Genomic DNA, 144,179 nt, shown 5'->3' on the forward strand with positions numbered 1-144,179 from the left:
ATCAATTTACCCACTGACAAACAGTTTTGGTACAATAATATTAAGTTCACTGCACTGCCAGAGTCCTGCAAGATGACCTCCAGCAGGCCACCAATGTGCATGTGTCTGTCCACAGGTGGGGGTCGTGCTTACAGCCCAACACTGTGCAAGACGTTTGGCGTTTGCCAGAGAATACCAAGATTGGCTAATTCGCGCCTGGCGTCCTGTGCTCTTGACAGATGAAAGCAGGTTCACGCTGAGCACATGTGATAGACGTGACAGAGTGTGGAGACGCTGTGGAGAATGATTTGCTGCCTGCAACATCCTCCAAAATGACCGGTTTGGTGGTGGGTCAGTAATGGTGTGGAGTGACTTTTCTTTGGGGGGCCGCACAGCCCTCCATGAGCTCGCTAGAGGTAGCCTGACTGCCATTAGGTAGGTAGGTGGATGGATGGATGGATGGATGGATGGATGGATGGATGGATGGATGGATGGATGGATGGATGGATGGATGGATGGATGGATGGATGGATAGATAGATAGATAGATAGATAGATAGATAGATAGATAGATAGATAGATAGATAGATAGATAGATAGATAGATAGATAGATAGATAGATGTGCCTGTGTTTTGTTCTGTGTGCCTACAGTGTCCCATGCTTTACTTTGTAGTTCTCAGTGTTGTCTTTATATTCCTGTCTGTGTGTCCTTCAGCGTTGATTGCTCTCATTGTGTTTACCTGTGTGATCAGTCTCACCTGTGTTAATTATTTCTGTGTGTATTTAGTCTCTATGTCAGTTCATCGTCTTGTGTCGTTTGTGGTGTTGGATATCCGTTCATGTTTCCTGTTCCTCCTGGCTCCCTGTGTTTTCTTTATGGACTTTGGATTTATTATTTAAGTAAGTTTTTTTTTGCCTTTTTGTTTTGTTGAAATGCATCATTTTTACTTTTTTCTGTACCTGGGTCCTCGTCCCTGTTTTTCAACAGCTCATGACAGTTGTTCTTGTTTTCCACTGCAGCACTGCAAGCTACTTACCGTCTGTGCGGTTCTGATCCATGTCAGACATCAGCAACAATCCCCAGGGAGATGTCCCTCGTTGATGACATCATCTCTCAGCATGGGAAGTTGATGGATCCCTCGCCATCTTGGTTCCCGTGGTTTTGATGAAGTGGTGAGCAGGTACCTGAGGGGGGAGGTGAGGGGAGGATGACTGCCAAAAACATTCAGAGCGCTTTGTCAACGTCAGGGAGGAGCACTCAGGGTCCCCATGCAGCCCAGACAGAGATTAAGAGCAAGAGAATAGTGGAAGTGGAGTGTGTGTGTTTGTGTGTGTGGGGGTGTGTGCGCCTGCACCTTCATCAGATATTTCAGCTTATCTCACTACAACACAATCTATTATATAGTGAAATATCTCCTCATGACTCACTTCTTCAGCCCCCCTCTTTCCTCTCCCGTCCTGTGATTCTATCCAGCCCTTATTGAACCTTTAGCCTGTAAACCAGCCCAAGATAAAGAGTCATGCAGGGAAGTCAAGTGAAGGGAGAAAAGGAGGGCGGATAGACAAAGTGTGTTGCACTTTGTGTGAGTGTGTGAACCCTCTGTTCTTCAAACGGCTTCGTTTCACTTTAGTCTCAAGCTGTAGCGAACCAGCAGGGGGGCCTCCCAACCAGGCGGACTGCCACGAGCTCATACAGTTAAAATGTAATTTAACATGTGTGTGGGCATATGGATATGTGCGAGTGTGTGAATGTACGACAATGTATGTCTGCTGTATATGAGACAAGGACGAGGGAAGAAGCGAGGCCTGCAGCCGCATTTCTGTCAAGGGCGAATCAGACTTGTCAGAAAGCATCAAGCCGTGCTGCCATGGCAACGACGTTAGCACCCGCGAAGGTCACAAGATGGAGTGTGTTCCCCTCCTGCTGGGAGGCTGTCATGAATGACACACAACTTAAGCCACACACACACACAAATTCAATCTGTGTTAACAATAAACTGCCGCACAGAAAGTGTTTATCACCAACTGCTTCTTTTTTCTTTCTTTTTTTCACGGACTGGCGGGAAGCAGACAGGATTTTGTGTTACCATGGGAGACAGCCGCTGTTGTGTTTCAGACAAAGTTGATTATATTTTGTGTTTATATTTAGGGAATGAGAAGAGCCGCCATTCTAAAAGTGTTCTGTTTTTATTGAGTCTTGGGATTACAATTTCAGATTTCACAACACAATTCTGTGATACACACACACATCCTTTCTCATCCAGACACTCACACACTTCTCTCCTGGTTCACAGGCTCATTAGAGTTTTCCCAGCTGTCTGGAGAGGATCTGTGGGATGTCGCCATCACTTACCTCAACTACATATAGGGATCTAACAACGTCAGCTACCCATAAAGACACACATACTAAAGCACACACACACACATCTGCAGAAGCACGGGCAAATGTGAACTCAGAGCAATGTGTATTGTTCTTTCCACAGGGCCGGCTGCTGGCGAGATGATGAATGTGCAGCTCGCCTGTTTGTCCTCCCTTTGTTAATAGAGTGATAGAGCCTCTGTGGCACCCTGCGTTCGCCACCCCTCCTCCCAGCTGCACCCAGGAAGTGGTCATAAATAGGCACATGAAGACGTGAAGCCCTTGGCTTCTAAAAAGGGTCAAGTATGTATTTTTTTTTCATTTTTACCTCACTAAATTGCTGTGTTTGGATTAACTCTCCAGCTCATTGTGAACAATGACCTCTACATCATGACTTAAAGTGCTTTATCCAACTAAGCAAGTATCATGATATCATAACTGGTTAATACCACCTCTAATAGCAACTGTGAGGAGTTATAGATGGTTATGAAACACAATGAAATTAATACAGATGATTCCATATGAGCTACTAAAGCAAACAAGACCCTCAGCTACGGATTTATAATTTCTATATATGTTGTTTAAAAAAAAGTGGGATACTGAAATCCCACATCAGATCTTTGTGAACACATTTTTCAAGTTAACCCTTTATAGGGCACTCATTGAAATACTTTAAATCAACCTCAGGGTGTTATTGGGGGACATAGCAGAACTTTATTTCTGTTTAAAGTTTTAGAAAAATAAACATTGACAAAGTTACCATATAGGGCGGCAGGTACTGCCTCATACTAGCAGTAGTGACAAAGACACTAGCAGAAATCAAAAGTAATCAGTCAGTCAAAGGACAAGGAGAGAGTAATTATCATCACATGTAAAATCGTTTTAAAACCCTTTTTGGTGGTTGTGTTGCTTTTGCTGCTTCATATCACCTCTCGTCAGTTTCATTTGCACCAAGCAGGTGAAATTGATTCCCAATCACTCATGCTTCCTAAATGGACAGATTCAAATCCCTGAAGTTAAACTGGTGTTATAGTGTGACTGTGACATTTAATCTTTTGGAGCGGTGTAGTTATTTATATGGCGTGAAACCTCTGATGGATAGTAGGTGTCACACAATAACAACAAGGTGCAGAATTAAACCAAAACCATTTTCCATGTAAGGTGATTCTCAGTAGGTGATACATTTGAATGTCAAAAAACAGCAGGGGATGTTTGTTGTTATAAAAACCTCTCCTGACACAAAACAAAAGTTTCTCACAGGAGCTTTAAGAATATCTTGATTACATTTATTTTAGTAACTTCTTACTTTGGGGCAAGAAGTATGTCATCATATCTGCCCCTCTCCTCCCTCTCACTCGGTCAAGTTTACACCCCAGCGCATGTCACTCATCTGGAGGAGCTGTTATCTTTGAAGCAGTGTCTCGCCTCAGGCTCCGAGATCCAGCATCAGTAAAACATCCGACAGATGCTGAAGAAATAGACAGAGTGGTTTTAGAAGGAAAAAACATGTTCCTGTTAAGTCAGTTGTGTGATTTTATTCTCTGTGATACAATTCAAAAACACACACACGTAACTGTATGTGTAATAATGGCATATTTAATGATGTCTTGAGCTCCCCCATGGGGTTACGGTTCAAAGTAAAATGTTATAAAAACATACCTGATGTGGGATGCAACTTTTCCAAAAGTGATTCAAAAAAAAAAAAAAATCCAAACCATTGGTGGATAAGGGGAAAATTAAATATTATACAAAGCAAGAGCGACTTTGAAGAATTTGGTCTTCTGCACTGAAGGTTGTTCTTTAATTAATCAGAAAATAAAGCTACTAAACACAACTCGAATACATTACTGCATTTAAGAAGCATGTGTGGAAGTAGTTTGGGTCCAAAGCAAGAAAAACAAGGCTGTATGTCATTATATAAAAAATAGCTAAATGAGAGCTCGCCATTTGGTTATATCACAACAAAGATTATATATCTATCCATCCATTTTCCACCGCTTATCCGGGGCCGGGTCGGGGGGGCAGCAGTCTAAGCAGAGACGCCCAGACTTCCCTCGCTCCAGACACCTCCTCCAGCTCTTCCGGTGGGACCCCGAGGCGTTCCCAAGCCAGCCGAGAAACATAGTCTCTTCAGCATGTCCTGGGTCGACCCCGAGGCATGCCCGGATCACCTCCCTCGGGAGGCGTCCAGGGGGCATCTGGAACACATTTCAGCCGTTTGTATCCAGGATCTTGTTCTTTCGATGATGACCCAAAGCTCATGACCATAGGTGAGGGTAGGAACGAAGATCGACGGGTAAATGGAGAACCTCGCCTTTCGGCTTAACTCCTTCTTCACCATGACGGACCGATACAGCGACCGCACGATTTTATAATTACATGTTAGTATGAACTTGTTAGGACTATACTTTTAGTCAATTTCATGCATATTTCCACTTTATTTTAGATGCTCAGGTAGCCAGATATGCAAGTATAATGAGAAGCAAAACAAAGTCTGTAAAAATGTTAATTTGTTTTGTTGTCTAAAATATCACTACTCACATGGGTGTAAAACACTTGTGATGACCCTGTGACATGGCCACTGGTACTCTTCGGCTTGCTGCTGTTTGTCTCTGTGTAATTTCTGCAGGAGGTGTGTCCTGGCTGTGGTCCTAGGCCTACAAAGACCCACTGCTTCCCTCATACGTTAAGATATGCTAAAAGCAATTTCTGTCCATATTGCACAAGTCAAAGCTTGGTCCCACAATTCATCTGTATGGTCTGAGTCCATGAGGCAATGCTGGGCTCAGATTGTTTCATAAAGCTAAAATTTAAATAATTTGTGTTGTTTTTTTTAAGCTGTTTTTTTAAAACCGTGCACTGAATGCGACTCTGGAGACTTGTACAGGATCTTTCTATTGCTTGTTCGCTTTCGAAGTAAGTAAAAAGTTATTAGACCAGAAAACAATTAGGGATGGCAATTTAGAGTAATCCCTGTACTTGATTATTTGAATTACCTAATGAATGAGTACTTGAGTACCTGCAGATTTTTTTTTTTATCATCAAAAAAAAAAAGATCTAAGTGATGTCACGGTATCAGTTTATATGGACTTTGTATTGTGTTGCTTAATGCTCTCAAATAACCTCAGCTGTTGTTTTCTGTCTCTGCTGTTTCTGAATTGTGTTTTAAGCATTGAACTAATATTTCTATAGTATGCGATTTTAACTCGCAGAACGTTTTTTATTTGTTGTGCTTTTGGTTTTGGCGTAATAATATGTTCTTAGAAAATATCCAAAATTTTCCATGAAATCTGGCTCAGTGAGTATTCACGCTGAAGCCGTAGCCGGAGAAGTCGTATGTTTGAATCCCGTTAATTATTTCCCTACCTGGTATATTCAGTGAGGCAAAAACAAAAAGCTGGGTCACACATAACCAAAAGCAGCACTTGCACAGGCGTGTGAGTAATATGAGTGAGTAAAATGTTACTTGAATAATGGGGTCAACGGCAAGCACTCGTACCCATCCCTAAAACAACAACAAGGACAAGCAACAAGGGTTACCTTATGAAATGTCTTCTTTTTTCAAGATTTATTTTTGGCTTTTTTGCCTTTATTAGAGAGGGATAGTGGACAGAGTTGGAAGTGAGGGAGAGAGAGAGAGGGGGGATCGATGTGCAGGAGGGAGGCCACAGGCTGGGGTCGAGCCCAGGCCGCCCACGTTGAGGACTGTATGGGGACACGAGTGCTGACCACTGCGCCACCTGCGCCCCCATGAAATGTTTCCTAACACCTGTTCCTATAGACCACTGTGGTATTTGTCTTGTAGGCGGAGTTAAATTGCTGGCAGAAAGTTAGCTCACATTAACTTGCATGAAATTCACATCAGAAAGTTATGGACCCCATGGACACCTACCAATTACTAACCCTTCACAGTAAGCTGAGGTTTCCCGAAGTTACTGTCTAATCGGGGGCCAAGGATACAAGTAAATGGCTAAAGTCACAGTAGCTGATGTAGAACATTAGACATCTTCATGCACCTTGTGCAGAAACTCAGCATTTATATTGAAGGAAAACTCAAGTATTTATTTATTTTCACAGTGAGTGGTAGTTACAGACAAAACAACCCTGTAAACAACATTGACATAGAACACAAAAACATAATTTGTAAAATTACTACTTTTCCAAAATGAATAATGTTTTTCTTTCTTTCTTTCTTTTTTTTTAGAACTGTCCACAACCACAAGATTGTTTTTCTCTGGAGCATTTCTATCACAACTAACGTTACTGTGGTTGCACAGGAATGAACTTGTGGAGATCAAAGAACTTGCTGGCTGTTGCATTATAGTTGTAACATACTGCCTGGCAACGGCATTCAAAGGAAATGTCAACCTTCATATTTTGTATGTTTTGCTAATAGTATTAAAACGCCAATGTTGTCAACATGCTGCTTTTCTTCAGAAGCTGAACCGTCAGTTATGATCTTTAATCACAGCGGGTGACACACTGTGTGTGTGACACACTTTCATCTGGCTGAAGTTTAACTGTATTCCCTGTTGAACAAAACAAACCTGCTAGCCTCGGGGGTTTCTCATGTCTAAACATAGACCTCAGATAATCATACTGATCAACTGCAGAGTTTCCAAGGTAGCATTTTCGTAACAGTTTAAAATGTTCTACTCTATCTGTTTCCCAGGTAGGCGTTATAACCTAAATTTAAAACAACAATGATATATTTATTTACATATACAAAGGTTTTTTTCTGTTTTATTTGCTGATCTTAACATATGGGTCGCTGTTTCCAAGGAAATGCCCCTGGGTGCACAGGTAATGATGAATTTAATAGTTCTCTGAAAGCAGCCAGAGGATATTTGGAACTAATAGCTAAACTGGGAACATATCTTCAAAACATTAACCTGGCAAAACTCACAAAGTCACAGTACTTGCACAAGTAAAAGAACCGCAATAGATGTGTGTGTTTACAGGAGAGTTACCCCGGTGCCAAACACTGTGTGAAAATCTAAGCTGCTTTTGAGGATGAAAAAGAGTTCAAAGGTGAACTGAGGAATAAATACTAAAGGCTTTATATTAAAAAAAGTTTCCAACTTTCCTTATGATAATTGCATTAATATTCAATGTGTTTTTTGTGTTTGAAGTCATTTGAGACTCATTTACGGAAAAGTTGGGGAAGAAAAATAAAGAGGTTTGTTGTGTTGGGATTTATAAGTTTGTTATTATGTGCTGCATTTCTAACCTGTATTTCTGAGAATCATCCTCATAGCACATTATTTCTTTAAGTGGTGAGTCAGTCTGTGACAGATGATGAAGTTTGCCTGACTTCATGCAGGAGCTAGTGTCCCAATAGATAATCATGTATGTTTGAAATAAAGAAAAAGACATTCAAATATTTCAAAAAGCCAAACAAAGTGTTGACCTCTGCAACTTTTCCCATATCTGCTAGCTCTCCCTTGTTTTAACTCTGTACCACCACTACGTTACAATATTTTAGCAAGTGGAAATAACATTATTTCATTGTTCATCAGTTTTCTTAGCTCAGCCAGTTTCCCACCATTCAAATCAGGTTATCTCATACAGTAAGCGGTTTGTCAAATCTTGGACCAGTTCTGTCCGTTTCTGTAACTGTTTCAGAGCAACGTAACATTCGCTGATCCACATTCTCATTTGAGTGTTATCCCATTGTTAAAATATTTGTCTTCTGTAATTTTAATCATTTATTCTATAATAGGACCATCATTTTTCTCACTCATGGAGTCTTCATTAATGTGAGTTTATAACGTTATTACTATAAAGCCAGTAAAATATTTAATCCAATAACAATATGTCCATAAATATCTAAGGTCTGCTGAGTTTTTGACAACACTTCAACAGACAGCCTTTGTTGAAAGTAGGCGTCTCCCTCTATTCTGATTGCCAATTGCATACTATTGTGCCAACCACTGACTTCTCCTGTAACCACTTAAATGATCTGAACATGGATATGCTGCTTCTATCAATACCTGTGTAGTTATTGTTGTTTGTGTTTCTTTATGCACACTCTAAGGATACTGATTTCAAGTATGAGTGGTGGAACTGCATTGCAAGTATTTATGCGGTGCTATTAAGTCCAAGATAGTTTATGAGTCATTAATTCATCGGAGAAAACAGACACATGTAAAAAATAGACATTAAACTCCCTCATATAGCTGTAATGGAATTATCCTAACTGTAGGAATGACAGTTGACTGAGGCTCTCAAATACCAATTGTCAATGATTTGAGTATATGGGGTCAACCTCTACTTACAGTAGTTACTGATCCTCAGCCTTCACATTTATGGGGGCAATAATAATAATGTCTTCCTCTGGCAGTAATTGCACTAAATGGTCATACAAGTTATTTGAAAATTTAATTTAGGAACAATCTTGCGCTTCCTGTTTTACTTTGTTTTATTGTATGATATTTTGTATCTTGTGTCTTTTATTGTTGTACTTGTTTGGTTCTGTTATTTGTGTATCTACGTGTTGAGTTTGGTGTATTTAAAAGGCCCATCTGGGGACGGGCTTTGCATATTAGCTTAGGCTATAGTGTGGCATCAGTTCACTTCCTGCATACTTGTCCCTATACAATTAACATGTAACTAATAAACTGTCTCTGATCCAATGAGGTAACTTCTGGTTAAGGAATACCAACATAGCAGCCACTAAATGTACAGATTTGTGGCCTAATATCCACACTGTTGGAAGCATTTATGAGATCATGGTGGCTACATCCCTGATTTGTATACAGTCCTTGATAAGGTATACATTCTGGGTTTCATAACATGATTAAACTGAGAGCCTAAAGATGATTCAGCGTACTGACACTGGTGGCAGAACACACAACCCCCCCTCCCCCCTCAAGTAATCAGAAAAGTATAGCCATGCAGAACCTTAAGAATTTCACAGGGATAAAGCAGTCCCACTTGTGCTCTTTTTTCATCATATCGTCAACTTCATTTAGTAATGTTTAAAGCTTGGCTTCCTGCTCTTGTCTTACTGCTGTCATTCACAACACAAAGTGCTATTTAGTAAAGACAAAATGCCAGAAACAAACTACAGCAAAGGAAGTAGGAGGTGGAGAAAAAAGGCTTTTGAAAGTTGTGATGTCTGACCTAGAAAAAATGCCTACGATATCTCTTTGAATTTAGCGTTTGAAATTAGAAGATACAGCAGCAGCAGCACAGGCTCCCACTTCAAAAACAAACGGATAACAGTCAGGTTTCCGATTTTCAGGGTCAGACTTGCAGCTTTATTTGTTCGAGCTGCTACACTGTCCTCTTTGGTATTTGGTGCGATCTAATTAATGGTGGTGGAAGATGTTTGAAGAGCTCATTGATGTTTATCGGCTTTGATGAGAGAAAAGTGCCACCATTGTCGGCACGGAGCATTGAGTGTGTACATTCACACGCTGATTACGGCTTTATTCCTCTAGTGCTGAACCTATGCTCGAAATGATCCCAGTATATAAATACACATTTATAAGTTCAACTGTACAAAAAACAAGTAGGATCCTTCTATATTGGGATGTGCTCAAAAAGTCCTACATACAACACTTACTCTCCCAGGCACCAATGTTTTGACAGATAAAATGATCAAATGGCAGCAGAGTGCTGATTACAAGAAGTGATTCACTGTCAACAGATGTTGTGTGATCATAAACAAGAGGATTTTTGTCAGAGCCATGAATCAAACTGCCTGCCCTAATGCTGCGGTGTGCGGCACAGAGACTCATCAAGGTGCTTTTATTATTCCAGGCAAACTGCAGTTCCAACCCAGAGAAGAGAAGTGGCTGAACCAAAGCTCAGGTCGAGTCACTGTGCAGCTTTGATCATAAGAAAAAGGATTCAAAGTTTGTTCAAGATCTAAAAACTTCAAGTCTTTCTTCATTGTGCCTAATCTTCATACTCACTTCTAAATCATGAGTTACAATGATTACAGTGCTATCGCTTATGCTATGTCCTTGAATAAAAACCAATAATAAAAGCACTCTGTATTTACTTATGTGATTGCATCAGGGGCTCAGTACAAAATCAATTAAAATACAAATTGAATTAAGGCTTCATGCAGTGTTTGTGCCTTTGCTGAAAATTGCTTGACTTAATCTTTGCTTGATATTTGAGGAAATTCTCAGAGCACATCACAGCTCACTCCATTACACACTTCTGTGGTTTGCCATGCTCTTGAGAATTCTTCCTGTACTTCAGAGTGATGTTTGTCCACAGCTGTGTCATATGCAAACTTGTGCGTAATTCAACACTTCTCACATGCTATGAATGGAGAGTACTCTTTCATTTTAAGGAGGTAATTCAGGTGAAGGGTTGGGTTCCTCTCTTTGTATAAAATGTAATTTAACTCCATCAGATATCAAATCAGTAATGCTCTATTTATTTACTATACTTACAATATCAGTAGTGCAGATTTCTAATGGGCTTCACTGACATCTATGTTAAGTGTTTGGTTTTCGGAAACTGTGCCCAAGCATGGCTTTATACGCGCTTATGTGAACAAACTATCCCAATTTTAGCCCTGCCAAATATGCACAACTTAAAGCCCATGATTTCAAAGGTCATGTAGGGATCCTACATAATGGCACATTATTAAAAGTACAATATTTTCTTCTGTAACTTAAGGATGCAGTGATTTGACCAGAAAGTAGCACCAGGTGAGGGCATGGGCTTCAATAGGTGTGAATCACACTCTGTAGACAAGATAGAGAACATTATGTTTTCACATTTTGTTGTTAATTCTATTAAAACTAAGCGCTGCATTCTTTCTTCTATATCTGAAGCTTCAATGATTATTTTGCAAAGATTAAGGGTTCTGCTTTTGGCTCTCACAAAACGCCCAATATAAGCCCTTAATTTAGAGATAACAGTGTGTTTCCTTGCTTCCACATTACACATTTTAACTAATGGCTTTCTTTTGTTTACATAACCAAGTGAAGTTCTCTTAATTGTTCTTTCAACCACATACAAAGTACTCTTGGACCGTGATGCTACATCCACAGCTGTTTTCACACATGCACATGCCTCCTGAACATTTTAGGCGGGGAGGTATACTTTAATAACGCAAACGGATGTGATTTTCACCTGTGTGCTTGTGCTTGTGCTCGTGCTTGTGCATAAAGTGTACCGTGACCAAGCACCGCTCTGCCAAAGCCAAGGAAGTGTATCGTGCCTGATTACAAAACAGAGCGGCCACACTGGCCAAATAAACTGGACTTTATTTATTTATTTATATGGCTAGTGGAACCACACCCTTAAGTCTTTAATTATTTTTACTCATCTGTTGAAACTTTGAATTTGTCTTATTACATGTAGAGTTTATTTAAATGTATTTAAAGGACCATCATATTTCCACCTGGGCAATATGACATGTATAGATATAAATGTGTCTTATTTACATCATGTTTTGCCACCTATAGATCCACCTCCTAGCTTTTATCTGAAAGGTCACACTGTTAGGGACTATAATGTCCTGAGTTAAGGATGGCACAACTTCCAGTAAAAAGCCCAGCCCATATAAATGAAGTATTTATATTTGTTACATGAAATGAACAGAATGAAGTTCAATCATTTTTGTTCTTTTCAGAAAACATCAACATGACATTAATTACGTTTTATTTTTAAACTTTCATTTTTGTATATAATCTTTTGCATGATACCACTGTAAAGAGATCAAGATGATTTGTACTGTACATACAATTCTAAGTTGTTAATTTAGAATATAAAAATATAAAACCCTCCCTGCCGAGCTAAAATCATTGTGTTCACCTGAGCTGGCTTTTCTTTAAGACAATCTAACCTTTAAGAAGATCTGACCTACAGAAACCAGCTGCATCAGCTGATCCATGAAATGCTCTGCCTGCTCTCTGTATCCAGGAAGATGAGAGCCGAGCGCTCTGCTGTGCATGTAGATGAATTCAGACTGTGACTGGGGACCTCCTCATTAAGGTGTTAATTGGATTGGTTACCTGCACTGTCCCTCTTTGCCCTGGGCAGTGTGTACTTCTGTGGGTGAAGATGTGTGTGAGTGTATGCATTAGTGAGTGTTTGAAAAAAAAAATCAAAAGATATATGCAGAGGCCAGAAGAAATGTGGGGTGATGGGATCTGGGGGATAACCATAGTCCTCTTCAGGGAGAGGGGGGAATCAAAAACACACGTGCAGTTTGATGAAATGTTATTTGATTTCTGATTGATACAAGACCCCCTCTAATTGGTCTGCGATGTGAGAGCGATGGCTCCCAGGCACAGCTGTCACTGCATTACATTTATGCTGATGTGTCCCTGCATCATCAATGACCTTTTTGAAAATGAAGGCCGCTCCAACAGAAAGCTGTCATGTTGAACAGAACAGGAGATGACGGGTGGATTACAGAAATCAAGTTACTAACCTGATTCCAGCTATCGCACTTTATTTTCATGGACAAATCAGTTCTTTATTAACAGAGGCCGCAAAGGACTACAACTATTCTATCCAGGCGTAATAAATCATAACATTGATTTTAAAATAGATTAAATGGTCTCTTCAGACTCATACACATCATTTAAATGCACTGAAAGGATTGTCTTTGTTCATTGTTGGAATGAGGCTTTGCCTAAAAATGTTCTGTGATTTGTAGTTGACAAAGAAGCTTTGGGTTTTGGTTCTTAGGTTTATCATTATAATCAAAATTTTCCTGCTGAAAAAACCCCCAAAACAAACAAACGGTAATCCGTTATCCTTCCTTAAGCCATGGAAAATAGTGAAGAAAATCCTGCGGTGCAATGAGGGTGCCTATCTGTTTGGTTTGAGTTGAAATACCATGTCTGTCTTCTAGGGCAGCCTTGAGCCCTACATGGATCTGTCCTACTTCTGAGATCATCTTTAAATCTCTTCATCTGATGACATAAAATACAAACAAATACAATTTAATAATGTAAATAATGTTTGAAATATTAAAAAATATATAAACCTTTAGAAATATGGATGAACAATGTAATCTGTAGTGTCAAATAACAGATTTAATTAACTTAAAGCGACACTGAGGTTTTAGCTGGTTATAAAACAGTTTAAACTTAATTGCTTCTATATGAGCAACAAAAGCAAAGCAAATCCTCAGCAGCACGATTGATTCTTTTTACGTATATAGCTGTTTTTCATGCTTGTAAACCCTGCAGCCGGGTGTCAAACAGGCAGTCATAGGCTTTGTTTACATTTTCCACATCAAATTTTACAGTGAGTGGTGTTGTGACTATTGGGTACTAAGCAACGCATTACTGTAACGGCACAACTATTTGCAGTAGCTAGTATAATGTCAAGTTACTTTCCAGATTCAATAATGGCGCTACTATTACTGGAAATTGAAAGCCTGTGTTATTTGTTACTTTCTGAGAAACAGCCAATAAAAACGAGCCAGATTACAGTTATGTCAGCACATTAGCATCATGGGAGAAACAATGTTACACGCTGTAAACCAACACAGACAGGTGATCGTTCAGCCAGAAGTATTCTGTCTTGGGAATACCAACATTATTTTCACCTGCTCGAGTTGAACAACAAGAATATAATAGTCAGAATAATGAACAATTAGGTATAAATCAATATGATCAGAACCAACAACAATGACAGAAACCATGTTGAAGAAACATTTATTTTATTGAACGAGTATATTTTTCTATAAATATATTTCCTGTAAAATAACAGTAAAGAGTTTGCTTTAAACTATGTTAACAATGCAATAAATGTAAATTCTTAAATTGCTTTTGAGTAGCTGCCCCTTACCCATACCAAACATGAAAACATCTGAGACTGTAGAGATGGATGGATTTTGTTTTTGGGTCGATGTCAATATCGGACCATATGGGCAAATATAAACTTTTTTTCCTTCTCAATAATACTGCAAGTTTAGTTATTAGAAACACAGATGAAATAAAGTTAGACATTTTACATTCTAACATTAAACTTTATGTCCTTTAAGTACACTGAGGGACAGCTGTGGGGAAGAAACTGTTCTTGTTGCGAGAGGTTAGGTTTTGATCCTGATGGACCACATCCTCTTACCAGAGGGGAGAGTCTCAAACAGTCCATGTGCAGGGTGAGAGGGGGCTTGGAAAACTGTGTTGAAAGTGGAGCTGAAACTACAAACAGGATCCTGGTGTAGGTTCCTGCTTAGCCCAGATGCTTGAGGATGGAGTGGAAGTGGAGTCGTTGGTTTCTGGGCTGTCCCATTATTTTTCAAAGCGACAGTAGGACTTGTTTAGGTTGTTGGCCAGATGCAGGTCACTTACAGAGACCCCTGCAGACTGAACCAGCGTCTCTGTCTGAGAACTGTTGTCAGAGTTCTCAGAGTAAAGACGCTTGACTTCTTTCACGGCCGTGCTGAAAGTGTATTTAGCCTTTGTAAAACTCTCCCTGTCCTCACTCCTAAAAGCCACCACCTTTTACTGTCTTAACCGTCGGAGTTTAGCAGTGAACCAGGCCTTGTTGCCGTTGTAACCAAGTGCGTGATTTTACACATAACTCCTGGCAGAAGCCAATGTATGACGTCACAGCCCCCGTGTACTCATCCAGACTGTTTGTGGCAGACCTGAAAGCATCCCAGACCAGCCACTATTGACAAAAACATACATTCCTCCAGCCTCCAAAGTTGTGCATCTCGATCCTCTATGAGGAGTTGGAATCCCGCCAGCTGCTGCGCAGAGTCCGGTATCAGTCTACACAACCACGACTTCGTGAAAACAGAGATCTTGATCTCAATGAGTTAATTACCTGGTTAAATAAAGGTTAAATAAAAAAAAAAACACAGAACACAGGATGTATGAAAGTCTCTGTTTCTCCCCACTGGTAGCTGACGTTTGCCCAGTTTGTTGTACAGTGACTTGACGTTGGAGAGAAAGATGGCTGGTAGAGTGGCCTTAACCACACTGGTTAAGGCGCACAAGCACTCCGGCCCTCCGTCCTCTTCTATGTTGTTGTCTCACAGTGCTGACAAAGGTGAGGGCACCTTTGACCAGAATATCCGATTACTCCACGGATTCCGCCACCTCCATCACAGTGGGTCTACCTGCTGAAGGTGTGCAGATGTCTGATTGTTCTTAAGTCCAGATAGCATTAGCATTAGCAACACCAAAGCATTCGATGTCATTTTGCAGTACATCAGCATTCATCATTTGGTTAATCATTAGCATTTCTTTATAAAGATCCTTCAACAATTCAGAAATAATGCTGATATCACAACTTTTTTGGAGATAGTTATGTTTTTTTTTTTTTTTATTATTAAAATGTGGGTCAAACCCACTCAGACACAATGTGAACATGTAGAGTCCTGACAGACAGAAACCTGCCAGCTTCTGCCAGTCCAGACTTTATATGCTCCACTGTGACTGCCTTTGTGTTGGGGGAGGTCGGGGTGGGGAGGGGCTGGAGAGGCTGAGGTGGTCACATGTGGACCAGCACCTGCTTCTTCAGATGCTTGTATTGGCGACGACTGTCTGGAGTGAAGGCTTTCTTGATCTTTCTCCATGTGGAGATCTTCTTTTGCTCGCATAATACTTGAAACACCTCCGCTTTCTCCTGCATCGTCTGATTGGCCTCCTCCATTTCTTTCTGGAGGCCCTCAGCCCTTAAAAACTGGAACTCCTCTTGTCTTTGGAGGTCCTCCACAGTCTTTTTCAGTGTCTGATTGGTCTTCTCCTGCGCTTTGAGTTCATCAGACAGCACAAGGCAGCGGCTCTCCAAAATCTCCATCTGCTCTGCTTTTAAAAGTAGATCGCTGATGACCTCCTCCTTCATTGCCTTCCTCTCCTGCTCAAGGGACTCATTATCAGCAACCTGCTTCTCAGCTTCACCTGCCAGGTTTTCAAGAAGCACCTGGTTCTTGCTGACTGTCTCTGAATGCTGATGAGTGACTTCCTCCAGGTGTTTCTGGGATTGGTTGGCTCTCAACATTTGGAGATCCAGTTCCCTTTGGAGGTCCTCCACCTTCTTCTGCAGGTTGTGATTTGTTTCCTCTTGTGCTGTAAATTTGGAGGACAGCTCACAACATCTTTCAGTCTTTTCCTCCAGCTGGTTCATCAATGCCAGAGTTTGTTTGGCACTTTCTTGCTGCATGTCCTTAATTGTTTGCACAAGGGCATCATTTTCAGCTGTAAGTCCTTGGTCCAGCTGCGGGCCACTTGAGGCTGTCTCCTGGAGTTTTGTTGTCAGTGCTGCAATAACACCTACAAGCTCTTCCTTAGATTTAGTGGAGTAATCGATCATATCTGGTTGTGTTTCACAGGATGGATTCAGGTGCTTACTTTCTTCCTTCAGCTCCCTGATCTCCCTGATACCTTTCCTCCAACTCCTCAATGATGTTCTTGTAAAGCATATTTCTGTCTGACCCTGCTTTGTTCAGCTCCTTCTCATTTTTCAAAAGGATTTTCAGTCCCTGTATATCATTCTTCAGGTCTGCCACCACCTGCCAGTGGGGTGGGCGTCTCTGGTATGAAGGGCGATGAGGTCCAGATGGGTTGGGTTGGTAGTGCTGCCTTTGGTAGAACGTTTCAACGTATGGCTGAGCACCATGCTGGTTGTTGTTGCTCTGTTGGCAGCCCCTGCTGTCAGCTCCTTGTGTGGAGTGCCTGTAATAATCAGTCCCCATATCGACTGCCCTCCTCTGGGATCTGATGTGCTCCATGACTCTTCTTAACACAAATAGTGTCTTTAAAGAAGAACTCCGAGTGTCTGTCCGACAATGCTGTATCTCAATCTGTGAGCTGCTGAAGTCTCAGAAGGAATCTGTGAACTGATGAGTATCTGAGTCACTCTGGTACTTAAAGCTTGAAGACTGAGATTCTAAATGGCTTTGATAGTCGAGTTCTAGAATTACTTTGATATCTTTTTTTCCAAACATTCTTTAATATGAGATCATAGCATTCTTGAATTGACCCCAAATAAACAAATAAAGTTTTTTTAATTGAATTGAATCATTCAAATCATTGCTTTATTAATTAAACTTAAACAAAATGGCTGCCCCATGCGTCTCTATTTTGTATAACCCTACACACGTAAGGATTAGCCTGTGACGTATTTTTGTAAGCCAACCCAGGAGCATCGCGACAGGGTCTATTGAGAATTCAACAATGGGATTTTTTCATTGGATTTTGGATCATTTCAGAAAATAAGTTCAGAAACACGTTTCTGATGAATGAGTCTGATACGTCATCAGGAATTCTCGCCGGAGTTGAAATTCCAACTTGGAAACTCCGAGCAACTTTAGTAGCCTGTGTAACAATCCAACATGGCTGCTATGTGCATCAAGAGTAATGTTTCAACTGTAACTATTGTGATTATTAGTTTCTTAGCCTCTTTTAGTATAATTAAATCAACCGGTAGTATAGGCAAGTTCTATCTGTGGACATGTTGTTGTGTTATTTTCAAGTGCAAATCTCTCATTTCATAGGGTCTACGTCAGATTTTACATTTCACTGCACATCTGTTTGAGTATGAGACAAATGGTAACTGTTAATCATCCCATCTCACTTTTAAGTCTTTGGGTCTTTATGTTTATACTGTACTTATTGTGAAGCTTTGATATTGTTAAAGCCCAGAGCCATATGATCATTACATTATTATGATATGAAATAAAAAAATAAAACACGAGTTCAATAAGACTTACTGTCTAATTTGTAGTTTCAAAATCCGTTGATGAAGCATAAGCATGTAGCACATGTCCTTTATATTGTGTGTACTCCTCGGAGAACTGCTATTCAAATGATCCTATAATGATTCTCCATTAAGGAATTGATTGGCTTGGGATATTTATTGTTATTTTCAATAAAACTATACTATATTATACACACTAATTATAAAGAAACCTGAGAAAAATAAGCAGAAGCATATTTTGAGAAACAAAAGACAAACAGCCTAACGTGCTATACTGACCTGACTGCGCTCCAAGTTTCCAGGCAACACCCACTTTTTCAAAAATACTGTTGTGTCCTGTAATTTAAAAAAAATCATTACACTGTCTAGGACCTTTGTCCTGTTGCTTCAAGGTGAGCATCCCATAAATGCATTTCTAACCACAGTTCTTAACTGTTTAAGATCGAAACAGTGTTTTAGTGTTGAATATTGGCCATAAATTTACAGCAATAGCTTACAATTGTCTCATATGCCATTTGTTAACATGGAGGGGGCGGGCTTTATGACCTCTGCTACAGCTCGTCAATAGGAGGAGCTCCAAATGTTTCAGCGTCCCATTTAGGTAATTTAGCTGTAGAATATTTTATACAAAATTTAGCAGGAAAAAATTCAAGGTGTTACTACTTACATTAACGATGGCTCATCTCCATGTAGATGTCCCAATGAGCCAGTGTGCTTATATCAGGGCCCTGAAACTACTGCAGCTGTATGGAGTAATGCCATAATTAACGTTATTAATATCACCTGTGAATCTCCTGTTCTGTCATACAGACTCATTTCAACAGTGATGTATATCACTCTACCTCCAGACTGAATAAAAAGCTCATATAGGACAGCATTATTAGAGTAAATTACCATGCCTGCCACAGTCCACCTGTCCAACTGTTAATCAACCACCTGAGCTTCACCCCCTCACCTCATGTATGGTTTTACATTACAACTAATGCTGATGTGTTAGGACCAGACAATTCATTCACTCTCTCCTGACAGAAAAAAAAATGGCATCAGCATGTCACAAAATCAATGGCAGTTTCATGAGGAAATCATCTCTCTCTTCTGCCTAAGCCCCCTCTGGCTGTTTTTCCTCCTGTCATGAGGAGGGAGAGAGTCAGAGGGGCGGCTGGTGGATGGACACAGATAGCGATGGATGGCAATACAGGACCCTGCTAAAGCCAGTAGTAATCGATACAGAGTTGGCAAAGGGCTGTGGTGAGGGATAAACAGTGGAGATTGCCCTGAGGCACTAGCATTGATGTGTGATTAAAGTCAGAGGATCCCCCGCTGTACGGAACTTGTGAGTGAGATCTCTGACGGCGGGGTAATTGGTCTTGGGAAAATCAATGGTTGCCAGTTGTGTCTGTCGTGGGTTGTAGATGGTGCAGAGTAAACACTGGCATTTTCACCTGAGGCTGAACTTGACATTTATTTCTGAATTGACTTGAGGTCTGACTTGAACCAACCTGATGCAGGTGGCAAAAATATTGATGAAAAATGCAACACAAAATGTTACAATACTTCTCAATGAGGTCATGTCCTTAGCTGCAAGCCCACATTAACAACTTGTGCGAGTGGACATTTTTGATTCATTTATATATCATTCATATATATATTGTGTAATTTAAGGCCAATAGATATTTATTCATGGATGTAGGGGGAAGGGATTTACACAAAATAACTGTACAATTGGTTATTAAAATTTTCTTAATACATTTTTTTAGTTGGAAAATATCAAAACATTTTCAATGAAAGACAAAACTTTAATGAACATGCTTTTATTTTGGTGGGATTTAAACTCTGTATTTAATATTTTATTGATTTGCCCTCTGTATAAATACTGTCATGTTTTAGTCTTGTTTAGATTAATGTTTTAGAGTTTAAATTTCCTGTAATTGTTGATTCTTCCTCAGTGTACTTCATAGTTTTCTGTCTTATTTGGTATTGTCTATCCTATTGTTGCTTGTTTCCCTTGTGTGTTAATGTTTCCTAGTGTCGATGATTTACTTGTTTAGTCAGTAGTGTCTCCTGTTTTATTTTGTGATTGCTTCTCCTTGTGTCTCTCTGTGTTTCTTAGGTGTTTCATGATATAGATTCTCGTATTCCTCTGTGCTGTTTTAGTCCGTCCTCTGTGTTTCCCTCATGTTGATTGCCCTGATTGATCTCACCTGTGTCTTGTTAGTCTCACCGGCGTTTAATTACTCAGTGTTCCTTCCCTCGTGATGTCAGTTCATTTCCGTATGACGAATGTCGAGTGTAGCTCCTCTATGGTTTCCTCATGGCTTGATTTCTCACTTATGTTTTGTGATATATATATTTTTTTAAATAAATAGTTTTCTTTTCTGCAATTGGTTCCACTTCCTGATCTTTTCCTGAATCGGGACAAATACTTCTTCCATGTCTACTCACCTATCTTATTGACAACTTGGGAACAGCTGATGGAAGTTTGAAATATTAACATATCATCACTTTTAAGATGATAATGGTGACCTTGTTCTTCTCTCTTTGTTGTTTACACCTGTACAGTTTAACCCTTTGTTGAAAGTTTTTTTGTGTTTTTGTGTATTGAATTGTGAACTTTTTACAATAACCGACCCAAGAGAATCTGAAGAAATAAAAGATATAGTATATTCTTATCCTGTTCATGGTGCTCGTGGCTGCTGTTAAACAAAAGTATTGAGCCACAAATAACACTGACGTATATTAAGTTGAACTAAATGCTGACCCTGTCTTTGAACTTAGGTTTTTCATGCAGCTATCCATTAGAAAGGCCCTGATAACTTGGAGATGGATGTGAGCTAGTTCAGCACTAACTACAGTTTGATTACCTCATCATCATTTGGCTCGCAGATGTCACTCTGGAGTGTCAGGGAGCCAAAGTAATCGGTGTGTGTGTGTTTGCCTTTCAATTTATGGTTTTAAGCAGAAATGTGTATTTGACTGTTTGTGTGCATGAGTTTGGCCATTTATTTCTGGAATGTGCAGTTTCCAGCAGAGCTGTGTGTGTGTGTGTGTGTGTGTGTGTATGCGTGCATGTGTATATATGTGTGCACGTTTGTTTGTTTTGGCTGAGTCACGGTGGTTCTGGCAGGGTCGAGGCGGTCTGGGCTGTGAGGGGCTGAGTTTGGACGAGGTGGAGGAGCGGACGTGGGAACTCTCTCTCCTGTTCGCCCATCTGTTCTGCTTGGTGGAAGTGCAGGAGGTGATAAAGGTGCTGAGCGTGTGTGTGCGTGTGTGTGTAAAGTTGTACAGACACAAAATCACAGGTATGAAAAGTTTACAGGTCTGTAACAAACAGAGAAAAAACAAACATCTGTTAATACACTACACATTTACATGTAAGGGTGTATGCACAACTTTTGGCCCATGCCACCTTCAGTACTTATCAACTGATCATTTGTTAGACAAAACTCTCCTTTACTCCCAAACTACACTCACTTGCTACACACATACACATTTCTACACACACAGGCAAACACAATCACACACCTCCGAGCCACAGATGGCCGAGTGAAGGGGTTAGGGCTTCCTGAGGTCTGTGCCTGAGCATCCTGTGGGCAACATCTCTGGAGCCAAATTTCATCTTCCCCCCGCTCTTCACCTCATCCCCCCGCTCTCCTTCCCTCCTGACATGACGCTCATTCATCACCTGCAGGCAGGGATCCTACTTTACAGCCATTAGGATGCAGGTGGTTCATCACTCTAACCTTGGCCCAAGGTTCCACTGCATTGGTGGGTCATCTTTGCGGTTCTGATGTGACAACGGGTCCACCTTTTTTGGCGCTTATATGTAGACTTAGAATATTATTTAAGCTTTGAGTTCACATAAAGTGGAGGACAAAGCAACCCAGGACAAAGTTTGCACAAGTTACCACTGAGCCCATGTTTAGAAAAGGACAAAGATTTTAACACAAGTGGAAAATCATGTTGATGACATTCTACCTACTGCCAATTTCCACACGGTCTGTGTGCGTCCCAGTCCATCAGCGCCACGGTTTTGTTTTCATTGGCCAACGCACGCCTTTCCCCACTGGGTCTGTTTCTGGAGCCTGAGCACAGCTCTGAGAAGTTGTTCACACAACACAGGAGAACTACAAAATGATCCACTAATAACCATGTTTCTGTTTCTTTCTGAGGTTGCTTTGTTGATTATTTGGAGCCTGTTTTGAAGTAATATTGATAAAGTGATGGAAAATACAATTTTGAGTCTGAATATTGTGTTATATTTTGAAATTGACCTGAAACTCTGTATAGCCCCGTTTCCACAGTCCGGTACGGATCGGTACGGATCGGTACAGTTTGGTACGGTTTGGTTCGATTAAGCCCGATCCCGTTTGCGTTTCCACAGCCATCCGTGCCCTATTTGGTAGGCGGCGTGTAAGCCGGATGACGATAACTGCTATGTAAATATTAACAGCCGACTAATAAATTCAACAAAGGAGAAAAACACTACACAAACAAAACCATCCCTGGAAGACATCCAGCAGTTCATCCATTTCATTGGCATGTGAATCTTTATTACAAGAACTCAATCAAGCTTTGTTTCAGAGAAGGCTGTGTGCTGCGAGGAGGAATACAGATGTAAACTATCAGCCGTGTTACAGTCAATGGTTTAAACACGGTGGAGTTTTGCTTGCCGATGTAACACGGGAAGTGACGATCCTTTCAACCAATCAACGGACTGCAGTGTTTAGCTCCACCTTTTCGGGGCAGCTCGACATTCTTGGCACCCCAACGGAAGGGTCCAAAAAAGTGGGCGAGGCCCCGCTGTCTTCTCTTTAGCTAACACCAGCTAACACTCGTAGCTGCAAACCAAAAGTCACCAAACTCTTTAAAGATAAATTTTATAATTATTATGTTATGTTATAGAAACGGGCTTATGTCTCCTTGTCTACTTCTTCCAGGTTGTTTTTGTCTGTCCAGCTTGATACGTGCTTGCAGTGTGCATCGTCACAGTGTAGTGGTACTGCTGGCCAGCATTGGAGATGGCCATGGCACTGAACAGCGTAGTGCTCTGCGCTGACAGACCACGGTGCGCACAGAGTAGATGTTGGGAGTTAGAGTGGCTGCTTTTCATTCTCTGATCAAATCACATTAAAATTGCCTTCTCGTCTTGGAAACTCTTCACAAACATATCTAATACTTAAAAAGTCCTGGGTTGTGCTTTAGGTGTAAAAGGGCATCTGATCTGATTTATCAGAAATGATCCAGACTTCATATAGAAAAGTGTGAGATACATGCTGAGATCTTCAGTCTGACTCTGCAGGAAACACGAGAAGGCGAACGATTAGAAGATTTGTCAACAAGCCAACAGTTTAGCCAGATTATCTTAAGCCACAGATAGATTAAAGCACAGCTTGGCACAGGTTCAGAGCTACAGATGTGCAGGTGGCTCAAAACCAGAGCTTCTGTTTATCAGAGCTTTCAGCTGACTTAAATGTCTTAATACTCTTATTGGAAAGTCAAACAGCAATGCATTCCTATGGTCTACATGCTGATGAGAAATCTGAGAGGTGACGATGGAGTTGAAGTCAAGAAACTCAGTCTAAGATCAGTTTATTAGCTGCACTGGCATTCAGACTTGTTTAGAGCAGATACCTGTTGTTTAAAAACATGAAAACTTAGTTGCTGTTATGACTGCCCGGGATTCAAAAATAGGCTTTTACATACTTATGTTATACTTTATATAACTTTAAAAAGGATAAAGAAATAACAAATATAAACCGCAATCATTTGTCAAGATTTGTAAAACATTCTAAATATATCAGGCAGAATATCTACAGCATGTCATCCAATGAGAGTTCAGTTAAGTCTCAAAAAAATCTCTTTTTTTTAAATCTGTTCCAAGTAGGCAAACTTAGACGCCCTTTTTTCCCCCAGTTTAGCAGAAACTGAGTTTTGAAACAGAAAGCAAGAAAAGTGTGAACGACGACCATCCAAGATGTGCACGCAACATCCAGTGATGAGTGAGTGTTATAAAATCAGTGCTGACCCTCAGAGCTATGATACACAGTGACCAGAGTATGTAGAGAAGAAAAGAGGTGTGCATGTTTGAAACATCCCACTTCTTCTTTGCACACACATCAAAGCGGATTAGATAAGCTAAAACTTTAATCATCTTAAAATAGAGTTTCCATAAAATAGTGTTTTTGTGCGCTACGAGATTGAGTTGTGTAAAAATCAAGATCAAGATTAGAGAATACTTAAGTATACAGACAATGATTTGATTCCTCTAAAGAGGCTGTGTCTTCCCCTTAGAGAGTATCTTTGTGTTGATTTTATTGTTTGGCACATACGTACAATTGAATGTGCAGGATCACATTGAACACATACATGATGAGTAGGATGAGAGAACACATGCTGTCTTGATAATTTTTTCCCTCCATATCCTCTCCAGCACATTCATACAAATTATAATCCCACCTCCCCTGAGTCCCTTCGAACAGGTGACATCCTGTGCTGTCTCTGGTCTGAAATAATCTAATACAACAGATGGGTCCTTTTTCTCGAGCCTGCCAGCCAGCACCGCACTGCACCGCAGGCACTCATGGCAGCAAAAACATGAAATCTACCCACGCCAGGAGAGTGGTCCAATTCTCATCGCAGAGCCCACCAATCCCACCACCACCTCACACACTACTCCATCCGTATACTGGTTCATATCCGTGAACACCAGTGGGTGTTTTTGATTCACTTCCTGTGCTCTCTTAGGATGAGGTGGTGGTGGTGCGTTTGCTGTTTTTGAATGTGGAGCCATCATTGAGGCTGAGGCGACAGGTGGGCACAATTCTTTTCAGAGAACAGCAGATAAAAAGACAGACACTCTGTAATGTGTGTAATTAGGTGTGTGTCTTGAGTGCTGTTAACTTGATTTTTCCCCTTTTGGCTCGCCCAATTAGCTCAGCCCAAGTCTTCCTTCATTAAAAACAAGGAAAAAGATAATAAAAAGGAAACTAAGAGTATAACAAGAGACATATATCGATGTTTTATTTCAACTGTCTTTTATTGACTTTGTATAAAACACAGGACTTACACATTACACATCACACACGGTCATGTGGCCATATCATGACACAAGCATACAGCATAGGACGCAAAAGGGAATAGTGCAATGTGCAGGAAGGGGAACAATTCCATTGATGTTTTAATGGAGGCTTTTAATGTGTGATTTGAAGGATTTTTTTGGACAGTTACAAATGAAAAGTTTGATACTACTCTCATGTCTGGCTAATATATGGGCCAAGGGAAAGTTTGATCAGCATTAAGATTGAAAACAGGGGCAAAGGTACCACAACGTCAAAATCTCACCAATAAACTCATATTAGATACATTGAAAAACATGTGAAACACTAGGCTTGTCATATTAGGGCACATTTTGCAATCTCAGCAATGTTAAAGTTGTTTTTTTGTTTTTGGCTGTTTTTGTTTTCTTTTAAGAAGAGCCTGAGGAGACTATTATTATACAATCTCTGTTGGAGGGGAGGAGGACAGAACACGTATCTGGTGATATTTGGGCTTCTGTCTTCCAAACAAGGGCAGCTGCTTCTACAACTGATCTCCATTCAGATGTGCAGTCCATATACTGCTCTTGTTTTTTAGGCATTTGCTCATCTTCAGTTTAGAAAATCTGTTGGTTTTCCTCCTTGGTATGTCAAAACTCTGCCATTATGCTTCGACATGCAGTGTCCCTGAGTGGGCAGGGCCATCTCTCTTCCCCTACGTGGTGGCAGGGCTAATGTTTGGACAAGCAGGGGTTCATGTGAATTTTGAGCCTCTGAAGGGAATGTAAATGAGCTGAAGGAAGTGCAGAGCTTTGAACAACAAGCCCAGAGGGAGTTTGACTTCCCACTTTTAAAATAAGGTGTTACTCGCCTAGATATAGGATGTTTGATATAAAGTAATGTTTCAAATGGTGCATTTGATTGACCTTAAGGCTTCATCGGATTTCATACGGTAAAAACCTTCAATGGTGTCAAGCAATGTGTCTCCTTTACAGAAGTAATCTGAAACATGTTCTTACATACAACACAAGAGTCCAGTCCAGTGTAGGAATACAAATGAGACAGTCAAAACTCTGAGTCTGTTCATGAAAAAGTTTGACTGACCATTGTTGATGAATGTCCAATGCACACACTGCAAAGCACAGCTGTTCTTGGACAGAGTCCATATTGATCTATGTGAACAGGTGCAACCTCTCACTAAACTTCAACTGTTCACTCGACTGATTTTCCATAAATATACTTTCATGATGCTAAATGAGGAAAGAAGAAAACTAAATTTGGCTTTGAGGTCAGTGCAAGTAATAAAAACAGAAAGTGTAACTGACATGCATTACTTACCACACTTTCTTGATATAAGCACAAAGACTTCCTGGTGTTGCTGCTTGTTGCCTGGCAACCTCACAATGACAACAAGACTCCAGCACTGGCCACAGAGAAGACATCATCTGCAGCCTGTTAAACCACACGTAATCATTCTTACGTGTCTGTGTTTAAAGGTTTAAACAACCAAGCTATAATGTGCAGATTTTTAAGACTAGAGGTTCTGATTGAAAGGGTTTTTTGTAGTGTTAGCAGACACACATTCATTTTATGCTCCTTCTTTTATTTGGATGAAAACAGGATTGTGAGTTGCACAGCTGTGCCCTTTTGATAAGCCTGAACTGAAGTTTTTGTTGTATTATGTAACAGTGATACCCAGCTGTGAAGTCTGATGAATGCTGCATATAACTACAAACCAGGATGAAAAGCTAAATCTGTACAACTACAACTTCCATTCAGGTGCTTCTGTGTGTGTGTGTGTGTGTGTGTGTGTGTGTGTGTGTGTGTGTGTGTGTGTGTGTGTGTGTGCGCACACTGGCCAAAAGAGCTCACTGCATCCCAAATTAATCACGCCACTTTAACGTCTCTGTGCTCTCTGCTGAGCCAGCTCTAAAGTTGGAGTGTGTGTGTGTGTGTGTGTGTGTGTGTGTGTGTGTTTGTGTGAAAGAGAGAATGCTAAGCAGCTTCTTCTTAGCATCACGAGGTAAACTCACACACCTCCTTGTCCTTTTCTTCTTTTATGTCCCTCTTTATTTTTCTGCGAGCCAACCACCTTCCCCCTGCACCTGCCTCACCTCCTAATCTCAACAACTTTTACGATTCTCCATCAATCCTGTTTCGTCCTCCTCCTCCTCTTACCTCATTAATATCTCTTCACACCCCCCTCCTTCCCAACATTGTTTTCTCCACCTCCTCCCTTTTTTCTTTTTTTCTTTTTTTCTTTTACTCCACTGTCCTCCTCCTTCATACTCCCCTCCTCCTTGGCCTCTGAGCACTGTTCTGTTACAGCTCAGCTGGTGACGGCGTGCCAACAGACTGCTCCTTTTGTGCCCTGCTGAAGAGGACTCATTGCTTGTGAGGGTGTGTTAAGAGTGTGTGTATGTGTGTATGAACAGGGGGGTGGGGGGTTACAAAGATTGACATGGGCATCCATCAACAACATTGTGTGTGGCGTGCCGATTGCTGTCACAAAGATTTCAGTGGAGCTTGTCTGCATCAATTATCTGTTCTATATAACTGGGTTATAACTCCATACACATACGCACACACCTACTTCCCACTGCAGCTTCCCTAAAATGCTATTGATGCAAACCCCCCTTTCTCTCTCTCTCTCTCTCTCTCTCTCTCTCTGTCTCTCTCTCTCTCTCTCTCTCTCTCACACACACACACACACACACACACACACACACACACACACACACACACACACACACACACACTCACATACAAAAGCTCAACAACCTCAAACTCATCTCTTTCACCACCAGCTATAATAAAGACACAAAAGAGCGTTGCGTGTTTTGAAGCCCAGTAGAGCATGACACTGAAGAGAAGGAGTCGCCTTGTTAAAAGCTCGAGCAACTCTGTCTTCTTCTGTGTCTCCCGCTAATGGATGGGTAAATTTAGAAATATAGTGAAAAGAGAACAGAAGAGAGAGGAGAGACGAGGGGAGGAAGTAAATGTTTCAGCCTGAGGAATCTTCTCTTTCTCAGTTGAAGATTGTAAAGAGCTTTTCTTTAATACGCTGAAAAGCAGTTTAAAAAAGAACAACCTGCTCAAAGTGTTTTATTCTGGACCCAAAAAAAACCACACTTTTCCTCGAATCTGTCTTCCACTCTGTTGTCACATGAGACAACAGAGTGAAAGACCACATGGCACAATAAATGCACGATGGTTAGCGATAAAATATGATGAAAATGACAGGAGAAAGCCAGGACCTATGGGGGATGATATCATCATAATGATATTCATCCTAATGCACCATCTGGAGTAATGGCTTCTGGATGGTCCTTGGACCAAGCCCCCAGCTACAGTGATTTAATGATTTATTGACAGTGGCATGCCTTATGGCTAGACGACTAAATAAAAGCTCATAATCATGCCATTCTGATGATAATTTCATGCACATGAAATGTTGGTGGTTTAGATGGAATATATGGCAGGAAAACTCCCAATCCTACGACCGTTATACATGTCACGGTACTTGTGAGAACAGGAAGTTCTTTGCTGGGAGTAAAAAAGTTAGAGATTCAATTTAAGTCAATTCAAAAAACGTTATTTGTCCCTGGGGGGCAATTCAATCAAAAAAGGAAAAGTACTTGTATAAAGAATAAAAAACAAGATGTGCAAGTCAACTATACAAGTCAATAAAAGTCAAGTCAAATAGTAATTGGTAAATCGATTTGAGCTTGTATAGCACTTTTCTTGTCTTCTGACTACTCATAGGGTATTTACATCGCATGTCACACCCAGTCACCCACTGGTGGCAGAGGTTGTAAAGTAGATGTAAAGGGATGTAAAGTGACCACCAGAAGCAACTTATCCCATTCATACACGTGTAAAAGTCATGGACAAAGCAGCGGGAGCAATTTGGGGTCTTGTCCAGGACACAGCAGACGTGTTGCTTCAGGAGCCTGACCGAGTCTACTATCTGAGACACAGCCGTCCCATCAAACACGATACAGATTTCTTTGATAATCAGTTTGACAGTGTGACATTTGACAAATAGGATGAGGGCTAAAAAGTGATAGCATGGAAATCAATTTAAACTTCAAAAGTCAGAACACTTTTAAACACAAACTCTGCCTCAAAAGAATTGTTGACATTTCATTAAACTTTTTATTACTTTTTTGCTTATGTGAAGATAAATACTCTTGTAAGTTTATTTTATCCAGTTAGTTAACAAGCTATAGTTACAAAACATGAAGCCACAGAAATAAATCCAGTCTTGTCCACTTGGGTTTTGAAAATTATTTTAACGAACAAAATAAACTAGTTCAGTAATAGCATTGTTACCTTCTACCCCTATTTCCCTCTTTATTCTTTATTCTGTTTATTATGCTAAGCTGAGCTGGCTATTGATTGAAGTCCAATAGGATAACAGATACCGGGGTTTTGTTGATGTTCCATGGTAAAGAAACTAATACCAGTGAATTCTAAAACATTCTTTTTTCATCCCAATGATTGACTGAAATACTCAAGTGTCAAAGCAGAGCATCCGGAACAATCAAACGTGGCATTTGCATCTCGGATAACTACTGAAAAACTGCATCCCAACTTCTCTGTTGGACTTATTAAAGTCAAAGTAAAGGGTTTCACTGGTTGTAAAAAATCTCCAAACACATTTCCTGTCTCTGCAGATACCCTTGAACAAGGTATCTGGGCTAGGAATCGCTCCAGTGGAGGGGCTCACTGTCCCCGGGGGATGTATCAACTCTGAGGTTTGTTCAGTCCAGCTCCTGCATGAGGATCTGCAGGACTTTGCTGCAAAAGAGCAGGTGTGCTTTGTCAGCTCATTGCAGGTCAATACGCATTGAAATGAAGTGTTATTTACAGCATTTTCCACACCATTTAAAACCCTTAAAACAAGGCTCTCCTAAGTGTGTATGATCCAAAATGAAAATGTCACATCGCTGAAAAGGTGAAAGTGGTGTGTTTTAATTCATTCCCAATGAAACGTTCCAACATGATTGTAATGGTTTCAGCAACAGCCTGCACGCATGTCTCCTGCCTGCCATAAGATACTCGGGCACAAAGACACGCCACAGCCATGCAAAGAGGATTTTTACACTCCCAGACAAAATGAGATTATTTTTTGCCATTGAGATTATTCCAGGCAGGCGTTCATGTTGCGTCTCAGCGCTGCTCAAGAGCATATTGCACTTCTTTACACCCAAGAAAAAAATCCTGATATTATAAGAATGAGAGGCAATTGCCTGGTATCACCTACGGGGCTGAGCGGGTTCGGCCAGGACTTGCTCATTGTTCACATTATTCATCTCTCTCTGAACTTGTTTTCTGTGAGGAGAAATAAATTGTCTGCTGGGCTGTACTTTAAGATAAACAGGCCTTGCTTTCAATCCATTTTTAAGCCCTGGCAATAGCCACTTTAGCCTGTGGTTGATAAGTGGTTATTGTGGGCAAGGGATGATATAGTGATGGCGAATGAGTGGCTGCAGAAAACATCCAATCCTCTCAGACTAATCATGAATCAACCCCTCATTTCATTAACATCCTTCCTGGTGAATATGAACAAATTAAAAACCAGCAGTGGTTTGTTCTTATTGGATTAGTTTTTAAAACTGACATTAGATGCAATAACAATGTATATTGTACATGTTTTAATTTGAAAAACAAAAAGAAACAAACAAAAAAAAACCTAGCAGTTTCACTTCTCTGATGTGTTTTACTTTCAAGTGTTCCCTCAAGTATTGTTTTTCGCCCAATTTTAGCATCTTTGATCTAAAGTTTCCTTGGGCCTCACTAATTAAAAGATCAACATTTAACAGGTATGCCTGGTGGAGACAGCAGCGAAGACACTGTAGTAGTTAATTTCCCATAGTACTCCTGTGTGGCTTCAAATTGCAGCAATTGGATTTTAATCTGTGTACTACTGATTAGTCATTTGGCTCCCCTGCCGCTGTGTAATTTGTTCCACAACAGAGAGCTGAACAAGCACGTGCAAACACACATACAGTGCACACGCAGCTAACAGAGACACACATGAGTAGGCATGCAGACACACACACCCACACACACACACACACACACACACACACACACACACACACACACACACACAGAAAGCTGAGAAAGTTGGACACATGAGAGCAACTGAAAGGACAGAGAGAGAAAAAAAGAACAGAAGAAAATAAAAGGAGTCCCTCAGAGCAGGAAAAGTTTGTTCAGAGATTTAAGAGTATCTCAGCGCCCTCTCATGGTGGCATTGTGGACAGAAAAATGGGATTGATGGTCCTCACTGAGTGAGCGTGCAGAAGTCCAGAGGGGATGGACAAGGTCGTTGAGACGAGTCAATCCGTTTGGACTGTCACCGCAAAGTGGCCGGGACTCCTGCAGCCATAGGTCAGGAGCACAGCAGGGGTCCACAGCTGAAAAGAAGAGTCATTTCACCTGACAGGCAAGGGTACAAGGGTATGTGTGTGATTGTTGTGGAAGGCAGCTTATGAGCCTATCTGCTGTCTGTTATTCCTGCCAAACTATGAAGTTGACAGTTTCCGCATAAACTCCAAGAGCTAGTTTCAAAAGTGTCCCCCGCCATGGTTTCTGTATTTTTATCAGGCTTTCTCAAATATTTCCAAATTTCAAAGTTTCTCAGACTTATAGCATTCTTTTTACATCCAATATCTTTTTATATTTATTGAAAGTCTGAAATCAACATTTTCAATTTCATTAAAGTCAACTGTTTTTCACAAAGCAAAATGTGTCACAGAGGAACTAAGTTTCTGTAAGAGCACTTTTTAATCTATCATTGAGGTAACTTTGATTTTCCTTTTTTTTTTTTTTTTTTTACTTCTTAGTACTTACTATCCCATCAGCATCATGACATGTCACTTCTGGTTAGAAGTGAAATTGGAAAGAATGAAAAGTTGCCAAATAAGTTTTGCATGAAATAAAAACAAGTTCTCATTGTCTTCAAAAAGTAATTAGAAAAAGTTATGTAGCTGACAGAACAGAATAATTTTGTGAAGATTAGAAAATACAATTCAGAAATTTAAATTGTTAACATTGTTGTACTGCATGTATTTGGCCACAAGATGGCAACATTTTCCAATATAAAATGACACCACGCTCCCAAAGAAGCAGGTATTTAGCCCCAGTGTAAATGCAGCAACAGTTTTGAGGCATGGACTTTGAGTACTGTCAGTTATGATGATGAATACAACCATCAAACGGGTTACAAAGTTCGAATAATGATAAATAATATTGTATTTCGGTTTTTAAAAAAATAATAATAAATAGCAAATAAAAATAAGACCAAAAACATGTTTAAAAAAACTACTTCTTTTTTCAAAGGTACACGCTGAAAAGTTGACGGTTATAATAAAGTGTTGCACCTCAGGGTGCTATTCTGTAAAAAATGAATTTAAACCTGTATTAACTACTTTTTGGCCACTTCTGAATTAGAGAGACTTTAAAACTGCACACTGACATACTGTGCAGCCTATATGAAGAGCTAGTAATTTATTAGCAGCTGTTCATTTAAATTCTTTAGTTTTTGACTCTTATTTCATGGTTAACCTTCACAACAGGGTCCTTAGACGCTGACTCTTCTTCTCTGTGTGGTGAAACAAACTTCTAATCTCTTTTCAATCTGCAGAGTCCCTTTGCACCTTTAGAAAAAGCTGAAGACCAGACTCCTTCATGATCACTACACACTTCATGATATTGATGATGATAATATTTAGGAGGGTTTTGATGCTGGTTAGAACTCTAAAGAGCGACTTTAAGGAAAAAGTGTTGTGTCCCTGTACAGTGCCTGTCAGCATCTGTGTGTCCAATCAGACTTAAAGTTGTACTTCCTCTCTGATGTAAGTTGCTTTGATTAGAAGCGTCTGCTAGATACATTGTGTCATTTAAAAATTGATAAGTTCCCCCTGGTTTTGTTCACCAGCAGGGTGTTTTATTGCTAAGCCTGTTTACTGAAAACAGGTGTTTGCTGTGTCTAAAAGCAACACTGACTGAAGTGGTGAGACTGAAACTAAACCCCACAATGAATCATTACAACCAAACAGACTGTGCAAAGTTATGTAAAAAGGTTTGCCACTGAGAATGACCTTGTTGACAACATAGTCCCTTTTTACAATTTCAATACATAAAAATGTCAGTGCAGCTTCAGAGAACGGTCAATTTCTTGTTTTGTACAGAACAGTTTTGTTGATGAGGACTTTTATGCTCAATGCTTTAGACCAGGCTTTTCTAAAGATTTAATTTAGTGAAATACAGAATCAAAGACATCTTAAAAACACCCAGTGAAACTCACATGTTTTCTGTAACCACATTGTCAGAATAAAAAACAACAACAAGTTGTTCAGTACATTACTCAACTCTGCATATCTGCCAAAGTAAAACCAAAGTACTGCCCATGAGGATTTTAGAGAGCGTTGTACCACTTGGCTGTACTACACCATCATCAACTGTCTTTGTCATAAAGCTGACTAATACTCTGACTAATACTGGGTAACTAGCAGAGATATCCTATACTCATATTCTTTAGTTAGAGCTTCAAATGCCCTGCTGGTGGAGCCTCCATGTGTGCTGAAATGAAGCTGAGTGTTTTGATTTGAACCAATAAGAGCGTTTTCTTTCCTCTTATCTTGAAGACAATAGACTCCCTGTGGAGCAGTCTCAAACATTTATAAAATACCCTGAAACCTTGCCAAAAAGCATCACTCTGTCTTGTTATATCAGAATCTGATAAGTGGTAACTGGCATATCACATTTGACTTTACAATTCTGACCTTTCATTGCAGAGTCATCATTAGGTTTGTGTGGTGCTAGCTGGGTTTAAATATGTCTGACTTTGGTTGAAAATAGAAACTTTGAAAGAAAAACATGTTGACCTTTAATTGTAATGAGTTGACATTTCAACATTTTGAACACATTATGAAGCTTATACGTTTGGGCTAAAAGAAGGATCTCCAAGTGTCAATTATCAGTTGAATTAACACACAATCAGATCAATAGTTTCATATTTAAACATTGAGAATGCTTGTAAGGATTAAAAAAATGTGTTTTAAATATTAGAAAATAACATCCAACCGTGACAGGTACTCGGAGGATAGCTTTATATGCCTTTATTAGAGAGACAGGACAGTGGAGATTTAAATCAGGGAGAGCGGGAGCGAGGAGAATGAGAGAAAGAAGCCAAAGGTCGGATTTGAACCTTGGCTCTCTGCTTTGTGGACAACAGCCTCTGTAAGCAGGTTGCACAAACTAGCATGATAAAAAAGCATCTTGATGACAGATATCAAATAATGAAATAATGTAAAATCAAATATGGTGAAGGCTACTTTTGGGATTCCACAAGGGTCAGGGCTTATTCCTTAACTGTTAAATATTTTCACCAATGAGTGTAATGTGTCCAAACGGTTAAAAATGTTTTTTTTTTTTGCAGATAAAAATAATCTATACTCCTCTGGTAACAGTTTGGAGCAGATTCTGAATACAGTGGAGGGAATCAAATTGAATTGAACATTTTTATTTTTCTATTTCATTTCATTTCAACAGAAAAAATAGAAAGGGTTTATGGCAGGAGGGTCGCTGGATCAAGTCACAATGTGGACCAAATTTGCTCCATCATCAACATCTCTCTGCCTGGGCATCATCAGAGTGTAAACACAAGATAAATAAAAGTAAAATCTTATCTTAAAATACATTTCTTGGGGTAATAATTGATCATAAACTTTGTTGGAAGCTGCATTTATTATTATTTAGACCATGTTAAAAAGCAAAATGTCAAAATCCATTAATATACAGAATATAAAAGAAGGGATTTATTACACACTGTATTGTCCTCTTGCAGTACCGTATATGACCTTTTGTGTGAAGCTATGGGGTAACACATACTAAACCAAAACAAACTATTTATGTGACAGAAGAAATGTAAAGAATTGTGCAACTATGTTGACTTTGATGGACCAACTCACTGTTTTTTAAACTGACATGCCTCCAATTTTCATAATGTTGTTAAACTTAAAACAATATATTCTTTGAAGCACAGAATATGTTCTACCAAAATGTATCTGGAGTTTGTTCAACATTTAAAAAAGATGTTGTTCACTTTAATGTCTGAAAATACCCTATGGTTAGTATAGTTGTTTTGTAAATGATTGGGACTTGTTCTGATTTTTGTTTTAGGATGAAATGATGGAACTTTAGTTTTTTCTTATGACTCATGTGGCTCGTTGTTTTGTTTAGTGTAGTTAAAGGGTTGCCTTACAGAGTATGTAAATAGGGTGGGCATAATGAGCCACAGCTTCAGCCCACATCTTTTCGGTGGGCTTAATCCCCAAATGTATTTATTGAAATGAACCACTGCAAAGCAAATCAAAAAGCCCAGAGTGATGTTCAGCACCATTAGGCGTATGGTCACTCTCTGGCTGTCTCGTTTATTTTATGCTTTGGTCTTGACAATTGTGTCTACACATTATGAAAACAATATGCAATGTTCTTTTTATACAGTCATTTCTTAAAGGCTACATTGGTATTTGGCCTATTGGGTAAGAAAGGAGTTGTAGGTTTCCAAATCTAAAGCCTATTCTTCGGCTGTCTCCTTTCTGTAATACAGTCATATTCAAAGCTCTTTTTTTAATGTCAGCATATTGGACAACCTTTTATTCTAAAAGGGCGTAATTACTGCACCATTTTATCCGTGACAATAACTCTGTCTACATAAAACCTTTTTGTTCTTAATAATTGGATAATTTTCATCTCTTTTCTATGAACTGTGATATTTCACAGTTCATAGAAAGGCTGCAAGTCTGACCTTTGACATTTTTCTCCAGTTATGACCTCACATTATAAGTTACTTACAGACAATTAGGAACAAAAAAAAAAATCTCCTACCATCATTAGAATTCATAGTATTTAGTCATGTGACCAGCAAGAAGGTCAAAAAGAGCAAAGTCAAAAAAACAGTCCTTGCCGGTGTTACAGTTTAAAGAGTCACCACATTAACTGGTAAATTTTAGCCGAATGCGTCCATGGTTGTTGGATGTTATGCGTCCTAACAAATGCCTCTTTGTTTAACTTTTCATTATCTCTCTAACTAAAAAAAAAAATAGTAATTTTGACATTGACGTGATCATAGAAAAACTAAACAAAGGGGCATCAGTGAGAACCCTGCAGTCGCGTTTGTCTCACGCTTCTGTAAGATGGAAGTCCACAAAAGACAGTACAGACAGTTTTATTTTTGATCCTGGTAGGTCTTTTATGATGCTGTTTGGTAAATGAAGGGCAAGAAATTCTTCAATCATCATCCAAGCATCAATCAAGTGCTAATTAGCTAACGCAAAGCTAGTTAGTGTACCCAATGACAGTGGTGGTATCTCTCTCAGCTGTCACTGTCAATCAGTTGTCTGGGGCTTTAATGTGAGTTAAACGCATGAATTCTTTGATCAAGTTAACACACTTCTTTATGGCAGGATGAGAAGAAGTCTGTTCTTGCTTATCCCTCTATAGGAATAGAGAGGTTTCAGAGGATTTCTTTCCTTAGATTAAATCCTGTAGAATCAAACCTGGACTTGTGTTGCGGTTCAGAATAAGACCCAAATGCACAACCATGGAACAGAGCCAAATAAACAATAACAATAATTTATTATAACAAGGGGTAGTGACACTAGTGATAACAATGAGCAAGAGTCCAGGCTCTGTGGTGAGCAGTGCAGACAAAAATCCAGGTGACGATCCAAAAACCCAATTCCAGCACGCGTGAGGTGAATCCAAAGTGACAACGAGGAGACTACAGGACACGAGAGGGCAGGTAAGTCTGGACGGGGAGCTGACGAGGAGAAAACACGGAGAGGGTAAATACGAGGAGACCACAGAGAACATCCAAAATACAAAATACTAGCAAGCCTGATTAGGAGGTACGATGCCACGGTGAGTTGACAATAATCTGGCACCGGCTGCATGTAGAGAGCCGGCTTAAGAGCAGGAGTTGATGAGCAGTTGAGATGAGCCACACCTGGGCAGCTGAAACCAATTCAATCAAGGGGAAAACAATAGAGCACAGGAAGATCTGACAGACAGGGAAAAAACTAACTAAACTAACAAACACACATGGACAACACCAAAACCCCAAATCAGAACAACTTGTCTCTATGTCGGTAAGTGCATCACACTCAACAGCAACTGATTTAAAATTGCTAAAAACACGTCGGTGTCAACTGAGAACAATAAGTTAGTGTACACTAGTAGGGAGCCTTCCTTTCCCACCATGGACTGTTCCATAAGCGTGTGACATAACGTGAATTATATGAATTGATAAAAATACTAAAAAGCTTAGTTAAATCCCTCCAGACTCCCTTAGCCAATCAACACCATTTTTGTTTCATTCACCATGTCACAGGAAGATATTAATTAGTCAAGTGGTCGTGAAGAAGACCTAAAAATAGCCATGACACACTAACACTCTTACCTTTAAGCTTTTGGTCGACATAGAGTCTCCTACAGTAATACAGTCTTAAGGGTATATTGAGAAAAAAAAGACACTCAGTAGACTGGAACATGACCTGCCTTAAAGATTGCAATCACAAACACACACATGCAAACACACAACTCTGTAAACAAAAAAAGCTATTTTTGCTCCTTCAGAGGCTCATAGCTTTTTATCCTCATAATCACTCGTTAACTAGTTTTAATTCAGTCATGTAATTTCCTCTCAGTTAAGACAGAAACAACAAAAAAAGACGTTGAGACAGGTGGGGAGTCGGGGCAGTGGTTATCTCCACCCCCACAACCGATGAAAACAAATTTGAACTTGAGTTGACCATAGTCAAGACAAACGTGCAAAACCAACGTGAGAAGGAGAATATGCTTGATGTTTACAGCAGTATATAGAGTATAAGACTGGCAGCTTTCAGTACAAGTTCCCATTTTCTTAAGCAGCGGTATTTGATGTGACATGTTTCCCAGGCAAAAATAAACATGTTGTGTCTTTCATGGCAGCTATCACAGGACAAAACACAACTATAAAAATAAATATGTCTCTGGATTTGATAACAATCAGATATATTTGAAGAAATTCAAACACTCAACAATAAATACGACACAGGTTTAGTACCATCCATCCATTTTCCATCATTTGTCCAGGGCCGGGTCGCGGGGGCAGCAGTCTAAGCAGAGACACCCAGACTTTCCTCGCCCCAGACACCTCCTCCAGCTCTTCCAGTGGGACCCCAAGGTGTTCCCAGGCCAGCCAAGAGACTTAGTCTCCCCAGTGTGTCCTGGGTCTACCCTGAGGCCTCCTCCCAGAGGGACATGCCTGGAACACCTCCCTAGGGAGGCGTCCAGGTTGCATCTGGAACAGATGCTGACTCCTCTCAATGTGGAGGAGTAACGGCTCTACTCCGAGCTCCTCCCTGGTGACCAAGCTCCTCACCCTATCTCTAAGGATGCGCCCAGCCACCCTACGGAGGAAGCCCATTTCAGCCGTTTGTATCCGGGATCTCGTTCTTTCGGTTATGACCTAAAGCTCCTGACCATGAGTGTTTTGTACATTTGTAGTAAAGTTAGATATTTTAGTGTAAACATTTTATATATTGTATCTTAAATTCTGGTTTTCCTGTCGAGGGGCAAGGAATGTTTGATCCTTTCAGTTTTTTTTTTTCTCAACACTTTACTCCCAACTTGACCTGCTGACCATAACAACACAGCATTGTTGTCATGACACCCTTTAAATAGTCTAATCAGGGCTTGAGTTCATCTTCAGATGCATCCTGCTCTCCTTCCCCTCCCCTTCTAAAAAGAGATGCATTCAAAACCTTTGGCCCCTCCCTCACCAACAAACCTTCCATCCCAGGGTTGCCAGGGAACGGTGACTCCTGAAGTTGTGTGGGCGTATGGCTGGACGAGTGGAGGGCTGGATGGAGACGGGGGGAGGGAGATGATAAAGAGTCTCCAGAACACTCTGCCCTTCCTTTTAATCTCAGTGCAGTCGTTGGCAGTCAGACACTGTGTGGGTCCAATTAGACTTGGAGTTTTTATCACATCACAAGAACTGATGGCTTTGTTCTCATTTTATTTTTATGTGCTGGTGCAGAATCTACAATTGTCTCTTTGGCAGTACCTAGCTAACGAGTCAGTTGTTATGACTTCAATGGGAGTGAGTGTTTTGGATTCAAAACCAAAAGTTCTGTTTCGATAAAGTCATACGACACCATAAGTGATTAAGTTCAGTCCCAACTGAAACCACTATAGAGGAACTTTCGGGACTTGTGTCAGCACAATGTCCTCAATTTACGCTGATTTCTTTTTGTTAGACAATTATCAAAAACTTGAGTTGTGTTTTGAAAAGGAACTTTTATTGTAGCAAATGTCATTTGTAAAGTATGGGAGAAAAGAATTGAACTGTGGAGCTTTCAACTTTGTAATGTAATACATGCTATTGTAAACCACTGCAACTGAATTTCTGGTGTCTTATAAACCCATTAGAGTTGGGCAGTTTTGTCTGCATGACGAGAAAAATAAATAAAATCAATCAATCATATCATACTGAATGCCATATTAGATAGCAGGACTTGAATACCTCAGTAGATATAAAAGGTGCCCCCTTGCCCTACCTTAAGCTGTGTGTGTACTTCATCAGAGTTTAGAAGGCTGTGCAAAAAGGCTAGAAATGATATTTCCCCTGTTAGCTTTACTTCCCTGGCTCGTTAAAAAAATAATATAAATTCTCTCTTTCCTCTAAGCTCTTTATGATCGGATATCATCATATTTTATAGAGCTCACAGTGCTCTAGAACATCTCTCCCAAAATTCAGGCTTGCTTGTGCTAGAGGCTAGATTCTCTGCCTGAGCTCGACCCAGATTCGGCCCGAGGTTGAGCCAGGTCATTTCCCTCCTGTCTGATCGGGCTCGGTCAATCGTGAGGTCATATATAAAAGAAGGACAAAACCTGCACAGGCTTGGTTTGAGCCAGGTTTTTTGTGTTCTACCTCTGCTCTATTTCAAACTCCTGGCAGACAACCCTGAAATGAGTAAGAGTAATATAGCAGATAAATAAAGCTGCATCAATCTTTTTTTTTTTCCAACAATGAGACAAAAAGCCATTGTTTGGGTATTACTCTAACCTACTGTCAAGATTGATCCCCTGACTCTTTAGCTGGATCAGTTTGGTCAATGATGTTGTTCTCACATCCCAAATGTTTTCTTGTTTTGGTTAAACTTATTTTACCATCCATGAATTTGTTTTGCCTGAACACCCAGGCAAAATAGGTTCCTGGTTTGAATGGGACATGGGCTTTGTGTGTAGAGTTTGTTTTCATGTTCTAAATACAGTATGTGTACAGTATGTGTGTTAGGTTAATTGGTGACTCTTAATCACCTATAGTTGCATGTGAGTGCGCCTGGTTGTTTGTCTATGTATGTCAGCCTTGTGATTGACTGGTGACCAGTCCAGTGTGTTCTCGGCCTCTTGCCCAATGACAGCTGGGAAGGACTCCAACCACTTTTAACCTCAAACACGATAAACTTATCCATCCATCCATGTATAGAACATGGATAGATGGATGGATTATTCAATCGATTGGAAACACAACTACTCAGAAGGCTTTTTTCGTTTCAGACTCCAATCAGTGTTTTTCTTAAATGTCTGCCAATAGCCAATATTTAATTTTCTGTTGCAAATCAGATGTTATTGTCAATATTGTGTTCAAAGCTTTTTGTGCAAACAAGATGTAAGAGAATAAATTAGTTAGAGCTATCTTCCCAGTTGAATATTAAACGTCTATATTCTAGTTTCTATTATTGTGTTAAAAAGGCCAGCTCAAGTTGGACTGTTCCAAACCTCCCCTACAACAGTGGTAGGTTCCGGCTCCGTAGTGTCTGTCAGTGTTTTGACGGAGAAAGACCGGAGAGTTTGAAGTTTAGTTGCAAGGATGACAATGTAACAGAAAGGGTGCTGCTTTGTGCTTTTTCACGTTTTGTGTGCGTCCACTGAATGTGAGTATATTTAAAAGTTAATCAATGCTAAATCATCGAAAGTGAGAGTTAGCCACTCGATGTTTGATGTTTATATGGATCTTTATGATCACGTGAGATGACGTAGAGAGTTTTCAAGTTTGTAATGAGCCTCTGCTTATTTGATTGCTTCATTGAATTGTTTAGTGCACCTTTCCAACATTATTTGTTATCTTAAGCATGTTATGTTGGAATATAATGTCATTTAGTTTCTTATACTGAAAGGAATTTGTTAGCTTAACACTTTGTATATTTCCCTTGTTTATTTCCTTTCAGAAACCACACACACACTCATAAACATACACAACCAAGAGATGTTACACATTCCTGTGTATGTACACCCTTTCAAGATTTTTATTAAACCGTTATAACTTGAACCTGCGACTCTTGCGTGATTCACACATTCACACCAGTGGTGGTTGGATTTTTTTCTGAACACAAGTTTTGAGAGAAGCCTCAGTCAGCTGATCTTTCTTTTATGGTCCTTCGAGCCGGAGTTCCATCCTACCACTGATAAAGATGTCCAGGTTGCCAGACGAACAGCGCAGTGTGCGTGTCAGGAGGAAGTCATCCCTCCCTGCACACCTTAAAGATTATGACCTCTCAGGATTCCCTATCCAGCATGCAGAGAACCTTCCTCCTTCAGCTGCTACTCCTCTTCATCAAGAGGACATTGATGAAGACAATGCATGTGGCGGAGAGCGTTCACCGTCACCTATCAGTCAGGAAGAAGTTCTTTCTTCACGGTGGGAAGTTAAAGATCAATGGCCTCCTAAAAGAGACTATCAGACAATTGATCCTGAGAAAACAGCACTCTTTAATGAATTAGAGGAGCTTAAGTTGCAGAATGCTAGACTTCGCTATGAAAAGGAGCACAGTAAGATTAAGCTAGAGCAGCTCAGCCATCAGAGTTCCCATGACTCGTATCAGCTCCACAGACAAGTAGAACACTTAGGAGTTCTGATCCAGCAGCTGCAGTCGGATCGCTCTTCTCAACAGCTAAAGTCAACCAGCCTTCCTAACATAGAGCAGCAGACGCAAAATCGCAAACGCGAACCCATCAGTGTAGAAACACATAGACAGTCTTACCCTAGCTCTTCAGATAGTGAGGAAAGCGAAGAGCGTCGTTACAGGACAATACCACGCAGAGATTTAACGCCACGTGAGGGCGATGATACAACCAGGAGGCTGGGTACACCCCACAGGCTTCGTCACTCCCGTCACCGAACGCCAAGCCCAGTAGGTGGACAGGAGCGGACCTACAGGGGCCCAACACCCACAATCCCTGACATGAGCCACCCGAACCCCCGAGAGTTCAACCGGCTAAGTATTGCCCTAGACAATCTTCTTCCTCGAGATGCTTCTGAGAGATTCAAGTATCAAATACTTGTTGACCACCTTAAGACTGAAGAGGCACAGTTAATTGCTGACTCCTACTGCAGCTCCAAATATCCATTTACCGATACCATGGAAGCCCTCAAGATGCAGTATGGACAGCCCCACCAGTTAGCTTTACAACGCATTGCTGAACTGATGGATGGGCCTAACATTGCAAGTGGCGATGCACGTGCCTTTAGAATGTTTGCCCTGCGTGTGCGCTCCCTAGTGAGCATGTTGGAGCAACTTGGAAGAAAAGGCTCAGTTGAACTAGAGTGTGGCTCACATGTCTCCCGACTGTTGAGTAAACTCCCACATGATCTTCGCTCCAATTTCCGCCGTTCCGTACACCCCCACAGGGTGCCTGTGCCCACTCTCATTGACCTGGCTGATTGGCTCGAATTTGAACTTCAGGTGCAGGAAGACAACACCCGATTCTGCAGTAGCTCATCAAGGGAGAAGGAGACAAAGACCAAAGGACAACCGAAGATCTCCAAGTCTACTTCATGGCCTTCAGCAGTTCTTATGAACACCGCAGCTATGCCTCAGAAGGTGGCAGCTCCACTACCAATCTCCACAGAGACAAGTAATAAATACTGCCCCTACTGTGATAACAGTAAACATTCCCTCAATAACTGTGCTAACTTTAAGATGCTCAGCTCCTTCCAGAAACAGACCTGGATTCAGGATAACCATCGCTGCTGGCGCTGTGGCAGAGGCCACCGGGCGGCTGAATGTAATCTCAAGATGCTCTGCAAAAGCTGTAACAGTAGATACCTCCTAGCCCTATATGACATCAACAACCGGGCCAAAGACGGTAAAGAGCAGTCTTCAGGGAAGATGGAGCGCATGAAAGAACCCTTCAGCACGGCCACGGAAGAAATCTTGTACATAGATCGACCATTAGAGGGACGCAAGGTCCTTCTCAAAATCAGCAAGGTGGTGTTGAGGAATGGCAATAGAACTCTGGATGCCTATGCCATTCTGGACGATGGTTCTGAACGTACTATTCTCCTCCAGTCAGCAGCCCAACAACTAGGCCTCCGAGGAGAACCTGAGGACCTCCCTCTCAGAACTGTCAGACAAGAGCTCCAGATTCTACATGGTGCCATGGTCTCCTTCACTGTTTCCCCCGCAGCGGAACCACATCGTGTGTTTTCCATCAGCAAAGCCTTTACTGCAAAACGCCTAGGGTTAGCTGAACACACACATCCAGTTGAGTCCCTGCAGAAGAAGTACAGGCACCTGAGAGATCTGCCCTTGCAGCCGTTGCACCTTGTACAACCCGTTTTGTTGATAGGCTCTGATCACCCTCATTTGATCACACCAATAGAACCAGTACACCTTGGCCCCCCTGGAGGCCCTGCAGCAGTAAAGACCCGCCTCGGATGGACTCTCCAAGGCCCAGCACCGGGATTTAGACACTGTCTGTCTGAACAGCAGTGCCTGTTCACTTCTATTCTGTCACCAAAAGCAGACATCTACAGTCATGTTGAGAGACTGTGGCAACTGGACAGCCTGCCCTGGAGAAGTGAAAAGGCCTGCACCCGCTCACAACAGGACAAGGAAGCCATAGCTCTTCTGGAGGGCAAAACTGTAAGAGTCAATATAGAAGGTGTCCAGCGATATGCCACTCCTCTCTTGCGTGTTCAGAACATGCCTCCAGTCAAGGCACGCAAGGAGGCAGTCCTGCCTCAGCTCAGAGCCACAGAGAAAAGACTGATTAGAGATCCAGAGAAAGCAGAGGCCTATAACGCCGAAATTACAAGGTTGGCCACTGCAGGCTACATCAAGAAGCTGGAACATGGCACTGAAGACACTCCAACCAGCTGGTATATCCCCCACCACATGGTAACCCATAATGGGAAACACAGAGTGGTCTTCAACTGCTCATTCGAGTTTAAAGGCACAAACCTGAACAAGCTCCTACTCCCAGGACCAACCCTGGGACCCTCTTTGTTGGCAGTGCTACTAAGATTCCGCGAACATGCTGTTGCCCTCAGTAGCGACATTCGGGGCATGTTTCACCAAGTCAGGTTGCTCCCTGAAGACCAACCCCTCCTTAGATTCTTGTGGCGAGACCTGAAATGCGAAGAGCCGCCCAACATCTACGAATGGAGAGTACTCCCATTTGGCACTACCTGCTCTCCCTGCTGTGCCACGTTTGCTCTCCAGAAACATGCCATTGATCACAGTATCGAAGGTGAGGACATCAGAGAGGCAGTCCTGATGTCATTCTACGTTGACAACTGTCTACGAAGTCTGAAATCTGAGGATGAAGCCAAAGCCCTCGTCGACAAACTGCAGGACACTTTAGCAAGTGGTGGTTTTGAACTGAGGCAGTGGGCTAGTAATAGACCTTCTGTTATATCTCATCTCCCAACTGAGATCAGATCAGAGAAGACAGAGCTGTGGATAACTCAAGGTCAACCAAACACCTCTGAACTAGCTCTTGGACTCTTCTGGAATTGCTCCTTAGACATGCTTTCTTACAAGCACCGCCCCATTGAGCACCCAGCAGTCACTCTCCGAATCATTTTCAAGTGCATGACCACGAGGGCAGTGCATTTGGATCTCCTCTCCAGCATTGATGCAGACTCCTTCCTCATGGCTATGAGGAGGTTTGTGGCACGGCGTGGCAAGCCTTATGAGTTACTCTCCGACCGGGGCACTAACTTTAAAGGAGGAGAGCGTGAACTACAAGAGGCATTCCATTCACTGCAGCCAGAACTTCAAGCACTACTCGCCCTCCAGCAGATTAAGTTCAACTTCAATCCACCGAGTGCTCCCCATTTTGGTGGCTGTTGGGAGAGAGAGATAAGATCACTCAAGCAAGCCCTCCGAGTCGTCATTGGATCTCAGTCCCTCAAGGAAGAGGTCCTCCAAACATTGCTCGTGGAAATTGAGGGGATCCTCAATTCCAAACCATTAGGCTACACCTCCTCTGATGTGGCAGACCTTGATCCTGTTACCCCCAACATCCTGCTGATGGGGCGGCCAGATGCATCACTGCCACAGGTGGTTTACCCAGAGTCAGAGCTCCTCAGTCGACGGCGGTGGCGACACAGTCAACTGTTGGCTGACCACTTTTGGAGGCGTTTTGTTAGATCTTACCTGCCTGACCTCCAGAAACGGCAGAAGTGGTGGTCTGACTCCCAAAACATGCAAGTTGGAGACAGTGTCATGATCGTTGACCCGCAGCTTCCTCGGGCCTCATGGCCTATTGGTACGATTACTCATACTGTTCCGGTCCCTGATGGTAAAGTAAGGACTGTGGACATTAAAGTGGGTGATCGCTCCTACACCAGACCAGTAGCCCGCATCGTCAGTCTTCCAAAACTGCCAGACTAAAAGATCAAGACTGTGGCTTATTGCCTTTTTGTATTGTTCAGATTTCCTACAGAAATCTGGGGGCGGCTGTTAAAAAGGCCAGCTCAAGTTGGACTGTTCCAAACCTCCCCTACAACAGTGGTAGGTTCCGGCTCCGTAGTGTCTGTCAGTGTTTTGACGGAGAGAGACCGGAGAGTTTGAAGTTTAGTTGCAAGGATGACAATGTAACAGAAAGGGTGCTGCTTTGTTCTTTTTCACGTTTTGTGTGCGTCCACTGAATGTGAGTATATTTAAAAGTTAATCAATGCTAAATCATCGAAAGTGATTTCATTATTTGTTATCTTAAGCATGTTATGTTGGAATATAATGTCATTTAGTTTCTTATACTGAAAGGAATTTGTTAGCTTAACACTTTGTATATTTCTCTTGTTTATTTCCTTTCAGAAACCACACACACACTCATAAACATACACAACCAAGAGATGTTACACATTCCTGTGTATGTACACCCTTTCAAGATTTTTATTAAACCGTTATAACTGGAACCTGCGACTCTTGCGTGATTCACACATTCACACCAGTGGTGGTTGGATTTTTTTCTGAACACAAGTTTTGAGAGAAGCCTCAGTCAGCTGATCTTTCTTTTAATTATTATCTGGTTATTGTCTTATAAAACGTGAACAACTAGCACAGCTTCATTTCATTGATTGGTAGTGATAGATAGATTGATGAGGTAACTTTAAAGTTCAAACAAATCTTTTGTATGTCATTTCTGGATTTAATTGTATTTTCCTTTATAATTACCTCAATTAAAAACAAAGTGATATGAAGTGTCAGTATTTTACACTTCAAAGACTTCACAGTCAAGTTAAAAAAGTCAGTATTTTGCCAGGTTCTAAAGGTAGTATGAAGTCTATTATTATCTGAGCTGTAATGGCATGTAGGGATAGATAAAGTAGTTTGAATCTTGTATCTTACCTGTTTTCTTACTGAAAACACAACTTCACTCTTTTTGTCACAAAGCAACAGGAGCAGGTGATTAGTTTATCATGGAATACATAAACAAGGGGAAGAGCTATAGCATGGCTCTATTCAAATTCCTACAGATCTGCTTACAGTTATCTCTAAAGCATCCACTTGAAAGGTATATCATATTTGTTTAATCAGTAGGTTGTACCTAGCCAGCTGTTTGCTTGGCTTCCATATGGACATATATATATATATATATATATATATATATATATATATATATATATATATATATATATATATATATATACATACATACATACATACATATATACATATATATTTATATATATATACACACACACAAATATATATGCACACAGTATATAGTATTGTACAACACTGTTTGTCTAGACAAAGAAAAAAATCATTGCGTTTTTTGCAATACAAAAAATGGTTGCAGATTTCATAACCAAAGAGCCAGGATGAGTGCTTCCATATGTCTATATACTAGACTAATGGCTAATGGCTTTCAAAATATAGATTACAAATCACATTTACTTTCTCATCTTGCCTCTAGTGTATGCTATTTGTCAAACTATTCATTTTTTTCACTTAAGACAATACAGTTTTATATATTTACCCCTTAGAGCTACACAAAAAGGCACAAAGTATTCAAACATCATGTTTGTTTTCCTTATTGCACAAGTACACAGTACAAATATCACTACAAAAATAGGGCATGTGAAATTGTGGAAAGATACCCAGACTGTCATAAGTACACTATAATGAGCTCTCTATTCTTTAACAATATTAATTCTAGCTTTTATCCCTGGATCCATGAGACGGTATATTGCAGCGCTGCTCTGATGTCTAACTACTGATAGGCTGGATGAGGAACGGAGCAGTGTTAATTTACAGCTGTTTGCAGTGAAAGCACAATCACTGAGACTTTGACATGAATTGTGATGTGATGGTGGGGATGATGATGCTTGGTTGGTTAGTTAGCACGTGTGAAGTTAAAAACACAGCTCTACACTGTAATTGATTCGTTAGTGTTTAATTGGTTGTTTATTATTCAGGAAAAGGCTGCCAAGCTGCAGTTTGATTAACATGTCATTTCGAACACAATTTTTCCAGGCCAAGTAATTTTAACTTTCATTAAAAATTCATAGATGTTCTTTCTTTCAAAACAAGGGGGTTTCTGAGTTTGTTACATAAAAATAAATGAAACATAATAATGTGCTGTTACTTCTTATAGCCCACTGTAAATACCATCAGGGACTGTAAGAAGTGGGTGCTATTTTGAGTCAAGTGTTGAGTTTGCCATTTTGACCTTTGCTATCTTGGGTATTGGATTTATATCATTGTATTATATGTAGCTGGAGAAGAGCTAGGGTTAGCATACGTAAACACAAACGATAGGATAGAAGGTCCATCCATCACTCAGAATTTTTTTTGTATAATTGGCAATCGTATTTTGGCTCACCAAAAAAGGCTTCAAACCGAAAAGTAGTTGTATTAGCCCCCCATGTCCAACTTGTATTTTTTTTCTCAGCGCCAGCGTCTTTTTCAGTTGTTTTCAATTGGTAGAGAGAGTTTGCAGCAAAAACGACCGCCTGGACGAAAAGCACAACGCCCAGCATCTCTTCACCAAGCACTCTGCCGTTTTTGTGCCGCTCCGAGCGTTCCAGTTCAAAAAGGTGCTGTTGACTTTACCATCGCTTTTTTCAACAAACCCATTACAAGGTTGAATGGCCAGAGGTCGTATTGTTGGCAACCAAAAACAATGGAAAAGAAGTTGGTCTTGCCTGTTTCAGCTAATCCTGAACTGTACAACATGTCAGATGAAAATGACCATAGGATTTTGATAATTTTAAAAAGTTTAAACTTGCTTGTTCTGTATATAAGATTCTGCATGGACTTGCTCAGTTCATTATGTTCAGATCCAGCACCAGTGGGAGAATAACCAGAGCCCTCACTAGAGGTGACTGTGCAGTACCAGACAGACACACAACCTGTAGTAATCAGGTGTTATCAGTCAAAGGCAAAGCTCCAATAAGCGACTGTACCACGTTTAGCACCTTTAACGTCAATCTGAAAAAGTGGCTGAAAAGAAACCATTTCTGTCAGCACTCATTTTAAATTGAAGCTTTTATGCATCTTCTCAGTGTTCTTTGCTACTGTCATTGTGTGTCAGTTGTCCAGTTCTTCTATGGTGTTGTAAATCTTTTTTGTATTTCTTATTGTGTTGTTGTTATTGTAATGTGTTATTTCTTCTGACCTGCCAGGGACTGCAGATGGAAAGTAGCCGTTGGCCAATTCTGGCATAATTACATTTATATGTTCATTAATATGCACTGTCCCTTTTAAATAAAATAAATAAAAATAAAAGAAAGTTCCATTTGTGGGAGCAGATTTGACAGACACTTGGTGGTGAGTGTTTTGTTTTGTTTTCCTGTAAGCTGTTGTCAGTATGTATAAATAGTGTATATAGACATTTCTGCTCACGATAGCTAAATGAGCTTCAAATATGACTGGAACTGAGCTTCATCCATGAGCAACTCCTGAGCAAGGTGGTGATATTCCCCTTATTGTTGTCTCAGATTTTGTTGTACCCACATCCTCCTTGCTCCGCGTCTGGTCGGCGCTATTTGCTAAGTCCATAGGAATTCAGTTTTGTGTGCCTTGGCACCCACTGTTTTGTGACTTTACTGTCATAAAGCACAGTGCATGTGCATTTGTTGACAAGCACAGGGGTGATGTTGTTAGCCAAAAGAAGACCCATATTTTACTAGACAAGGTAAAAAATACATTACCAGATGTTGTGCAATTATTACTGCAAAAATCTACAGCCCATTGGAGACACAATTTTTGGCATGAAATTGTTGTATTTATTTTTGCAAGCTTGAGATATAGGCTATATTGGGTTTGATTACTTACTGCACCAGGTATAGCTGCTAAACATGAGACAAAAATGCAAACAGTGGGGTTGCCCTCCTCTGGTCATTAGAAAGAATGCAGGTTCAAGACTTCATTTCGTCTTAATTTTTAAGACGAGGAGAGTTCTGTCAGCATGTGTTTGAGGTCTGCCTCGAAAAATGGTAGGTGCCATGTTTTCTATTCATAGTTATTGGCCATGGGCTTCTGTTCTGACAATAATCATATTTGTATATGAAAAAAGGGTCTCTGAGGGACTTTTTTTCCAAGGGTACTGCAATGCTTGTTTTTGACCTACACCAGATTTCTTCCCAAGCATTCATCACTGTAGGAAAAAACAAAGAAAGAATCATGATACACGGGGCGTGATGGAAAACTGTCCGTTGTGCCAATGGGTGGTATACACCTGAGGTTTGCCTTGATGTTGAGAGTGGCGTGAGAGCTGTATCTCAGATGTGGGACACATCATCACTGGTGTACCTTTGAATCAGGGGGTTGTTTCAGCCTTTCAACACCAAAAGAGGGGAGACGGATGGAAGAAAAGCAGTTAAACATCTTCAAAGAAATTGACATGGCTATTGTTTATGTACATAACTGTGGGTGTGTGTTTGATGCAAGTCATTACACTCTAGGTCAATATATCCTTGGCACAATGCAGGATTTACTTTATCCCATACCAGTGGGGTGTATAATACAGTTCTGTTCTGTTTTCTTTTATTACCAGAACAATCCCCTATTGTGTAGTTTCCACACAGGTATACTTAATAAAAATAGTCCAGCATTATACAGTATATATATGGTATGATATATGGCCCATTTTGACTGTTCTCTACAAGCTTCTGGTAGTTTCCTTTATCTTGATCTAGTATTTTTTTTATTGTATTAGCACTTAATTGTAAATTAATACTTTACATTATTTTCTTTTTCCCTAAAATATCTGGAAAAAAAAGTTGCACAATTTAATATCCTGCCAAATTGCGTCACTTATAAGAACATATGATTAGCAGAGGTATATAAAATAAATGTGTGTGCCCACAAACTACATGGAACCCCTGCGTAAGTCAGTGGGCCACTCCAGTCAAAATCAACATGCCTTACCATATGCCTTGACTAGATACCAATAAGGCAAAGTGTTTTGCATGAACACACAAACAAACATGCTCTCTGTAGGCTGCTTGATAAAAAAATACATATAAAAAAAACCCATATTGCACTGCCTTTCACACCGCTCACTGGACCATCTGTGATCACTCAATCATTGGAAAACAAACAGCCTCCTTTTCTACACTTCCTCTGATAGTATCAATTTTTAACATACTGTGTATGAAATTTACCCTGATCATTTACATCAGCAATAGTGTAGGTTTAAGTTGTGATAGTATTTATTATTGAGATGTTGTGTTAGATGTTGGATTGCCACAAGCACAACTCCTACGAATAGGTCATACCAATACTTATGGGTCCAGAAGTGATGCAATCTATTTTCTGACACTCAATTAACCCCCTCCTCTTATGGCTTTTATACATTCATCTTGCCCTGACCGTTCATCTACACAACAAATCAACTCACAGCAGCTCTTTCTGCCTCCAATCCCCCATGGTCCACCCACAGTTCAGCAGTTAAAGCAGAAAGCCAAGGCAAACAGTACACATAATAAATAAGCTCTATATATGTGTTTCCCCAACATAAAGTAGACAATGACAATTTTAAGTTGCACTGACAATGAACAATGAAGCTATCTCACGTAAACACATTCTTCATGGATAAACTAATCTACTCAACCGCACATATTTTTGTTAAGTGATTGAAAAGCGTGTATCAATCCTATAATACTAATTATTCCAAGGAGAATACCACGGCTATAACCGATATTTCAGCACCAGTGTCAGATCTGACCAGGGTAGAAAATGTGGAACAACATGGACTGGAAAAGCTCCCACATCAAAGGGTCCCGCCAGTGGACATAGCCATAGCAACCAGTCTGTCTCACCATGAAACTGCAATACTGTATGTGTCCTTTTGGAGAGTGTTATAATATGTCTGCCTCAATGATAAAAACAAGAAGGACGAAGGTTCAGTTGTTTTATCACATAAAAAACATGCATACTAGAAATGTAGACCTGGTGGAATGTGTGTTGTATTGATATAAGCAAATAAATGATCCTCATCAAACCTTTCTCAATACAGGTGTTTTTTGTGAAACTTTTAGCAAAGTAATTGCCCTTGGAACTTGTACAAAGTGTATCGGAAGATGTCAAAGGAGCCTCAACATGTTGCTAGCCTTCTAAAAAAATACTAAAGCTGCATTGTACAGGTGTTTACAATCAAACAGTAAAAGAAAACATCCTTGAAAAAAGAGGAGCTTTCCTTTTAAAAGAGGAAACATTGCTTCTGTCAGCATCTTCCAGGCTTTTGTGCAAGATACTTTAGCAGAGTTGCAATTATTCCTGTATAAATTGCACTTTGGTGCTGACAGGAACAAACATAATAATGTTATTTAAAATAAACCTTTGGCACCGGCCTAAACCTTTTAGTACCGACCATGCATGAGCAGATTACATTGCAATCTGTCTACAGTATACTGGAAATATGTTTTTTGTTTTTTTTTATGCTGACAAGTATAACCCATATTTTGAAACATCAACTGTGTGTATTTAAAGACACTCAGTGATCTCATACTTTAAGGTCAGATGGTGGAATGAAATGAAAGACAGACGCAGAGAACAAAAACAACAGATTTAGATAACAATAATTGTAAATTGCTTTTCCTGAGCAATCTAACCTTAACAGACATTTTGCAACTTTTGAATTGTCAAATTAAAATGATGAATTTGTTGGTTTGTTATCCCTGCATGTGGCAGCAATCACTGACTTGAACAACAGGCACACTGCAATTAATTGCTTCATGGCTGTCAACATATAACTGGTTGTGCAAGTACTCTAATGTTTCAAAACTGAAGCGTGACATTAACATTGTCTCATGTTGTTCACATATCTCAGATGTCTGTGAAACTACAGTAAAAACAAAAACAGTAAACATCCCTGAAAGTAAAAAGAAAACACTATAAAATGAAACCTTTTAAAAGTATTCAGTAAACACATTTCATGCCATGCGAGCTGCAGTGTGGACACTACTTAGCCGAGGGAACATTTTGTGGTCAATGTGTATATTATCCTCCATTAAGACTTATAATGGGAAACACATTCATGTACAGAAACAGTTGTTATGTCTCGCATGTTTCTTATCTACATTTGCATTTAATGTTGTAGTTATTGGTCGAAAATCTAATGAAAATCTATCTAATACTTGCTCAGCTTTTTCTGGACTAATTAGGTGGATTAGCTGTCTGAAAGACAGAATAATGTCAACACTCATATAGCTCACGCCTAGTATCAATCTTCTCTTGTCCAGGAAATGACATTATTTTGTGTATCATTTAAGTATTATGACTGAATAGAAATTAAACATGATAAGTAATGTTGTGATTTTATGCTGGAATGTATCTGTTGAAATATCAACAATATTCTTTTAAATGGTGTTTCAACCCCGATCCCATTTTCTCTTCTCAGTTTGCTGGTCAGCCAGTGAGCAATTACCCATGCAGGAAAGAAAGTCTGGGCTGGAAGTTGCACACTGCTGGAGACACGAAAAATACTCTATATTAGTCAAATGAAATATGGTATAGGTTTGCTTAAAATAATATTAAAAATAAAAATAATAAATAATAAAGAAATATTGCTTACATCTACTGTGACTTTAATAGACTGACATGTAGCTTCAAGAGTACACAAGGGAACACAATATACGTGTTGTTCAGTTCATCATAATTGGATACCCAAAGCAAAGTACATTACCTATGCTTAAGTTGTTGAAAAGATCTGTTCCTTCCTTCAGAGTTTCAGACAAGGTAATTGCTTCAGGAGAGGTGAAAGACATTTCATTGGCTAAGGTGACAACCACAGCTATCCTCACCGTCCTCATGGTCTTTAAAAAGGAATTGTGCTTTGTGATTGAGTCTTTCAGGTCAAACTTTGTCATTCAGGTTTTTCAGTTGGAAGATCAATTCTTCTCAAATGAAACCATAGCTCAATATTGTTGACCATTATTGAGCTATATTGAGCTATGGTTTCATTACAGTGGTCTGAAGATACTCCTGTCTCTACCTGCTTTGGAAAATAAAGTGCCACAGAACTCATCCCTTGGCCTTTTTCTTTTTTGAAGACTAAAGAAAACATGTGGGTGTCAAAGGCAAAGAAGATGAAGGTCTTTAGCACACTCACCAGCAGCCAAACTTGCACACAGTCACTCTCTAAAAGTATACGTAAAAACTAAATAATGGGAGAAAATGGTGTTGTGAAATGAACACAGAAAAAAAAGATTTGCCCTCTGACCTCAAAAACTCCCTGAACTGAGTAATTATAGATTATATTATGGATGAATTAATATGGTGACCAAAACAGCATGTTTTCCTCTAACCAGACAAATTAATAATTTTAGACTTTTTGAGTCAGCCTTGAAAACGTCTTTTTTTTATAGCACTTTGTGACAACTTACAAAATAAAGACCACATCGTGCAATATACACGATAAACAACAAGTTGGTCATTGTCCCTGCAATGACCAACTTGCAGGGACAAGTTGGTCATTGCAGGGAAAATGTAAGTTTATATTCTTTTGCTGTATGTTTTTAAACAGAATATTCTATGTCAAGAACCCACTGAAGAACTGGGGCAGAATAATGAAGTGTCAAAGGTGGAAACATTTTCCACCTGTTGAATCCAATAAAGTCCATTTTTCTTGTGGCAGAGACATCCCTGTTAAAAAAAAAGATTATCCACCAAATTTCCACCAGGATTAATAATAGTATTTCTGATCATCTTGTGATAATTGTGAAGAAATTATTTTGTGGCCTTCTTATTATGTTATGACTAACCAATTAAAGTAAATCTGCAAGGTTGTGTGAAGAAGATAAGAAAAAGCTATAAGGGACAGACAAAGCAACCCCTCAAACACACACACACACACACACACACACACACACACACACACACACACACACACACACACACATATTTACACTGTATTCTGACACAAAAAGGATTTTAAATTATGCACTTCAGTCTGCATTTCATCTTGATGATGGATTATTGACCGTCTAAGATAGCTCCCTGTATGGTCTTGTGAGCTTTACAATTTTTTATACAGAGTACTTTATAGCCTAGTTTCTAGTTACTATGGTTACAGTCTGTTCGGTAGATAGAGCTCTACAAAGGAAAACAAGAGAAATTGTGAATTTATTGGCCAGAACTGAACAGAAACCAATGATGTAGTTGAATGAAGTATAATTTTTGATGTTCTTGATAATAATACATAGAGCCATGAAATAATCCAAAACTTGTTGTTAAAATCCTGGCTATGATATTAAAAGCCTCGACTAAGCGAGGATAAAGCCAATGTGGAGATGTTTAGCAGGTCATAGTCCACTCTCTCTATGTTTTCTGTCCCTATCCACAAATAAATACACCAAAGCCATATAATAAATCGTTAAGCTGTTATCTTATTTGTTATTGTTCCTGAGAACTGTAGTGAGATTTGGTGACGTTTGAATTTTGCCTACAGGACTGATTTCCGTAAATGTTTCGTGTCACCACATGTACACCGTTCAGTGGATCCAAGCAAAATCTGGCATACGAGAGGTGGAGTATCTCAGCATTGTTTGCACTAATTTTGGAATGATTTCAACAAAACTCTGATGAGTTACAGCGGTTACATAATTGACTGATGAATTTCTGAATTGACCATACGTTGCAGCATTCAAGGAACATGTGTAAAATTATTTTCCTACAGCTTTTTCTGCTTACAGATGTGGTCTCAAGCCTGTCATCATCATTAATGTGTTTACGCTATCAGCCTCCTCTCTTCCATCTGCAGTGAGCAGGCAGCTTTATTTATATATTACAGTGCAGTATATAGTGACTAGTTTGTGCCACAGCCTGTATTTAGAGGCAGCGTTCTTCTGCGTGGTCAAATTGTAATTCACATTCAGCAGAACGTATAAGATGCAAGTTTGTAAAGACCATTAAAATACTACAAAGTTCTTCCTATTATTTTTAACCCTCTGCTAGTGGAAGCTGAAGTGCAAAAACAAATACAAGTTCATAATAAAAGTATTTCCCTAAACCTATTGCATGCTTGGCACAAAGCATCTTGGTGTGCAGTGTCTTTTCCAACTAATGCATACTAATTAGTTTTTAGATAGATCTAGGGCTCCCCTAACCTCCCAGAGGTGTGTTTGTCTTGAAATTTGGTTTGGTCAAGTGCAAAGCCGGAGTGTCTCTGTATTGAGGACACAAAAAAACACCTCTGCCTTAAACCATTAAAGTGGTCTAAAGTCTAAAGTCCATCGGGCATAATGTACTTTCTATTTACAGGACGTGTTAGACAACAGATGGTCTTATGAGCACACAACACACGTCAATGTATAATGAACTAACATAATCCAACCTCTCTGCACTCTATGCTTGATTTGCCCTAAATTATTTTTCACCACTATCTTAATAGGGCTCTTATTATTGATTCTAACAATATGAGAGAAGACAGTCTGTCTATTGTTTCACCGGCATCGTTTTTGTTTTACATTCAAAGTTTATTATAAAGGCAACAACTGTGACTCCAACAAAGGTTTCTCTTTTTCTTGCCAAACTCAAGAGGGAGGTCAAGAGTCAGACTTACAACAACCCGGCAGCTACAGCAGTTGTTCAGATCCAGAGACTTGCTTGCAGACAACTAAGCAGCCCAGAAGCTTATAGACACAAGAGGATAAATTAAGAAATGAGGTAGATATGTGCATGTGTGTGAGTGTTTGTGTGTAAATCATTAGATCTCCAGCCTAATGATGCTGCCTCGAAACCAAATCAAAGGGGGGGGGGAGTGCCCACTTCGGGATTTAGAGGCTGTTAACAAATGACTATGACCTTGGCTGAAGCTGCACCAGGGCAACACATGGACGGAGAAAAAAGTCTGGGACACATGCTTATGAATAAATAAACTGTATGAATTAATTTAATCAGGTTACAGCACTATGTTTACAATATTTCTCAACACTCAGCTCATGAATAAGTCTTATCTGAATATGCCCAATGTATTTCCATGGAAACAGATCTCATACCTACAAGAACAGTGATTACATGCTTCAGTCACTCATATAAATTAATAAAACCCAACACGTACTTCTTACATATTTAGTTTTGGTATACTTCACCACATTAATGACTATTGAAAAAATCGAAATACATTTTAATTAACTTTTTTTTGGTTGTTGTTTACAAATTAGACCATCAGTGCAATATATTATTGACTTATCATGCAAACAGAAGCATGTTGTTATTCTGACAGGAAGCAACTGAAATGAGGGGAAAAGATAATGAAAATCTTAAAATGAATGCAAATTAGTTTTCATTTCCATCCACAACAGTTCTTCATTTCAGAAGAGGAGAGAAGAGAGACAGTCAGAACCTATTAAAGTGGATAACAGTGTCAAACGAAGTGGACATACTGCATTTACGTGGGAGCTTAAAGGACCCATCTGTAAGATATCTACTAAATTAAATCCTAAAATTGACTTTATCATCAGACAGTGAGGATTAACATTAACACGTTGTGTTAAAGTGCTGGCTTCTCTGACAACAACGAAGCAGCGTGTTCCTCTTAAGTTTGGATTCTGGTTCTGATTGTCTTGTTTTTTGTATTGACCAGAAGAGGTAGGCAGTTTTAAGAAAACCCCACACAGCCTTTGTGAAAGCCCCTCGGTTTGTCAGGCAAATCAACAGGTGATAGAAGCCTGAACCAGAAACATGGTCAAATTAGGATAAATATTGGAGATGCTTTTAAAAGATGCAGAGGTTAGAACACAGAAAGGTTTACAGACCGATGCAGAGCTGGCTAAACACTGAAGCTTCAGTGTCTGTGACATGGCAACCTGCGTGAACATTAATTCTAGGGAAGAGGGGGAAAGGTGACACAGCTCTCTTTAATGTTTTGAACTTGGACGACAGTACCCTTTTAAAACGCTGCATGTCACATTTGCTTCTTTAACATTCTCCTTTGATGTTTATTCTGTTGCTATTTTTTCTTCCATTTATTCAGTTAAAGGCTTGGTAAAATAAAAGTGATATTCTTTATGCAAAATGTGTGTGTAATTATAGGGCTTTAGGTCTTGTACATTTGGTTTTCTTTGTTGTAACTTGATTGTAGGATAACGTTTGGTAGCTTGGACAGAGCCAGCCTTTTCATTGAGTGTAAATCCTAGGTTGGGTTACAAACCATATTCTTATGTACTGCCTACTATATACTAAACATTCTTACTAATGCCAACCTGACAGTTAATATTAGCAACAACAGGACTTTCTGAACATTTGTTTAACTTGACGGTATTCTTATCTTTTCCCAAGATGAACATTCCCACGTCAAACATGTCAGACAGGTGTTGATAACCCTGCAAGGTATCCAGACTGACCCTAGCAAGGTCAGTGCCGTTGCAAATTTGGTCCAAGGATTTTGGGGGTTTGAAAATTTCTATAGATGTTTTGTATGAAACTTTAGTCGCATAGCGACAACCCTGCATGCCCTAACCTCGCCACGCGTTAAGTTTCAGTGGACCTCTGAGGGGCTGTCCTTTCCCAATGTTCTCTTAGAGACAACAAGCTCCATCCGCCTTTCTCTCTAAGCCCTGCTGAGAGAAATTATGATGTGGGGAACAGATATCTTCTGGCTCTCAAGATGGCGCTGGAAGAGTGGAGACATTGGTTGGAGGAGGTGGAACATCCCTCATATAGACAGACCACAAAAATCTCGAGTACATCAAGTCAATGGTTAAATGGTCACAGGTGGAATCTGTTCTTTAACAGGTTTCATTTTACATTGTCTTATCGCCCTGTGTCTAAGAATGCTAAGCCTGATGCCCTCTCTCGTGTGTTTAAAAATGACTGTGTTGCTGAGATTCCCTCCCCTATTCTCCCACCTTCCTGCATCATTGGGGCTGTCACTTGAGGAGTTGAAAAGAGAGTCAGAGATGCTATCCAGGACCTCCAGGTTCCACCTGATTGTCCCCATAACCGTCTGTTTGTTCCCACCAGTCTTTGTTCACAGATTATTCACTATAGTGACTATTCACTGCTCTCAGGAAGGAGAGCATATCTGCCAGGTAACGGAAAAGAAAAGAGAAATCAATGAATATACTTCACTGAGTAGATAATGACAAAATAAATCAAACTAATAATCTGTGCTATTCTTGTCAAATGGCTGTAAAAAACTAAAAACAATGTTGGTGTTGTTGTGAGTTGTGTGGCATACAGGCTTCTATTGTGTGGCTGACACCCAGAAGAGGTTCCACTATAAAACCTAATCATCGAATATTATATCCCTTCTTGTGTAATAACTTACTCGAGAAATCTTATGATTCCCTGCTAGCCTAAATGTCATCTTTTGACCTCGTAGTATTGCTGCAGAATCTACATATTGTATCTTTAACTAATCCCATTCATAAATATTCACACACAGCTGACTCACCAGAGACAGCGATGTTAAATTCAGTGAGTACCCAAGGACACTTCAACATGTGACTGCCGGAGGTGGGGATGGAGCAGTATTATATGATATAACACAGCACGTTGCAGTACAGTATAATATAGCAAGTATGGTATAGTTCAGTAAAGTAAAAAAGTTTAGTAGAGTATAGTATTGTACAATAGAGTCAAGTCTTCTCTGGCATAGTGTTAGCCTTTTATATTTATCAGTCTTTGCTCCATTGAACAGAAAACAAGTCCAATATTTCCTGTTTATTTTTTTCATTTTGTTCAGGTAAAACTACCAGATGTTTTTGCTTTTATTGTTTTAATATGTTTGTTGACTTAAAGACAATTTGTGAATTCACTATTGCAATAAGTTCCAAAATTATAAAGAATAAAACAATGAAACAGGTAAATTAGACATTTGAATGTTATTTCACCCAGCTATTCATGTAAAATAGGTTACATTACAGGAATAAATCTTATGAACACAGCTTTTTCATAATTGCACCAGCAAGAAAGATTATATGCTGTTTTCATGAACAGTTCAAGGAATCTATTTATTCTAATTTTCTAAACTGAAATGGCTGCCTTGTAATCTTGTCTGGTTGCAAACACTCACACACTTCAAGATGATGAGCTTCTATTCATAGGCAACCGGTTGTTTTGTTGTGTAACAGTAATTACACATTGACAATTACTTCAATTGATCATCTTAGAGGTTTATGACACGTAACAAAAATCAATCATAAGGAATTTACAGGGCTATGAAAACAGTATTATAAAATAAAATTCATCACCACCTTGTAAATAGGTTACACTGTTAATATTTTTCTTAATATCTGTTTTATTTTGCAAAAGAAAAATCACTCAAATAACACACGAGGTACTGGTCCTCGATTTTACAGTTACATTTTCTGTTTACAGGTTTCTTTTAAGCATTTCTTCCCACCCCCCACCCTTAGGGATAGACCAACAAAACACCCCAACAAAAACACAGCAGTGTGTGTGTGTGTGTGTGTGTGTGTGTGTGTGTGTGTGTGTGTGTATATATATATATATATATATATATATATATATATATATATATATATATATATAGAATAGAAATTATTCTTTCTTCATAGTCATTTTAACAGTTTAAATTCTTTTGTAGCACTTTTCTTGTTGAAAAATATTTCAAATATGCAAAGACAGGATATTGAAATAACACAATCATTGCTTCTACCAAAGTAAAAGACCAAAACTGTTCTATATGTCATGCACATTGAGCATCGTTAGTAATTCGCCATTCACGCAGAGAGCATTCTGAAGAGGAGCTGGAACACTTGTTGCCGCTCATCATGTTTTAAACCATTATCATACAACCTGTTTAAAAGAAAACAACTTAAAAAGTGTGACCTTCTTCTTTTATGTCCACGCGTCCACATTAAATTCATAGTTTTACAGAAATAGCTCGTTTGTTGTCCCTGTGATGCTGAATAATTTATTTGGAAGCGTCTCTCCGTTTTTGACATTTGCTCACACCGTCCCCGGGTAAGCAAGGACAGAAGCATGAATCCCTCATCAGAGCAACATAAAGGTCAAGCGATATTGATCTCACTATGCAAACGTGCTCTATATTGTCAGAGTCAAACCTCTACGGTCGGTGCCTGAATCAGGTTGAACGATTTCGGGCCAGCTTAGGTCTCGTTTACAGATTCTGCTTTTATGACACTTTGTAAAGGATGAAATCGGGTATTTATAGATGGATTTTACCAAAAACGGCAAGTTAGACCTCGCAATTAGCAATGATGGGACAAGACATGTACGTTCATCCATATATGGAAGGGCAACCTGCGGTGCGTAAAAAGCGCGCACAGGGGTGGGGGCTTCTTTGGAGACATTCTGGAGCGCACAACAGCACGACTGTGCATCCACAGGTCACATCGCGTCTATCTGCTGTTCTATGAGCATCTTAGCACACAGACATAAGAAAAAAAACCCGGTGAACTGAAGATGAAGTGCAGGGTTGTTAACGGACGCAGTTGGAACGGTTCGGACTTTGGCTGTTCATAGAAGCTCATAAGCAAGATGCTTGATCCACAGCCACTGTCAGTTCACTAATTTCTTGCTTAAATAATTTCACCCGACTGCGCAGGACTGTCTATGTCGTTAAATTACCTTACCAACGTTTCTCCCGGAGACTGTGCGTCTTATAGGGAAGCATCATGCGACAGATACCTCTTTGCAGCTGCACCCCGGCGACATAATGGCATGTAGGAGCGGCGGCTGCTGCGGCTCCGGTCCAATAAACGAGGATAACGCGAGGTTCCTGTTGCTGGCATTGTTCATCATCATCTATCTCCTGTGTGGAGCCGCCGTCTTCTCCGCTCTGGAGCAGCCAAAGGAGCGAGAGGCGAAAGAGCGCTGGGCGCTGAGATTTGAGCTCTTCAGCCAGAAGTATAACCTCAGTAAGAAGGACCTAAACAACTTTCTGAAGAACTACGAGGAGGCGAACGTGGCAGGGATCCGCGTGGACACAATCCGACCTCGATGGGACTTCACCGGCGCCTTTTACTTCGTGGGAACTGTGGTGTCAACCATTGGTGAGATAAAGAAATAAACAATTGGACCGGGTGTTTAATGCCATATTTCCTATAGGTAGCTTTCTAATCCAATATTATTATTAATATTTCCAAAGCCAAAATTGAACGTTATTAAAACACAGGTTAATCGTTTTGTGAGTCTGTATTCATCTTTCCTGTAATGTCACTCATTCAATTTCTATAATGTCTTGCATATTTTGGAATCTTTCAAAACATTTAAAAACTCACTGAAGCCTCACACACTAACGCCATCATTAATGACTGTTATGGTCACTCCCTTTATCCTTGTTTATCTTTGTTGAAAAGGGTTCATTTCATAAAACTTGAGCTCAAGTAGGTGACAAACCCAAATATCTTAAGCAAAACAACCTTTTTGACTTTATTTGTATTGTCATAACAGCATGTGATCCAGGGCTGCAGAACTCTAGTGTGTGTTATCATTTCCCCTGGCTGTTGTTTTTGAGATCAATGAACTAACTGTTGAGTCTGAAAAATGTCCAAAAACAAATGGCGAAACATGCCCATCCCAATTTCCCAAGGCTCAAATAGACGTCTGTAAATTGGTTTTTATGTCATCATAACATTTTTTTCAAAAGATCTTGAATAAAATTTAATATGCTTAAAAGCAAATGTTCAACTTTTAAACCAAAAATTCCAATAATTTATCTATCAATATTGTTGCAACTCTCCTCTACTCTTTCTAGTTATAATGGTAATCTTCTGTATGGACCTTTTACACTAGGTGAAAAAAAAAATACAATCTGTCACCGGATTTGTCATCTAGATAACAAGCTTGTCTTTGCCTTGACACCTCCTGTTTTTAAAAGTCTCGTTTACCTCATGACATGATCAGATAGAAATCACAATTTGATTTGTGGTTTTAAAAGGCTCTTAGTATGAAAAGCCCAAATTCTCATCCACTCCATTAAAACAAAAACAAACAAATCATCAGCTGTGTAACATTTCCTGAAAGTGTCGCCTTGAGAGTAGATTCAGTATGTTCAGCATATGCAGAAAAGCAGATATGATAGTTCAAGGTCTGCTTCAGTGCAAGATTTGTTCCTGAGATCAACTTGAGCACTGACAGAGCTTTCTGAGAGCTGGACAAGTATATCTGTGTCAGGCAAAGAGAGAGAGAGAGAGAGAGAGAGAGAGAGAGAGAGAGAGAGAGAGAGAGAGAGAGAGAGAGAGAGAGAGAGAGAGAGAGAGAGAGAGAGAGAGAGAGAGAGAGAGAGAGAGAGAGAGAGAGAGAGAGAGAGAGAGAGAGAGAGAGAGAGAGAGAGAGAGAGAGAGAGAGAGAGAGAGAGAGAGAGAGAGAGAGAGAGAGAGCTGTCCCTCCCACCAACAGCACACAGTGGCAATAAACCTTTTGTTGTCAATCCTGCTGATTCCTACTTTATCCTCCTCTCCTTTCTTACCTTTGTCAGTCATGCCAGGACCTGATGGATAGTGCCATTAAACATCTGGGATGAAAGTGACTTTATTCATGATGACTGAAGGTTTGACAGACCCACTGATTAGATGATTGGCCTGGCCTTTTTCCATTGTAGTGACATGGTGATGAGCAGGAAATTCTGAACTGTGTGAATTTCTCTCATGTTATCGTACAGTGGCTTTAGATTGATATGGATAGAAAGTGGACTTAAATTGTGGGGTTTCCAGCCATTATTTCCTGAATCTACTGACAATTTTTCAAGATGCTCATCTCAAAGAAATATCTCTCCAGTACTGTACTTCTCAACTATCAGCCTTTCCCCTATTTCCTGAAGCTGCTGTCAGAGTAGACTTCATCACGTTTCATCAAGCACCATTGTAAGGTGTGACAAGGGCTGCAGACAACTGCAACATACATTGACGTGCACCCAAATCACTGATCGTACATATACAACTGTGTCTCATACTATCATGAATGTAACCTCATGTAGAGATACTGAGACGCTGTGACCGTTCACCAGACATTCAGGTGTCCAAACTGAACTTAGTATGTGTTCTCATAAACGTCTCTTGTCCGTGTTATCCAACCCTCCCCCCATCCTTTTATTCAGTATGCATTTATCAGAAGGGAAAGCTCCTCACAAACTCATTTTCATAATGCATCCTCAAAGAGAAGCTGTGTGCTTCACAGCAAGGATGTATGCATAGACAAAAGAGATGTTCTTGTGATGCAAGTTCAAAACGTGGATTGTCATGGCTACCTTTCCTTTACTACAACAGTTCAGTGAAAATAATGTTTTTATTCTATATTTAATGAAGAAGCCCCTCATTAGGACATTAGAAAGTACCATCTTCAACAACAGGACTGTGTGTCAGAGTTTGGTTGAATGCATGGATCAGTATGCATGGTTCAGTGTGATCCATTTCATGTGAAGGCTTCATTGTATGGAGAGAGACTGAGAAGGAAAGCTCCATTTTTTTCACCCATTAATTGAAGAAATCAACAACCGTCTGCTCAGTTTACTGTGAAATTTAAGGTAGAACAAATCAGCGTAGTTGCCAGAGTGAGATGAGACAATTGTAGCCTCTGATATATCTGTTTAAAAGCCACCAAAGTGGCAGCATGGGAAGGCACTATTTTTTAGGTATCTCTGGTCTCTGGTAAGTAAAAATCTATTTCTTAGAGACAGCAACGTTAGGTGAGACACAGCTGGAGCTCTTCAGGTCTCTAAGATGGGTTATTAGAATACAACATGAAAAACAGTCACAATGCCTGGTTATCTTTGTAAAAGGGAAAGAACAAGCCAGTGTGTGTTCATGTCATTTATTTAATTCTGACAGGAAAAATTGGACCTCTTGTGGCTACAGGCTTCGTGCACATCAGCTCATACTGCTAGATATTGCATTCAGGTGAAAATTTATGTAACTAAAATCAGTTGAGCTTTTCACAAGTGTTTTTCTCACACACATAAAAAAAACCACAAAAAAAAACCTGTATGCAAATGTATGCGCCTCTGCCAGACAGAGGAGAAGACAAACAGCTTCCAAACCTGCCAGTCCTACAAAATGATTTCCTGGAAACACATTCGGAGATAAGCTCTAAAAATGGCCACAAAAAACAGGTATTTACAACAAGAGATTAAACAAAGTGAAAAGACACAATTGCAGAACTAACGAAAATTATTTCTAAAACCAAAAGGGCAAAACAAAAGCTCATTATTCAGGGGTCTGAAAATTAAACAGGCCACAAAAGGTTCAGAAAGGTCCAACAGAACTCAAGAAAAGTCTTAATCAAAGGAAAGAAGAGTTACTATTCAAAAATCACAAAGAGACACTGAGAGGTAAGAGAAGACAGGAGTGAAGGTACACTGCAGAGGCTGTTTTTGAAATTGCCTACGACATACTACTTTCAAACACAGTATGAAGTACTAACAGCTAACTGTAGTTAGCATAGTTAGTTCATGCTGAAGAGGGATGGTTGATAACTTTTCTGGTCCTATCCCTCATATATGTGTGCATTATTCACAGACAGTAATTTTTCATCCATCAGTGATGTCGAACTTGTTAGACAGAACCATTACGTTTTTTTAGGACAAAGCAATAACAACATAATGGTAAGAGATGAACCAGAACCATCGGACAAGACAGCGTAACCAAACCAAACAGAAAGACAAAAACATCACTGTTCCAGCTTCAGTTTTATTCCTAAAGAATTTTTTTTGTTTGATCATATAGTGATGCATTTCTTGCCCATTAACACAGTCGTTCCAGCGGCTAACACCCTTTTTTTTATTAAGGTGAAGTTTTGCAGTGGTTCTTAGTGGTGGTTTCTTAAATACACAGGTTTCTCTCAACTTGTGTTTGCTTTCTCTAAGATGAAAAAACTCCTGGACACCAAAGTGATAAATTGCTTTGTACATAATTTAAAGAGTTTTGTAGTCAATCAAATCTTAAAATGTTAGTGTTTTAGTTTGATAAATAATCAATTTTCAGTTTTTCTCTAAGTGGTTTTATGTATGATTCGTAAAGCTCTTTTCTGCAGGATGAATATTGGATGTGTATTTGTTTTGTATGTGTTCCCCATACCTCCACACAGTAGGTCATATGAGAAAGTATGAGGAGCAGTACAACATATACAGGGAGGTTTGATTCAGTAGGTCTTTGGCTTTACTTAATATTGCTATTGGTTTGGATATTTTGAGATTCCAACATAATTTGTTGTCTATTAAAACTCCACGAAATTTTAATTCAGACATCTGATTCTCGTTCTCTGCCATTTATCATGAGTTTCTATTCTGTGTTGGGTCATGTTGGGTCATAGTTTTGCTTAAATTCAATGTTGACATATTTTCATCAAAACATTATGTGTTTTTTATTCTTAGTGAAGTGTTTGTTGATGTAGACATCAGCCCCGTAACATTGTTACATTCTCAGAGATAGTCATGTTCAAACGATTAAAAATAGCACTTTGTGTCAAGGACAGATTGGAAATAGGCATACAAAGAAAAGAACCCCACAATTCTTCATTGCTACAACTTCAGCCAGAGATATTAGTTTGATTTAACCCAGCACAAAGGGAACATTATTTCTCTATCAGCGCCGACAAAAGTTTAGAAATAAAAGCTATTTGTCTTTGGGCTATAAGCCAAACACCTGCGTGCAGGGGTTTGTTATAAAACAAACAGAAAGGGGAGTTTTTAATGATGCCATCTAACTGAGTTAGACAACAGAAAACAAGCTTGCATTCGTAGTAAAAAGTCAGGACTGTGCAGCACAACTCCCACCTTGTTAACAGCAGCCATGTTTAAAGATGACAGAGAGCCTGGCACAGATGCACACTGTTTATCTTTTCTGTCATGAAAGGTTTATTTTATTAAACAGGCATAATGATCCATCTAGATCAAATTGAGGGAAGCTAACAAAACAAGAAGGAAAGCAAAACAGATCTATAAAATGTAACTCATTTGGCTTTATTGTCGTGTGCGAAATAAAACTCCAGCTCAAATTATCACCTGGAGAACGACTCTGAATGTTGAGGCAATCTAATCCTCCACAAGAAGCCTGCCCCTGGCACAGTAGCAATTAGTCATTCTGTACAATATGTTTTTTTCAGGATACGATATTTGTCTTTGTTTTCTATGGTATCTTAAATAACTTTAAGATGATAAACCTGTACCAAATCAGTGTTTTCCACAGCATTTGTCATTTTTTAATCCTTGTGAATGAAAGATGATCGTGGATGCCAGACAGGGACATTGCTCGGTTGAGCTATGAGAGTTAAATGAGGGGTGAAAAGAAAAAGGACTGAAATCTGTGCAGTCGTTAGAAAGAGCTCTTTGTCCTCTTTACAGCTGTCATTAACGGGCGTCTAGGTGATCCCATCACAATTGAATTTAGCTTGAAGTACGTCAGGTCTTGCTTGGAATTAGAATGTCTCCCCGCGTGCGTCATGAGCGACCGCTTCTGGTCATTCTTGCTTTAAATGCAAATACATTCACATGTCATTAGATAGACAGCAACCATATGTATATACTTTTAAATCGTGATCTACGCCTACAGCAGAGAGAGTTAGAGAGAGATAGTAGAGAGAGGACGCTCACGTGGAGAAGTGAGATAGGTGAAGCTCATATGGAAAGAGGTGATAACATGACAAACCTTTCTTGATCTTAAGCCTTGTGTTTCCAGGGTTCTGTGGTTTATCACTCAGTACAATACAGTTAAGTCCTGTTATGGTTAAAACTTGATTAAGTCATTAATATTGTCTTTGGTGGGGGGATTTGATTAATTTACGTTAATGTTAACGTTAACGTTAATGTATCTAATCCTCTATAGGTGGTGAAATACCTCCTCTAAGCCAGTAACTTTTGGACCTTCTTCCGGCTGACTTAAGTCACATACCAAACAATCCAATAACAGCATTCAAGCATCGTACTGGTTGTTTGTCGGCCAAGCATTGAAAACTTAACAGCTCCACACATACATTCCCCCTCCAGCACTCGCCATGTTGATACTGTTGTCTATGGTTTCCTCTCAGCTTTCGTCTAAGCGTTCATGCTGTAAGACTTCAGGTCAAAGTGCAGGAACAGAACTGTGGAGCATGTGCAGAGCACCATCGACTGAGGCGTATACATGCAAGACTCAATCGATTCCCCATGCCATTATCTAGGTTTGTTTGTGAGAAATGTGTCCATGTTATGTCAATTTTAGTCGTAGTTACATATTTACATATATTTTAAAAATCAGTTATCTTATATTGTAGTTGTAGCACAAAAAAGCACCTTATAATATGCAGAAGAGCAGGTCAGTATTTTCAATCTTTTGAGAAAGCATCTTTGTTATTGTCTGAGAGGATGTGGGATGGGTTTGAAAGAGAACTCACCTCAAAGAACTCATCTTTCATCTCATCATCTCTGGAATTATCTATTCATTTACTAAGAGCACTGTGTTTTATTTAACGTGTGTATGAGAGGCACTAAGGTATTGAGACTAAGCAATTCTTAAGTGACTGTAAAGCTTTTATGTGAATGATATAATTAACATAATACAGATACACTTAAAATTTCTGTTTGGCTACTTCAGAGCGTTTTAATCCTTATTAGTTCTTTACTTACAAACAGCAACCCTACACTGATTTTAAAAATGTAATAGTCGTGTTTTTATCTACATTTCAGGGTTTGGAATGACCACTCCGGCCACCATTGGAGGAAAAGTCTTCCTCATGTTCTATGGCCTCCTCGGCTGTGCGGCAACCATCCTCTTCTTCAACCTCTTTCTGGAGCGTGTCATCACTGTCATCGCTGTCGTCCTCAAGTCCTGTCACGAACGACGCCACAACAAAGCTGTTCTCCCGCAAAATGGTCGACAGGTCTCTGAGGAAAACAGAGCAGGTGTAGCGGGAGGAAGTGGAGGAGGAAAAGGAGCCGATCTGGCTGGCTGGAAGCCTTCAGTGTACTGCGTCATGCTCATTCTTGGAGTGGCAGCAATCTTGGTTTCCTGTTGTGCCTCGCTTATGTACTCAGCAGCTGAAGGATGGAGCTACCTGGACTCCCTTTACTTTTGCTTTGTGGCCTTCAGCACCATTGGTTTTGGCGACATGGTGAGCAGCCAGCGGGTCGCCTATGAGGGCTACGCAACCACCGTGTATCGACTAGGCAACTTCCTCTTGATCCTGACTGGCGTCTGCTGCATCTACTCCCTCTTCAACGTCATCTCCATCGTTATCAAGCAGGTCCTCAATTGGCTGCTTCGGAGGCTGGAGGCTCCCTGCCGCTGTTGCTTCCCTAGAAGGGGTCACCACCCGCACAGGCACCCCCGACGGAACGTGGTAGCTCCAGGTCACTTGCGAGCTCGTAGAGACCCCTCCATCGAGACTGATGCAATCAACGAGAGCGAGACTGACAATGGGCGCAGGATGTCTGGGGAAATGATCTCCATGAGGGACTTTCTAGCAGCCAATAAGGTGAGAACTTTTAGGTCTGGGACAGCCTGTGGTAATTTCCACCTGTTTAATACAATCATCATGTGTGGTATTACAAAATATTGACTTATCTCAAAGGTAATGAGATGAATGGCTCACGTGAGTAGCAGGAAGAACAAATGGTCTTGTTTCCCTGTAGTCATGTCACCACAGTCATAAACTTATGACCTTATTTAATCTGTTCCATTCGTCGACCTCATCATAAGCTATACTGAATTGTGAATGACCAACCGAGCAGCTTTCCTGCTTGAAATGTCTATGTCTATAACTCCTTATGAACTATATCGTACAGGTAATATATAATTTGACAGCCTATGCTCTGCACGCTTCCTGTTATTGGAACCTCTGGGAATCTGGTCTCAAATATTAAGCAGAAACATGATATCAAAGATAAGATGTTCATAAAGCAAACACACAAATATAAGTCAAATAAACCTTCATAACTGCTGGTAAACCTTGATCCACAAACAGTTTATATTGCTGAGTGGACCATTTTTCTGGTCAGTATGCTAAGCAGATTCCAATAACATTTTGAATGGCATCTGCACAGCTCTGCTTAGTGCAGCAAATAAGTGAGTCTCTGTTTTACCATGAGTTCCAGTTTCATTCTGATAGTGTTTAAAAATACTTTACTGTCCCTATCATATTTAGCATATTTGGATGGAATCCTAAAAGGCACTAGCTAACACTATCAGATGACAACAGATATAGCAGTATGTTCAAACAGTCAATGTACTGTACCATATGAGTAGCAGTGGATTTTTCTTGCATCACACAAAAATATATGTTATCACAAGCGAAGAGGAAGGTAAGCGAAAAGATCCAGATACCAAAAACAGAGCAAACAGATGAGGAGCAGAAAGTCACATAATGAATTAAATCAAAGGGGAAACTGGTTGGTTATATGCAGGAAAGCTGACAGACAAATTAAACAGCTGTGTGAAGTAGACAACAGGCTGGTGAACAGTTGGAATTAATGAGGGTGTGCTAGGCAATCAAACAGGAGGGGAAAAAACAAAGGCAAGGAGCAAAACAGCACAAGACACACAGGAGACTCACAAAAACTAACAGGATCAAAAGTACACATTCACAGAGAGGGAGTTTGGAAACATAAGGGTAGCTTATCACCAAATGGAAAAAGAAAACAAAACTCATCATGACACCAATGCCAGGAAAATGTACAGAAACTGTCATGTACCAGCGAAGTCTTGGTTATTTTCATACTAGAATGGAAGTATGCAGAACAGGCCGTTTCTGTATCTGCAGCTTGTCTGTAAATGAACTGTGTCTGACCACGTCTCTTGAGCATTTTTGCACCATGTCCTATTGTTTACAGTGAGAAGGCAAAAGTCGTAAATTAAAAAAAACTAGTTGAAGAGTCTGATACGTCTGCAGGATCGCCCCACTGAAATTGGAATTCCAACTTTGAACTCTGACAACCTTCAGTAATATGGAGTGACACTCTGACAATAACACTGAACACCATGGTGTTTAAAAGCAACTTTGTCCCTGTTTCTGTAACTTCATTTATTACACAGATAGTATTGTGAAAATTCCTCAGAGGAATTGTTGTCATGTTACTTTAGCCCGCGAAATAGCACATCGTGTTTTGTTATCGCCAGGTATTAGCTAACAAAAAAAAAAAAAAGATACTACTTAGGCGACCATGTTGCTTGCCTGACTTGTTGCCAACTAGCAACTGGAATGCAGTTTTGAGTTCCCGAGTAAATAGAACCCACCAAAACCCATAACTGTGGGAGTGTCATCCATTCAGGGGAGGGGTTACAGCCGTTGGTGATGTCACAGAGGAAAAATCTCCAAACGGCCTGTGTGAGCACACATTTTCTCAAAAGTGAAGCAGGGCATAGAGGGAGGATGGACTTTTCTTACAATGTGGGGTTTGTTGACAGGCTAAGGACACGTATTACTGTTAGAAAAACATTGTGAAGTGTATTGTGCATAAAATGTGGTGTTCAACATCTTTCAATAACTGCTTTCAGAAAATACATGTTAGTAGCAGTGTATTTTTGCTTCTGTTTTTCAGACTACTCACATATTATTTGTAAAACGTGTCTGAACAGTGTGACAGAAAAATGCTAAATAAAAAAGAAAAATATTATTTACACTATATACAAGCAAAATTTCGAACGGCAAAAATCCCACATGAGCGAGCAAGCAAATAAGCAAGCAAACAAAACGCGAGTATTACCAAAATTATCTCCAACAGATGCTCTGTAACCAGGACTAGGCTACTCGAAGGTCGCAAGCAGTCATCTTTTATAACCAAAGGCCCCTCCCCTTGGGTGTTATGACTTACATAGCATTTTTAAACAAAAGATTTTTTCTCATGAAGGTTTTGAAACGTTTTCCTTCCTGTGAATTACTCATCACTAAGTTACACATTTTAATCAATATGAAGATAATTTGAGAAGAACGTTTCATCAGTCAATCATTTCATGTGGCCACATCCGCTTATTTACATTGCGTAAATGGGTCGCCTCTGTTTGGTACACAAATGGGACACAGCAGAGCTCATACCTGACGCCCCAAATGGTAAGAGCTCTATGAATGGATATACATGTATCCAAGAGCTCTCAAGTGTGCACCCTTGGTCACACAATGAAACGGGAAGGAAAATGATGGTGTGGTTTATTGAGTGATTAGGAGCATTGGCAGAGGGAAAAGTTGTGCGTGTTGGTGCGTGTGCTTCCTGCACTCAGAGACAGAGCAGCTCTGTCACAAATACTGGGGATGTTACTCACTGCTATCATCACCTCAACAGCCCTTGTAGCCACTTAAAGGTGTCAATTGTCTATACATTTCCATAACTGTTCCCCTACTTTTCACTGGTAAGAAGAATGAGCATTGTGAGCAGCAATATGCTGCTCACAAGATCTGAATTTGTGCACCTAATTATCACTCTGATTAAGCACCTGAGGGGTCTTGACTGAGGAACAACAGAATGATGCGAGAGTGTCGTAAGGATGAAATTTCAATCCATTAATATACTGTCTATTTTAAGATATACCTACATGCTTTGTTCAAGATAACTTTTAAACAATAGTGTATTTAATTTCACAAATGTCCTCTATGACAATGAGTTTAATGTTAATAACTGAAATCATGTCAGCACTGTACAAGTTGTTCTTGTGCAGAGAGGAATAAGAGAAATGAGGGAGGCAGTCAGAGAGGGACTTGTCAGCTTAACAAGTTAGAGTGTTGCTGCTGCACATTTTCAATCAGCACTAGCCGAATATTGTGCTAATATAAACTGGGAGTATAGCCTTTGGAGTTGTGTTGGTGTTACACTATGACAAATGTCTTTAATACTTGTAACCTCTCTCCAAACATTGACTCATCTTGAGAGATATAGCAGTCTATGTGAGTTGGTCAGATGTATTCAGTAGTGGTTTGTATCTCCTCGTGGGGAGGAGGTGGGCTGCACACTACCGCCCTCTTTTTACAATCCGCCAGCGAACACACATCATATCACAACTTTGTGCAAAGGACATGTCAGGGTTTAAACGTGACTCAGCAAAAATAGCTCCCTATAGTTTGAGTATTCAACAATATGGAGTGACACTCTGACAAACTTTTTTTAAAGCACCCTGTCACAGATAAAACCCTGATTTTTGATTTAGTTTTTTCAAATATATTTTATTTGTTTTTTATTATGTGATGCCTTAGTGTGTTTGTATGTCCTGTCCTGTAAATGTGTGTTTCTATAGTGTGCTTGCTTTTTGTGCAAGGCAAATTCCCCTAGAGGCAATAACGGCTTCATTCATTTTCCAATCTTCATAAATGACTGTTCACTATGAGGATTGGTCACTTCAGGAATAAATACAGCTTGTATCAGACAAACATAAGACTAGTTTGACAATAAAATCAAGATGATAACATATTGATGCTGATGTTGATGATGATTAATCATCACACTTTAAGATAAAACATTTTTAGAAGGGTTCTTTGTTTTAGTTCTTAATAGAAAATTGCTTGACAAAGTTTGCAAACCCAAATCTGTTATTTGCACATCCAGAGTGAGTGAATGGATTTAAGAAGGTGTTGACAGCCACATTAATGTTGACATTGGCTTTCATCTTAATAACTAGTTCAAAGTGACCCACTTTACTTGAGGTCAAGGAAATGATTCATGACTCTGTTCTAATGGTGTAATGACAATGTCAACATTCACCACATGTGACAGGTTCATGATAATCAGGCCTTTTATGACATCTTAATGTCAAGTTGTCATTTGAGACATTGAATGGGTATTTTTACTTGGTTAATGTGAGTTTGTCATAACAAAGACATCAGACTGTCAACTTTGCATTGAGGTGACATAGTTGACAGACTGACAACATTCATGAAGCCTGCTTCATGTTAATGACATGTTGTCAAGTTGTGGTTATGTACACCCCTTCAAATGAAGCGATACTATTGTATTACCAAAGTGAGTGGGTCTTATGTGGAGGATATATATAATTTCACATGTGACTGTACTCATATCACTTATTTTATACCACTCATTTACACGCTTCCATCGGGGGTGCAAAAATGGAAAGGCATCCATACAGCCATGCTGCTATCTGTGCTTTCATTACACACATTGTTTGCTAAACACAATGTTGCACTTCATGGACAATCTGTACACATCCATGTGTATAATGGATGTGTGGGAGAGTTAATTCATGGCTTCTTTCAGTAACACTTAATTAGTATTCATCATCTTTGTTCATTTATAACAGCACAAAAGAAGAAGAAAAAAACCATATGGCCTCCTTCTATCACACCTGCCATGACACCAACACATTGTCTTAATCCTTGTTTCACAGGGTTCACTTATCACTTCCAAACCAAGACTGCAAAATGTTTCCACATCTGTTTGTTTCTGTATCTCTGCAGGTGAATCTGGCTATTATGCAGAAGCAGCTTTCCGAGATGGCAATCGGGCACCCACGCCAGTCCAGCTCCAGTACGCACCAGAATGGTTTCTCAGGAGGGGTGGGTGCCCTCGGCATCATGAACAACAGGCTGGCAGAGACCAGTGTGGACAGATAGGGGAAACAGCGTGAATCCTGTCAAAAGGGTACGAAAGACTTGCAGGGTGGGACAGATGTAGAGAAATTGATCCCCCCCCCCCCCCCCCCCCCCGAAGAAAATCCAGGGGGTGATCAAGCATGAATTCATGAATACATATTTTCCATCATCGAGCAAGCTGACCCCCGAGCAAGAACAGAGGAGACTCAAACTCTCCTCTCTGACAAGAACATGACGACATGAAAGATGCATGATAGTGGGCTGAAGCATCACATCTGGACCACGCTCAGTGTTGAAATGTTCCCCTGTGAGAAATCCAGTTTCCATGGTGATATAAAAAAATATTGTGCCTAGAGCTCTTGTACCCAAGCCTTAAAGACATGATGGACTTTGTGCTACTTTTCACCAAACCGCTTCACTTAACTTCCACTCACCCACAGTACTTTAAAATACTCCTCTACAGCTCCATCCATGTCCACGCTGTGTCTGTATTTAATGAAGAAGAAATGGCTTTAATAAAATGCTTGATTCTTGGCTGCGTGTCTTGCACTGGTTATTATTATTTAGAGGTGTCCTTTAGAAAACAACACACACAACCCCATTCATTGTTAAGTGACATAGCATAATCTTCAATGCAGAATACAATGAATGCATTGTATTGCATTTGATTTATGCAATTCATGACAAATGTTTCACATCTTTATTCAGCAGTAGCAGTACCTCTATCTCTGGTGTTGTTCTTTTCTATAGTGACAATAAACTTTTTCTTCCACCAACAGAAAGCTCATTACAAGCCGAACAAACCAATCCATAGTTGAATAGCTGCTGCACTGCGTCTCAGATGAAACCTGCTCTGCGAGAGTGCTATTTACTATGAAGCTTGCTGCGCATTGTAACCAAGCAAAGATGCAGGCACTTCACACTCTGATTAGGTCCAGGCCTTTAGGTGATTGGAATCGACATAAATGCAGAGACAACAAGTCAATCCAGAGGGAATTTATTTCTTGTTTTCAGCCCAGTGTGAAGTTTACATTTTTTCTAGTCTGGTATTCACTGTGCAAAAAAATAGCATGAGATTGCTGAGGGATTAACTCCTGTGACACTAACAAGAAGCCAAGAGAGAGAACAACTTGTTGACACTAAGTAAGGCTTGTTTCAAAGTGAGGCAACTTCATTATGCGTGCATCTGAGATGAAATGACATGGTGAGAATTCTCCAGACTTCATGACATTCTCAGCATAGCACCATAGCAACACCACAAAGATGTGCAATTATATTTGTTTAGAACTGCCGGGGTTGGGTTTCAGGAGTTTAAAGAGATCTTTATGTGAGTCGTCTGTTGTGAAATCCTTTTTATTTCACAGCACAAACTGAGAAGGAGGAGTTGAGCTCCAGACGGCAATTAATAAAGCATATATGCAAGGTATAGAAAAAAGGGAAAGCATTTGAATTCACCTCTTCAAAGTGATTTTGCAGTCAGGATTTGAGCTGGATGTAATGCATGAGAGACTGTACAAGCTTCAGACTTGTACAGTTTGTACCTCTGTGTGTGTCTTTCTGGAAGAGGTAAACTGAGCTGTAATTACAGCAGAGCGTGACACTTTTTTTTTGCATTGAGACTTGATAGAAGTGTTGTTTTTGGAGACTTTAGAAAGTCAAAAACACACAAGCAAGGAGACCCTGAACTTTTGACCAGCTGGCATCCATCAAGCAAGAATGGAAAAGTGGTCCACCTTTAAAATTTCAGAAATCCATCAACTCAGATCCTAAAACGCTAACAGAAGAAGTTAGCAACAGAGCTGTAAACATGAGCTTTTCACAGGTTTGAAAAAAACATTACTGCATCAAATTCAAATTGAGAAGAAAAAAATGACATTCCTCAGTTTCAACATTTGATATGTTGTCTTTGTACTAGTTTAAATTAAGAGACTTCTGTGTTTTGCGTATCACATTGTGTTTTCACATATACCGGTACACATCGTCCTAACTTTCTTGGAAACAGGGTCGATGCTAACTGCCTGCACTGTTAACTCAATATCATGAACCTTTATATATAGAGCACCTTACAGTATGTTTGTCCATTTACTTTCAGAGGTGCATAGATCCCTCTATGAGAAACAGCGGAAAAAAAAAAAATATATATAACAGGCAGAAACCTCCAGTGAGACTTGGCTTTACTGGAGCACAATAGAGTTAAGGGTAACGTTCAAATAAAGTGACCAGATTTAGGAAGTAAAAACTGTGACATTAACCTTTGGTTGGTCTTCCATTCATCAATGAAATGTCCGCTACCACAGTCACTAACACACGTTTGGATTATAATAAATAATAATAAAAATACATTTTGTTTGTAAAGCACTTTACATTTTAAAAAAAAAAATACGAGAATGCTTTTTTTTTGATTGAGCAGCATTACTTTTGTCTAGATAGATAGATAGATAGATAGATAGATAGATAGATAGATAGATAGATAGATAGATAGATAGATAGATAGATAGATAGATAGATAGATCGATACTTTATTGATCCCGAGGGAAATTCAAGTAAGTCTAAGTCTATATTTTAATTTTCTAAATGAAAAAAAAAAATACGGACTCATCCTTTCCTTACCTTTCCTCCTCTATCTCTCTCTCTCTTCCTCTCATCCTCCCCCTCTTCTTTCTCTGTATCTACCTGGCTTAGAAAATGTCTGTGGTGATGTTGTGGACTCACTTGAAGTGTGTCAGCTTAAGCAGATGAGTTTGCAGCCGAAATCTTTCAACAGTGGTTATATTGGACACTGGCTTGCAACAAGAAGCTGACTTTTCTTTATTAGTCTAAAATCATCTTATATGAAATTACGAGTATGTATTTAAATACATTAAAAGACATACAAAATGTTGACAGACTTTGCTACAATAAATACAGTAGCTTTAACAGACCAGACAAATAGACTATTCTATGCTATGCTGATTTTTTTATTGACTTCAGTCCTTCTTTCAACAGTGGTCATAATCTTCAAATCAGTGGTCACTGGTTGACAATTAGAAGCCACTTCATTCTTCATTAGTCTACAACCAATGACCCACAGTTTTTAAAATTACTTTCGTTATCGAGCTGCAAGCAAGCTGGTTGTGATATGTAATTAAAATAGAGTGTCAGGTTTTCAGGAGACAATGAGTAGATTGGTTTAGCTTTGACTCACTTATTAAAACACTTCTTAAGAATATATTGAGCTCTTCTATGCTTTCATCTTCAAGACAATATCAGTTACTGGTAAAATACTTGAACTTGTATTCAGTTTTTTTTTGTCTTCTAACTATTCAAGACGTTTTTACAGCACAGGTCACCCTTAACCCCTTCACACACTGATTGTAAAGACTGCTATGTAAAGTGTCCATCAGTACACCAAAGGACAAGAATTCAAATCTGCCTTGCCTTCCATGTATTTAACAACCTCTTCTAATATCTCAGAAACACATTTAGGAAGTCAGTAAAATAAAAGTAAAAGGGAGAAAATAACAGGCAAAAAGAATTCTTCAGTTACTGTTCTGCGATTTTTTTTGTGCAAATGAATAAAACTGACTAAAATATCTTGATTCTTGCAGCCCCCGCTCTTCTCTATGGAGACAATCCCAGACAAAATGTAGATTCAGGTTGATGCACACATTTACACGTACACACAAAATCACACAATCAGGAACATAGACAGACAGACAGACACACACACAGATTTACACATGCAAATTAGCTAAACAGAAAATGAGAATATGCCAGAGAAGCAGCGCCTGGTAATTATTGCTTTGAACAAACCTCTGTGTGTTTCTTTCTGTTATTGTGTTGGTGTGTGCACACGTGTGTGTGTGTGTGTGTGTGTGTGTGTGTGTGTGTTTTTTATCTTTTTTATTTAATATACTTTATTCGTCCCCATGGGGGACATTCTGGTTCGCACTGGTTCTGACACACACAGGCCTGAATCACACACATGCACAAACAGGACCTGGGGACATGCATTAATGGAGAGATATCAGAGTGCGGCGGCAGCCCCCACTGGAGGAGTCCCCTGAGCTCGTGGGAGTTCAATGCCTTGCTCAAGGGCAGTGCTCGAGACGTGGCCTCGCACCTCTCCAGGTACTATACCAACTTCCATATTTTGGTCCGCATCTGGACTTGTGTTCCCCGAGCAGTCGCTCAGTGCTGTAGTGGAGTTTGACAGATACAGACATACAGAGACTCTTTGTTCAAGCTTTTTTTAGAGTCATGACTACTCCCAGAGAGTGACTGACGCCAGTGTGATATCCACAGAGGTGGAGACAATTGGAAACACACTCAAATGGAACACCCATGTGGGATTTTACAATGAGGCGGATTCTGCTGTGCTGCAGATGTGGCCTCAGTGTTACCTCACCATTATGGTTCAGCAGGAATCATTGTAGGTGTCTAATAACTTAAAGGTGTTTATTTTTTGTTGTATTTTCAAAAGGTGTAAAAATCTGTTCACACGACCTGAGAAGAAACATTATGAATGTGTGGGTACATAAATGTTTATAAATGTTTTATAAAAATAATAGTAACATAGCTATTTTAAAAAAGCTTAAATATCACAGTGTTGGAAATTAGCTACACAAATGAAGGCACTCCCTCTCAATAAGCTTAATTCTGTAAGGACTTAATTGGGTTGGGAGGCATGCACTGTTAATGCAATATGCATAATAATTGATTAGCCATGTGTGTAATGGAGGAGGGAAAATAGTCTCTGTGAAAACCAAAGCGGTATGATCCAGGTTGATCATGATGATAGTTGTGAGTGAATGCAGAAAAAAAATCACATGATTAAATCTTTTTTTATCCACCTTACTATTAAATAAACAGGTCAAGACCTTGTGCTGTTCATTAAGTCCGAAGGGAAACTTTGTGTCTTTAACCTGAGGGTTTATGTTTACTTGGCTTAAACCACATGAATTATTTCATTCATCTTCAAGGAATATAAAGAACTAACTTTGTTTGTTAGGGAAAAACACAAGAAAGAGTGACAGTTTTTTTTTTAATGCTATACCCAGTCAATGAACCATCTGTTATAACTTGCAATGACATGCAAGTAACCATGGCAACGTATGTTATGTGATGTCCACAATAATGTGTTTATATAATAAATGATGACAATCGCTTTAGAACCACGTACAGTGAACTACTCCAGTTAAATTAGTCTGTTATTTCTCATTAAGTGCAAATAACTGTTCAGGCTCAAATTGTTCCCTCAAAGGTGCCATGGTAAAAGAAACAGCTCATAAAATATATTGTACCACAATAGGTTATAGTTTAATACAATTGCAGATACAAGTGTTTTTACATGTTCCTGTCAAATCTTTTAAATAAAGATGGCTGCCACTTTAATTCGTTGCCATTATGCATTCCTCTCTTTCTGGTTAAAACATTAATCCATGCTTGAATTATTAATGAAAACCTCATGTTGCTTCAAAAAGTAGCCTGCTGATGGGATCTTGAAACCTTACAGTGGGCTAATAACCTACAAAAAAAAATAAACGTGTCCGAAAAGAGGAGAAAAGAAACGTAAATAGAAGTAAGCTAATGATCAGTGATTGGCTTGACAGAGGCTTGATCCAGCGACAAAACTAGATTTTGTTAGTTGGATGATTTTTGGACCTTCGAGTAGCCGTACCTGCTGACGTCATTAGACAGCGACAAGTAACAATGGTAAGTGAGCAAGCAATTTTCTCTTCGGCTCGTATGTTTATTTTTCAAAAACCTTTTTTATTGCGAATAAAACACAATTTGTAGGCCCTGGAACTTCAACAATCACATTAAAGTACAGTTTCACGCGGCTTTATGTCATATGGTTTTTTGATTTTAAAAGAAGAATTAAAAGAAGATAAACAGCCTGTTAGCCGAGGCTAGCAGGGTTAGCAGGCGCTATGCTAGCTCTCATTAGCAGAGTCATCCCTGCCGAAGGAACAGTTTCTTCGTTAATCTATTTAAATATTTAATCTGTTTTAATAGTTTTTCTCTTAGGTGTCGACTTCGGTTTCACATAGTTTGTCTCTTCAACAACACTAGTTGACAGGTTAAATTTTGCTAACTGTGTTATGATCAGCTCGACAAACCAGAAGGATAGGCTGCACTGGCAGCTTTTTTTTCTTTGAAATGTGTATAATTTTAAGTAATTAATTATATGTGTATATATATATATATCTATCGGTGTGTGTTTGTGTTTTGTTTCTGTAGGGTCAAAGTCAGAGTGGGGGTCACGGTCCAGGAGGAGGAAAGAAAGATGACAAGGTGAGAGTGACACAGCTGAAGTTTATTATTTAGACTGACTATGTGTTATTGTTTATGTGACTCATTATTGTTAGTCCTACCTTAATATTATTAGTATTGTTGTTATATTAAGGTGTAGTGAGTGTGTGTCATGACGTTATTTATATAAGGTCTCTATTATATTATTACATATTAAATGTGAAGGTCTGAGCCTGCTCCTTTGTCACATGCTATGTACAAACTCACCGACAGCAGGTTTTCTACAACACTGTGACTAAAATCAGTCTTTTACTGTGTAAAGTTGATTATTGTGAAGAGCTATTGATGTGAAGAGCTATTGATGTCAAGATTTAAAAAAGAATGCATCGATATAGACGTGTCTCGCTATGTTGCTACACATTAAATGTTATTGTTAAACATTTAAAAGTTATTAAGATGCTGACTTTTACGATTTGTTTAGCTCATGTTCCTTTCTCACTATTTTTTATTTTTTTTTGCCTATTTAAGGATAAGAAAAAGAAATATGAGCCTCCAATTCCCACCAGAGTTGGCAAGAAAAAGAAGAAGACCAAGGGACCGGATGCTGCCAGTAAACTACCTTTGGGTAAGGATGTGAAAAGTAAAAAGGAAAGTTCTCAATTCCTGTTTTCTCTGTGATGGTAGCTCACTCGTTACAGCGCTGTGATGAAGCTCCACTGTCATAAAATAAAACAATTGATACAACTTCATATCTTGGTCTATGTATTCTCATCGCGTTGCAGACAAAGGAGAGAGCATAGCAAGAGCTGCACACATGCATGCACACACACACAGAAGATATGTTCTTAGGTTTCCTGCTTCCCTGTGATGTGTTCCGCTCATGCAAATCATGTTATGTCTTTTCTCTGCATCTTTTATTTATTACATTTAAAAAAAAACTCAGGACTGCCTTGCTGGGGTAAAACACTGCTTGCCACATTTGTAGTGGATTCTGTCCTATTTCGTCGTTGTATCACTACCTCCTTCTTACACAGACCTGCTTTCTTACTGTACATCGAAGACATTTTTTTTTTTATTATTATTAACAGCCTGACGTTTGTTTGCACACATTTGTTTTTCAGTCACTCCTCACACTCAGTGCCGTTTGAAGCTGCTGAAACAAGAGCGCATCAAAGACTACCTCCTGATGGAGGAGGAGTTCATCAGAAACCAGGAGCAGATGAAGCCTCTGGAGGAGAAACAGGAGGTCAGCCCATGTTACATCACTTGCTTCTGTGCTGCATTTCAGTTTATCAAAATAATGCAAGTCTTTGTAAACTGTTGTCTCATGAAGGACCAAAACTTCTCAGACTCAAAGTCTCCTGCTCTGTGGGTTTTTTTAGGAGGAGAGGTCTAAGGTGGATGATCTGCGTGGAACCCCAATGTCCGTGGGCACTTTAGAGGAAATCATTGATGACAACCATGCCATCGTTTCCACCTCGGTGGGATCAGAGCACTACGTCAGCATCCTTTCGTTTGTGGATAAAGATCTGCTGGAGCCTGGCTGCTCTGTTCTGTTAAACCACAAGGTGATTTTTCAGCAGGAGTTCTTCATTTTTAACCATGAGGCAAAGCAAGTCTCCTACGACTACTGCAAACATTGTAAATCAAGTTTGTAACGTGTGTCGCTCCTGGGATGTGCGTGTAACTTGTAGGTTCATGCTGTGATTGGGGTGCTGATGGACGACACTGATCCCTTGGTAACAGTCATGAAGGTGGAGAAGGCCCCTCAAGAAACCTACGCTGACATCGGAGGACTGGACAATCAGATCCAGGAGATCAAGGTACATCTCAGATATCTTAACACCACCTCACATGGCTGGAGAAACTATTAGCATAAAGAAATACTTTGCTTCTCATCTGATTAAAGACATGCCAGTGGTTGTTGCTGGTTTATTTTTTTCAGTCCCTGGGTGCTGAGGCTGATTTCATTTTCATGTCATTTTAAACAGGAGTCAGTGGAGCTGCCTCTCACACACCCAGAGTATTATGAAGAGATGGGCATCAAGCCGCCTAAAGGAGTCATCTTATATGGAGCACCTGGCACAGGTAAAGTCTTCTAACAGAACTAGTTTTCAAATATGTGAAACCTGACTTGAAAGTAGTATTCCCTGGTCCAGGTATGCACGGCATGAATTGAGGTTGAATTTCAGATGAATCATTTGAGCCTAGCTGCTGAGCAGTATACAATGAGGTCAAAGTGCTCATCGTGTCCCAAACATCTCCTGACGGGTCAAATTCATTCTGGTATGTCAGACATCATACTCTTGTAAAGTGAACGCAGAGCCAGGAGGCAACAACACGCCTCTTTTTCTTAAATGTGCTCTCGCAAAAGTGTCTGAAAGCTCTGAAGAGTTAAAAGAACTTCATCCCGGTTAAATGAGACTGTTTGAGATTTTTCCAAACCGACTTGGTGCTTGGTACGGTTATCTGCAGAGTTTGCACGGTTAATGTTTGAACTTTGGATGGCGTCGCAACAAATGAGGAGACGTTCACCGTCTGCTGAGAGTGGGACAGGACGGAGTGTTTAAACGGACGCTGCAGGTGTTTTCTGCTCTCTCAGTTTTTACGAGTTACTAACAGACCTCTCACCTGTTGTGATAACAGGAAGGAGAATTAAACTTTGATATAAAGCGGAGGGAGGCGATGATATCAGCGAGGTCCGGACCTCGGTTGTTTAAAAAAAAAAAAAAAGTTTTTGAGCGGATTAATGTCCATACATTAGTACCCATGCGTGCTGCTTAAAGTAGGCCTAATGTTCTTTCTACTCTGGTTTAGTGTGTAGCAGGCAGGTGAGAGTCAGTAACCATGGTGACTGTCTCTATCACTGTATAAAATGTAGGCCTACCTGATGAACACTAAAATAGATAAAAGACACAAACAGAGGACACAAGATTTAAATCCTGACTCTAAAGTGGATCAGAAAAGCCTCGAACTGTGGGCGAAGATGTTTCTGAGTGAAACCTCCAGACCCGCCTCTCAAATAGACAAAAATGATCTGCACAGTTTTTAAAATAAAATAAAAAAATTGCATCGAACCATGGGGAACACGTTCAACAAAGTCAAGCTGTTCGTTTTTAAAGATCTAAGTTAGAAGATTAAGTTTGCGACTGGGGCTCAGCGGTACAGTTGGTCGGGGGTTCAATCTCCTGCAGTCTCATGTTGAATGGTCCTTGGGCGATACACTGAACCTCTGATTGCCCCCACTGCTGCGTCAGATGAGTTGGTACTGACAGACACTGAGCAACCTCACCATTAGTGTGAAACAACTAAGTCCAATTTTAAAGTTCATATATAAAGACATAGTAGAGTTGTGAACAGAGTCTCTAATGGAGCGACTATTAGAGCTTCTTCCCTTTCCATGCCTAGCATGTTTTTGTGGTGAGGTGTTAACAGTTCTGTTCCCTCATGTGCCAGGTAAGACGCTGCTCGCCAAGGCCGTAGCCAATCAGACGTCAGCCACGTTCCTGCGCGTGGTGGGCTCGGAGCTGATCCAGAAGTACCTGGGAGACGGGCCCAAGCTGGTCCGAGAGCTGTTCAGGGTGGCAGAGGAGCACGCGCCCTCCATCGTCTTCATCGACGAGATCGACGCCATCGGCACAAAGAGGTACGCATGACCCCGTGCTCCTCCCTTAAACTCTCACAGCGAGCGGAGGGAGCGTGTCACCTGCTGCGCCGAGGAGTCAGGAATAGATGGCGAGGTGTCGGATTAGTCTGTGAGATATCACAGGTTTATTTTTAGGCAGCAGGTGACGGAACACGTCGGGTAACTTTTTATCAGCAGCGAGCTGAAAGGACTCTTACTCCTGGAGAAAATGTCAATTCACTGCCAATGTCCCGCCGAGCGAGGAAAAAAGCAAGACGTGCCGGTCGAGTAATGAAGATAAACGTGTGTGTGTGTGCGCTCAGGTACGACTCGAACTCTGGAGGGGAGAGGGAGATCCAGAGGACGATGCTGGAGCTGCTCAATCAGCTGGACGGCTTCGACTCTCGGGGAGACGTCAAAGTCATCATGGCCACCAACCGGATAGAAACTCTGGACCCCGCCCTCATCAGACCTGGTCAGTGAGACTCACTGTTTCCTGTTGTTGACGACTGAGACAACCAAAGACTCAACCTTGATTTAAGAAAAACATGTTTTGGCTATTTTCAATGTCATAATGTCTCGACCTTTTGTTGGAATAAAAAAAACCTAAAAAAAAATCGAGGACTTGCAGCACTAGTTTAACAGAAGAGTTTTCATGAAGCAGCAGTCAAAGCCGTTTGAATGATTAAAATGTGATAAATGAAGTGAACAGCGTTTGATCAGTTGGCTCCGTACGAGGTCTCTCAATCTCATTTGGCAGAAGGACATTTCTGACAGTTTCTCATGTGTTTTTCTTTTTTCTTTTTCTTCCTCCCACTCAGGGAGAATCGACCGTAAGATCGAGTTTCCTCTGCCAGATGAGAAAACCAAAAGGAGGATCTTCCAGATCCACACCAGCCGCATGACAGTAGCGGATGACGTCACCCTCGATGACCTTATCCTGGCTAAGGACGACCTATCAGGAGCAGACATTAAGGTCAACAGAGACACTCATTAATTTATAGATTTGACCACATTACATGCAACAGCTTCGGTCGAGAGAGAGAGACTTCCCGTCATATAAAGGGTTAAAGGCAGCAATTAATTCGTTGCTTAAAAAGTTTGCTTCGCCTCCTGCAGAAAACGCCCTTTTTTTTTCTCTTTCTTGAAGGCGGATCATCTTCACAAAATGTTTTCTGCTTCTTCCAGAAACATTTTCAAACATTTTTTCATCATTTGGAATTTCTGGCAATAGATTTCTCAAGCCTAAAAAAAGACCAGAACGCAGAGAAAACAGACTCTGAGCCATCGTCTCTCACGAGATGGATGAAGATGAATAACTGTTTAAACCGTTCTAGAAAGTGAAGCAGGATCCAAATACTTCTGACCGTTTAGTTTCAGCGTGCCTCAGACGCCAAGAGAGATGGTCATTCATTTTATTTAATTTTTAAATTTTTATTATTTTCTTTAGTCGTATTGCAGGAAAACAAATATTGCGATGCAAGTTCTGACCAATGTCGTGCAGCCCTCGTGTTTATTTCTTTTCTTAATGTGCTTCAGTCTGTTTGTGGCTCGACTATCAGACTGGTCAGCAGAAGGTTTGTTATTGTAGCATCATGACTGTTTAATAGTCCGCCTTCAGCTTTCATCGAGCCAACTCTGCTGCCCTCATGTGGCAAGTGGCAGAATGACACTTTAAGAGTTTCTGCTGAGTGGATGGCAGCATCAACACTTTCCTGTTGCGAGAGAGAGAGAAGGTTTAATGGGGATGGCCGGTATTGAAAAGTAAAGAGGAAGTCTTTAATGTCAGTTTGTATTCATGGATACATTTTTAAAGTCAAGCAGAGTTTTCTGAGACTCTGTTTTGATTCTCAGATGAAATGTTGAGATATGTTTCATTGACACAATGCTTTGGATCAGAACAGAAGGATTCAGGAGGATCTCATAATGTTGTGACACTTTTTTATTTTTGTACTCAATTTTTTAAAAAAAGAACATAGTTCTACTGTACAGGGTGAAAAAGAAACAACCCTGTTGACAATAGCTGAAGAGGAGTGGCGTCTGTTGACGACCGTTGCTGCGGTGACGGTGCTTTGTTTCAGGACATCATTATCACAGTGTTGCTGTGAAGAACAGAATCATTCTCATTAAAGTCCCAGATTTGATTTACAAGTTGAGACCTCGAATCGATGTTTGCTGGTTTCGCACAGATCTTCTCTTACTCACACTCACTCCCGACGATCTTAATCTAGGATCAGTTTCTACGACGTGTTTTTAGAATCGCTTTCAAGTTGTTTTAGTTGAGCAGCTTTCAGTCCATCTCTAAATCCAGCTTTGCCAAATCGATTGAATGTCTTATTTGTTGTACTTTATTTAAAACAGTTGTTTACAATGAAGCTTTTTTTCTTTTCTGTTCCCAGTCGGTCCTGTTGAGCAGGACGCTAAACACACAGTCTGACTAAATGACAACACAAAGCCCATCATTGTTACAGCGCCTTCTTGTTCCCACTGCATTCATCAGAATGAGATCCCGCAATCTGTCGACCTCATGTGCCCGTCGTTCTCCCCTGCAGAAGCCTTTGTCAAAGCGGTTGCCTGTCGTTGTTTACATGCTCTCCTCTTCCTCTTCTCCCCCTCCAGGCCATCTGCACAGAAGCCGGCCTCATGGCTTTGAGGGAGCGCCGTATGAAAGTCACCAACGAAGACTTCAAGAAGTCCAAGGAAAACGTCCTGTACAAGAAGCAGGAGGGCACGCCGGAGGGCCTTTACCTCTAACCTCCAAACCTTTCCAGATCCCTCACTTTCACCTCTCCCTCACTCCTTATCTATCGCTGTGTGAAAGAGAAGAGGCCGCAGCTGAGTTGTCTGCCTCCCCCAGAGAGAGTTTTGATATATTTTGTGCATGTATTGTCCGGCTTATCCCACTCTCCTGTTACCGTTATGTTTAAAGACAATAAATAAAAAGGCAAAAAAAGAAAGTTACAGTTTGCGATGTTTTGTTCCCTAAATAAATAACTCAGAGTGATGCTCGTCTTTTTTTTTTTTTTATCTTTATTTGTTGGGTTGGTTTTTTTTTTGCTCCCAGCAGCACCCTCTCAAATCTTGTTTGCACAGAGGCAGCATCTGTTGATGTTGCTTCTTATTAGATTTCTGTGTATTGAGTTCATCGCTCTGCTGTAATATCTTGAGATAATTAATCACATGAATTATTCAATTAGTTCAGTCTCTGTGTAGCTGCCCCTGTGTCACAAACATAATCAATCTTATCAATATGCAAAGTCATGTTTTTTTTTCCCTTTCCCCTCACTTTTGTCTTGCATGCACACGCTCTCTTGAGGATGTTATTTGAAAAGGTGAGATTGAAGAAAAAGGCCTTAAGGAGCTGCTCGTGCCTTCCTTTTAAAGAGACGTCCGCTAATTACGAGAAGAAGACTCCCACACGCTCGACAAAAGTGCGGATGCACATAATTAAATCTCAGGGTTACAGAACGAGATAAAACAACCTGACTACAGCGTTTTACTTGGACTTTGCCTCCAGGAGCGGCATGTCATTGCAATAACGCTTCACTCTGAAGTGTTTCGAGAGGCCGTTCCTTGGCAATAAAGAAAAGTTATCTCGACTCTTGGTGCATGTTTGGGATTCATGGCGCGTGATGACACATTTGGCAGAGGGATGAGAGCGCTCTGATTTTATTTTGCTGTCTTCTATTCAAAAAAAAATCAGTTATTACAGCACGGTTAAGTAAATCCAGCTAAGCTGCCCGCTCTGCAGTTTGACATGAGTGGGGTGGGGGCAGCAGAGTTGATTTAATTCCTCTTGATGTGGTGCCATGTGTAACTCAGTACTCAGCAAAAAAAAAAAAAAAAAGTGGCCCCCATGCAGCAGGCATCGAACCACTTCGCAGGGCCATCGCTGGGGCTCCGAGTGAGAACGAGGCTATGTACTGCTGCAGCCCCCATCCTCGGAAACACTCTCCTTATTAAATCAGTCACGCATTTCAACCGCAGCTCATACATCGCAGCACATTCAGCAAATGGGAGAAGAAAAAAAAAACATTTAAATCAAGTGTGGCATGTTGGGCCAGAGATGCTGGGAGGGCTACAAGAAGAGGAGTGTGCGTTCTAATGAGGCATTTGCCCTGTCGGCTCAAGGAAAACTCTTGAGTTGGGTTTTTCTAAAGCACCCCTGTGAGAGCTTAGATACTGATGGGGGATGATATGGCAGGGCTGATCATAGTGTTGGCATTCTCTGAAATGTCACTTCCACATAACTCTCCTCTCATGATGTGTACAGAATGTGCTGCAAGATAAGAAGTGCTTCTTGTTTTAATGTCCCCACATCGAGGGATAAAGATCTTATGAAATAAGAACCAAATATAAGCCAACGTGAAAGTGCCACGCAATACATACACACAGTACAGAATGTTTTAAAGCTTAAATACCTCAGGTCTATTTTTCTTACACATTAAAGTCAAATTAGAGTCTGAGATGAAAAGTATTTCTAAGAAATAAATGATTGCTCACAAAAATCCTCACAAGTTCCCTCACCTGGGTCACTGGCTGGTGAAACTGGGCACATCCTCAGTGTGACTGAAAAGAGTGAATGCATTTGTGTTTGTGCCAGTGTGAGTGAATTAGAGGCAAGGAGACACAGAGCAGCGAGATAAATGTATTTCTGTTTATATAATAGCTATGTCTCCCGTTAAACCGGGCAAAACACTGAACAAATTCAGTAAGAAGTGCAGATTAGTTCCAGTAGATTAACGTGAAAAGGCTCAACTTGAGTTCGAGTTACTGAACCTGAAGGGAGGACTGGCTGGACACAGATTGGACTGCAGAGATTTGCAATGTTGTGCATAGAGACCAAACGACGAATGTCTGAAAATGAAGATGGGGTTTTAATCTGCGTTTAGGAGATTCACCACATGTATTTGCATATTCACATCACCCACATTTAAAAAAACAACAACAAAACATAGATCGGACAGGCCTACTAAAACAAGGCAGAGCAGTAGTAAGATATCTACCAGTAGCCTAATAATCAGCACCACTTTGTGCACCCCACAATCATATGAGAGACTATAACACATTTAAGAATACTTCCATTATATTCCTTTGATGACAAACGTTTTAAGCCCTGAATCGGTGACATTTTTTTTTCCCAGTGAGTCACTACAAATCTTTTAAGCTGTTCTTAAAGCCAGAATGTCATCCAGGGATTTTGTATATAGTAGTAGGATAGTCCACTGAATGGCTGCTCTATGCCAAACTGTCCTCTCTCTTTAGAGCATTGTTTTTGGGCTGCTGTGTGTGACTGTTACTGTTGTATCCATTGTCGCTTGTCTGATGTCAGTGTCAGGAGGGAGTGACTCAAACAAACCTTTAACAGCCTCAAACATGATGTGAAAGTGTGCTGAGGGTCAACAGTCTTCATTAGAGTAAATGTGTGTGACACTGATTTAATAAACCTAATACATCTTCTTTCCTTGTGCTGTGGTTTCAGACTTTCAAACTTTGTCCACTAGGTGGTGCTTGCCTTAAAGCAGGCACACTTAAAACCGTCAAACAGGCAGGAGGAGGACTACAGAACATAACAACACGGCGATACTATCTGCATTTCCCATTTCTGCGTCGTCATTCTTCCCTCAGTTGAGTGTTTTACAGGCAGACATGCGATACTTAATGGGCTAAATTTCACACCAAGCTTGTCATTTCTTCCATGCTATTCTGTTGTATTCGGTTAAAATAAGCAGGCAGCATCTCTGCCATGCTTCATTGTTAATTTCACGTTGGCTTACCACACTTTGTAGTAACCAATAGTAAGTCTGCGCACTTCCCATATAGAGCCTATCAAACATTTACCCCGCACCAATGGAAATCTGTCGCATTTTCCGTCTGCTTTAACCAAACACCTCTAAATTACTATCCACTTAAATAACGCTGGGAAAAGACAGCACTGAACGCTGCTTTGGTTTTTAAGTTTCCCGTATTTATATTTATTATACTTCCATCAAGTGCCACTGCCTGGTGCAATGCAGGTCCCGTGTAGCCAATCGATGAAGCCGACACATTGAGTATAATATTGCAGGTCTGCAGCGACCAATCAGAAACGCGATCACACACCGGCACAGCAAATTCTCCAGTGTCAACGAGGCTGGTTCCCAACTGAAGTATCCTTCCGCGGCTGCAAAGTAGTGCTAAATGTGAGGAGATTTTATCTGTCTTTTTTTGGAATAATGACCAGAAGGAGAATAGATTAAAACGAAATGATGGACCATTGCGAATTTGCTGCATATTTATTACAACTTGACCATCACATATTTACTTAAATTAAAAAAGGTTTCATATTCTGCCCCAATTTAAAGTACTAGTCTTTTTTCAAGCTTATAAGTTTGATAATAGTATTTAAAATGGTCACATACTGCAATAAAATTGCATATAAATATTGGAATAGATATGTATTAATTTGATCTACATCTATAACCACTGGCGATACTTTCAACCTGAAGTATGAGTTCTAATATTTTTACTTCTTTAATGTACATACTTTACATAACGACTACTAAGTATAAGTTCATTATAACACTTAAGTACAGTTAAGGCATTTGATTTCATGCTATGTTGCTACGTTCTCTAATAAATTAAAGAAACCCCAGAAAATATTTGTATTACACTTTGTAATATTTGTAATGTCTATGTAGTTGTGCAGTATGCAGTGTATGAAGCAAGGAGGACTGGTGTGAAAAAGTGTGTGAAAAAAGTGTGTGAAATGTGTTCTTTTATTATTTAAAGATCTATGTGAATAAAATGCATACATTCAGACTTTCTTTAAAGGACCATTATAAACCCACATGACTTTGACATTGCTTCTTGTAATGGAGGCTTTAATAAACCTAGTAGTGCAGCAACATATTAACTGATGAAGGTTCAAAATAATAATGTGTGCTTTATATGGATATATGTATGAATATTATGTATGCAGGGAGGTCATAACAGCGTGCATTTTTAAAACATAATCCCATAAAGCACATCAACTAAATTGCTGAATAATCATTGCATCCCCTGTCATGTAGTTCAATGTGTAATGATGCTCCTCATGCACTGCAGGCGTTTTAGCCCTAGTGATTGGCATGTCTTCTGCTGGGGGGGCCTGTGTGTGCTTTCTGCTGCTGCTGCAGCCCTGACTTGAAATAAGGAAGTGAGTGATCAGTGCTAGTGTGGCGGAAGGATACACTGAGGCAATCCCCATTCTGGCCACGGCCAATATACACACTCCTAACCCGCCAGTGGAACTCCATCTAAGGAACGAGCACACTCCTAGTCTGCCTGCACAGACCAACAAGCACACAACCCATCAGACATGGTACGTATGGTCATTCATTCTCAGTAGAAGGGAAACTAGTTTTAAATGTAAGTTATTCAGCCTGGTTATGAGAGGTGTAAACCCGGAGCAGCATAAAGCGCTTCCGTTCCTGTCAGCTATTTCTTCTTCACTCATTGATTCCTCTGTATGAGCTGTCCGTGCACCCAGAGAAGACGGAAAACGCCCGTAAACGCGCATTTCATGAGTCAAAGGTGTGCATCTGAAGCAGGTTAAAACAGTCGTATCGTTTGGCGTCTTTGCGGATTTTTGAGGGGGGGAATGGTGTTTGTGTTCAAAATGGGGCCGTATTTCCTCATAACTGCGCAATTCATCCAGCATTACGAATATACATCAGGTCGACTGGCGTGTTGCAGTGCAGACCAAGTGAACTTCTAGACCTAATGTAGAGGTGTCGGAATAACTGACGAGCTCTTCTTGACCATTACAGCATATTTCTGCAGTCAGAAGTGCGCTAGGTTAGGTTAGGTTGCCTGTCCACCGTTATAACAACGCGTGTCTATCTGCATGAACGTGTGTTTCAAGATATGTCAGTGATATATGCTCATGCATTATTCCTTGGCGGTGCTTTTCCCCTCTCTGTGAACGTGGTGAACTCTCCTTAGTTGGGAGGAAAAAAGGAGCTGGCTGCCTTTGACTTCCCCTTTTCTCTCTCTCTCTACGTTGCACCATCTCTGCTGCTCAGCCTTGCCATGATGGGGAAGGACACTTCTGTATCTCGTCAGTGTTCCGCAACGGAAACGGACCATACTGTGTAATTGCAAGGTTGTAACAGCATAGTGTGTCCTGTTGGTACAACATGAAATGATGTTGGACGCAGTTCCACCTATCCCTGCAAGGCCCTGAGGGTTTATCTTAGGCTGTGTTATCTCGTTGTGTTATGTCGCCTGATTTGGTTGCCTCTTTGCAAATTTCTTTTTTTTTTTTTTTTTTTTTTTTGGATGTTATGCAAATGTGGCACCCACAGGAGTTGTCCAAAGAAGCAATTCTGAGCACTGGGCACCAACGAACATCAACAGCTGGGAAGTTCCAAGCCAGCCATAATACCATCATTGCAAAATATGATTTTAATGGACAAGCGTGCTAACCTGCAGCTAGTATATATTCTTGACAGGATTTCACAGTGGAGGCCTCAATGACTTGCAATATTTATTGACATGTAGGCCTACACAATGCCATTTCCACCAGATGTTCACTTACATCTGCAAATGAATCCTTTAGCTATGCCACACACACACACACACACACACACACACACACACACACACACACACAGGGGGAAGTTACCAAGTGGAAACGATCTGGATGTGGAAAAGTGGCCTTCAGGCTGATCCATTGATTATCAAGCTTGATAGATCCTTGACGGCCTGTGGGACTCGAGACGCCATATACCTTTTATCCTTTCCTTAGGTGATCAAACATCCCATATATGGTATTGAGCTGCAATGCAGTTTCACGTTGCAACGCGGCGCCGTAATTGGACCGTATAGGGGAATTGTTTTGGAGTTAGCCTGCGCATCAGCGTCTCTGAAAAAAGTTGAATCGCAAGGCGCGAGCCCCTCGTCTTCATCAGTGCGCCCGCTGGAGTGGAAACAGACCCCCCACCCCCCACCCCCACCCCCAATTGAGGTTGGAGTCAGAGTAGTCGGACCGTGCTCGGGCCCTATCCTGTTCCTGTTACGCTCTTGTTTGCTGATGCATGTTGAGTAACTCGATGGACATCTGATCCACTAGCATGAATAATTGATGTTGCTTGGCGGCAACACCTCGCCACGTCCCATGTTCTGAGAGTCTGGGAGCGATGAAGTGCTCTCTGTGGTGCGGAGGAGTACCACAGCCACCTACCACCACCAGGCCATATGGCGGACCAGCCTTGTCTGCGGGGTGTAAGGGAGGCTGGTGTTGTTTACACCCACCCTTCTCTGCCTCCTCCCGTCCAGACACGACCCGGCCCGAGGCCTCGCTGTCTTTTGTCCGGCCTGAAAGAAGAGAGGCGTTGAATGCTTTGTGGAGCTCAGTGCTCCTATAGAAAGGGAGTGTGTGTGTGCGTGTGTCACACTGACTCTTTGTGTTTGTGCTTGGGTTAGGGGGGGGAATGAAAATGTGTAAGTGTGTGTGTGTGTGTGTGTGTGTGTGTGTGTGTGTCACGCCCATCTGCCAGAGGGACAGCTGGTTGTGCACCTCTCATTGGGTGAAAAAAAAGGAGAAGCTACTGCAGGAATTGTAAAAGTCCCTTTACAGTCACTGAACAGCAAGTTCGGACCTCTGAGCCGTGTGGATAAAGGAGACCGCGGTCGACAGCGTTTTACATCCCGTATCGAATCAAAAGTGAAGAGGAAACAGTGCGGCTTGTTTGGTCCTGGAGTGATATAGAAAGATCCTCTACGTTGGCCCAGTGAACGGCTTCCTGTCCCCCACAGTCCTGTTTGGAGAGCAGCGCTGGGGCCGGCTGCCCAGGCAACAGTGGGAGTGGTTGACCCACTCATGCCAAGCACACCACCCCCAAACTCTGACACACTCCTATTCCTCTACAAGCTGTTATTGAGACAGGAAGCACTGGCAGCGAACACCTCGGCCCATAAGACGCCGTGGATGGTGAATCACGGGGAGTTTCCTCCTAACAGTATGTGGCATATAGAGAGTATACGCAGAGAGGGGGAAATGTCTGGAGGAGGAGGAGTTGGCTGACATCCAAGTGCCAGGGAGTGGAGAAGGAGGAGAGGAAAAAGAAGGGATGGGCTGTGAGTTGGCCTGGTGGCGCAGCTGCACCGTGAGGCCCTGACAGTGTGGGCTTAAGCAAGGGGAGGCTTCATACCACTGAGTCACTAAACCTGCCCAACAGGTTACTGAATCAGCTCAACGGAAGAGCCCCGCTCAAGTCGTCCGCTCTCCCGTTCACTGGATGAATCAATCCATCCTGCCTGCTGCCTGCTGCCGCTCACAGGGGCCTTTTGTTTGTGAAAGGTCAGCTCGTCACGAGGTGATCAGCTAAAATCTTATCCAGCCCGGCAGAATCAACTCACTCTGCCTCCCAATTCGATTCGCCGACTCCGTGAAATAGACCACACACTTCTTCTTCTTAAACACAGGCTGAACAAGGCTCCGGTTTTTTCTCTGCAGTTTTCAAATTCCGATCGCTCGGGCAAACACGTAGACACACGGACAGTTTGCTTGAAGGCAGAGCTCTGACTAATAGACAGGAAACACGGCCGTGGAAAGTATTGGTGTGGAGAAGGAATGCTGTTAAAAAAGGACTCGACTACACGTGCATGCATGTGAGTGTGTAAGCGTACACGCACATCTGTTAGTCAGTGTGTGTGTTCACAGTGATGTCAGTGTGGTCTGCTAACAATAGAGATTGAAAAACTTGATTTCTAAAGCGGAATGGGGGGGGGGGGGGGGGCTTCTGTGGGAGTTCTTCACACCCCGAGCTCTGTATTCACACGTTTGCTGCTGAGGGTGTTTGTTAAGCAGTGGCTGCTTCACAAAGAGGCCTGATCCAGGCATGTTAAAGGCCCCGCTCGCCGTTTACAGCGCCTGTGAGTCACAGTGAGCCATTAGAGCTGAGCCTGTGCGAGCAACACAGGGAACAAACCACGCCAACCCAGCAGGCCATTTTTCCTGTTCGTAGGAGCATGGAAAAAAACCCCCAACCCTCCCATACTGCTCTGTCCTGAATCAACCCCGCCTAAACGTTTTCCCCTGGTCTGGAAGCAGCCCTTCATCCAGTTTATTACACGACCTGCTCGCCCAGCGACACACCCCCCCCCCCCCCCCCCCCCTCGTGTGGGCCGCCGTGCTGCAGCTTTATGAACACACTGACAGAAAATTGACTTTTCTTTAGTGTTTTCTCGTAGTCCATCAAACAAGTCATACCTTTAAAAAAACATTTTGATAACACTCTGCGTCGGCTTAGAGAAGAAAAACAAAGTTTCTTATCCGATTGGCCGGCTCGTAGTTAACGGGGCGAATCGTTTACTGAAGGGTGCGTGTGTGCGTAAAATAACTGAGGGCCTTGTTGAGTAACTTCATTGTTTGTGACTTCTCTCTCTTTTTGTTTTTCTCACCACAGGCTGACCAACTAACAGAGGAGCAGATTGCAGGTATGAACTGATCACTTTTCTCTTTCATTGACACAGCGTCATCGTGGAACCAACTCTGTGCTTAAAACTCTGACTAGAAGAGCAAGAAGATCTTTGGACACGTGTTTTGCTTGTTCCAGCGTTCCTTCTGTAAAGCAGGATATTAAACGGAACATGAGCGTATCTGGCACTCACCCTCTCATGGTAGATCATTAACTTTCTAAAAATGAAAAGAGAGTTTTTTTGCAGTGTGTCATGACTTTGGATGAAGAGCCAGGGAACAGACAGTTTTCCAGCCAGCTTAGGGGGAGTTTCAATCACAGAGGCATCTTGATATCTTTATGAATAAATGATGTGGCCTCTGTGCAAAAGGAAAGGCTGCACAGATTCTTCTCAGCCAACCCCTCCTTAGCGGCTAATTAGCTTGAGCTCAGGCTGCCAGGCTGATGCTCACTGTTGTCTGCACCTCCACGGACGGGTTTATATGAGCGGCGCTTTATGAGCGGCGCTTTAGGCGGGTTGCTGCATGGAGACATTAGTGTTCCTGCTGTCTCTTTCTTCATCAGAGTTTTGAGGTACCCGTGTCGAGGGTCAGGGGTCAACACAGCTGCAACTTCCCAGACATGCATGCTTGTGTTTGTTACAGCCAGGCACGACATTTCAGAGTCCCAATACAACAAGCGCATGCATCTTTTAAAGCCGCCGTATCCTAACCTCAAACCCCCCCCCCCCCCCCCCCCCCCATCTTTCCCCTGCAGAGTTCAAGGAGGCTTTCTCCTTATTCGACAAGGATGGCGACGGCACCATCACCACCAAAGAGCTCGGCACCGTCATGAGGTCGCTGGGCCAGAACCCTACAGAGGCTGAACTGCAGGACATGATCAACGAGGTGGACGCTGACGGTCAGTACGCACGCCTGGTTTCCTGAAGGTCACATACATGACCACTCGCTGTTTAATCGGTGGAATCGGTCGCCAAATAAGGGACCGGAGTGAGAAAAACCCCTTTTATCCAGCTTTTATTTTAAACGTTGAGTGAATCATTCTCTATCTAGGAAAGCAGAAAAGATTTCCCCTATGTGCCCACTCACGGCTTAATTTATAGAATACTTTCTGAAGTGGAGAAGAAGCTTTTGAAATGAAATGTTCTCACATATTACCTCATCTACTCGAAGCTAGAAGGAAGGGTTTGAATATTTAGGTTAATAAGGTGGCACCATTACTTTTCTATCAGCAATTACACGAATCCTTATTCTGCCCCCCCCCCCCCCATTTTTAATCAACGTAATGACTTGCAAGTTGACACTTTTCACTGCGAGGACACTTTTGTATATTTTCATGTAACTCTTTAACAAACTCAGAGAGGGAGCGACCATTACTGCCCCGTCTCGAAGCACATCACCGGGGTTATTGCCCACCTCCCACCTCCCTCCGCTTTTCTTCCAACTGTCTGCCAACTGTTCAGCTGGCTGTGTTTTCAGATGACGTGTCCCTCCCTGTCAGCAGTTCAGTGACTGCGCGTTCAGCTCCATCATAGTTGACGACGCGAGCGCGCAGGAGGCGCCCCTCGAGTGTCCAAAGACCGTCTGTTCAAGCTGGGTGTCACAATTCAGGCAGAGGTTCAACGAGTCTTTATCCTTATCTGCAGCATCTCCCAAAGGAACCCAAAGAAAGCTACAGAGAAGGAGGGGCAGGAAAAAAGAGAGCGAGAGAGAGAGAGAGGAGACAGGGAAGTTGGCTCGTAGCTCCCCAGCTGGCCGTCCGTGGGCGGTGGAGCTGTGAGCTGTCAGTCGAGCTTTTACCCCAACGCTGCTCTGTCAGCTTGTAGGATTTTGTAAATGGGACGGCATTGATCACTAGAAATCAATTGCAGCACACTGCCTTTATTGAAATGTCCTCTCCCCATCCTCAGCGCCCTCCCCCCTCTGTTACACCCAAGAGCAACCACACACACACACACACACACACACACACACCATCACTAACATCCCCTTGTTCTGCCTCTGCCTCCCTTGGCTGATGCAATCTAGGTCAGACAGCAATGAAGCTAGTAATGGAAAATAAAAGTGGTTACATAAGGCCTCTGTGCGCTTTGCACATCCAGTACCCACATCGTCAGCGAGCGGATGTCAGCTGGCCTATTGAAAATCAGCTTTATTTACCAAACAAGGAGGCCGTGGCAAAGAATGAGGATGAATGGAGAAGAGGATGGACGGCTCCGACTGCGCAGAGAGCCGTTCAAAGGAAAAGTCTTCTGGCTATAGGATTGTAAAAAAAAAAAAAAAAAAAGTGAGCTGCAGTTTATGAACAGTTCAGATTACAGTATGATGGAACTGCTGCAGTTTATCCAACAACCACACAGATGGGACACAAGCAAACCACAGCTGCTTCCAAAGCAGGTTAAATATTGGAGGCGTATAAAAGACCCTGCTCGGCTACGATATTACAATGAAATGTAAAAGACGTTACATCACGCTTGACACAAGATAAAGCTTTTTTTTTTTTTAATTAAGGCTGAAAGAAGAGTATGACAAACATATTAGCTTTGGTCCCTGCACACCTCTCATCATCATTACACAACAGCACCCTGCCGTCTTATCTCAGGGAGAGAAGTTGGCTGTATGATGCAGGAAAAAATAAAAGTGATGACCACACACAGGAGTGCGCCGAGTTGCCTCAGTCTTCTATAGTTTGCGTCAGCACCTCTTGTGTGTAATCGCACCATCTCCCACTCGGTTCACTCCTTTTTTATATTCTCTCCTCTTCACATCTCCCTCATCTCCAGCTCCCTCTCTGCTGCCCACTCCCTCCCCTCTACACTTTCTCTCTCTCCCTCCCTCCCACCATTTTCTCTCTCTCTCTCTCTCTCTACCCGCCTGCCTTGCCTTCCTCTCTGTCTTCACCCCTCCTTGCTTCTACCACCCTCCCCCCCACCCCCCCGCTGCAGCAGCTGGCTCGAGGTGCAGTTGAGCAGAGATAACTCAATGGCTGCCCCCCCTTCCTCCCTCCTCCTCCTCCCAGATGATGGTTTTACAGTTGCGGTTATGCCCTTCTCCAAGTCTGGGGAGTAACCCCCCCCCCACACACACACACACACACACACACATAGCCTCCATTCAAGCCCCGGTGGGAGCATGTGTTCCCTCTGTGCTGCCGGCTGTCTCTGTGCGTTAGATAACAGGTCCTTAGATTGTTACCCCTGGCCATGAGATCACCATCTGCCCCATCACATTATTGCATCCCTTTTTTTTTTTTTTTTTTTTGTCCCACAAACACACACATCCATTCGGCCTCTCTCCGTGCTCTCGTTCTCTCTATCTGGCTCTCTGAAGCGTGCTCTCTCATTGGTTAATCTGCGTACAATCTCCCCCGCCCCAACTGTCCCCACCCCAGGGCTAATCCTCCTGGGTACTTTACCCTCAGTGTCCCTGACCTTCCCTTCAATCCCCTGACATTTTTGTTGTTGTTGATGTCGGTTTTTCAATTATAATACCCCGACAATCTCTGAAAATCTCCACGTCCTCATCAAAGCCTTTCACAACCATTCGATTCAGCAGCGACGCTCTCGTCCCCCCCCCTCCTGCGGTCACTGCTGAACTCCTCATAGATCCTTCCTCTGTCAGGAGGGTCTGATCCTCGGCTAATCCCGTCTTGACAACAGCAACATGATATTGATCCTGTTGCACGCATACATGCTCCTCCGGCACGGCAGCTGCCATTAGCCCCCCCCATTAAAGCCAAACCTATAATTCCTGTTTGACACACACACATAGTAAGAATGAGGAGAGAGAAACGCTTTTCAGGGTTGGTAAATATGGAAAGGAGGAATTGAACATCTGGACTGAAGCTCCCTGTCCTTTCTCCCCCCCCCCCCCAGCTGGGGTTTCTGACAGGGACCCAGCTTTTGATTTATCCAGGCTCTTCCAAGGCCATGCTACACAGTATACTATATGTCTACATTATGGATGACTGGCCACGTGTTCTCACGCTGTGTTTAAAATATGCAGCATCTTCCCAGGGCTTCCCTGAGGAAGAAAGGAAAACTCTCACACACAGCGTATATAAATTCCCCTTCGTCCTCTGAGCCTGCAGTCGCCGTGTTAGCACAGGATGTGAGTGTACAGGTGTATCCTAAAATGATTAGAGGGTTCCTTGGCTCTGTGATTTCTCGTGTCTCGTGGTGCACAGTCACTGCCAGAAAAGCATCAAAAGAGTCGAGAAGTTAAGGCCTGTAGGATAATGCAAACCGTCACCGTGAGGGAACATGAGAGGACTGGAGGACTTAAATTTTCAGATGGGTGCATTTCATCAGCTAAACGCTGGCTTATATTTTTCCTGCTTATCTGAGTTTGCTTTTTAAGTAATTACATTTTTTAGCTGATTAAATGTACCTCATTGATCACCCATTCCAGGTAATGGAACCATCGACTTCCCAGAGTTCCTGACCATGATGGCCAGAAAAATGAAAGACACAGACAGCGAGGAGGAGATCCGCGAGGCTTTCCGGGTATTTGATAAGGTAAATAAGGTCATGGTTCTATAGACTGAATGAGACTAAATGTTACCGTGTTTGCAAAGCCGTTACGTTCATGCTTGTTTCATGTGGATTAAATCAGCACGTCGACTTGGGAATTTTGTTCACCTGTGGGATCTCTCATGTTTTCACACGTTTGTCCCGCGTTGTGCTTCCAGGACGGAAACGGCTACATCAGCGCTGCAGAGCTCCGTCACGTCATGACGAACCTGGGAGAGAAGCTAACGGACGAGGAGGTGGACGAGATGATCAGAGAAGCAGACATTGACGGAGACGGACAGGTCAACTATGAAGGTAACATAAATAAGAGGCTAAGAAAGGAAGCCCACACTTAAAAATAGCTTTCGTTTCTAGGCCACGCTATAGGCTTTTATTAAACAGGGGGACCAGAGAACTTGATTTTCCAAGCTGTGTATTTCTCTGAGGACGGATGGAAGACAAGGCAGCCACACATAATATTAGTTATTTGATCGTGCCTAGAGATGCTGGAACAGGGATAGGAGAGAGCCATCCTTCTGAATCATCATCATCAGCGTGCGAGGAGACGTTTCATTCTTTCTTGCTGCCTCCCCTCTTCCCTTTTCTCCCCCCTCCCCCCACCGTTGGTCCCTTGGCACATTACACAAGAGACTGCGCTCATTTTCTAGAAGGTTGTTGATATATTATGAACAGTCCATAAGTCTTGGTTGAAAAGTGTCCTAGTTCTCCACTGGCGTTGTTTCACAGAATATGTTCTCGAAAGACAAAGAAGGTCTTCTCTTATTTATTCCTTGTATTATGTATGAGCTCACGCATATCTGCAGCCACAACTGTAAGCACAAAGCCAGTGCTTTTTAATCAAACGTGTTTAATGAGATGAACATAGAAGCCGTTTGGAAAGGGGACACTAATTAGGATGCGTATCCTAAAGCTTCTCAACTTGATTAAAAAATTAATAAAGCATTTACCAATTTAGGAGGTGAGTGCTCTCACTGGTAACAGCCTGAGCCAAAATCCTTTAACCTGATGTCCTCACTGTCTTTTGTCCTCTCTCTCTCTCTCTCTCTCTCTCTCTCTCTGTCTCTGCAGAGTTTGTACAGATGATGACTGCAAAGTGAAGCTTGCCCACCCCGTCCTGTCCCCTCTTAGAAGAAAAAAAAAAGGACAAAAAAAATCAAAATGTTTTACTTACCTCTTGGAAAAAATGTTCATTTATTCATACTGTTTCTGTATAGAAAATAATTGAATGTTGAAATAAAATATCCTTCTGTCCACACAGGAAAAATATAAAAATATACAAAAAATATCTGCATGAAATGATGGTTAGTGATCCTGTCCCCTCCCCCCGGAGATCAGTTTAGCATCAGTACTTAACAAGTAAAAATAATAAACAACAAACCCTGTAACTACAACCTTCAGACTAAGCTAAAGCATTTGGTGAACTCCTTCCAGTTCCATTTGCTCGTGGTAAATGTCTGGGCTGGCCATCTCTTCTTTCTCTCTGTTTTCTGTTCTTCATGCATGCAGCTTGAGACCGGAGCACTAACCCCTGCCCCACCATCCCTCCTCCGGGCTACCAGAGCGTGCTGATTCCACTATAAGCTGTCCTCTTGTTGGTTTGGTACAGTTTTTTTGTATTTGGAGAGGAACCCTGTACTGTTAAGATGCGAGACTATACCAGGTTCTAACTCAAGCGTTAAAGTGGAATGGGACTTAATTGTATGCTAGATAAAACGAGAAATAATGTACAAAAAATACATTTTGAAATGTTTGGCATGTTCTTTTGTTTTTGTTATGTTATTTGGACAGCCATCTTAGTAGTTGTGCGTCTTGCCCTCTTAAGGAGGGGGGACATAAAGAGTCTTATGGTGAGCTTTCTATTTTTATTTTCTTTTTATTTCATTTTTTTGCTAAGATGGAGTGTCTGTCCTCTTTTCTCGCAAGAGAGAATCACTGGCCTTCACTTTTCTTTTTCTTCTTCTGTTTCTCGACTCAGACTAGAGCATAGTGAGGGGTGTACTGTGTTTGCAGCGCATGCTGTTAAGAGTGTCAGTGCACCGTACTTCGCAACTGTTCATCTGAGTTCAGTTTACATTCATTCCAAGTTGTACATGCTAGTCTTTATTTTTTTTTTCAAATAAAAGACCATGAACTTTATAAAGTCTTATGTCATTTTTATTATGCTCGATTGTGGGGGGAAAAGCCTCTATAAAGACAGCACAACAAGTGGGTATGTTGTTTACCTTGAGAAATGTGTCAATAATAAATACTCAAAAGCATCATTCTGTCCATGTGAAGTGTCATTGTGTTGAGCAGAGGCATGACAGGGTGCGTTACTGTTCTCCATTTAATGGCAGTGAGGCTGTGGAGAGAGTGAGTAGATCACAGGAGAGGGAGAGGCAGCAGAGAGTGTTTGCTCTCGCGCTCAGCCTTGGATATACATACACATCGATGACGCCTCTACTCTCTCAAGACCCAGCCGGTTGCTAGGCAACAGGAACATGCTGTAACTGGGATGATGGGGGTTTTTGAAAGGCAAGTGGGAGTTTGAATAAACCCTCCTGCTTCTGCCGAATGACTCCATGTTGGCTTGTCCTAGTAAGGCAAACCAGGCCACAACACTACTGCCGTGTGCACTTTTGAAACAGCACACACACACACACAGGCACAGGCACACAGGAGTAAGAGGATGGAAAGGTCTCAGCCATGCCTCTGATTCGCTACTACCTGAATGTCTGAAAAGTCAAGTGCTGCCTGGTTTTACTATATTAGGACTGTATTTTGACCATGTTTGGAAAAGAGCAAAGATAGCTGAGACAGCCCTACACCCACCTACAGCATGTAGGGAGCTTTTCACTTAATCATAGCCCTCTACATAGGCTGTCACACACATTAGTTTTACACAAAGATGGGGTGGGGTTGTGCTTTCAAGGAAAAATGCTCAACATTTCCACTTTCCTCATACACTCATTTACAATTTAGTTATAGTGGAATGAGCATGGCCTGTGGTAATCAGATAAACTGAAGCATAGTGAAGGAAGGGTGGGTCAAGAACCAGGATGACGAACGCTGCCCAAATGTTGCCAGGAACAGGAAATTGCACAAATTACAGCCATGATGTTTTATTCTGAAGGAAACCAGGCATGCTGCACAGTCTATGTGCTGCACTCAGTCTTGTCCTCTCCCCTCCCTGCAGCACCAGCTGAGCCAATCGTAACTGAATTGAAGTTGACTGACAGCTTGGACTGGAGCTCTGCTGTTCTAGGGCAACTCAACCAGTCAGATGCTCAAACCTTGACATTTACATTCGAGGGAATAGCCTATAGCTCTTTTCCTAGAACCAGACAGGTTTAACATTTGATGTGAAGCTTATCAAATTGTTAAAAAAAAAAAAATATGGAAAAAGGCAATTCCCTCAAAATGTGTATTGGTATACTCTTTAATCCAATTCCAATTCTTTGTTTATATCTTAACAAGTTGTTCTGTTTTAGGATTCGCTTTCACTTCTTTATTTCTATCCTTTCTTTCTTTCTTCACGTTTTTTACCTATTTTTTTTTCTCTCTGCAACTTTCCCATTATACGATTTCATATTGTTATTTAAGTTTCTATCTATCTCGTGTCACAGTCACCCCTCCAGCACAAGCAGCCTTAGCTTGGTAGCTACTGAGCCTTCTGGTTAGCTGGCTACGAGTTTCAATAAACGAATAAGAGACACTGCATAATTAATATTTACAAAGCTGGTTTTCTGAGGAGCAGTTTAAGAATTAAAACATAGTCTGTCCTTTTTTCCAGCTAGCTGTATTCATTGGCTCTCCAGTCTGATTCCAAGAATAAACCTGACTGAGCAAGTTAGCTAACTAATAAGCTAGTTAGCCTGGTGAAAATGGGCAAAAAGCAACAGCTGGTTGGTTTATTTGGAATAAATTCTTTTGCTCACAGAGACTAGCTAATCAGGCATAATAAATCCACTGTTTCAGAACAGGTGGGCCACGTCGATGGCATGGTTCGTTCTACCGTTCTGAACGCCAGAGAACGATGAGGTAAAACTTAACATCCTGTCAACCAATCCCAAGACAGAAAGAGAGTGGTGTCATTAATGCGGCTGCAGGATCCCTGTAAAAGGCCTGTCTTCCTCTCGGGGGAGGAAGGGACACTTGAGCACCCTGGGGGTTAAATTAAGAACATCAATATTTCACGTGTAAATGAAGCAGCACACTGCAGAGGCAGTAATGCGAGAAGGATTGACTGGGTAGAGGTATCACATATCAGCGCCCCTGGAAAGAACAGGCACACTTATAAGACAGGACCATGACATTCAGCAGGAGTGTGTGTGTGTGTGTCTGTGTGTGTTTGTCTGTGTGTGTATATGGGTGGGTGCAGATAGGAGATGGTAGCAGTGACATGGAGCCTTGTTTGTTGGTGTAGTGTCCAGCTATATTAGTAAGTTGAGGAAGTGGACAAGGTGAGCTAAACCAGGCACAACCATCAACATGGGGAAGCTTCTGGCACTTTCTGACACACACACACACACACACACACACACACACACACACACACACACAGAAGCAGAAGTCCATTTGGAGCATTTTAATGTGGTTTATTGTTGTTCTATCCAGCTGTACAAGCATATTTTACCTCCTGGTGGTTGTAAAGGTGCCAACGTTTAAAAGGCATGGACCAATTCTCTCTAAAGTTTAAAGTACAGTGTCAGGAGCAGTGTAATAAAGAACAGCAGAGACGACCTTTTATAAAGGCTTGATCTTTACAGCCTTGCACACACACACACACACACACACACACACATGTGGGCACACACACCAGAGCATGCACATACACACTGATGTACTTGTCTCTGTTGTGGACGTCATCTTGGGCAAGGCAAGAACTTTCCTCTCACTAAATTACTGTATTCCGCTTTTCTTGTAAAAGCTGTTCTTTCCCTTTTCTTTATTGCACTGTTTTATTCATGCCAAAAAAGAAGGGACACCTAAAGTCTAATTAGCTTGTATGGATTTAGCCATAATGTTTTTGCAGCCTCACTGCTTATTATGGGCCTTGGAGGGTCGTTTTCACCGTGTTGCGCTAATGATGACTGTAGAGGTGCTGGAGCAAAGCACCGCAGGGGGTTTGGCTGTTCTTGCTCCTCGTACTCTGCAATGCAGCGTGTGTGTCCTTCCCCTCCCTACCCTCCCATCCCCTCTGCCCACAACCACCACCACACCAACAACCCAGTTTAGCTTCTCTCTAAATCAGTCCTGGTGCCTTTTCAATTACTTGGAGCAGCGTGGGTCTCTCACTAACTCTTTCTCTCAACCTCTAATAGCCCCATATCTCGCTTTTTTATCTTTCTCACTCAGACAATCCCTCTGTCTTGATTTCTTGCTCTCTCTCTCTCTTGTCCTCTCCCTCTCTCTTTCCCCCTCATTTACCTTCTTCTCTCATCTCTGCCTGCTCTATTTGTCTTACAGTGCATTTTTCTTTTTATGTACTCCAGTCACTCTCGTAGTTTTTTCCTCCTCCTTCCTCTTCTTTACATCGCTCTTTGTGGTGCGTCAGCGTCACCATCACTGTCACCGTCTTCGGGCTTTTCCTCACTGGCGCCGGGCCTCCCTCTATTTACCTAGAAGAATGGGCTCATCCATCTTTGATTGTGAAATATTACAGCAGTGTCACGACATCCAAGCCTCCGTGAACCTCATGCAATATTCAGAGGCGATGATATAAGATTCCTGCTAATGAAAAAAACAGCAGGCAATACAAACTGCGCTTTAATAACGGCCCTGGCAGAACAGCCTGATCCCCATTCAAGAGTGCTGTCATTTGGCTGTTGTCAGGGGCTGAGAGACCTTGTACATCAATGCTGCATCCCTCGGGTGAAGGCACCCGCACCTTTTTGCAACATGGGTCCACTCGCTCCATCGGTCTTGTATAAATAAAAGCATAAGCAGAAGGGAACCTATGAAGCACAAGACTTCACATCCAGTCATGCAAAACTTCCTTGGGATGAGGGCCAAAGAGAGACGAGCAGCACAGTTATATTTTTTCCTGTGCGTGCTCAGGGTATCCCAAGCCTTCTGATAAACAGCACATTTAAAATGCAGATCAAATGCAAAAACACCCACTTACAAGTATGTACACATCACATGCACATGGGCAGGAGGTGGTCCTACAGTAGCAGGGGATTGTTTTAGTGGCTTTTCCAATGGGGAAAGCCCCCTTTCTCCTAAACCAGCCAAGGAAGAAAAAAGAGAGAAAGCGAGAAAGATCAATGTAGAGGAACCAATCCAAAGAGACAGGAAAGAGATGCAGGAAAGCGAATGAAGGAAAAGGGGGGAGGGAGGGGAAAACGAGGCCGAGGAGATGGAAGGGGGTGGATGTTTGAGAGAAAGCGCTGAGCTGGGATCCTCCAGCGAGGGATTTCCTCCCTCTGATGTAGTCCCCCTCCAACCCCCCACCCACCATTTTTACCGCAACGTAATCTTTCTCATTGCATATTCTCTGCCAGTTCCCAAATGCTGCAAATCACTACCTTTACTTCAAACACTACTACTGCTGCTGCAGACCTAGTGAACCATGTTCTGCCCTGTCTGCACAACAGCTTTCTGCCAAGCCTCTGCTGATTGGCACCAACCTGACACTGGAGAGAGGGATGACAAGGCAGTGGGGGGTAAAGAAGGGCAAAAGTAGAAAAGGAAAGAGGTGGGGGGAAAAAATGGGGACCAGTCTTGCAGAGGCAATGCAGAGGCAATACGATGCAAATGCAACATAATGCAGTGGTGCTAGGGGAGGCATTGCAGATGAGACAGGGCAAGGACGTTCAAGGGAAGGCTGTTACTCCAAACCCTTTGGGCATGAGGGATGATGCTTGAAATGCATCCTTAACCTTGGTGGATGGATACTATAAATGTATGTATTACAAACAAGTGCTAAATTGAAATGTGCAACAGAAGCTGCAAATGAATTTTTACAACCTTCCAAGCTTTTCCCGTATTTCCAGACAACAGATTTCTTTGATTTGGCATCAAATCAACCTTCTCACCCTTCTATCTGTCAACCAAGCATATAAAAATTCATCAGCTCAGGAACACACTTTCAGAACGTCATAAACATTCGTGCCCAATTGTTCAATTATTCATTTCCAATATATGTACCATGCACAAATGGCTCAAATTTGACTGACACAAAAGAAGTCTTTACTGCAAGACATGGCAATCTACCGTATGCTGACGCAGTTTGGAGTAATACAATTTACATAAGTAATCTTGTTTCACGTCTTGCTGGACAGTGTACAGTCAGAAAGCCGCAAACACATCCCCCTTTTCTCTCAGAGTGCAAGCCTGGAGAATGTTTCCTTAAATGTGAATGTCCTCCTTTTCTGATTTAATAATTCAATGAAGCTAAGCTTAAAATGGTCTGTGTTCTCTCAGGGATGCCAGGAACAATTTAATTAGCCCGAGTATGTGTTGTGACAGCCTGGTTTGTGCTTGGATCCTTTATTTGTGCATTGTGTTTGCGTAACCCCTCAGCACCAACCACCTCCCTGTCCCCCTCTCTCTCTCGTTCTGTCACTTCTTCCTGCATTGACAGTATATCAGGGTGCCAAGGAAGCTGAAGTAACTCGCCGACTCTGACTTTTTTTTTGTCCTGCTGTGACGAGCCGCCGGCCACATTTTGTGCTGTGGGGATAAAAAGGAAGGAAAAAAACACTGTTGTCAAGGGGTTGTTGAAGGAGACAGCAGGGAGAAATGCGATGGGAATGGAGAGGCTCTGCATTTGTATAATATTGTATGTGAAAGGTGCTGACAGGCGACAGTGTGGGAAGGGCAGAGCATTCGTTCCCAGGATGGGTCGGTCAACCAACTGTCAGCGCAGACTAATCCAGAGCTGTGTTGACTGACAGAGGGCCAACTGTCAGCAAGTGAAAAAAGCCTTGTTCTCAACACCTCACTGCGGCCATTCTGCACTACAGCATCAGTCAACATGAACACGTGTCGCATAAACTTCAGGCCTGAAGAATGATGGTGGCTGAGAATGTGCCGGTTAGAATATGGCAAAGACCGTGTTCAAAAATCCAGTCTCTCCAGTCTCAATCCAAAGATGAAATTTCATATAAGTATAAGTGCACATTTATTTGCATTACATGACAGTTGAACAGTTAAACGTTTTAACATCTTCACAACGTGGTAGAATAAACTTAAATAACACATCATACAAATAAAGGCCTATAAAAAAAATCCTTCTCTTCGGGCATCTTTTCATTCAGTTTTATTTATTATGAACCAATGATATGTCTGTAAATTATGTTAGCTTCACTGAGGCTGTATAGCAACAGTTGTGCTTTAAGCTAACCGCTAATGTCAAAAGGCCAACATGCTAGTGTTTAAAAGGCCTCTTTGTCCAAGTTTACTTTGTGAATTACCACTACAGGCCATGGCACTTCAGAATATAGATTGGGCTAACTGGCATGATTACTTTTAAAAAAAAATCACATATAGTAGGTTTGTCTGTGTCAAGTGTTAATCCATAGACAACTCACCAACAGTCCTCAACTCACACTGCAAGTTTAGCCCCAAAATGTATATTTCCATCAAACTCTATGGTTATTTTTGAAACTGCATATTTTAGCAGCTGCACAGTGTGTTGCACTGTAGCCTAAGGTGTTTTTAGGATTGAAAGCAAAGGGGAAAATTCACCGCATACAATACAGCTGAATAACTTTCAAATTAATTTTGTTGCTACCTTTATATTTATTTTATTTAATGATTTTTATTTTGTGTGTGAAGGTGAACACTGCTTTTAGACATTTTGTAACATTATTATTATTATTTTGATTTTAATTATAATAAACATTTCAGTGACCCTCATCCTCTTCTGTAAATGCTAGTGATGTAGTACTTGAAATCGGTCTTGGTCTCAAGCGAGTCTCCACCACTGACAGGCTTTTTTTCACGTCATTACTGTGATTAGAAGTAAAACACCCCTTTTCTGTATACATCATATATTTGCTATTGATATTCCTGGTCTTGTCTTGGGCTCGCCCTGCATTGGTCTTTGGTTCTTGACTCTGTCTCCAAACTTAAATGTCTCGATCTTGACTTGTGTCAGAACACTCTGAACGCTAGGCCTCAGTTAGTGTGGTCTTGATACAACACCATACAGTCCGTTTTAAGCCAATGCTTACTCCAACTAAGTCAACTGAGGCCAACAAAGTAATGATTAGGATGAATGAACATCATGTTGTATCACTGATCAATAAAATAGAGTCAAAAATGTTCATATCAGTCCAGTGAAAGCATACTGTTAAAAGAAAATCTATAATTCAACAATTGACAAAAACAATGATTGTGACTCCAGTTATTCTGGACACAACAGAGGGAAATTTGTCCGAAAAAAATTTGCAACAAGACTGATTTTGAGAAAAATATCCCTTTTAAAAACACAAAAAAATCAACTCCATCTAGAAAGGTAAAGGTAAAGTTTATGTGTGGCTTGTAGAGAGAAAATCTATTTTACATTATCTTATGAAAATCAGTAAACCTAGTTATTTGCATCAATTGGCATTGAACTGCATTGAGGCCTTTATGCATATCAAAGTGTGTCTGTGCACGCAACCACAGAGACAAGGCTGGAAAGCAGCAGTGTCCTCTCCGCCGTGTCCGCCCACACAGAGGCCTAGTCACCAGGTGGGCGGCTGACAGTCCACTCTCATTGGCCAGCTGAGGCCGCCTGTCCACTGGAAACAGCGAGAGCACGGTTTTCCCAGCCAAAAGAAGATCATTTCCAGCTACTCAACTCCCCACACCAACATACCCCCGTCACAGTGATGAGCAGGAGCTGATTCAGATCAGAGAATTACCTTGATATAAATAGTTATACGCCATCATCCTGCTAAGATGAGCCTTCACCAGGAATTTCAAGTGATGCTTAAGAATTTTGATGAATGTACGTGAGTCACCATGAGCTCGGGAGACCTTTTAGCCTTTGGCTTATTCTGACATGGAAGTCGAAGTCACTGGGGTTAAAAACAATCATGGAAGGTGGCTTTAAAACACCTCTGTAAGTGGGTCAAATCATACTAATCAAGTGCCTTGTTTGGTCCTAAGTGATTACTCAGACTTTTTGCCACCTTAATGGCTTGGAGTAATGGCTTGGAAGCCTTATTGAAGAACTAAACATGGGAGAAGCATTCTCTACAATGCTCTAAATAATACATTTTCCCTTTTTTTACTCTATCTTCCCATTAGTTGCCTTGCATTTTCTTTAGTACAAACTTTTTTTTAAATGTTTACCTCAATCATTTCAATCATGCTCAGCTTAAAGAGAAGCTTAAGTGCTTGGCGAAGTGATTCTGTTTTACTCTCGACACAAGTCATTGAAGTCTCTTTCTTTTTTTATGCTTTTCCTCGCTCTCTTGCTCTCTCTCTTTCCATTTTCTCTCTCTAATTATTGCCTAGCAAACTAATGAGGAGGATCCTTGGTTAAATACAAACAGCAGACTGGCCCTTAATTAGCAGCCTCTCTGGCTTGTTTTTTGAAAACATTGTGGGGGAGAGTAGTGCATCTAACAAAGGCCTAGTTCTGGCCGACAATGAAACAATTCCAGGCCATGAACATTATTCGGTTGGTCAAATCTTTGAATATGTATTAGTTTTTTGTGTTGTGTGTATTTGAAAACGGAACTTCCTGTTGCTCGACCTGTAAATAAAAACCTGAAAAAAACATCAGGCAAAATAGAAGCTTTAACTATAAGTTCCTGGTAAAACAAATAAGCTGGAACCTAAAAGGATATACCAAGGAATAATTCAACAGGGAAAGATATTATTGGGCAGATTGAAACCAAGCTAATATGCTAAGGCCTATATATCCCTCCCTGAACAGAAAAAGTAAGTGTTTGCATAACTTTATACATACAGTTGATGTTCGAGTGCCGGTCACCAGATTTAAAGTCACTATCCCCTTTTCCTTGCTCATGTTAAATTTTCATGAAAATTGATAAATACTTATGCATTCTCATATCAGCACACCCTGACTCGAGCAGAAATTTACTTAGGGGGTTGCCATGGGCAAATTATGGGTAAAGTCAAAGTGAAAATCTGGTTGCATGTTTTCACAGATGCATCTTGCACCCCAACATTTGAGGATATTTTCAGGAATTTGTGCAAGTGTTACAGCTCCATAACTTGTTTGAATGCAGGGTTGTTGTTTTAAGAAGCTACATGATGCTACAATGCTGGTTAAATGGTTCTAAAAGAGTGGAAAAAGATGTATGGTACCCTCATTCAAAATTTTAATCAATTGTGTGGATGGCAAAAAAAAAAAAGAATATATTATTTTAATTACAGCAGGTAATCAAGAGTTTTAAATGAGAACCTTGAGTCAGACCCTGTTTAATACATTCATGTTCTGATTCTAATGTCTGGTGAGTATAAAATATCCTGCACATCATTTTCAACATGCACACAGCAGCAGGGTTAACTTCGGTAAAACTCTGTAGCCTCTACCGATGCTTAAACTCCAGTAGATCAAGGAGCAGCTACGAGACGCTAGCCAAAGTAAGACACGGCTACTAACACTAGCTCACCATCGTTTGAAACCACCACCCTCCGACTTAAACACCGCCACAACCCTCTAGCCTTGGCGACCTTGTCAAGTGCCTGACTAAATAAAATGACTAAATAAATCTCCATCTTATTTTAACAATGGGGTAAGACGTGTTAAGTATAGGCGTTGTGTTGCATTAAACGCAGGTGGTTGACTTAAGATCTTTAAAGATGTGTTGTTATTTAATCTAATAGTATTAATAAACTGGGCTCTAAAACCTTTATGAAAGTCTGAGTATATGTTTTCTGCCGCGGCTTGCTGGCTGTAGGTTTTCCCTCATTCACAGATCTCAGCAGTTAACCTTGTAAGTTGGGATAATGTATCGGATACTCATAATTTCTGAAATTAAAAGAAAGATAAGATCCAAGAATTCTAAGTAATACTGAAGGCTTTTCATTAGAGCCAAGGTAAAAAAAAAAAAAAAGAGAGCAGGACTGATTGAAATCACAATAATTAATGAATATAATGAATTGTCTTTTAATAGGGTGATATTATTTGCTTCAGGCTTTATTAGGTTCAAGATTTTTCTTTGTCACATACTCATACAGATGTCCAGTGAAATGTGAATGTATTATGAAATTCTCCAGTCTCCTTGTGTTAGTCATTTTTATTAACCAATGTCAGTCAAAGACTAACGTTTGGACTTTTCTTCCCAGAGAGGCCATACAGAAGCGTCATAAGAACTTGATTAATGAGCTCAAGAGGAAATTGAGGGGTAATGGAAATGCTGTATTTAGATTTGAGAGCCAGATCTTATTGCCCACAAAGATACAGTTCAGTACCAACCGAAGGTCAAAGCTCAAATATAGATGCAAGGCTTGTTGAACCAAAAAAATATGTTTAACCCTACATTCCTGTGGATTAATAAAAAATGACATCCTAAACACACAACTCACTTATCTCTCACATCCTCCTTGGTCTCTCTCCAGCCAGCATGAATGTTTACTGGACCACTGAGCTGGGTGCCAAGGGTATTTTTGGGAGATGGGGGTTACTTCATCCTTAGTTGCCAAGGACACCTGCAGGAGACTTTAAGATGAAAACCTGAATCTGAGACGACAGAAGTGACTGCTGAAACTTGTCACCAATGTGGCCTCTTAAGTTACTGCAGAGGCACCTGCAGTCAGCCTTTCCAATGAAGGCCAATCACAACGGCTCAGTAGCAGCAGCTGGCAAATGATGGACAGCTAAGGATCAACCAGTTTGGTTGGGGCAGCCGGCAGTGGCCCGATGAAGTCACCAAAGCATAATATCGAGGAAGATGAATGGACCACTAATGAGACATTGGATCCTAAATGATAACAGAGTGTTTATGAGCAGTCACCTGAGATGGCTAATGAATAATAGAAAGGCTGTAGCCTGGTGTGAGCAGGTGCACTCACCAGACTGTGGTTAGAGCTCAGCTCAGGGCTGGAGCAGCTGCCGGCCAACATTTAGAGGCTCACGCTTAGCCTCATCAGAGGGGCAACAAGTGAGAGAGGCAAACAAAGGCCAGTGGGCACAGAGCCTGGGCCAGCACAAAGCACTGAGAAGGAACAAGGTCACTGTGATAATGAGACCCAACAGTTTAGTGAGCAACAAGCCAAAGTAAAAGATAAGCTAAAGAATTGGGTTTGACTCTCAATACTTTGTGGTTCATCCATACATCCTTCCATCCGTCCATCTCTCCTCTCTTTATCTGTCCATCTATCTATGTATCCATCCATCCCTTTCCTTAAATCCACCCATACATCTCTTTATCCATCCATGCATCCTTCTACCCATCCATCCATCCATCCAGCAAGCTGTTGGTCATCTTTCCCTATTTGACAAGAGTAAAAGTAATCCAAAAGAAAGCTCCTGGGAGGAGCCTTAATAAGAGGCCCTATACTGTCTACAAACAATGTGAATGTTGTAAAGGACCATTAGTAAAGCATTTTCTTCCATAGACTGGTTTTATTGGCACTTTTTGACCATAAGTCCTAAAAGTTTCTATTTTATAATCAGATTGAAATGAGAACGTCTTCAAATGTTTCTCGCTGAAGAAAAGATTATCACAATAATTTTGGCTGTTAGTGAAATACTTTTCCTGCCAAAATCAAGAAAAATAGTTCACAAACACCTTCACACTCACATTCACACCAATTTAAAATGTAATTTTTCCATTTCAGCTCACTTTCTGTTTATATTGGCAAAGAAAAAAAAGACACCTGGTGCACACCCTTGGTGGCAATGGGAAGGCCATTAAAAGTAATGTTCTCCTCAGACTGGACACAACTTTGATCTAAGGCCATTCTTGCATTGAGGTAAACCATTCACGATCTGCACTGAGAGTAGATTTTCACTTCAATGGACTTAGAGAATGGACTGGAGCTTGTACAGTGCTTTTCTAGTCTTTTGACTCGTGCTGCTGTAAGTCCTCTCTGAAACATTAAGAGTGTACTCTAACAAGCATCACAGCAAAACCGTGCTCTCTTTTGGGAGTGCGCTTTAATAATAATATTGTGCCGAAACAAAGAACAATGGCATCAGTATTTGTGCAGTTATGACTGAGGAGCGAAGCAAATGTGTTGCAATTGAAAACTTATTGACATTATTTTGACTTTAATGTGACGATGGTGGATTCCATTAGTGTTCCCTCTTTTTCTATATGCTCTTGTTGATGTCTCCCTTCCTCTCAATCTTGCCCACTAAAATGCATGCATCATTTCAGAATAAAAGCCCTATTTTTCCTGGCTTCTCCAACCCCCTGCATTAGCTTGTTGGCGGATAAAGGGAACAGAACATTTCCTTGTAGCAGACAGCCTATTCATTTTTATCTTAAACATGCATGTGGATGTATGGGTCAAGGGCCTGTGCTTTGCTCTTAGTGTGCTTTGACTTTATGAAGGTTCCATCGGCAGTCTGCGGCGCTTAGCACGCACCCCTGGGCATCAAAGAGGCTCAATGAAGCCAGCACATAAAGACAGAGCAAGCCTGCTTCTCTGCTTGCCCTCCTTCTGAGGGTTACATAAGAATGGTAGATGCAGGCATACCGCTGTTGTTGGAGCTGGAGGTGAAAGTAGGCTTGTCAAGCCAAATGTGGATATGTGGCTATGGATGTGTGTGTGTGTGTGTGTGTGTGTGTGTGTGTGTGTTAGAGAGGACCATGTGAAGGAAAAAAAAACAGCTCAAAGCGGTGGGCTGGGCTGGTGCAAATGGAGCTACTGCTGGACAGGAAATTCTATTTACTTATTCATAAATAGAAAGCCCAAGGGCAGGTTTTCTACACATTCACATGGTATGTGTGTGTGTGTGTGTGTACTTCTTAAAGTGCAAAGTAGTGATAATTTCCACGCACACATGAACATGAGCAATAAATATGCCAACAAGTGACATGTAGTTCACATCATTTGCATATATTGTCCTCTCTAGGTCACAAAGTGATTGTGACAGAGACAGAAACAAATATACACCTCTGTATGCAACATGCAGAGCACAAACACAGTCTTGATTGACACGACCTCCCCTGGCTCTCCCCGGCGCCAAAAGGTGAACCTGCGATTAAACATTGATTCACCTCAGCAGTGCACAGTAAAGCTGCACCCCCTCTGACTGCCCCTCCAGCAGTCTCTCTGGAACAACACAAGGCTTTTACCAAAGACAAGAAGACTTCATACATATTCATGTTGCCAACGCTGCTGGAGACGCAACAGAATTCGCTGAGATCAGCGCTGAGAAATCCCCATTGTGTGAAAATGCACAAGTATCCTGGTGCAGTACAGTATGCATGGGTGGTGGTGCTGTTCGCTCTCTCCCTCTCTCTATTTTTCTGTCTTTCTCTGACATCCCGCCCACCCACCCGCCCATCCAAATGTCGAAACACATGCACATGCACTGACTACAAAACACCTACATAATATCATGTTTGCACAGTCTGGCTGATGGACATTGTAGTCCACAGAATCACTTTTCTTTTGAAGTAATTCTGTCATCAATAAGGACAATCTGGATGCAATAATTTAGTACCATCCAGCAGAAGAAATGCTTAAAATGCAACTGTGTAAGTGAGTTTGTGTTGTTTGTTATGTATCATTATCTAAACACTGGTTTCACTTTCACGTTATTGGCTTATCAGCCAAACACACACTAAGATTGCAATGAGGTTGACCCCTGCACAAGCTAATGAAATGATTTGGAGCTGCATCACAGAGCTTGGACAATTTTACGCTGCGTTCTCTCCTGTGCTTATGAGTCAGAGCTTCTCATCCTGTCCTCGGATGGGTCTGTACCATGTGACCAACACCTGCCTTTCAACTTTGCAGTTCCAAGTTGCTACAGTAGCTTTGACAGTACAGCGGCAGACTCTTGAAAATAAATGAAGATGACAGCCAATCTGATGTCCGCTTTGGATTGTGCCAAGAGGCCAGGCCTATGGGCCTAGACATTGACAAGTACCCTCATGTGAGTGCTATACTCTGTGGATCCCTGGCAGCGTCGCTCAGCTCACAGCTGTCGTTTGATGTTGTAATGTGAATGAGATGTAAGTGACACAGGCAAACACGAAAGGGATTTTTGGAAATTGTGAGTAGGTTTTCAAATAAAAACTGGTTTGTTGTATTATGAAAGTATACATAAGTGTATTGAACGACACAAGAAAGCAAGCAAGCGTCCTCTTTAAAAAGAACTTGTAATGCTGAAACAATTAGCTGGTTCACCTGCAACTACTACTCAACATTACTAAAAGACTACACACATGCTGTGAGGCTGCACTTTTAAAGCATTGCTTTGTCATTGTGACAGCCCTACACCACAATGGCAATGCTAACATGCTGATCTGTCAGAAGGCCTGCATGACTGCACAACACAACAACACAACAAATTATCTTTGCAGGTATTTGAAAACCAAGCATATTGCAACAGTAGGGACAAAAAACTTTCAAACAATATTTCATGTTATTGGTGTAATACAAACAGCCAACTCAAAAACCATAAATGTCAGGCCAATGGTAGTTTTAGAAGAAATGTCATCCTGGAATGAAAGTGGTTAAAAGTTCAGACACTACTGTTGACTTCCAAAAGCATTCTCCTACTTTGATATTCCACTAATTACATGGATTTTTTCAAAGGGTTAAAACTAATAAAAAGTACCATTTCTAATTTTGGAGAATTTGCTGGACAGTCTTATTGGGCGGCTCAAGGTCAAAATAAAGTCATGCATATTGATTAGAAGTCAGTTATGAATTAAAAACATGCAAGGATGATGGGTATGAGCCACTAAAATGATTCCCAGCAACTGTTACCAATCAGCATCTCATTACATTAATTGAACTGTAGTCGAATGGGAGAAGTGCTGATGCTGAAATGCACTGAAAGGGGCTCTTTGGAGCTAACCTATATACACAGAATATATTGTTCTTATAAGGGCAGCAGTGACATTGAATATCGCAACAAGGCCAAGAGGAAACCAGTGGATGACCACACTTCATATGCTATTTTCTCAGTTGATATTAACTTTATTAAAGATTGGTCAATGCTTCCCTCACTCAGCCCCCAGCAGTTTCTCCTTTTAAACTCTCCCATCTAGTTTAAGTGAATTAAGGATGCTTCAGCTCCTCTCAATGCCGAGCCTCCCATGAGCCTTAAACATAGGTCTCAAGCTTTTTCTGGAACATTCCTTGAAAGAAGTACTCAGTGAACAACATGTGCTGGTTTCATAAGATAACCAGTCAAATAACCATAGAAAACTTAATTGAAAAGGCATTTTGTGACAAGGTATCTTTACACTGGCTGACAGTCTGTCAGAGAAGAGATTTAAAAATTCTGCTTCTGGTTTATAAAGCGCTTAATGGTTCAGGGCCAAAGTACATGAATAACCTCCTGATTAACTACAAACCGCCCAGACCGCTCAGGTCGTCTGGTACAGGTCTTCTGTCTGTCCCCAGAGTCAGAACCAAACATATAACTATATCTGGAACAAAGTCTCAGAAAACAGATCTGCTGAATCTCTCAGCTCTTTTAAATTCAGGTTAAAGACACACCTGTTTACAGCTGCCTTTACTATTTTGATAAAGATTTTAATCTTTCACTCTGACTGTAACTTATATATTTTTTATTTTCACATTTTTATTTAGATTAATTTTATTTGAATTATTTTTACACATTTTGAGTTTTAATAATTTCCTTGATTTCTAGTTTTCTATTTTAATGTTTCTTTTCTTTCCTCTGTCATGATGCTTTTGATGTTGAATTGCCTTGTTGTTGTGCTATAAATAAACTTGCCTTGCATTACAAACATGGATTGTTGTTACCACAATGCTGGTGGTTTTGTAATGGTGTGTTTACAACTTTAACTCTAGATTTCATCCTTCTGGACCCTCAGTATGTTTTTCATGAATGCCGGGAACGCTGATGTAAGAACGCAGCAGGAAATATTCAGGAAAATTCACCACTACAGAACAAATGTAGGTGATGTTCAAATCATGCGACCGGTGCACAACCATTGACTTTATAAGTGACCGACGTAATCTCATTGCACTGATGAGACTTTATTAGGTTTTCTGTTCACAATTAAGCCCCGTTTCCACCGAGTGGTCCGGCTCGGTTCGTCTCGGTACGGCGCGCATTTTGTGACATTTCCATAGACTAATCCCGGGAAAGATTCCCAAATAACCGATCCATACCGTCCCACTTTTTTGGACCCTTCTGTTGGGGTGCCAAGAATGTGGAGCCGACCCGAAAAGGTGGAGCTAAACACTGCAGTCCGTTGATTGGTTGAAAGAATCGTTACTTCCCGAGATACGTCAGCAAAAAAAAAAACTCTGCCGTCTTTAAACCATTGACTGTAACACACAGCTGATTGTTTTTGATTGAGTTCTTGTAATAAAGAGTCACATGTCAGTGACAGAGTAGATGAACTGCTGGATGTCTTCAAGCGCTGGTTTCATTTGTGTAGCGTTTTTCTCCTTTGTTGAATTTATTAGTTAGCGGTTAGTTGCTATCATGTGATGCTATTTACATAGCGGTTATCGTCATCCGGCTTACACGCCGCCTATAGGGCATGATGGCTGTGAAAACACAAACGGGATCAGGCTTAATCGAACCAAACCGTACCAAACTGTACTGATCCGTACCGGACTGCTGTGTGGAAACAGGGCTTTATGTTCTTCTCTCCGTTGTCGATTTTTGTGAATGTGCCAACATCAAAACAATTCAGATAACTGCATATTGGATTCTGTTGCTTTGTCGTTGTTTTAAGAAATGTTTTATTTGGGTTTGAAGCCACCGCCTAGATGGACAACTCAATACTGCTTTAGATATCTAGCTAGATTTTAGAACGTTTTGACAATGAAAATGGCATAAATGTAATTTCTTCAAGCCATTAGAGGTATTGTAAAAATGCTTTAAAAAGTAGATCAACTCACAAATTTGTTAAATGTGCATGTATATAAGAGCTGTAGAGTCAGTGTCTTGTCCTTTTGCATCCATAGGCATCTGTGTTGCTAGGTCTGTCTGGCACAATTATGGGGGATTTGAATCAAAACTTTACAACTCCTTTTTTAGAGGCGAAATTTCCTTTATTTCATTTTTCACAATTCAGTATTGGAAAATTTGGGTGAACAGCATATGTAGCTGCCAACGCCTACCATTAACATGGCAACCCATGCAGATAAGTTGTTGATGGTAGTACAAACAAATCTGATCTAAATGATTTGCAAAGAAAACACAGCAGGCTTCCTGTCCAAAAATCTAATCTGAAAAACAAATCAGTATTTGCTGCAGTCAAACTAAAGCCTTAAAGATACATGACATTATGGTGCTAAAATAATGTTTTTGTGGTGATGGGGCTGTCTATATTCTCATTTTTCTTCTCGCCCTTTAAAAGTGATGTCATATCTCTCTGGCTGTGATTGTTAGAAAAAGTTCAAGGCAACTTTTTCGCTATAATTTAAAATATAGAATATTTCGTTATTGAAAAAAAAAAAACTATAAAAAGTGTCAAAAACACTTTTCAGAACCAGAACAGATAACACATGAGGTTCATGGTCAGGCCTAGCACAGCTGGGTTGCAAGAAAACTGGATGATGGTGTTGGAGTCCAATGTTAGTACATAGTCATGTTTGAAAAGGGACAACAGCAGGGGGGCTCAAAGAGTCTTCCCATCATGAGGTGGAACATCCACACACATGTTGAGGTGTCAGGTCCCAGATTCTTAAGCTTTGTCAACAGCTGAACGGTAACTGCTGAGTTAAAAGCTGAATTGTAGTAAATACAAAAGCATCTCTCAGTTACGCACTGCACTTCTGAAATTAGCCGGCCACATGCCATGTCAGGCAAGTTACAACTGCAAATAGGTTTTTCCTGGAACTCCCCAGTATGAAGTTCATGTAGTAATTAATTTAGCCAACGTGTGAGTGGAGCAGGATATCATTCTGAGCATTAATTATCAGTGTGTGCTGGAAACATTGGTGCATTAAAGTGTAGCTGATGCCTGCATACTTATTTAAACTCTTTCATGTATGCAAGATAGTACATACCATTTAATTTATATCAATGAAAAACAGTAAAAACAGAGAGAGAGTTAGCAGTAGCCCGCTTAGAATAATGATTAAGCCAGTAATAAAGAACTTTTTTCCTGTTGGGTGTCAGGCTATCTCTGGACTGAGAACTGTAACTACAGGCAACAAGTGGTGACAATAACAAAACAAACTAAATGTATGTTAATTAGTGTGCTTCCGAGGTCCTGATAGACAGATTTTGTAATCTTCAAAGATAACCAGGCTAGCTGTTTCAACTTAAAGCCAATCTTTATGCTGAGCCAATTTCATATACAATTTGCTGGCCAGCTTTATATAATCATGGATGTGAGTAGAACGATCTTACACCTAAGTTACTCACCACCTGTAGAGTGTGTTTTCCACATATTTATTGCTTCATGTAAAACCAAGTGTTACAGCTATTTTAGTTTGAAGTATCGCGTGTTGTCGGATGTTACAGGAACAATCATTCCTTTTTCACCCATCATCTTACTCCTGAATGATGATTCTGCTTTAAGTATTTCAAAATCACAGCGTAGACTACTTTTAGGTCTGACAGTCGCTAAAAAAATCTTAGTGCTAAGATGGAAGCACCCACACAAGCTGGGGATAAAGCATTGGACTCTTTTAGTAATTGCCTTGGAGCTTTCAATAGCAAGAAGTAATGGTGCAAAGGACAGCTCGAAGCACACTTTGTCCAGTGCTCTGGAGAAAAATAGTTTACATTATACCAAACATTCGGTTTAAATCTGATTCACAACCTTTGTCTTTCTGTTGAATATTACTGATATTTACTTATCTTTTTTTTATTAGTATTTATTTATTTACATTTTTATTAATTTATTTTTTCACTTACTTTATTGTCTTTTTTGTTTTTGTCTCTCATTTTTCATTTAGTTTCATTTTGTTGTTATTGATTGTGTGTGCATGCAAATGTAATTGTGAATACATATTTACTCATCGGACATGTACTGAGGTTCTATGCAGGGTGGGGTGGAAGGGGAGGGTTTGAGAATGGAGGAAACAGATGACTTAATGGTTTTATTTGATTTACAATTTTATGCCTCCATTGTTCAAATAAAAATAAAAACATTTGATCACAAAAAATAAATAAATCAAGTGTTAAAGAGTAAATCAAATACTGTTCCACAACCTAAACGCCCTGTAGGTAAAATTAGAACATAAGTCTAGTTTGACGAACCTGATGATTCAGTGTTATCCCAGGCATACAGCGTATGGCATAACTGCACATAAAGTGTACACAATAAGAAAAGGCACCTAAGGGATTTCACATTTTGTAAATGTATTTATGAATGAGTTACAGTGATAGAAGTGAGTGCATTAAGTGATATCATTGTGTCACAGAGAAGCAAAGTGTCGGGTAAAAGCACCGTAAGGCAGAAACCTCTCCCAGCGTTAACTATGGCTCGTTTCAGATGCTGCTTACATTCCCTCCCCCTTTGCACATCGAGCTTTGCTGTCAGTCAAAAGCCCCATGAGAGAGAGTGTGTTCTGGTTCCTCACAGAGTCAAGTATGCCATTATGATGAATAGCACTCTTGATTTTCTGAACCCAGGTCATTTATTTTTCTATGATTTAGATGCAAGGCTAATTAGCACTTTGCAGAAGTGTCTATAGAAGTGCAAACACATTCACCAGCTTACATAACAGGAATCCAAACACACATGTGTGAATGCGCCTTTATGTCTTAAAATGCGTTGGTAAGAGTGCATATGTGTTCATGTTCATACGCATTCGCATGTGCGCACACTCATCAACACACACGCACACAAAACCAAACGAGTTTGTACAGTAAGCCATCCAGGCCTGATAAGAAGCAGACAACAGTCTCATTAAGGCTGGACTATCCTCCCCCTCCCTCTTCCCCTTTCCTGCATTCAAGCACTAAAAAGACAACAGGCTTTACCTTGTCAAAGGGCACCACTTCAGGTTTTTTCATACTTGAAAAATAGTGGGGTAGGAAATTCCTGAGAGAAAATCATTTCACCAAGCCTGAAGATGAAACGAGAATAAACAGAGTACCTGTCTGTGCGATGTGCTCTGTCAGCATCCTGTCAACAGCACACAGCCAATTAGGACTGCAGCCAAATGGCTGAGTGAGTTTTCTGTTTCTCACTCCACTGATTTTACATCCAAAATACTCACCCTGAAATAACCACACATACATACATGAAGCAAATAAGGCCAGTGCACAGTGAACATTTAGTTGAAACCTATAGATCAGCCTGTGTTTATGCTCACATACATGAACATGGTAATGTAGAATAAACAGCCTACGCCTCAAAAGGAAGGTAGCTTCTATCTACATACTGATGCATGAGAATCTCCCTGACTTCTAAGTCTCTGTAGGCTCTTATCCTGTTGCTGATGCCAGTTGGCTATTTGACTACATTTCCATATTGAGCCTGCACTGAGCACTTGAGGCTGAGCCTGCAAGAGGCGGATAAATTGTGTGTTTGTGTTTGTGGATTTGATGTTGAACTTGATACAGCCTCACTATGTAAAATCCTAGCGACAATGCTGCCTCTGGCTGTGGAGCTCATCCAGACACACACAAAAACATAGAAAAGGACAAACACACACAACAACACAGAAAAGGACAAACACACAAAAACACTGCCCTTGTCTACCTCTGCCATGCTACAGTGGTTCTCTGTGCTACTTTGCATATCTGACATGACATAATGAGGAGATACTGTATGGTGTCTGAGGACAGTAGGTGTGGAGGTGGAAGGTGATACTGCCACCTCGTCTGGTCAGATAAATAAAACTGACACATACTGTACAGGCCTGCCAGATGGTTGGAGCTTGCCAATTTCAAGCTATCAAGTCAAAATGAGTGGAAGAATACAATTCTCAATACCAATTTTCACAACTGATCTATGAAAAGAACAAACTCCCAGCATTGGCCAGACTCAAACATCTGCACAGATGTCAACAATATCTGCTGTCCACGAGATTGCTTTATTTCTCATTTTTCTAATTGTTTTGTTTCATCGCCATAATGATTGAGAAGCATTATTAACCACGCTCTATGCACACTAGTCCTCAAACATGGGTCCTACAGCATGGAATTTCGTTGGCCTGGATCTTTGCAGGGGAACATTTGTATTTTGCTAGCTTCTACAGTCACCTGGTGAAAGCCTAGCTCCTTTGGTAAAGGAGGGCAAATTGTCCTTCTCAAACTTACATTTTACCAACTGCGCTGTAATTTAGAAAACTTAAGTTGCGCAGTTTATCTTTTTTTGCTGAAGCATTTGCTGGATACCGTACAATACAATGGTAAACTTATTAAGGGCAGATAAAACTCTGACAGCCAGCTTCTCGTGTTTTTATTTGTGGCTCATTCAAACCAACTCAAATATCTGAAAGACTAAAAAGTGAAGGGCTGACATACAAATGATTTTCCTCTGAAAAAGGCTGCTGTTGAGCTCCTTGTTGAGCGTACAAAAACAACCAAAGGGGGCTTTCTGAGAAAGCCTGTAACAGCAATGTAGCATGTAGTTTGGGTGTTACTAAATGGGCACACAGCTTATTTATTGTCTTTGCTGATTTAAGAACACACAGCAATGATATATTGATAGATAACAGATGTAGAGGATTCTCCCTAATGGCTCTAAGCTTGAAACTTTCATCCATTCTCGATGCACACTGTCCATCCAAAATAGGATTCAAGATTTAAGAAGCTTCCCAAAGCTGAGTACTCTGTCATACGTGCCATTTGCCAGGGATGACACTTCTCAGTATGTGGGATTGTAATGTGCATTAGCAGGAATAGCTCATCATATCTAATGTGTGTTGCTCAATGACAGTTATTTCCTACAGTGTACGTCTCTCACAGCCAAAGAATCAGATGGAGGGGATCCAAAACATTGGCTTTTGGCTATGTATCATGAGCAATCATATCCATTCCCAGGGGTGGATTATCTCGCTTTGAGGCATCACAGTCGAGGCTGTCATCATCATTGTGCTGCTTTCTTTAAACTGACTCCCTATGGCCCTCATCCTGGCCCTGAAGGACACTTGGTCAAAGTCCATCAACACAGAGGTGGGCCCTCTGTAATACCTTGCTTTCTCACTGCTGCAAGGAATTATGACCTGCTAGCTTGAGACACTCATGTCGGCTCATCGGGTGACACAGCTGCAGTATTTTAGTCACAGAGTAATCAGTTTCTCAATGGGGTAAACTGGTGAAACAAAACATTTCCTATTGTTTGAAATGCATTTACAATGACCAAGTTGGGAACTAAAACTGCTGATTTGATAACTGTATTATTCCATATGGTTCCATCCTAATTTGTTCTCTTAACAGAAGGTAGTCCTGGGACAACTGGTGGTGGGTATGTGTTGGATGCAGCACTGCAAAGAAGTAATGTCTACTGCTACAAACAGCTCAAGGTCCTTGCCAAATATGGAGCTCCATCACGTGAAGACCCTGGATAAAGAAAAACTGCTTGGATGTAATTAAAAGGATGCTCGGCAGACACATGATGCTGGCATAAGCCTATTCATGAGTCGGAACAAATATCTGCGTACACTGTTATGGTAACGGACAGCGTGTAAAGTGTTTTGCAGCTTGTAATGCCATATAAGATAGACCTTTGGTAACCTTGAGTGGGATTTAGCTTTCTCATCTCCTTGCAACTGTCAATTGTAAGTACATCTTAAGTTGACTAATGCACCTATTTCTCAGACATTTGAAATGTTGTCCTTTCGGATGTATTAAGTGATTGCAATGTTTTAGTCAACTTGAATTTGACATTTTCTTCACTAGATATTGTCACCTTGTGGGAGAAAAGTTTCTTTATTTGTTTTTCAAAACTAACCACTTATAATGGTTGATTGACAAATGGAACAATTGTGTTGGAAGTACTAACTGTTGTGTTGAAAAGTGACTGGCAAATAAAATAGATTTACTAGAACACAAATTGTGGAAGCATTTATAAGGTGTGGTTTTCTTCCAACCACTTACTTCCCCTTGTGATATTGTTGTAGCTAAGACCACACTAACCGTGACCAAGAGAAGATCGAGACATTTAGCTATTGAGATAGAGTCAAGACCAAAACCAAGGCAGGACGAGACTGAGACAAGACCATGACCATTAAAATCACAGAAAAAAAGACATCTTGTGTGCAGGGGGCCTGTATTTCCTTCCAATCACAGTGATGACGTGTGGTGATCTTGACCGGTCTTGTTTTAAAGTCCGCCCAGTCCGAGACAAGGCCAAGTAAATATGCTGTTAATTCCAAGAGACCTTTAAAAGTTAGTCTTGAGATAAATACATATTTCATGTACTACAACAATACATTGTAAAACCTGTAAAAGTGTTTTAGTCAGACAGGCAGATAACATAATGATGTAATAATGGTAATAACGCTCTTAAGCCCCGTTTCCACCAAACGGTTCAGTTTAGTTCGTCTCGGTTCAGCGTGCATTTTGTGGCATTTTGTAATAAAGAGCCACATGTCAGCGACACGGTAGATAAACTGCTGGATGTCTTTCATCGTGGGTTTTGTTTGTGTCGCTGAGAAAATCCTTTGTTGAAGTTATTAGCGGGTTAGCTGTTAGCGATTAGCTCTATCATGAGATGCTATTATGTAGCTGATGCAGGTATCGGCATCCGGCGCACGCGCCACCTACCACGTTTGGCTGTATAGACGCAAACAGGATCAGGCTTTACCGAACTGTATTGATCCATACCGGACCGCTTGGTGGAAACGGGCCTTTATATTTGGTCCTTGGTTCTCACAATATAAATGCTACTTACACTAAAGGAAGAATCTGAAAAGTTGTTTCTTCCACAGTTTTGTTGTAAACTATGACAATCCTAACAGGAACATCAATTTGATGCAAACAATAGGTTGGGTATAGTAATGTAATGTAACCGCTATACCCTGAGGTTTTTAGGTGAATTATAGGTCACTGGCAATGACACTGTGCTCAATCAGAACACAGGTCACATGCTGCAGCACAGTCCAACTGAATCTACCTTGTTTTGGTTCATCCCTTTCATGTTAACTGACAGATCTATGCATCCAACATACTCTTATACAATCAACATCAAAGGTTCCCGCCCACGCATCGGCTCGGCAACAGCAACATGCATGTATGCACAAAGGGGTAACACATACACGGCTCGACTCTCCTGAAAATGCATAGCTTTGCAAATGTACATGCATGCATCACATCGAGGGGCAGGGATATAAGTAATTTAGCAGTGTGACACTTTCACGGTCTAATTAGCACCAGTGTTGCAGTAAACATGTCCCAATGACCCTCCAGTTCTTGTTACTCATGAAGTATAAATGGAGCTGAAGATGGCCACATCCTTTGGACACAGATCCAGATTGTTCATCATAAACTGGCAGATAAACAAACGAGGAATCCCTTTACTCTGCTGTTATGCAAGCGAATGTTCATGTTGGGAAGGGCACGTCATATATTTTAACATGTGCATAGATTGAAGACTCTGAAGGAATGCTGCATGGAGTGTAGAGTGGCAGGCAGCTCTGTTGCTTGCTTGCTGCTGCCTTTGACGCGGTGATGGGGATTTTCCTCTTTCCCTCTCTCTGTTGCAGTAGCAGACGTGGCCAGCGAGCTGTGATCAAACTGTGCCTTCATCCCTCTCTCTCTCTCTCTCTCATCAGCTGGAGGGCTTCAGCAGCAGGGTGCCCCAGATTCACAGACCACCTCCCACCCATCCAGTGCAGCAGCTGCTTCCTCTCCTCAGTGAAGCACTACTGACACCTTGTGGCCTGGATAGTGGTAGTGCAACTATATATCCAGTTGACTGAAATTCGACATTTAGAAATTCTGTTTTTCATTCTCTTCCTGTTGTGGATAAAGTGGTAAACAGTACAAAATAATGCTCTTTCAAATATTAATTTTGGGTAAAATCTGAAGCTGTGCTATCTGAAGATGGAATTCAACCATTTAGCCTTTCAATTGCTTCCTTTAAATTCCTGGCTACATTGCCGCATCCAATCAATATTTCCAATAGATCAATCAAAGGTTGCAGCAGTTCTGCATGAGGCGCGTGCACAGGCCCGATCCGAGGCAGTTTGGATCGAGGGGACGGCGGGGGCGGGGGTGGGGGGGGGCAGCATAGATCTTAAATCAATAGCAGTATGTGGTGTTAATCTAGTGAGTGTCCCTTTGGCAGAAATAAGTGCATGAAAGGTTGAACAGCACAGCAGACCAAAGAGCCATTATCAAATAGGACTAGCTCAGCATGTTTTTCCCAAAATAAGCCACTTCTTTTTGTCATGGAGACATCCTGCCAGGGTTCAGCGAACCTCAGGGGTGACTTTGGGTTAAGCACTGTCAGGGTCTTTCTCCTATTGTACACTGGAGTATTATACAAGATTGTATCTGGACTTTTTGTGCATGCTATGCCAAAATTCAAGTATATTGAAGTTCTGTGCAAAGCCCTGATATTTTACATCCATTGCTGTTCAGTCCAAGAAAATTCAATGTGCTTGACTTAATCGGGGCTGTGCATGTTGATACTGTAATCACATCAATGCACTGACGGTTCACTTTTTTTTGGTTGTAGAAAGAAAGTCTTTTTTAGATATAGTGGTATCATCAATTCAATCAAGTAAGCACTCTCGTTTGCATATAAAGGATGAAGAATTGTTTATGTGCAGGTTTGAATCCCTTCAAATGATACAAACAATATATTGAATCAGCTATGCATGCATTGGCACAATGTCACATGATTGTCCTTTTTCCCTGTAATGTGGAAAAAGGAACCTTTAATGCATTCAAAGGTAGAAATGTAGCAGAAATGAAAAACTAAACTACGACATTATACTCTGTGAACGCCACGTCCGGCTTCACACACTTTATGTTAATGATTTTTTTGTTTGCATCCCCCGCCCTCTTTCATTTTATTTTTACAATACTATTGGCAGGTAACATCTCAAGTATGTTTGCAATGATAAAAAAAATATTCAGCACCGTAAATACAACACAAAACAAAACAAGATCTCTGCGTTGATTCGAGTAGAATATACAGAGACTGAGAGTTCGATCAGATCGATTGTACATACAAACAAAAATCCTTATATTTATGGTTCGGATGTCACTGGAGAGGAACATTTAAGTGACAGAAAAAAGAAAACAAAAAGGGAATAGGGAAAATAAGTGATAGCTGCGAGGAGGACAAAAGATACTGGGTAACATTTACACTGGACAGCACACACAAAATTGGCTTAATTCAGACAGAAAAAAAGGACAAATGGCACCATGAATAACAAGTTTTAGGCTGTTATAGGACCCCCACCACAGGCAATAATACAGCCCACCCAACTGTGGAGTAGAGTAAGGTATGTCTGGATCCTCCGGTAACTTTTATACATTCAGGCACTGACGACATGATCGGAGAAAGAAATCACAGTGACGAAACACAAAATCATTTCTATATACAGGGCACCTCCTTCCACTGTACTCTTTAAACACCGTCTCCAAGTTTCTACTCGCTTAGTGTCCAAAGCTGGCCTTAGTTTGAACTCCAAGCATGAAGCTGTGAAAAAAAAACACTCCAAACATAAAGAGGTCATTTAGTAAAGTGGCTCCTCGAGTTGGGTTTCAAGAAAAAAAGAGAAGAATATTTTCATCTTAACGTGTTCACGATATAACCAAGTTTGCTAAACTTGATTAATCATTCAGCGTCTCTGTATCGACACTTGTGCAATTTGTTTCAAACGTGTTGTTTTTTTTCCCCCCTCTAACTGGGGTCGCTTGGGATCCTGATACGGATTAAATAGGCTCTATGGAGCATAAAATTCAAATCTCACTGATGCGGCTGGAGAGCAAAATCAAACACACAGCTGACAGCTTCCTCACCTGGATCAGGGTCTCTGGCTCACTTGTTCATTGACCCGCTTCGGTCCTCTGACACAGCACAGAGTTAGGCTTCACTGCATTGATAATGAGGGTTTACCATTATTATCCTTTTTCTTTTTGTTTTTCTCTTCTCCATCAGCAGAGGCTTCATCTTATCTCAAAAAGGCACACAACTCATCTCCACAGTTCATGGTTGGATACGGCTCTCGTTTTTCGCCCGTTGATTTCTTTAGCAGCACTTTGCATTGATCTCCGGTCCAGAGAAAATGACACTTTGTGACCTTGTCTAGGATATCAACATACATACATATTTACAGATCATTCCCTTAGACTACAAGGGTCAGTCGATAGTAGTTTTTTTTTTTGTAACTTCGAAACATGCCTCATTTCCCCTCTCTGTGTAAATGTGCGTGTGTGGCTGTACATATGGCAAGAAGGTAGACGGATATCACAATGACAGTAGACAAATTGAAACACAGCAGAGATGAGGGTTGTTTTTCTGTACGTCTGCGTGGGACTGCTTTTTTTTTTTTTTTATGAGTGCTTGATTGTGTATTTGCCTTTCTGCAGCTGGGAGATGTACAGCTTTGACTTGGTGCCGTCCAGTCGCTTGAACCACACCTCATCGTTGTTCACGGTGGTGATGATGGCACTGCATGGCACAGACATACGACAAAGTTACCACGAAATCTCTTTCTGGTGCTCACCAACACAAGTAATCCTAATAAAGTTTGTTTTTAACCAGTAGTGTTCACAACTGTCTGGACTTTTATACATCTAAGGAACATGATCAGGTACCCTTGCTTTAAGGAAGAAGAAGAACAAGAACCTTTTGTTCTTTTCTGATGAGATTTACTTGAACAGTGACATTTGATTAAAAAGATCGTTTTCCTTTGATAAGCAGTTACCAGTCCACAGGATCAGCGTCACGTTAACTGCTCTGGCAGTTTTGGACGACATTGTGGGTGTGACCAAAAAAAAGATAACATTTTCTCATTTCTTTGCTGTATGTTTCAGGTCTTAGAAATTAAGGAAATTCAGAAGTGTTGTAATGAACAAGAAGGGTGAAGGTCACGTCTGCCACCATCTTTAGCCTACAGCGGTAGTCCATGTGAGATGACACCTTTTAGTAAGTAACAGTTCTTAAAGAAACATCTTCTTCTGGGGTTGGGTGGTGTCGGCTTTATACCAATATATTTTCAAAGGAGAGGACGAGGGTACGACAATATCATTTCTATAGTTACAGTTTATGTTGCGCTAAAGTAACAAACTCTCCTCTCACTTCCTCTTCACACTGCTCCGCCTCTCTCTCTCTCTCTGAACCCAACTTAAAAACCACCTGCAGAACAAAGTGAGCAGCTATTTGACATTTTATTGACCAACATTTGTATTCACTATTATTATTGTATGATATTACTGGCTGTGAATCAAAGTGCTTGTGTGACATTTGGCTCATGTTGTCTTTGTTATTTCCTAAGAGGAAAATATGTATTGTATGTTTAGTGTGTACATTCAGCTTAAACAAGTCAAGGAGAGATGGGTCAGCCTCAAACATACACACGTTTAACAAAGAAATGAGAGAGAGCTGTTGTCCATCAAACTGAAACTGTGGAGGTTCAAAGCAAGTGAAACTTTACGAGCAGTTCTTTATTCAGACTGAGACACAGCTGTGGTGTGGTGTTTTTTTTTATTATCTTTGTGCATTTTATTTCTATACTTCATGTTGTCCATCTTTGTGAGAAACCCTTTAACAGTCCCCCTCAGAAATGAATGCAGCTGATCCCTCTGTATTCAGGTCTTACTTAGTGTAGTTGAACTCTCCTGGTTTGTAGTTGCACATAGACTTACTTGGGTTGGTGAGAAATAAAAGGATAAGCTAACTTAAAGTCTGAGAAAACAGGAACACAACATGTAGTCAGTGCGCGAGTGCTCACCTCACTCGGGCTTCTAACCATCACTTACTCTCATTATTACAAAGAATGAACACTCCTCTGACACGCACGCGTGCACGCACGCACACACACACACACACAGTACAGACCTAGTTGGGTACTCGTCTTTCCTGTTGATGCAGATGGCCTGTCCTCTGCAGTACCACTGGTTGTCATAGAAAAGTCGACCGTCCTCAGAGCGAGCCACGTGGTGATGTCTGTCAGGTTTGACTGCGGGAGCTGAGGGGGAAAAGCAGGAGTGAGGGAAGACGAGAGGAGATGAGAAAAAAGAACAAGTGAGGCAGGGACGTGAAGCTACGGTCTCCTTTGTCAAATTTGAGCAGAAAGAATCGAATCGACCCGTCCAGTGCAGCTGTGGGTCGATGGCTCCACTTAGCCACATATTGACTCGAACAGAGGACGGGGGTGCTTACCGTCCACCTTCACCCTGTGTGGCCCGAGAGATGCCATCGCCTGTGAGGGGGGACAGAGACGCAACTTAACAAGGTCAAATCAAAACACAGTGACATTCATCAAGTGACTTCTTTGAGAGTTTACACAACACCTTTCTTATTGCAGTCCAGTCTTCAAGAATATCAAGATCTTGCAGCATGTAAACGATATAAGGCCGTGATGAAGTGAGTTAAGGAAAAATATAAAAGGGTGGTGGAAGGAGAGTTCTGTCTTCATTTGTCAGAGAAGATAAAGAAAAGACGTGGTGTGTGGATGATTGATGATTAAAAACAAGAACAGGACTAAAGGAAAAAAGGATATCAGAAACGACAACGGGCTTCTTCTTCTTGACGGGGCAGAACGGGTCTTTCTTTTTGTTTTTCCGTGAATGCAACCCATCATTCCACAACTCTGGAAAAAAAAACAAATAAGGGGAGAGATTTAAACAATAAAAGTCATTTTCTTCTGAGGGATATTTGTCTCAAATTGTAATCCTTTTTTTTTAAGAATTAAAACTACCATCTCTGTAGTATTAAGTGTAACTGGTATCTTCCATATTTTAGCAATAGATAATCATTTAATAGGTTCTGTTAGGGTGTACTCACTTTGACGTCCATACAGTGCTTAAGTATGCTTTACCCCTAAAGTCCAGTTTGTTTAACTAGTGTGAGTGTTCTGATCCGTGCACAAGTCTGGCACTCTTTGAAGAGGTGTGCTGTGGCACGGTACAGTTCATGCAAGAGCACAAGCACAGAATGATAACATGGACGGATCTATCACAAGCCACACAGTCAGTGAAGGAGCTATCGTGTTCCCCGTGTTGTTCACTGACAGGGACTCAACTCGAGCGTTTATTTATTTTTATCAATTTGGAGTCTGTCTGTAGTGTAAACTAAGCACACATCATGATCACATAAAGCCATGTGTTGTTTAACAACGAGGGGTGGGACTATTTAACTCAGGGCTTTCTAATTAATTAATCGAAATGAATCACATTTTAAGTGCATCACAATGTTTGCCCTAAAAAGCAACATTTCTCAATCTAAACAGATTTTGGTGATGAATGAATGCAATGCAATTTTACTTGCTTCTCAGTTTCATAAAGCTGTTGGATCTTGTTTGAAATAGTTTTTCAGCACAGCAGTTGGAAAGCTGGTTCACACGATGCTATCTGCAGCACATTTTCTAACCCCTTATCTTCTACCACTAATAGTGCTCTACAATCCAGGGAAATCAATTAAGCGAGTGAATTTGTAAGTTTATCAGACGTTGAATTACTAATTTTGTTCCTGAAGCCAGTCATTTGGCCGAGTTTAGGCTGTTAATGCTTCTTGTTTGTCTAGCTAGCGAAAAGCTAGCATTAAGCTAGCGATAAGCTAACCTTAAAAAAAATGTAACGCATTCTTTTCTTGTAATTAATTAATCGTAATTAACGCATTAAAGTCCCTCCACTAACAACATGACGTACTAAAGGTGACTGTGATCAGTCCTGCTAAGTCCTGGAGCAGTGTGAGTGCAGGCCAGCGGGAACTGGGACAACTGGGCGTAGTGTGAGTGCTCCTTTAATGAGACACAAAGCTTTCACTAATTACTGCTTAGCGATTTTCTCTTTCCCGTCAATATTAACTGAATAATGTAGTGTTCTTCTGTGTGCTCTGGTTCAGTATCCCCAAACAGGCAGCCGCCACCTCCATCCTCATGAATCCTGGACTCAAGTGCGATATGTGTCAAAAGTTGTGCAACATGTTGTCGCCTCTCAGATAAAATCTTACCTCTCTTCCAATAACTTTCTTAACTTTGAGCCACTCACGTCTGGCTTCAGCTCCCAACACAGCACAGAAAGTTGACCTCAGAGACACCGACGACCTGCTCCTCTCCTCTGACTCTGGAGTCCTCAACCCCATCCTCTTCCTCAATGTCACTGCAGCCTTTTATCCCACCTTGAACTCTCACTCAGCATCACTGGCACTGTTCTTTCCTGGTTAAAATCCTACCCGACTAACAAAAACCAAAGACTGTTTATCAACTTCAATGACTGTGCTCCTCCTCCACAGCTCCTTTAGCGCAAGGCGTCCCTCAGGGTTCAGTGCTTGGTCCCCTTTTGTTCGTTATATACTTGCTCTGTTTCCACTGTACTGTCTGTGACATCCACCTTTACATCTCCACCAATTCCATGATCACCGAAACCCGCATCCAAAAACATGGATGCACATTCATTTCCTCTCACTCAGCTGTGCAAAATCAGAAATAATCATCCGTCCCAAATCCCTCACCAACTCCATTCACTACTTCTGCCACACGATAGGCACATCCAAACTCTGCTCATATATGCAATCTTGAGTCATTTTTGACAGCCATCTCTCTTTGCACTCAGCTCATAAGAAGCACCCATCTTTCACCTCAAAGCCCGTTTCCATCCATTACTCTCATCCTCTGCTGCTGAAACTCTAATCCACACATTTATCACATCAAGACTTGACTACAGCAATAGTAGTATTTTTTTAGGATAAATCATCCAAAGTCCTCAATAAACTCTGCTGCACCCCTTCTCACCCGCACCTGATCCTGTGAACACATCACCCCTGTCCAACTACATTTCCCATTGCCCTGTCTCCTACCATAAGCCCTTAACCACCAGCAGCCCCCCGACCTCACGCCTCTCCCTCCACCGCCAAACTCCTCCCCATAGCCTCTGTTCCTCCTACGTAAACCTTCGGTCTCCTTGCTTAGAACCAAGCACCAAACCTGGGAGTGCAGAGCTTTCCCCTTCCTCCGGGAACTCCCTCCCCACACACATTCAACTCATTGACCAACAATCACCTTTTCAAACGAGCTTTTAATGAATGGTTGTGATGTGTGTTTTGTAGCTTATTTGTTTTTATGATTTGTGTGTCACGTTTGTCAGTTTCTTCTTTTGTTCTGTTCCTTCTGTCTCTTTTAACAAATGTATATTGTCTTTGAGTTTTTGAAGAGCACTTACAGATTGACTTATTAATATTATCTGGGGTTGATGGACAAGCATTATGATAGATATATGTTATATCACTGTTGTCTGCAGCACAGGTTGAGCTACCTGAGGTGATGTCAATACTGTGTCTGTCTTCCTCCAATCTTCTTATTTTCTCCTCCAGTTCACTCTGCACGGTGTCAAACAGCAGCAACTTCTCACTCTGGGACACAGACACAAAGGGAAGGGAGAGCTGAAGTTCAGTTGAGTCTACGTACGTTGTGGACAGCTTGGCATCCTAAATCAGAGTACTGTTAAATATCAAACCTTTGTTTGAAGTAAAATGCTAACGTTACCCTCACAGTAAGCCAACTGAAGTGGTTACCCCTCACCTCCCAGTGTTGACAGGCAGCCTGGATCTCACACTCATACTTGTTCTTCACAGACTCCAAACACAGCTCCCTGTAGATTCCTGTCAAACATTTCAGTGGAGAAGAGATTTATACGAAACTGTAAGCCTCAACATTGCAAAGTGCTGTTACTTTACTTAATTTATTTTAATTTTGGTATCTTCTAGCAAAATTTGTAGCAAATGACCAACCAGCCACTTTGGTCCTGATCTGCATGTTCTCCTGCAGGTTGGCTAAAGGTTCCAGGTACTCTTGGGCACAGCCGGCCATCACCTCCTGCAGCTTGATGTCCACCTGGCTCAGACGCTCCTTATACAACCTGTCACCAGAACAGTTAGACAATATCTTTTAAAGCAATACATTTCTACTCAATTAGATTTACTGTGTGTACGGAGAGCATTCAGAACACTTTCAATGTGTCACTCTTTGTTTCATTGCAATCATTTGCTAAAATCAAAAAAGTTAATTTTATTTCTCATTAATGTACACTCAGCACCCCATCTTGACAGAAAAACAAATGTAGAAATGTTTGTAAATTTATTAATAAAGAAAAACTGAAGTCATAAGTATTCAGACCCTTTGCTCAGTATTGAGTAAAAGCACCTTTTTGAGTGAGTACAGTCATGAGTCTTCTTGGGAATGATGCAACAAGTTTTGTAACACCTGGGTTTGACGATCCTCTGCCATCATCTCCAGTTCTGTCAGGCTGGATGGTGAACGTTGGTGGACAGCCATTTTCAGCTCTCTCCTGAGATGCTCAGTTGGGTTTAGGTCAGGGCTCTGACTGGGCCAGGGTCATTGTCTTGTTGGAAAGTGAACCTTTGGCCCAGTCTGAGGTCCTGAGCACTCTGGAATAGGTTTTCCTCCAGGATATCTCTGTACTTGACCGCATTCATCTTTCCTTCAATTGCAACCAGTCGTCCTGTCCCTGCACCTGAAAAAGAACCCCATAGCATGATGCTGCCACCACCATGTTTCACTGTTGGGATTGTATTGGGCGGGTGATGAGCAGTGCCAGTGCCTGGTTTTCTCCACACATACCGCTTAGAATTAACACCAAGAAGTTCAATCTTGGTCTCATCAGACCAGAGAATCTTTCATGTCTTGCACTGAGGAGAGGTTTCTGTCAGGCCACTCTGCCATAGAGCCCTGACTGGTGTAGGGCTACAGTGAAGGTTGACTTTGTGGAACTTTCTCCCATCTGCCTGCTGCATCTCTGGAGCTCAGCCACAGTAAACGATGGGTTCTTCTTTACCTTCTTCTCCCACGATGGCTCAGTTTGGCTGGACGGCCAGGTCTAGGTAGAGTTCTGGTTGTCCCATACTTCTTCCATTGAAGGATTATGGAGGCCGCTGTGCTCTTAGAAACCTTGAGTGCTGCAGAAATTGTTTTGTAACCTTGGCCAGATCTGTGTCTTGCCACAAGTCTGTCTCTGAGCTCCTTGGGCAGTTCCTTCGACCTGATTCTCATTTGCTCTGACATGCACTGTGAGCTGTAAGGTCTCATATAGACAGATGTGTGCCTTTCCTAATCAAGTCCAATCAGTTGAATTAAACACAGCTGGACTCTGATGATGGAGCAGAACCATCTCAAGGAGGATCAGAAGAAATGGACAGCATGTGAGTTAAATATGAGTGTCACAGCAAAGGGGCTGAATACTTATGACCATGTGATATTTTAGTTTTTCTTTTTTCATTTAATTTGCAAAAATGTCTACATTTCTGTTTTTTTTTCTGTCACAATGGGGGGCTGAGCGAACATTAATGAGAATTACAATGACCTTTTTAGATTTTAGCAAATGGCTACAATACCTATCTATCTATCTATCTATCTATCTATCTATCTATCTATCTATCTATCTATCAAGTACACTTTCAGATTTCCTAAAGGTCACTGGTCCACAGAACAGGAACATTGTGTGTTTTGAGAACTAGACGCTGTGACAAAAATGTACATCCTATTAAATCTATCTCACGTCAAAGCTGCTGTTAGGGATCAATGTAACCCACCACCAAATCCAATATCTAGAAGCAATGTGCTGGTGGCTGAAGGACATTTTTCACTTTATGTTGTAACTTTAACATTTGGATGTTGTCATCGAGCGGATATGGGAACACTACATGTATCGTGAAGTATTCTTCAGGCACGCAGCCTGAAAAGAACATTTTCATAATGATGGGGTGGTCACAGTCTCAAAATAACTACTCCTGTGAGAGACTTTTTGGAAACTAAAGTTTGACACTCCCAAACTGAAACCATGAGACAGATTTGAGACCATTTAGACCAGGGGTGTCCAAACTTGTTTTCTCCTGGGTCAAACTTGTGTTAGAATCACTCGAAGGCTGATGATGAATATTATTCTAAGGAACTTTTTGTAATGTAAAAAATAAGAAATAATAATAATAAATAAAATAAATAAATAATAATACTGTAAATACACAACTAATTGCAGTGAAAAACTATTGTGCTCTAATTTGTTTTTAAAAATAGTAATAATTTGTTTGTTTTCTCAGAATCAAGCCAGTAACGTGGTTATTTTTTTTATTTTTTGATGAAACCTTTCTGTATTGAGCTGAGGTTATTAAATGGTTAAAAAACAGTCAGCTTTTTTGCCAACATTATGCAAAGGTTCATTTTCATAGTTCATAAATTTTTTTAGAAAATAGTCAAAGCTGTTAAAAAAGAAAGTACTTAACATTTTCTACGTCATAAATATATTTCAGCTGTCACTAACATGAAAAATAACAAAATATGCCATCTGAAGGAGGCCTGGGGCACAATTCTTCTGTTTCTACAATGAAGTCGAGGGCCTCAAAATAATCCCCTCAAGGGCCACAAATGGCCCCCAGGACAGCACTATTTTACAACCAAATCGTCTTCTTGGTTGTAATTGTAATTGTATGAGTCCTATAGATCACAGATTGGTTTAATTCTAACAGCGACTGAAATATTGCGCTTCAAATTGTTTGAAAGAAAGAAGAAGATGGTGACAGGTCGAGGTGAACCTCTGCCCCTCTCAATGAAACAGTAGTGCGATGCTTTGTCAACAGTGAGGTGAAGTAAACAGCAGCAGGTGAAGACATCACTGTGTTGGATAAAAAACAACCTGGGGAGGAACTTACTGCTCCTTCAAGTCGGTGAACTGCTTCTCCAGGGTTGTCATCTCATCCAGACACTCCATCCTCCTCCTCTCACAGTCCTCATCATCCATCTCTGTTCACATGAACACATGACAGCTTAAGACATCACATCTGTAATAACCTCCATCACAGCATCACAGGACCTCCACCCTGACTAAAGACAACTTTCTTTATCAAGATGTCACCTATTTCACAACAGCAAAAAAAAAAACATAATAAGAATGACTCAGACAGAATTAGATATTTAATTAATTGAGTTTCTGGTTGATATTTGGGGCCCAGTTTTCCTACCAGAGCTGTCCCCATCTTCAGACACGGACGAACTGACGGTGTCCTCCTCGTCTGTGCTGCTGCCGTCCTGCTCGGGATAATCCACCTCCATTTCTTCGTGGTTGCTTTCTTTCTTCTCCCGGGAGTGAACCGGCATTGCGACCTCTAGATACGCCGGTGTTAACGGGGTGAAGAGCTGTTTTTGTTGATAATGCCCCAAAATTAAGGGGCAAATGTAGCTCAGGCGGCTAACCGGTTAGCTGCTTTGCATCTAGACAGCTGGCAATGCAGACATGGCCCCCGTTAGCCAATCACAGAGAGCTTTACTAAGTCCGCCCAATCAAATGATGCCGTGACTTCAGGGAGGGTTGAGGGATTTGTAGTTTATTTGACTTTTTAAAGACAGCAGAAACATTAACCTATGGGCGAATACAATGGGCTCCTTAAAATATCGATTCAAATAAGATAAAAAAATCCAGTAAAGTAATTTTGACCAAAAAGTGAAAAAATATTTAATAATAAATCTTTTATGAAAAGAAATCATCGAACTTGAGCGAACAATAGTTTCTTTATTTAATTATTATTATATGTGGGACTTCAGGGGCTCCTTAACTACTTGTATGTTCTACATATTTCTCTTCATTTTTTTAATAAATATTTTATAAACTGCAACTTACACCTTTATTAATAGATTATTATTTACACGTTTGACATCAGTAATGATCCGGACAATTCACTACAAAATCCTTCTGAAATCTAACCATTTTTGAGCCTCATTGAGACTCAGGTGTCAAACCAGCACTCAAGCACTGCTGAGGTGTCCTTGAGCAAAGCACCAAACCCCCACCAGCTCAGGGGTGCTTCCTGTGGGCACTCTGACATCTCTCCATTAATGCTTATGTCCCGTTCGAGCATGTGTTTTAATTCAGGCCTGTGTGTATAGAAGCATGGCCTCTACAATAACGTGTATAAAATCTTCATTTACCATCAGAGATGAATAAAGTATTTTTTTTTTTAAAAGAAGATAATAATAATAATAATCTACAGTGGACACTACATCCAACTGAAGTGGGAAGGCAGCGTACCACAGAGGATGCATCAAATGTGCTGTCTGATGATTCATGACTGAGAATGTGTCCTGTAAGTCTAGACTTTAAAACACAGCCAGTCAGGAGACTTGAACACCCTGATTCTGGCACTGTTAGCAAACTGGAGGTTTTCAAAGTGATGAAATAATGTCTGGTTGCAGGGATATGCTGAAGAACTTCTATAAAGCCTGTGCTAGCTGACTGGCAGATGAGTTAACCAGCCTGGGGCTAAATGTGTCACTGCTTGCTGTTTCAGTCTCTTCTCGATCACCTGGTGGCCATGAAGGACAGACTGAGGAGTGGGTGAAGGAGTGATGTGTGTTGTAATGTATAAATAATCGTGTTTAAGCAACCACATGCCTATAAGAGACAAACACATCAGGCTTTTCCATGTAATCAAAAGTTTACTTATAACTTTGTTATGATGTAGCCTACAAAACCAGCTGCATCATTTGTCCATTAAATATCAATATCTGTTCAGGAAAATACATCAACCACGTGTCTTTATGTACAGAAATTTGGAGCAAGCCCTTAGTTTTACCTGTGCATGTATTGAAAGACAGACATTTATGCATAACACGTGTGGGCTTTCCTATATGTTTAGTTCATGACACTGTTGTACCTGTATATACTGTATGTTAAAATAAACGCTCAAAAGACATCACCAAAGTGGTAGCTGAGCAGGGAATATACAAGGATTATAAAGATATAGCCACCTTTTAGACCTGTCAGATATATTATCATAACAGGATATATCTCTGTCCGCATTAGACCATGCCATAAATTTAATTACAACAGTCTTTTTTATAAACTCATTCCCAAGGGGAAATTCTGCTTTACACTCTGTTATTGAGAGATATGCTACTCACACATGTATACCTTAAATACACATGTGCACAAACAGGACTAATGGACATGCATTAATGGAGAGATGTCAGGGTGAGGCTGCTTGGAAGCCTCCTGAGCTATTAGGGGTTCAGTGCCTTGCTCAAGGGACCTCTCCAGCAACCAGACCAACTTCTATCCGGTTACCAATTTAAGTTCTTTCAGACTTAGCTACTGCTGCCCAAGTTATAATAAAGTGTCAATAAAGTATTAGTGAAGAATGAATCCATATCGTCTGTCGTGTGAGTGTGTGGCATGTTGTTTGTTGTAAAACTAAACAAACAATCAGACCACAACAGAACATGGTGCAAATGAGGAGCTGATGGTGTGACGCTTGGAGTGAATGAGAGAGAATGAAAGGATGAGTGCATTTCTAAATAGCCTAAACTTGGGAGGCTGGCCAGGTCAGAACACCGCCCACCAGAGACTTTCGAGGACACAAACACACACAGACAGAAGGGCAAAATCACAATAGCTGGCACTGTTGGCAGGAGGGCCATCCCAAGTTTCTCAAGGAATCCTCCAGAATCATGAGCTACATTGAAAAGTAAAATGGCATTTGAATGGAAGACTATATCAACAATGGGCTCTCCTATTTGTGAGTTGTTGTTATTAAGATATTCATTTAAAGGTGTGCTATGTAAATCTATAGTCGTGAAATTTGAAAGCTAAATTGAAACAATGTTCTGCTATTTATTCAAAGCAAAGAATGGGTCCCTGGAAAACGAGCTAAAAAAAAAGCCTGTGCTAGCTAAAAAAGTTTGGAGGTAAAAAATCTACCAGGAGAGTTACTGTATCATTGTAGTGGCCCCCCACCATAAGTTCTTCTACATCTATAGCAGTTTAGCTTGAAACGGTGTTACTAGGACCACATTTCCCTCTGAGGAGAGTTTATGAATATAGTTATGAGCACATACCACAGAATATGTACACTTCTCCAACATTCACATTTCTCGACAAAAGTGCACCTTTAACCACAAGAGGGTGACAAACACCATTACAAATTGGTAGACCCATAACTCTGCTTCTAAACATTTAGCTCATTTCTTAAGACGTTATCTATTTTTGCTTTTGGCATTTTTTAAATTAAAAATCGGAGCCTATTTTATCTAAGGGGAGTGATTTAAGCATGACTGTATATTTATTGAGGATTGTTAAATTTTAACTCATACCAGTATGGATCATTGAGTAATACTACACTGTTTGAGGTTTTAATCTGACACATAATATATGACAGCAGACAGAGAGCTGGTTGGAACAGGTTAAAACATTACCCTACAAAATACTCCAAAAAAGTACTTGCATTTTCATATTTTTCTTCTTAGGTTTAAAGTTTGTGGGTAGTCTTAGTGTTTATGTGGTGTGTCTCACAGTGCCAGACAGTCCTTTTACACACTGCTGAAAGTGTTTCAGGAAACTTTGCTGCTCTCTTTTGTATTCAGGGCAGTGCGGTACGAAATCAGAAAGTCTGAGTCGTCTCCTTGGTTAGTTTTAAAATACTCTTTTAATGGATTTTTTCCTCCCAGGCTCATAGACCAGAGTGGAAGATGCTGACACAATTAACTCTGAATACAGTTTTGGAATTGAGGATCGATTTAAGACTGCAGAAGCTAACATTAAAAAACAGTTGTCAACTCAATTCTCCTCCAGTTGTATAACATAAAGCTCTGGGAAAACAGTGTTTCTGAAGCCAGGAAGAAGTTCTTAGAACACTATTATTGGCATTGCTTTTAATGCTTTGTGTGTGCTTTCACATGCCAGAATCAGTTTAAATATCTATCCTCAAACCATACTTGCTCACACAAGCTGCATGCACTAACGTCACCATCTGATATAATGAAAGGCTCATAGTTTCAGATGCACTTTCACCTTCTGACTTCAGTTGAAAGATTCTCAGAATCTGGATCTTGTCTTCCTTTCACAACAAAACCAATGGTCAGATTAAAGACACAACTTCTGAAGGCACACGTAAAGACTTGCTCCCTGTAACTGAAAATTAATAATTATAAAAGAGGTTCAAATAATTCTTTGATGCTTTTATCTGATCTCCTTTGAACTGCACCTCATTTTATTCATTCTGCAGAAATCACTCTTCCACCTGAAGCCTGTTCAATATGCAGCAAGTATTTGAATTTAGGCCAAGCAAGGCTTTTGCAAATCCCCAAGAACAACGATACATCTACAGTCATATCTGCAATGAACTGCTCATGTTTAAAGCTGTACATTTACTACGTCATGTGCCCTGGCACTGCTAATGTTGGGTTAAAATGAAACTAAAGTCATCAGTTGTATAGCTTTGCTGTGAAGACTCCAAAATGCAAAACGTTAAATTCTTCCTCCAGAACCAGAACCTTTAAGGTTCTATTTAGCATGATGTATCGAGTTTGTTTGAGTTGTATTTGTAAAAACATAACTTTCTGGCTCTGCTCATGACCTGGCCATGCATCTCATGTGGACTATAATAAGACAAGTTCTTCCTTCTCTTTCAACAATATCTAAGTCTTTTTAGTTTTATTATGTGAAGCAAAATCTCAAAGGAAGTTAACAACTTTGCTTTTTTTGTTATTGAGATGTTTGAATGATTTAACCCATAAAAGTGTTTTAATGCTGCAGTAAGCTACAAGAAACCATCACCTCTTAACCTGATAGTGATACTATTGTACTTTTTAGAGAGATGCCTGGTGGCAGTGGGGCAGTAGGACAGCAGATAATGTTGCATACAATTAATCCCTACATATGTGCTAATATGTGTGCATGAATTTTTTGTATAACACCGTGGGAATGCCTGCAGAGGAAAGGAAAGGTATAACCCCTTGCCAATTAAACTCCCACGCTTCCCAGACACGTTACGCATTTACACAGTCAGCGTGAAACTGAGGAAACCAACAGGAGGAGCTCAGATTTTCACCTCTGTTTGAAAGTTTCCTTTGTGTCTCAGATGTCTTCAGTCACTTTCAGAAGCCCTAAAAAAAATATCGTAATTTTTCAGAACATTATTTCATTCCCTTTTGTCTCATGATGGCAGTTAAAGAGAAATACTTTGTTCGAGTTACAAGTGTTGAACAGTTCATTCATTAGGTATTTGAAACACACAAAATGAATGACTCTCCATGTACTTTTTCCTCGCTTCTTAATATGTACATCATTGGATTATGTCATGAGAAAAAAAGTTCAAACACGATTCTCATTAATGTTTTACCATTGGTTTTTCTGTAACGATTACATAAAATGTAAATGACCAGCACATAAATTATGTAATAACATAAGTCACAAACTACGAATACAAAACTTGACCAACTCCTTTATTAAACACTTAACAGCATGTCCACCCACAAAGCCTACTCCTTTATTTTAAACCAACCACCCATTGTTAAAACATAAAGTGGGCGTAGTTTGTTCAAAACCTTTGGGTGTAGAAATGCTTTGTCATCAAGCCCACACAAGAATGAACTGGTTCAGGATGACTGTGATGACTATGACTGTAACATTGATGGTTTCTCTCTCTAAAATGAATAAAAGTTTTTCATGAATGACATGGTATAAAGCTGGGTGAGCTAGGAGCATATTAATGACGAAGCTACTGACATAAACATTATATCATTTCCCAGTAAAGCTCTTTTTATAAGTTCTGTAAAACATCTGCTTTGGCACTGCTCCTTTAATTACCTTCAAGGTTGTTTCGATAAGATTTGGTGTGCTTTTCTCTTTAAGCTATGTAGCCATAGCTAGAAGAGTGTTAGTTAATAAAGTGGAAGCAGCAACAAAAGCTAGCAATAGCCCTCTACAAAATTTTAAAAAAACAACAAAAAAACATAAATCCAAGCAGACTTTTCTCCCTAAAACTGCTACTTAGATTGACACTAAGATACAAGGATGGGTCTACAGGTTGGTCGAAAAGCTATATGGAGAGGCAGGATGTTATTAGCTTAGTTTAATTAACTGGAAGCAGGCAGATACTGTCTTTCATCAAGTTACATGCTCACCTACATCCGTAATGTTAGCTATTAATTAATTATCTCGT

General features: G+C 40.8%; 4 protein-coding genes across 4 annotated transcripts; 3 read left to right on the forward strand and 1 right to left on the reverse strand.

Moving 5' to 3' along the window:
- Positions 1-61,124: 61,124 nt before the first annotated feature.
- LOC306831756 (potassium channel subfamily K member 13-like) lies at positions 61,125-74,319 on the forward strand. The gene is made up of 3 exons (XM_079355982.1): positions 61,125-61,804; positions 68,410-69,197; positions 74,118-74,319. The coding sequence occupies exons 1-3, from the start codon at positions 61,468-61,470 to the stop codon at positions 74,271-74,273; spliced, it is 1,281 nt and encodes a 426-aa protein (XP_079212108.1). The 5' UTR covers positions 61,125-61,467; the 3' UTR covers positions 74,274-74,319.
- Positions 74,320-79,896: 5,577 nt separating this feature from the next.
- LOC306822004 (26S proteasome regulatory subunit 4) lies at positions 79,897-87,115 on the forward strand. Its single transcript, XM_079340692.1, has 11 exons — positions 79,897-79,946; positions 80,475-80,528; positions 81,015-81,111; positions 81,608-81,732; positions 81,869-82,054; positions 82,181-82,309; positions 82,478-82,574; positions 83,943-84,132; positions 84,435-84,586; positions 84,933-85,087; positions 86,731-87,115. The coding sequence occupies exons 1-11, from the start codon at positions 79,944-79,946 to the stop codon at positions 86,863-86,865; spliced, it is 1,323 nt and encodes a 440-aa protein (XP_079196818.1). The 5' UTR covers positions 79,897-79,943; the 3' UTR covers positions 86,866-87,115.
- A 4,213-nt stretch (positions 87,116-91,328) lies between these two features.
- On the forward strand, positions 91,329-102,226 carry LOC306822030 (calmodulin-1). The gene is made up of 6 exons (XM_079340738.1): positions 91,329-91,453; positions 95,544-95,574; positions 96,312-96,455; positions 99,965-100,071; positions 100,245-100,380; positions 101,155-102,226. Exons 1-6 carry the CDS (start codon positions 91,451-91,453, stop codon positions 101,181-101,183), a joined length of 450 nt encoding a protein of 149 aa, XP_079196864.1. The 5' UTR covers positions 91,329-91,450; the 3' UTR covers positions 101,184-102,226.
- Positions 102,227-127,805: 25,579 nt separating this feature from the next.
- On the reverse strand, positions 127,806-138,503 carry LOC306822026 (breast cancer metastasis-suppressor 1-like protein-A). The gene is made up of 10 exons (XM_079340732.1): positions 138,207-138,503; positions 137,898-137,988; positions 134,967-135,094; positions 134,758-134,837; positions 134,492-134,588; positions 131,740-131,829; positions 131,531-131,595; positions 131,400-131,439; positions 131,076-131,205; positions 127,806-129,686 (listed from the first exon to the last, which is right to left on the reverse strand). Exons 1-10 carry the CDS (start codon positions 138,340-138,342, stop codon positions 129,569-129,571), a joined length of 975 nt encoding a protein of 324 aa, XP_079196858.1. The 5' UTR covers positions 138,343-138,503; the 3' UTR covers positions 127,806-129,568.
- Between the last annotated feature and the right edge of the window lie 5,676 nt (positions 138,504-144,179).

This window comes from Symphodus melops (assembly GCF_947650265.1).
Source record: "Symphodus melops genome assembly, chromosome: 1".
NCBI classification, from domain to species: Eukaryota; Metazoa; Chordata; class Actinopteri; order Labriformes; family Labridae; genus Symphodus; species Symphodus melops.

Bases quoted from the DNA above. Each gene is read 5' to 3' on its own strand.
- LOC306831756 (XM_079355982.1), top strand. From the start codon at position 61,468: ATGGCATGTAGGAGCGGCGGCTGCTGCGGCTCCGGTCCAATAAACGAG. The intron at 61,805-68,409 runs GTGAGATAAAGA...TCTACATTTCAG, and splicing joins AACTGTGGTGTCAACCATTG to GGTTTGGAATGACCACTCCG. The intron at 69,198-74,117 runs GTGAGAACTTTT...GTATCTCTGCAG, and splicing joins ACTTTCTAGCAGCCAATAAG to GTGAATCTGGCTATTATGCA.
- LOC306822004 (XM_079340692.1), top strand. The intron at 81,112-81,607 runs GTAAGGATGTGA...TTTGTTTTTCAG, and splicing joins TGCCAGTAAACTACCTTTGG to TCACTCCTCACACTCAGTGC. The intron at 84,133-84,434 runs GTACGCATGACC...GTGTGCGCTCAG, and splicing joins GACGCCATCGGCACAAAGAG to GTACGACTCGAACTCTGGAG.
- LOC306822030 (XM_079340738.1), top strand. The intron at 96,456-99,964 runs GTCAGTACGCAC...CACCCATTCCAG, and splicing joins CAACGAGGTGGACGCTGACG to GTAATGGAACCATCGACTTC. The intron at 100,072-100,244 runs GTAAATAAGGTC...TTGTGCTTCCAG, and splicing joins CTTTCCGGGTATTTGATAAG to GACGGAAACGGCTACATCAG.
- LOC306822026 (XM_079340732.1), bottom strand. From the start codon at position 138,342: ATGCCGGTTCACTCCCGGGAGAAGAAAGAAAGCAACCACGAAGAAATG. The intron at 131,206-131,399 runs GTAAGCACCCCC...TTTCCCCCTCAG, and splicing joins ACACAGGGTGAAGGTGGACG to CTCCCGCAGTCAAACCTGAC. The intron at 129,687-131,075 runs GTCTGTACTGTG...TGTGCCATGCAG, and splicing joins AAAGACGAGTACCCAACTAG to TGCCATCATCACCACCGTGA.